General features: G+C 44.4%; 4 protein-coding genes and 1 pseudogene across 8 annotated transcripts; 2 read left to right on the top strand and 3 right to left on the bottom strand.

The window, feature by feature from the left end:
- Nucleotides 1-81,926: 81,926 nt before the first annotated feature.
- Nucleotides 81,927-85,269, bottom strand: LOC135519195 (uncharacterized protein C3orf38 homolog). Its single transcript, XM_064944288.1, has 4 exons — nucleotides 85,055-85,269; nucleotides 83,475-83,650; nucleotides 83,137-83,375; nucleotides 81,927-82,988 (listed from the first exon to the last, which is right to left on the bottom strand). The coding sequence occupies exons 1-4, from the start codon at nucleotides 85,179-85,181 to the stop codon at nucleotides 82,622-82,624; spliced, it is 909 nt and encodes a 302-aa protein (XP_064800360.1). The 5' UTR covers nucleotides 85,182-85,269; the 3' UTR covers nucleotides 81,927-82,621.
- A 46-nt stretch (nucleotides 85,270-85,315) lies between these two features.
- zgc:152951 (uncharacterized protein LOC569013 homolog) lies at nucleotides 85,316-91,561 on the top strand. Of its 3 annotated transcripts, none has more exons than XM_064944286.1 (11): nucleotides 85,316-85,368; nucleotides 86,281-86,520; nucleotides 86,715-86,838; nucleotides 87,625-87,777; nucleotides 87,887-88,066; nucleotides 88,547-88,620; nucleotides 88,710-88,907; nucleotides 88,997-89,134; nucleotides 89,298-89,387; nucleotides 89,496-89,639; nucleotides 89,722-91,561. In XM_064944286.1, the coding sequence occupies exons 2-11, from the start codon at nucleotides 86,281-86,283 to the stop codon at nucleotides 89,848-89,850; spliced, it is 1,470 nt and encodes a 489-aa protein (XP_064800358.1). In that variant the 5' UTR covers nucleotides 85,316-85,368; the 3' UTR covers nucleotides 89,851-91,561. The 3 variants fall into 3 exon arrangements, with proteins under 3 accessions (XP_064800358.1, XP_064800359.1, XP_064800357.1); XM_064944285.1 differs by having other exon boundaries at nucleotides 85,321-85,551; XM_064944287.1 differs by lacking the exons at nucleotides 87,625-87,777; nucleotides 87,887-88,066 and having other exon boundaries at nucleotides 85,320-85,551.
- A 44-nt stretch (nucleotides 91,562-91,605) lies between these two features.
- LOC135519192 (zinc finger protein 654-like) lies at nucleotides 91,606-111,185 on the bottom strand. Of its 2 annotated transcripts, none has more exons than XM_064944283.1 (13): nucleotides 110,957-111,185; nucleotides 106,601-106,746; nucleotides 100,462-100,543; nucleotides 100,113-100,248; nucleotides 99,780-99,982; nucleotides 99,524-99,660; nucleotides 97,383-97,524; nucleotides 96,970-97,251; nucleotides 95,407-96,798; nucleotides 94,459-95,234; nucleotides 93,880-94,296; nucleotides 92,679-93,646; nucleotides 91,606-92,339 (listed from the first exon to the last, which is right to left on the bottom strand). In XM_064944283.1, the coding sequence occupies exons 1-12, from the start codon at nucleotides 111,077-111,079 to the stop codon at nucleotides 92,680-92,682; spliced, it is 4,803 nt and encodes a 1,600-aa protein (XP_064800355.1). In that variant the 5' UTR covers nucleotides 111,080-111,185; the 3' UTR covers nucleotides 91,606-92,339; nucleotide 92,679. The 2 variants fall into 2 exon arrangements, with proteins under 2 accessions (XP_064800355.1, XP_064800356.1); XM_064944284.1 differs by having other exon boundaries at nucleotides 92,688-93,646; nucleotides 110,957-111,184.
- A 79-nt stretch (nucleotides 111,186-111,264) lies between these two features.
- On the bottom strand, nucleotides 111,265-119,387 carry LOC135519196 (coiled-coil domain-containing protein 93-like; annotated as a pseudogene).
- A 10,178-nt stretch (nucleotides 119,388-129,565) lies between these two features.
- On the top strand, nucleotides 129,566-135,302 carry insig2 (insulin induced gene 2). 2 transcript variants are annotated; one of them, XM_064944281.1, is made up of 7 exons: nucleotides 129,566-129,684; nucleotides 130,577-130,842; nucleotides 130,953-131,046; nucleotides 131,959-132,083; nucleotides 132,697-132,863; nucleotides 133,471-133,570; nucleotides 133,723-135,302. In XM_064944281.1, the coding sequence occupies exons 2-7, from the start codon at nucleotides 130,669-130,671 to the stop codon at nucleotides 133,762-133,764; spliced, it is 702 nt and encodes a 233-aa protein (XP_064800353.1). In that variant the 5' UTR covers nucleotides 129,566-129,684; nucleotides 130,577-130,668; the 3' UTR covers nucleotides 133,765-135,302. The 2 variants fall into 2 exon arrangements, with proteins under 2 accessions (XP_064800353.1, XP_064800354.1); XM_064944282.1 differs by having other exon boundaries at nucleotides 129,566-129,708.
- The last annotated feature ends 8,877 nt before the right edge of the window (nucleotides 135,303-144,179 follow it).

Here is a 144,179-nt window from a genome sequence, read left to right as displayed (position 1 = left end):
TAATGAAAACAAGAAATCTAGAAATTACAAAATTAGAACATGTTTTCTAAACTATTGAAGACCTGTCTGGATTTTACAAAATTGTATTGGTCGCATACACATATTTATCCGATATTATTCAGCAGATGGTGTAGCGAAATGCTTGTGTTCCTAGTTCCAACAGTGCAGTAATATCTAACAATACAAAACAATACACACAAATCTAAAAGTAAAAGAATGGAATGAAGAAATATAGAAATATTAGGACGAGCATTAGGTCAAGGTATCTGGGCAGGAACACACTGTAAATGGCTCCATACTAAATACTAATTAACTGTAGGCCAGTGTTCCTGTTATTTGGGGTAGGAGCTCCTTGTAGTCACCATGATTTTAAGTGTCTCTGTGTTTTTGAGTGTGTGCTGTGTGCATCTAGCAGGCTTCCTGGATGCCTCCTTAAAGTTTGCAGGAAGGCGTGAGTAACTCGACCACGTGACCCACAGCCTACCAAGACGCCACCTCCCGTCGTCCCACCATCGACAGCAGTGTCAGCACCTCGGAGTGTCACACTTGCACATACACACACTGCTTTCTGACTCCATGCAGACCATAATGATCACTAGACTGTACGTAAACTGAGCCATAGAAACTACAGGAATAAACTTAATTCAAACACTCCTCTTTGTATTTATCTAGCTATAGGACAAATGTTTCCCCTCACATTTGTAGGTGCAAGTTGCAAAATATTTGTTTGATACGAAAGTCGTTGAATAATTCATGTGTGATTTAATAATGCAGTAAAGTTGGAGGAGTTTTGACTAAAAAGCATGCTGGTGAGAAACTGCTGTGTCTGTCTGTCTGTCTGTCTGTCTGTCTGTCTGTCTGTCACCTCAAGTCACCTCTCCAGCACACTGTACTGTACTTTAGGCTTCTAAATCAAGCTGAACACATATCTTCATCATTTGGCAGCAGAGAATAATATATAGTCATTTGACTTCTCTGTGAGCAGCATGCCTCCTCTGGATGCCTGAGGTTTCTCATAGACATAGAAGTATACAGTACACCGGAGACCCCCCAAACCGCTAACTTCCTATGATGCTATACATTTTGCAATGAGGCTGAGATCATTTTGCATTTTTAAAGCTAATTTCTTGCAATTCTACACATATTGCCCTGTGGCATAGAGAAAATGCTTTTGTTTTATATCTAATCTCATGCTATTCCCCACATTTTGCAATGAGGCTGAGAGGATTTTCCAAGCTAATTTCCTGTAATTTGACCCATATTACCCTGTGGCATAGAGGAAAATGTGCAGTTTTCTAGCAAATTTCCTGCTACCTCTACACATTTTGCCATAAATACCCTGGCTGATCCGTCATGGATGCTGGTGCCGGGTCAAACTCAGTGCTGCAAAGAAAGTGATGTATTATCACTCTGATTACCATGCGCTCTGAGCTGCTCTACACAGAGGAACACTGCTGGAAAACACACTGAAATAGAGATGCCCAATTATAAACTAAACCTACTCTCAGGGCTTTGATGGAATTAGCTGAAAGGCTCCTCTTGCGTAACCTCTCCAAAAATGTGCAGTGCATATGCAATCACTTGTCCTATTTACACCAAACAATAGTCAATTTTCCAGCGCTGTAAAAAAGTTACGTAAAAATGCAAAGGTGTTTTAATTCTGATTTATATAACACGTTCTTGTCTGATTGCTGCGTTTGTTGTCCTGTGTGTGAAGAGGTCTCAGACGGTTTCATACAGATACTTTCCTCTCTCTGTATTGCCTATGTCAGCAGGCAGCCAGCCCGCCTAAGGCTGCACAGTGTGGGAGAAACACTGTTTCATTGGTTCAGTTAAATATAGCCAAAGTTACAAAAGCCTCCCAACACGAACACTGATATGAGAGCTAAATGCGACACCAAATGAGACACGTTGAGACACCAAAAAAGACAACTATTACACATTTAACAAGCCTAATACACATGAAGAGTTGTCAGAAATATAAATAGTATGCACGTGATGTGAATGTGCACGCAATGTAATAATGCATGCAGTGTAAATCATCCACTAACATCAATTTGTAGAATGATATAATATTGTAAAGTTTACACATTAATAATAATGGAAACTAATATACAGCAGCTCACATAGAAAATCATTATACAACAGAAAAAGATGGACAACTAACAGTTCACTAACAAAAAGTAAAGCATATTCTAAACATATTCAAGATAATACTGTAACATACATTGCTTTCAAAGCGCTGCATCTGTATTTATGCCGTAGAATCTAGAGCGTAGAATACAGTGGAGATGTCATTTCTGATGCTTTTGTACTGTAGCACCATAATGATGTCTGTCTCAGTCCAGTTACTGCAGCAGGAGAGGATACTTTGCCAGGCGACCCACAGTAAATATAGCATAATCTTGGCTGGGTTAGACGCATGCACTCGCACACACACTCGCACGCAGATACACATGCACACACACAAACACACTCGCACGCAGATACGCACACACACAGGGCTGGGTTACACACACTTACACACTAGATGAATTAGACACACACGGCCACACACACAAACAAACACACAATCCCTGGCTGGGTTAGACACACACACACCCCACGGCTCTGCTCATAGTTCTGCATCTGTGAGTATCCTACTGACCTGGAAGTAGTTTGTCAAGAGAGAAAACAACACTATCTATTTGCAGTTACATTAGCTATATGACTTACCTAGGGTTGCAAACTTCCGGTAACAATAAAATCCTGGTTAGTGGATCCTGAAATAAAGAGGGAATAAGCAGTAAATCCGGAGTCATTCAACCAGGATTTATGAAAAACCTGGGAATTCTGGGAGTTACCCGAATTTTACAACCCTGGTCTTAACCTAATCTTACCCCAATGACATAATCAATTTCATTAGTCTCAAATGAAAACGTCTTGATACAAGCTATATAGTCTGGATAAAGCAAAATAGTCTCCAAAGTAATACATTTTAATTATTTAACTTAGCTCCACAATGGATGACAGAACCAGGACAGGTGTGTCTGTTGCTTTGGAGTTACATACACTCCCGGGACCTTAGAGACACACCCGGGACCTTAGAGACACACTCGGGACCTTAGAGACATACTCGGGACCTTAGAGACACACCCGAGACCTTAGAGACACACCCGGGACCTTAGAGCCACACCCGGGACCTTAGAGACACACCCAGGACCTTAGAGACATACTCGGGACCTTAGAGACACACCCGGGACCTTAGAGACACACCCGGGACCTTAGAGACACACCCGGGACTTTAGACACGGACTCCCTAGGGTGAAATTGAGGGGTGAGGAGAGAGAGGGGGGGATATAGCTCGAGAGATAGAGAGAGAACTATATAGAGCGAGAGAAAGAGAGAGCGATAGAGAGAGAGAGAGACCTAGGGAGAAATTGAGGGGTAGAGAGAGGAGAGAGAGGGGGGATATAGCTAGAGAGAAAGAGAGAGAGAGAGACCTAGGGAGAAATTGAGGGAGAGAGAGAGAAAGAGAAAGAGAGAGAGAGAGAGAGAGAAAGATAGAAAAAGAGAGAAAAAGAGAGAGAGAGAGAGAGAGAGAGAGATAGAAATGGATGGGTGGATATAAAGGGGTTAAGGCTGCCATTCTCAACCAGAGGAGAGGCTGGCGGCGGGTCCATTTCCTCTGGCTAAGTGGTGTGCATGTGTGTGTGTGTGTGCCTGTGTGTATGAGAGAAGAGAGTGGGGGGTACGGGGTGCGCTGCCGAGCGTGCCTAATGCGACAGGACAGTTCTTGCTTATTATAGAAGCAGCGTGGATAATAAAATCTGAATCAAACTGCCAGCTGAGATACTCGGGAGAGCCTCCCGCTCTTAAATTTTTTACGTTATTGAAGCACTTGACACTGGGGTGGATCAAATATCACTAGTTTGCGTGCAAATACTTACTTAGCGAGCCAGCGGGGCCCAAATCTGGGCAGCAGGCCTGCAGGTGAGCAGCCGTGCACACAGTTAATTATACTACTCCCTCCGTATCCCTCTCTCTCTCTCTCCCCCTGTCCCCCCCTCTGTCTCCCACTCCTCACCAACTGTCACAATTGCCCCCTAAGTGGTCACGGTTGATGTATTTCGATTAGATTTCTCTGGGGCCAAGAGCTCTGACAAATTCATGTTTTGGCTGCAGGAAACTGGTAGCAATCAGGAGACCACAACACCATAACAGACAGACGAGAGGAAGGGAGGAAGAGAGGGAAAAAGAAGGGAGGAGGGAGCCACAGCACTCTGCAGCCAAAGACAAGGACCAGCGGGAGGCTGAGAGCTCTGAGCTAAGTGCAGGCAGGGCTGGGAAAGACAGAGAAAGAGAAGGAGCACTGACTGTCTGCCAATCAGTGTACCCGTTTTCCCAGGCAGTGTCAACCTCTGACTCACCTGGTGTGTTTGATCTGATTTCTACTGATTCGATTTCCTACGCAACAAACTACACTGATCTTTGCTGGTCACTCCGTCACGATTGCTGTCCCTCCCTTTGTTGTACATGCAGTACACACACACACTCTAGCACAATGTCGCTGCATGGCAACTGCTGTAAGGTTAGAGAACAGTCTGTGGACCATGCCCCTCTGCTCTCCAGGCAGGACCTCCCCTGCCTTCACCACTCTCCCTCCTCCTCTCCCCTTGCTGTAGTATGACAGGCCACGATGACTCAGTGACTATGGTCGTGTTCCCCTGCTCAGACACTGCTGATATATGCCATATCTTACAACGCCTGGGTAGGTATGTTTCATATCATCTAATCACATATGTTAAAGGTGCAGTGCAGTCAAAACATAATTTCCTGTGTTTTATATACACTGAGTGTAACAAACATTAGGGACACCTTCCTAAATCCTTCTTTAACCAGTCTCCTCCCCTTCATCTACACTGATTGAAGTGGATTTAACAAGTGACATCAATAAGGGATCATAGCTTTCACCTGGATTCACCTGGTCAGTCTACATCATGGAAAGAGCAGGAACTCTTAATGTTTTGTTCACTCAGAGTGTATTGCCACACTATGAGGTTGAAAAAATACTGTAAAATTGTGAAAATGATGATGCCCTTTTAGTGTAAGAGCTATTTGAAAAGACTGCCTGAAGTTTTCCAGACCACTCCCAGACAGTCATAGCAAAATTCTTGTTTTAAAATGTGTTGTTTGCTAAGAAGCTATTTGTTTCTTTTTAAACATTTTGATTGAAAACAATGATTTGACATTTAGATAAAAGCAGCTGCTTTGGAACTCAAAACAAATCTAGAGCCTGACTGCCCTGTCGATGATGTGGCACACGACCATTGGTTCAGTGCTGTAGTGGAGGGTATGTGCAGGTGTAAGGTGTATACCCATTTATTATTCAGTGGGCATTGCGTATACTCACTTGTAGAGGTATACGCCATATCAATTAATAGGGCTGATGGAACAGACTGGAATGTTTAGCTTGAAATGTTGAATGTATTTTATTTCTTCACACTCTAGGCGCAGCAGTGTACACACAGCAGTAGGTAGGCCTCAGTTTTAAAATGCGCATCACACATGAAAGAGTATTCATGGACAGAGATGGAAATATCAGTTCGAAAGAGGGGGGGATTTAAAGATGTAACAACTATCATGGGTTGCCAATATGATTAGGATAACGCCTAGACAATGAAAGGAAGTTGAAAGGAATACAATAGGACAGGAGAACGCACTTGAGTCTTCATATAAATAATTGTCTGCACGTTTCAATGTTGGGATTCTGGCTTTAGTCTACTTTGAAGCAAGGTAAGACATGCCTCATTATATGAAGTAAAATGTCCAGGTTTCTATTAATTAAGGAACAGGAAAAACATAGTGATGGTAATGACAGACCTAACTGTCTTCTGGTAGATGGAAAGGCTTTCCCCAAAACCTTCATATTAAATGTTAACTAGCTACAAAGTAGCATATATATACAGTTGAAGTTTACAGTCGTGGCCAAAAGAGAATGACACAAATATTAATTTTCACAAAGTCCGCGACCTCAGTTTGTATGATGGCAATTTGCATATACCCCATAATGTTATGAAGAGTGATCAGATGAATTGCAATTAATTGCAAAGTCCCTATTTGCCCTGCAAATGAACTGAATCCCCCAAAAACATTCCCACTGCATTTCAGCCCTGCCACGAAAGGACCAGCTGACATCATGTCAGTGATTCTCTCGTTAACACAGGTGTGAGTGTTGACGAGGACAAGGCTGGAGATCACTCTGTCATGCTGATTGAGTTCGAATAACAGACTGGTAGCTTAAAAAAAAGGGTGGTTCTTGGAATCATTGTTCTTCCTCTGTTCCATGATTACCTGAAAGGAAACACGTGCCGTCATCATTGCATTGCACAAAAAGGGCTTCACAGGCAAGGATATTGCTGCCAGTAAGATTGTACCTAAATCAACCATTTATCGGATCATCAAGAACTTCAAGGAAAGTGGTTCAATTGTTGTGAAGAAGGCTTCAGGGCGCCCAAGAAAGTCCGGCAAGCGCCAGGACTGTCTCCTAAAGTTGATTCAGCTGCAGGATCGGGGCACCACCAGTACAGAGCTTGCTCAGGAATGGCAGCAGGCAGGTGTGAGTGCATCTGCACACACAGTGAGGCGAAGACTTTCGTAGGATGGCCTGACGTCAAGAAGGGCAGCAAAGAAGCAACAGTCAGGATGTGGCCCAGAAGTTAATTGACAGCATGCCAAGGCAGATTGCCGAGGTCTTGAAAAAGTAGGGTCAACACTGTAAATATTGACTCTTTGCATTAACTTCATGTAATTGTAAAAAAAAGCCTAATGAAATGCTTGTAATTATACTTCAGTATTCCATAGTAACATCTGCCAAAAATATCTAGACACTGAAGCAGCAAACTTTGTGGAAATTAATATTTGTGTCATTCTCAAAACTTTTGGGCACGACTGTACATACACTTAGGCTGGAGTCATAAAAACTTGTTTTTCAACCACTCCACAAATTTCTTGTTAACAAATTATAGTTTTGGTAAGTCGGTTAGGATATCTACTTTGTGCATGATACAAGTAATTTTTCCAACAATTGTTTACAGACAGATTATTTCACTTATAATTCACTGTATCACAATTCCAGTATGTCAGAAGTTTACATACACTAAGTTGACTGTGCCTTTAAATAGCTTGGAAAATTCCAGAAAATTATGTTATGACTTTAGAAGCTTCTGATAGGCTAATTGACATAATTTGAGTCAATTGGAGGTGTACCTGTGGATGTATTTCAAGGCATACATCCATACTCAGTGCCTCTTTGCTTGACATCATGGGAAAATCAAAAGAAATCAGCCAAGACCTCAGAAAAAACATTCCAGACCTCCACAAGTCTGGTTCATCCTTGGGAGCAATTTCCAAACGCTTGAAGGCACCACAATCATCTCTACAATCAATAGTATGCAAGTATAAACAACTTGGGACCACGCAGCCATCATACCGCTCAGGACGGAGACGCGTTCTGTCTCCTAGAGATGAACGCACTTTGGTGCAAAAGCGCAAATCTATCCCAGAACAATAGCAAATGACCTTGTGAAGATACTGGAGGAAACAGGTACAAAAGTATCTATATCCACAGTAAAATGGGTCCTATATCAACATAACCTGAAAGGCCGCTCAGCAAGGAAGAAGCCACTGCTCCAAAACCGTAAAAAAAACGCCTGACTACGGTTTGCAACTCCACTTGGGGACAAATATCATACTTTTTGGAGAAAAGTCCTCTGTTCTCATGAAAAAAACAACTGTTTGGCCATAATGACCATCGTTATGTTTGGTGGAAAAAGGGGGAGGCTTGCAAGCCTAAGAACACCATCCCAACCGTGAAGCACAGGGGTGGCATCATCATGTTGTGGGGGCGCTTTGCTGCAGGAGGGACTGGTGCACTTTACAAATTAGATGGCATCATGAAGCAGGAAAATTATGTGGATATATTGAAGCAGCATCTCAAGACAGGAAGTTAAAGCTTGGTCGCAAATGGGTCTTCCAAATGGACAATCGCCCCAAGCATACTTCCAAATATGTCAAACAAACAAAGTCAAGGTATTGGAGTGGCCATCACAAAACCCTGACTTCAATCCTATAGAAAATTTGTGGGCAGAACTGAAAAAGCGTGTGCAAGCAAGGAGGCCTACAAACCTGACTCAGTTACACTAGCTCTGTCAGGAGGAATGGGGCTAAATTCACCCAACTTATTGTGGGGCTGCTTTTCGGGCTTCCATCCACGTCGCCGTGCTGCCTCCTCATACTTGCGCCTCTCCGCTTTAGCCGCTTCTAATTCCTCCTTGGGGCGGCGATGTTCCCCAGGCTGAGCCCAAGGTCCTTTTCCGTCCAATTCCTCCTCCCATGTCCAATTCTCTAAATGGTGTAGCCTCTCCCACTGAAGCTGCTTCTGTTGTCTCTCGTGTAGCTCCTGTTTCAACTTCGCCTGCTGCACCTTTGGGCGGCTACACTCCTCTTTGCGCTGCTCCTGCCTGTTGACACGCTGCTTGGTCCGAGTGTGGTGGGTGATTCTGTAACGGCGTTCTTCTTTAGTTGAAAGAGAGTCGGACCGAAATGCAGCGTGTAAGTTACTCATGTTTATTAATGAAGACAAACGAACGAACTAAACATGAATAACTACATAAATACAAAAAACAACAAACAGAACGAAACCTAATACAGCCTGACTGGTGTACACTACACAGAGACAGGAACAATCACCCACGAAATGCAAAGCGAAACCAGGCTACCTAAATACGGTTCCCAATCAGCGACAACGAGAATCACCTGACTCTGATTGAGAACCGCCTCAGGCAGCCAACCTATTTAACACACACACACCCCTAATCAGCTACAATCCCAGACACTACAAACCCCAATACGGAAATACAATACATAATAACCCCATGTCACACCCTGGTCTGACTAACTAATAAACTAAAACACAAAATACTAAGACCAAGGCGTGACAGCTAAGGTGTAAACTTCCGACTTCAACTGTACCTGTCATAATTATATTATGATTATTTGCATCAACCCAGTGGTAATTTATTTTACAAACACCATCTCATGTGCTACAGAAACGCCGCTAATCAAACAGTAGTGCTTGGTGCCTGTACTACAGAAATACCGCTAATCAAACAGTAGTGCTACACCGCTAATCAAACAGTCGTGCTTGGTGCCTGTACTACAGACACTGCTAATCAAGCACTAGTGCTACACCGCTAATCAAACAGTGCTAGGTGCCTGCACACTTGAATTAAAGGGTAACTAATCTAAACAAATATATAATTAAAAGTGGTCTTCTGATGTGGTTTAAGCGTTGTTATGGACTTAGAACATACAATGTTGTTGTTTTTATGTTGCAAAAAGTGTGACTTTGAGAACGAAAACCTGAACAAATGTGGAAAATTCTGAAACCTGTGAATTTCTGACTCATTTGATCTTTTTCAATAGCAGGCCTACTATTAGCTAGCTTGGGTGGCCTAACTATGAAAGACCAATGTGGGATTTATCATTTTAGGTAATTCAGAGTGTGTCCTATCTGTGTCTGTAAACAGACAGTTGGATGGAGAACTGTGTACATGCACAGTCTTTCTCTTCCTCATCACCAGCCCTCAATGTTCATATGTTTGAGAACCTATCTCCACTAGATACTTGGCCCATGATATTGTTCATTAACCTGTTCAACAATATGCAAGTGCATTTATGGGGTAAGAGCAAGTGAAAGTCTAGCAGGCGTATTTCCAAGATGTCGTAGCAGTGCAAGACGTGTTTTGTTCGTTCTCGTGCACTGTTGTATTTCTTCATATTTTTTTGTATATATTTCAATTTTATTTTCAATCTCTTCTCCATTTTAGTTCAATTATACCTTCCGGTAACCTGCCTCACCCAATGTGATACGGAACCGCTATTATTTGTCATTTTTAGACCTTATAGCAGGAACCACAGCCATCAGAAGCTAACCCGCTAATTAGCTCCAAGCTATTTAGTAATTGTTAGCCACTGGTGGCGGTCTTTACCTTCTGCACATGTACCAGCCCTTTTTAAAATATATATATATATATTTTAGCCTGGATAATAATCGCCAGCCTACCAGTATCGGACTGTCTCTCCACTACAATGCCGGATTCCTGCCATAATCCCTGGACCATTCTCCTGATCTTCACAGCTAGCTAGCACCCACCATAGTTACCCAGTGCCGACGCTATCCCTGAGGCCCACCTCCCGGCCTACTCAGTTGTTCACCCGGACTCCACCCAAACACAGCTAGAACACACTACTCCACCGGATCCTTGCCGTAAGCTCTAGACCTGGGCACCGGATCACCGCTGCTACTGAGCGGCTATAGTGGCTAACGCCTCTGCCCCGAAGCTAGCACCAGTTCGCCGTGAGCCAGGCGTATCTCCCGGATAGAAAACTAAATTACTACAACTACAATACCTCTTTCGCCACCTGGCTTGGATCCTTAGTAGACACGGCGCCCCGCTGCACCACCACGACAGGTATGCAGACGAATACTACATCCGCTGTGCCTTCAACCAGCCTCCGTCAGAGCAGACGCTTCTACTAGCCCCAGGCTACTAACTTTAAACGCTGCGTCGCCCGCGTACCCCGAGGCCTCCCTGTTCCATCTATTGCTGCCCCCTCGACCCTATGATCACTTGGCTACATAGTTGATGCACGCTGGACTGTCCATTATTCACGGTACTCCATTCTGTTTATATATATATATATATATTTTCTTTTTTTTTGTGTGTTTTTTGTTTTGTTTTTTTATCTGCCAGCCCCAGCGGCAAACTCAGGCTCTGTGTGTAGTTCCCTGATCCACCTCTACGCAGACGACACCATTCTGTATACTTCTGGCCCTTCCTTGGACACTGTGCTATCTAACCTCCAAACGAGCTTCAATGCCATACAACACTCTCTATGGGTCCGTGTTCAAACGACCACCCCTCATCACTGTCAAACGATCCCTAAAACACTTCTGCGAGCAGGCCTTTCTAATCGACCTGGCCCAGGTACCCTGGAAGGATCCTCATCCCATCAGTCGAGGATGCCTGGTCATTCTTTAAAAGTAATTTCCTCACCATCTTAGATAAGCATGCCCCGTTCAAAAAATGCAGAACTCAGAACAGATATAGCCCTTGGTTCACTCCAGACCTGACTGCCCGTGACCAGCACAAAAACATCCTGTGGCGGACTGCTATAGCATCGAACAGTCCCCATGATATGCAACTGTTCAGGGAAGTCAGGAACCAATACACGCAGTCAGTCAGGAAAGCAAAGGCTAGCTTTTTCAAACAGAAATTCGCATCCTGTAGCTCTAACTCCAAAACGTTTTGGGACACTGTAAAGTCCATGGAGAACAACTCCAACACCGGCCATCAGCTCTGCTCCACCCCCCTCCACAGCTACTTGCCCAAGCCTCCCCAGCTTCTCCTTCACCCATATCCAGACAGCAGATGTTCTGAAAGAGCTGCAAAACCTTGGACCAGTACAAATCAGCTGGGATAGACAATCTGGACCCTCTCTTTCTCAAACTATCCGCCGCCATTTTTGCAACCCCTATTACCAGCCTGTTCAACCTCTCTTTCGTAACGTCTGAGATCCCTAAAAATTGGAAAGTTGCTGCGGTCATCCCCCTCTTCAAAGGGGGTGACACCCTAGACCCACACTGTTACAGACCTATATCCATCCTGCCCTGCCTATCTAAAGTCTTCGAACGCCAAGTTAATAAACAGATCACTGACCATTTCGAATCCCACCGTACCTTCCCTGCTGTGCAATCCGGCTTCCGAGCCGGTCACTGGTGCACCTCAGCCACGCTCAAGGTACTAAACGATATCATAACCACCATCGATAAAAGACAGTACTGTGCAGCCGTCTTCATCGACCTGGCCAAGGCTTTCGACTCTGTCAATCACCGTATTCTTATCGGCAGACTCAATAGCCTTGGTTTTTCTGACGACTGCCTCGCCTGGTTCACCAACTACTTTGCAGACAGAGTTCAGTGTGTCAAATTGGAGGGCATGTTGTCCGGACCTCTGGCAGTCTCTATGGGGGTACCACAGGGTTCAATTCTCGGGCCGACACTCTTCTCTGTATATATCAATGATGCCGCTCTTGCTGTGGACAATTCCCTGATCCACCTCTACGCAGACGACACCATTCTGTATACTTCTGGCCCTTCCTTGGACACTGTGCTAACCTCCAATCGAGCTTCAATGCCATACAACACTCTTTCCGTGGCCTCCAACTGCTCTTAAACGCTAGTAAAACCAAATGCATGCTTTTCAACCTTTTGCTGTCCTCACCCGCCCGCCCGACTAGCATCACCACCTTGAACGGTTCCGACCTAGAATATGTGAGCAACTATGAATACCTAGGTGTCTGGCTAGACTGTAAACTCTCCTTCCAGACTCATATTAAACATCTCCAATCCAAAATCAAATCTAGAATCGGCTTTCTATTTCGCAACAAAGCCTCCTTCACTCGTGCTGACAAACTTACCCTAGTAAAACTGACTTTCCTACCGATCCTCGACTTCAGCGATGTCATCTACAAAATAGCTTCCAACACTCTACTCAGACTGCATCCAGTTTGCTATCACAGCTACACCTGCACTGTCTCCCACCTCAGTCTGGACAACAAGCTGGATGTCAGCTGGGAGCCTGATCCAGACAGAGACAGTCAGCCTACTCTCCCTTTCAGCTCCAGTGGTGATTAGGCTGTTCTGTGTTTACATTTGCGTCAGGAGGAGACGTGCTGCTGGCTCAGGGACAAAACCAGAACTCTCCAACATTGTTGAAGTGCAAATCAGCCTATTAGAAAATGTTAATAAATAATATTTATTGAGTGAGAGGTGTGTGTATTGCAGTGGAGGTGGGTGACTTGAAAAATTGAGGAGGATGGGAGACCCACGGTATAGGCGTGGAATGCACAGAGAAGACAAAGTGTGTTTCAAAAAGTGTCAAAGACTAATTATTTTAACCTAAAGCATTTAATAAAGACATTTATAGTACAATATTATGGGGAATGGGAATGAGAGAGCTACTTACACCATGTTGGAAAGCGATCACAGCAACGATTGAATGAGGGTATGAGGCATGAGTTGAGGTGTTCAGAGGCTTGACCAGTGTAGGACAGGATTTGACAGGGGAGAAAAAATCTACATGACAACGCACGACACAGTTAGACAAAAGAGCTAAGAATGAGTTAATCCAAGCAAGGAGTAAAATCATTGATTAGTAATAATGTGATTGTGTATGTGATTGACTCTACATACAGTAATGAGAGAAAATTGATAGAGGTACTCACAGAACTTGGATGGGAAACATTCAATGTGCCAGTGGATGAGCGGGCACATGAGACAAGGCTTCAGTTCATGTCAGGAGAAACAATGGTAGTGGAGTGGAGTAGTCATCACCTCTTAATTATGGAAAAGGATGGGACTTAGCTGTAAATACAAATAGCTTCCATTACAGCTGCGCCATCGTAGGTTTGAACAACAAGTTTCTCTATGAACTTAAACTCAGATATCTCAAAATGCATAAAGTCAAACATAGACTGCACATCTCGCCCACTTGACACATTAAAGTATCCCAAGAAACGTTCCTGAATAAAGCTTTGATCAACCACATACCTGACGATAACTGATAACTGTGAGCAGACTGGTGGCTCCTGTCACCAGTCCGACTGAAGGTGGCTCCCCTTCCAGTTCGGGTGGCGCTCGGCGGTGGTCACCGGCCTACTAGCTGCCACTGATTTCTTTCCTCCCCCTCCTTAAGTGTTTATTGGTATCACCTGTTTTAGTTTGTTGTAATTAGTTGGGCTTTATTAGTCAGCCGGCCCACCCGTTTCTTTGTGCTGGATTGATTATTGTAACCCTGGTGTTTGTTATTGTCGAACATGTTGGTTTATGTTTGTGTATAGTGCTGGACTGTTTCGTTCCCGTGTCTGGGGCATTTTGTTTTGAGCACCCAGTGTTTAGTGGGGTGGCCGTGGTTCACCGTGTGTGCATTAAAGGAGCACTATATTGAATTCTCTGTTTTCCTGCGCCTGACTTCCCACTCATGACACCCAGTACCTTACAGCTCCATAGGTTCCAGCGTGGTGGGGCAATTTTTAACAGATGACCAGACTGAAAAATCATCTAGTTTTCATTCGATACAGCATGTCAGATTTTGAATGTTTATGTGTAGCCCAGGCTGCTGCAACATTCATGGCATGAGTTTTTGCTTGTGTCAGTCCAGAATGATTATGTACTATCATCTTTGCTAAATAAATACCGGAGGAAAGTGGAAAGCCAACCTGAGCGCATGCGTCAACCTCTCTTTAATCTAACTTTTAAAGGATGATGCGATGGAAGCTATTAAATAATTCAGAATTGTTTTCGACATCCCAGAAAAGACAGTCGAAAGTTTGATATGTTCAGCAAGGAAAGCATTGTAACGTGTAATTACCTCTGCAAGCTCCTTGTAGTTGCCCTTGTTAACAGAACTTTCCCTCTCGTCATGTCCCCTAAAATCTAATTCTTGCACGATCAGTGTTATTCAGGTTGCTGTACCCACCAATGTTATTCAGGTCGCTGTACCCATCAATGTTATTCAGGTTGCTGTACCCACCAATGTTATTCAGGTCTCTGTACCCATCAATGTTATTCAGGTCGCTGTACCCATCAATGTTATTCAGGTCTCTGTACCCACCAATGTTATTCAGGTCTCTGTACCCATCAATGTTATTCAGGTCGCTGTACCCACCAATGTTATTCAGGTCGCTGTACCCATCAATGTTATTCAGGTCGCTGTACCCATCAATGTTATTCAGGTCTCTGTACCCATCAATGTTATTCAGGTCGCTGTACCCATCAATGTTATTCAGGTCGCTGTACCCATCAATGTTATTCAGGTCTCTGTACCCACCAATGTTATTCAGGTCTCTGTACCCATCAATGTTATTCAGGTCGCTGTACCCACCAATGTTATTCAGGTCGCTGTACCCATCAATGTTATTCAGGTCGCTGTACCCATCAATGTTATTCAGGTCTCTGTACCCATCAATGTTATTCAGGTCGCTGTACCCACCAATGTTATTCAGGTCTCTGTACCCATCAATGTTATTCAGGTCGCTGTACCCACCAATGTTATTCAGGTCGCTGTACCCATCAATGTTATTCAGGTCGCTGTACCCATCAATGTTATTCATGTTGCTGTACCCACCAATGTTATTCAGGTCGCTGTACCCATCAATGTTATTCAGGTCGCTGTACCCACCAATGTTATTCAGGTCGCTGTACCCATCAATGTTATTCAGGTCGCTGTACCCATCAATGTTATTCAGGTCGCTGTACCCATCAATGTTATTCAGGTCTCTGTACCCATCAATGTTATTCAGGTCGCTGTACCCACCAATGTTATTCAGGTCGCTGTACCCATCAATGTTATTCAGGTCGCTGTACCCATCAATGTTATTCAGGTCGCTGTACCCATCAATGTTATTCAGGTCTCTGTACCCATCAATGTTATTCAGGTCGCTGTACCCACCAATGTTATTCAGGTCTCTGTACCCATCAATGTTATTCAGGTCGCTGTACCCATCAATGTTATTCAGGTCTCTGTACCCATCAATGTTATTCAGGTCGCTGTACCCATCAATGTTATTCAGGTCGCTGTACCCATCAATGTTATTCAGGTCGCTGTACCCATCAATGTTATTCAGGTCTCTGTACCCATCAATGTTATTCAGGTCGCTGTACCCATCAATGTTATTCAGGTCTCTGTACCCATCAATGTTATTCAGGTCTCTGTACCCACCAAAGTTATTCAGGTCGCTGTACCCATCAATGTTATTCAGGTCGCTGTACCCATCAATGTTATTCAGGTCGCTGTACCCATCAATGTTATTCAGGTCGCTGTACCCATCAATGTTATTCAGGTCTCTGTACCCACCAATGTTATTCAGGTCGCTGTACCCATCAATGTTATTCAGGTCGCTGTACCCATCAATGTTATTCAGGTCTCTGTACCCATCAATGTTATTCAGGTCGCTGTACCCACCAATGTTATTCAGGTCTCTGTACCCATCAATGTTATTCAGGTCGCTGTACCCACCAATGTTATTCAGGTCGCTGTACCCATCAATGTTATTCAGGTCGCTGTACCCATCAATGTTATTCATGTTGCTGTACCCACCAATGTTATTCAGGTCGCTGTACCCATCAATGTTATTCAGGTCGCTGTACCCACCAATGTTATTCAGGTCGCTGTACCCATCAATGTTATTCAGGTCGCTGTACCCATCAATGTTATTCAGGTCGCTGTACCCATCAATGTTATTCAGGTCTCTGTACCCATCAATGTTATTCAGGTCGCTGTACCCACCAATGTTATTCAGGTCGCTGTACCCATCAATGTTATTCAGGTCGCTGTACCCATCAATGTTATTCAGGTCGCTGTACCCATCAATGTTATTCAGGTCTCTGTACCCATCAATGTTATTCAGGTCGCTGTACCCACCAATGTTATTCAGGTCTCTGTACCCATCAATGTTATTCAGGTCGCTGTACCCATCAATGTTATTCAGGTCTCTGTACCCATCAATGTTATTCAGGTCGCTGTACCCATCAATGTTATTCAGGTCGCTGTACCCATCAATGTTATTCAGGTCGCTGTACCCATCAATGTTATTCAGGTCTCTGTACCCATCAATGTTATTCAGGTCGCTGTACCCATCAATGTTATTCAGGTCTCTGTACCCATCAATGTTATTCAGGTCTCTGTACCCACCAAAGTTATTCAGGTCGCTGTACCCATCAATGTTATTCAGGTCGCTGTACCCATCAATGTTATTCAGGTCGCTGTACCCATCAATGTTATTCAGGTCGCTGTACCCACCAATGTTATTCAGGTCGCTGTACCCACCAATGTTATTCAGGTCTCTGTACCCATCAATGTTATTCAGGTCTCTGTACCCATCAATGTTATTCAGGTCTCTGTACCCATCAATGTTATTCAGGTCGCTGTACCCATCAATGTTATTCAGGTCGCTGTACCCACCAATGTTATTCAGGTCGCTGTACCCATCAATGTTATTCAGGTCGCTGTACCCATCAATGTTATTCAGGTCGCTGTACCCATCAATGTTATTCAGGTCTCTGTACCCATCAATGTTATTCAGTTCGCTGTACCCACCAATGTTATTCAGGTCGCTGTACCCATCAATGTTATTCAGGTCGCTGTACCCATCAATGTTATTCAGGTCGCTGTACCCATCAATGTTATTCAGGTCTCTGTACCCATCAATGTTATTCAGGTCGCTGTACCCACCAATGTTATTCAGGTCGCTGTACCCATCAATGTTATTCAGGTCGCTGTACCCATCAATGTTATTCAGGTCGCTGTACCCATCAATGTTATTCAGGTCTCTGTACCCATCAATGTTATTCAGTTCGCTGTACCCATCAATGTTATTCAGGTCTCTGTACCCATCAATGTTATTCAGTTCGCTGTACCCATCAATGTTATTCAGGTCGCTGTACCCATCAATGTTATTCAGGTCTCTGTACCCATCAATGTTATTCAGTTCGCTGTACCCATCAATGTTATTCAGGTCGCTGTACCCATCAATGTTATTCAGGTCTCTGTACCCATCAATGTTATTCAGGTCGCTGTACCCATCAATGTTATTCAGGTCGCTGTACCCATCAATGTTATTCAGGTCTCTGTACCCATCAATGTTATTCAGTTCGCTGTACCCATCAATGTTATTCAGGTCGCTGTACCCATCAATGTTATTCAGGTCGCTGTACCCATCAATGTTATTCAGGTCTCTGTACCCATCAATGTTATTCAGGTCGCTGTACCCACCAATGTTATTCAGGTCGCTGTACCCATCAATGTTATTCAGGTCTCTGTACCCATCAATGTTATTCAGGTCGCTGAACCCACCAATGTTATTCAGGTCGCTGTACCCATCAATGTTATTCAGGTCGCTGTACCCATCAATGTTATTCAGGTCGCTGTACCCATCAATGTTATTCAGGTCTCTGTACCCATCAATGTTATTCAGGTCGCTGTACCCATCAATGTTATTCAGGTCTCTGTACCCATCAATGTTATTCAGGTCTCTGTACCCATCAATGTTATTCAGGTCTCTGTACCCATCAATGTTATTCAGGTCGCTGTACCCACCTTTCCACCAAGGCTCAGACTTTCCAAAAAGCAGGCAAGTCCAGCAATACAGGTGTCTTGATGAAAGGCTCCCTGTTAACCAGCTATACGTTTGATATCAGTTGGTATTGAATGTCCTCACCTTTTCATCCTTCTTCATGAAACTCAGGCAGAGGTCGACCATCGCTTTTAATTTCCACCTTTTCCATGTACCCCAGAGAACGAAAGGGGTTCTTCAACAAAAATTCCATAACATTTTTGGCAGATTTGGCCATTCTACCATGCTGGTGCAGAAAGCTGCACACTTATGTTGGTATCTAGCTGGCTACTGAAGTTAGCAAGGCATTTTTTAATAAATTGGACTTAAAATTAAAGTTCTAAAACCAAAAAAAACGGTTTATATAATACCTCCTCTGTCTCCTGTAATTTGAAAAAAAAAACGAATTTGAATTTAATAATATCCCAAAAATGCTCAACTATCACTCTTCACTCATAACCTCTATCCAACAATGTCACCAAGCCTCTCAACACATAGTAAACGATAACAATACAAATCACTGGGTTCATTCTCGGATCCTAATTCTATGATTAAATGGACAACATGTCAGTTCATACGGCAAAAGCTTTTATTGGTTGGAGGACATCCTCCGGAAGCGGTCATAATTACCATGTATGTCTATGGAAGGGGGTGAGGACTACGAGCCTCCAAGGTTTTGTATTGAAGTCAATGTAGCCAGAGGAAGCTATCTGTCTTCCGGCTACACCATGGTGCTACCCCAGACAGTGCTGTTGAAGTTACTGTATACATTCATTGCAAAACAGTGTTTTTTTTAACCTTTATTTAACTAGGCAAGTCAGTTAAGAACAGATTCTTATTTTCAATGACAGCCTAGGAACAGTGAGTTAACTGCCTTGTTCAGGGGCAGAATGACAGGTGTTTACATTGTCAGCTCAGGGATTTGATCTTGCAACCTTTCGGTTACTTGTCCAACACTCTACCCACTAGACTACGGTATAGTTTTATTTAAAAAGCATAGCTTTTTTAATGTTTCACTATTTTTATTTTTATGAAATTTCACTGAGGTGGATGGTCCTTCCCTTCTTCCTCTGGGGAGCCTCCGCTGGTGTAAGTGAGCTCACAGATAGAGGTGTGTGACACACACACGCACACATGCATGTACACACGAAGACATACACACAAAGAAAAACACAAACGCAATCAGACATTTTTATTTTTTGATTATCACATTATTTCAAATGTTTTAGTGTATTTGCTTCCTTTCTCTAATCACTATTACTATTACTACTATTGTTGTTGATGATGTCATTATATATCTCACTTTGCTTTAGCAACAGTGCTAATAGCTCTGAATCTGACTGTACTGTATGTGTGTGTGTGTGTGTGTGTGTGTGTGTGTGTGTGTGTGTGTGTGTGTGTGTGTGTGTGTGTGTGTGTGTGTGTGTGTGTGTGTGTGTGTGTGTGTGTGTGTGTGTGTGTGTGTGTGTGTGTGTGTGTGTGTGTGTTTGTGTGTGTGTCTGTGTGATGTGTGGCATGTGTGATATGTGTGTGCTGCGTGTGTGTGCTGAGTGTATGTGTGTAATGAGGATTTTAGGGCATGTTTTAGTTCATCCCCCAGGAGGCCAAGACAATAGAACATGATGCAGCTGCAGGAGACCAGGATAGGTGATCACAGGGAGAAGAGAGAGAGAGAGATCTACTTCAATTGCTTTGGCAATGTTAACATGTGTTTCCCATGCCAATAAAGCCCCTTGAATTGAATTGAATAGAAGAAGAGAGAGATAGAGGAAAGGAAGACAGGCAGAGAGAGAAAGGGCAGGGAGACGGAGAGGGGGTTGGAGAGGGGGGGAGAAAGAGAGGACGAGAGAGAGAGATGAAGAGAAGGACGGGAGAGAGATGAGAGCAGGGGAGGAAAGCAGGGGAGGAGGGGAGGATAGAGAGAACAAGTTGTTCATCAGGACAGCAGGTGGGAGTGAAGATAATTACACCTTTTCTGAGAGAACAATCTGAGGAATGAAACATTTTGAACTAGAGGGCTCTAGCAATGGTATCGCCCACACACACGCACACACACACACACACACAACAATGGTGTTGTCAACGTCACTCTTCTCTATGATTATGGTAAGCTGTACCTGGACTGGTGGTTTTGATGGTGATGATAATTACACTGTTAGGACATGGTGGGCAGAGAGCATGCTGTCATTTTCTCTAGAATTTAGGCATCGGTAGATATCTACTCTGATTGCATTATGTTAAATTTTAGATTATAGGTCTCTAAATTACATAAGCTCACTTAAAATCACTGAGGATGGTTTGGATAAATGTTCAGTATCTTTCAGAATTCCTTCACTTGATGGGAACTTTTTACATGTTTATACGTTTGAAGGAGTTAGAAATTCACTGAGAAGAATACTGAATAATTGAGTTGGTATGAAAACGGGACAGAAACGGGACATGGCTGGTATTTGATAGCTGCTTTGTTTACTCTTCAGAGTGTCATTGACTGAGGGTGAAGCCAAACTCTGCTGCTACACTCATTCACTTCCCCTCAAGGATTTAAAAGCACTTGATTCATGTACTCCATCCACAGTCTCTAGACCAATCCAATGCTTTAAAATTCTTAAGGGGGAGGGAATGACTTCAGGGAGAAGAGGGGAGAATCCGTTTCTACTTCGTGGTGGCCGTTAGTAAACCCAAAGAACTCCGGATCCCAGCAGCTCTCAGATCCTTATCAGTCTATCAGCCAATCAGCCGGCTGGTTCCTGCTTCCTAATCACAGCAGATGTGAGAAGTGAATTATCCCTCTGCTCTGATCTCCATCTGATAACACTGCAGTTCCTTCTCTTCAGGGCACAACTCAACTCAGCTGAACCGCTACTGTTGAACATTTACTGTTTACTGTTTACAGTACTGCAAAGTCTGCTCCTCTCATCTCTGGATCCCATCACGAACAGCCCAGTTAAAGAGAAGGAAAGGGAGATCAGACCATCTGTGACCACATAGTCAATTGGTTATTACGAGGCATAATAGGAGCCAGTTGGGACAGTGTTGTGTTGCTGCAGAGGAATGTAGAAACAAAGAAAGATAGGATCTCTGTGGGTAGGCCTATACAACTGAACACAATGAGAGGCCAGAGGAGATAGTTTACCAGTAAGAGGCTACATTTAGACAGGCCCAATTCTGATCAGCTCGGAAAACAATCTGATATGAAAATATCTGATGTGATTGGTCAAAAGACCAATTAATAGAATAAAGATCTGAATTGTGCTGCCTATGTAAATGCAGACTAAGAGGCAGTGGCAGAGCCTCCAGGGAAAGGGTGCCAGTTACCCCTACGACTACAGACGTCCTTTGAAACACTGACCTGCTTAGAGGGCCACCAGTCAAAGCAGGCCTAATTGAAACTTACTGTGTGAAAGACCATTCTTTAATTGATTATTGTCATTGGCCCCCCCAATACAGAGGTAGATGATTAGAGATATCCAGTAGGTGTTGCCGTGGTGATTAACCATCCACAGAGGAGGATTGTAAAACACTGGAGAGACATTAACCTTACTACTGATGTCAGCCAGTGTTCACTTTCAACTAGGTAAGAAAAAGAAGAGAGAAGAAAATGTAGCGCCAGAGGGTGAACTTGCAGCAAAACAGCAGAGGGAGGGAGAGGGGGATTTAGCAGGCTCTTAAAAGGGAACTTCAATCAAGCGGAGATATGGGTTAGAATTAAGGCCTTATCAATTGCATAGGCGTATTAATAAAGACCTGGGATAGTGACCTCTAATATGAGGGATGCAGGAGGGGAAAACGATGTGTTAATCTTCTCAGCAGCACTTAGATAAATGTCAAGAGTGTCTATCACCTCAAATAATCAGGCTGAGAGGCTGCCGGCTAACTGCTGCCAGGCTAACTGCTGTCAGGCTAACTGCTGCCAGGCAAACTGGTGTCAGGCTAACTGCTGCCAGGCAAACTGGTGTCAGGCTAACTGCTGTCAGACTAACTGCTGCCAGGCTAACTGCTGTCAGGCTACCTGCTGCCAGACTAACTGCTGCCAGGCAAACTGCTGTCAGGCTAACTGCTGTCAGGCTAACTGCTGCCAGGCTAACTGCTGTCAGACTAACTGCTGCCAGGCTAACTGCTGTCAGGCTAACTGCTACCAGGCTAACTGCTGTCAGGCTAACTGCTGCCAGACTAACTGCTGTCAGGCTAACTGCTGCCAGGCAAACTGCTGTCAGGCTAACTGCTGTCAGGCTAACTGCTGCCAGGCAAACTGGTGTCAGGCTAACTGCTGTCAGACTAACTGCTGCCAGGCTAACTGCTGCCAGGCTAACTGCTGTCAGGCTACCTGCTGCCAGACTAACTGCTGCCAGGCAAACTGCTGTCAGGCTAACTGCTGTCAGGCTAACTGCTGCCAGGCTAACTGCTGTCAGACTAACTGCTGCCAGGCTAACTGCTGTCAGGCTAACTGCTACCAGGCTAACTGCTGTCAGGCTAACTGCTGCCAGACTAACTGCTGTCAGGCTAACTGCTGCCAGGCAAACTGCTGTCAGGCTAACTGCTGCCAGGCTAACTGCTGCCAGGCTAACTGCTGCCAGGCAAACTGCTGTCAGGCTAACTGCTGCCAGGCTAACTGCTGCCAGGCTAACTGCTGTCAGATTAACTGCTGCCAGGCTAACTGCTGTCAGGCTAACTGCTGCCAGACTAACTGCTGCCAGGCTAACTGCTGTCAGGCTAACTTCTGCCAGGCTAACTGCTGTCAGACTAACTGCTGCCAGGCTAACTGCTGTCAGGCTAACTGCTGCCAGACAAACTGCTGCCAAGCTAACTGCTGCCAGGCTAACTGCTGCCAGGCTAACTGCTGCCAGGCTAACTGCTGTCAGGACTGGGGATGGAGGTGGGGTGGTGTGCGTGTGTGTGTCCGTGAGTGTGTGTGTGATGCTTGTCTACTGAATGCTCTCCATCATTGCGCCACACATGTGCACACACGTGTGCACGCATGCACACACACACACACACACACACACACACACACACACACACACACACACACACACACACACACACACACACACACACAGCCCCAGCTTCTCGTCGGCAGCCGCCGCAGATTACCAGTCAGGCAGGTCAGCCACAGCAGGAGAAAAACATTGCGGTCTTATGGCTTTAATACTCATCTATCTCCCTCTGCCCTCGCCTTCCCTCCGTTCCACATCTTCTCTCTCTACCGCTGTCTCTTTCCCTCTCTACCTCTCTCTCTCTCTGTGTCTCTTTCCTTCCCTCCTCGCTCTCTCTCTTTGCCTTTAATCAGAGACCAAAACAGATTAACCAGTCACCTGTCATCATTGTGGTCTATACCCCATGCTGCTGCAGCAGTACTAATACCAATCATTATGAGTGTTCCTCAACCTCTCCAGTATAATAACAGTAGTCGTCAAAGCAAGGAGCTACAGCTACAGCTTTATACCAGTCTGTAGGCTCAGAGAGCCTGGCACCACAAAGTAACCTCTGACTGAATCCAACGTGACTCGGATCAAATCTCACCAGAGGCAGCAGTGTTTTTTCTTATTCTAACAATGAAATAATGCATAGTCAAGAGCCTTGTTTGACCTGTTTGGTCAATTCAGTTGACCTGTTTGGTCAAGTTCTCATCTGCACTTCTCAGCTACGGGTCACAATACCTAGCTGCAGATGTCCCATTGATGTCCAGTACAATCAACAGCATCCGGTGGGGGTTCTCTTATAATACTACTGGTATTACGGGAGGAATGACGAGAATGGGTTTTTAAGGACCAGATGGTTACAATCCAGGCTGTGTTAACTAAACTAGACTCTCAGCTGCAGCTGTACATAGTCCATCTACCCAATCTACCTACCTCATCCCCATACTGTTTTTATTTACTTTGCTGCTCTTTTGCACACCAGTATCACTTCTTACACACCATCATCTGCTCATCATCATCTGCTCATCTATCACTCCAGTGTTAATCTGCTAAATTGTAATTACTTCGCTACTATGACCTATTTATTGCCTTACCTCCTCACACCATTTGCACACACTATATATAGACTTTCATTTTTTTCTATTGTGTAATTGACTGTACGCTTGTTTATTCCATGTGTAACTGTGTTGTTGTTTCTGTCGCACTGCTTTGCTTTATCTTGGCCAGGTTGCAGTTGTAAATGAGAACTTGTTCTCAACTAGCTTACCTGTTTAAATAAAGGTAAAATAACAAATAATTTAAAAAATACCTATGTAAAAATGCTGTTCATTGACTATAGCTCAGCATTCAACAGCATAGTACTCTCCAAGCTCATCATTAAGCTCGGGGCACTGGGTCTGAACCCCGCCCCGTGCAACTGCCTCCTGGACTTCCTGACGGGCTGCCCCCAGGTGGTGAAGGTAGGAAACAACATCTCCACTTCACTGATCATCAACACTGGGTTCCCACATGTGTGCGTGCTCAGTCCTCTCTTGTACTCCCTGTTCACCCATGACTGTGTGGCCGTGCATGCCTCCAACTCAATCATCAAGTTTGCAGATGACACAACAGTAGCAGGCCTGATTAGCAACAATGACGAGACAGCCTACAGGGAGGAGGTGAGGGCCCTGCATGTGTTGCCAGGAAATAACCTCTTACCCAACATCAATAAAACAAAGGAGCTGATCGTGGTCTTCAGGAAACAGCAGAGGGAGCACCCCCCTATCCACATCGATGGGACAGTAGTGGGGAAGGTGGAAATCTTCAATCTTCTTTCCTCTTACTTCCATTCCTTTACTTTAGATTTGTGTATTGTGTGTATTGTTGTGAAATTGTTAGATATTACTTGTTAGACACACCCGCAAAAACATCTGCTTAACACGTGTGACCAATAAAATTTGATTTGATTTGATGTTAGAGAGTGTATCATTAGTGAGTTAATTAAAGCAGTAGCCAGGGTCTGTCTGTCTGTGACATGACTGTCTGCCAGCTTCAGGACAGATCCTGACAGAGGCCTGACTCTATCTCACTCCCTCTCGCTCTCTCTTTCTGATACACGGTTCACATGTGTGACACATTAGTCTCTTTTTCTCCTCATTAGGGTGCATTACAGCACACACATACACACACCACACACATGCACACAGATGGCAGGCCCCCTGAACGGTACCAACTTCGTCCTGTGTGGTCGAGCGTCTAGACAAGAGCATGGCCTGATGGTGGCATTTACAGTGGTGTAAAGTACTTATGTAAGTAAACAATACTTGAAAGTACTACCAAAGTCATTTTTGGGAGTATCTGTACGTACCTATTTATATTTTTGACAACTTTTACTTTTACTTCACTACATTCCTAAAGAAAAAAATGCACTTTTTTCATTTTCCCTGACAACCAAAATTACTCGTTACATTTCGAATGCTTAGCAGGACAGGAAAATGTTCCAATTCACACACTCATCAAGAGAGCATCCCTGGTCATCCCTACAGACTCGGATCTGGCGGACACACTACAAATGCTTAATTAGTGCCATCTGGTTAGCTTAATATAAGGAATGTTAAATTATTAATACTTTTACTTTTAATACTTAAGTATATTTTTGTAATTACATTTACTTTTCATACTTAAGTATATTTAAAGCCAAATACTTTAGACATTTACTCAAGTAGTATTTTACTGGGTGACTTTTACTTACTTAAGTCATTTTCTTAATTTTAAGGTATCTCTACTTATACTCAGGTATGACAATTGGGTACTTTTCCCACCACTGTACAGAAGGGGTAAAAAGTCAAAGTAGAGATACCTTAAAAGAAAATGACTTAAGTAAGTGAAGGTCTCCCAGTGCAGGGAGAAGAATTGGAGAAGCCGTTGAATGTGGTTCTACACAACCCTGCCAAGCTCATACCACACATTATAAACACGGGAAAATGGAAGGGCATTGTCATATTTCTAGCATTGCGCAGCACTTACTGCACTGTCTAATATTCATGTGAGCATATTCTCAATGTTATACAATGTGTACCCACTGCCCAATTCAAATTCCTTGGAGGAACCCAATTTCTTTGCCTTTGTAGCAAGCACAAAATACATGAATATAATCCACAGGCGGAGTGGAGAGGTCCGTAACTGGCCTCGTTTTGGGGAGGCTGTGTCTGAAATGGAACCCTGTTCCCTATATAGTGCACTACATCTGACCAGAGTCCCATGTGCCCTTAATGGAGAAGTTCGCTGTCTGCCACCTAAGCCACAGACCGGCTCAAACATAACCATGGAGACAAGGCTATACCCATGGCTTCAGTGGGCTCCCAGCAAACATGCCCACATTGGCACAATGTGGGCCCAATGCGGGCTAAAATATTGGACCCATGAAGGCTACCCACATTAGGCCGATGCGCCGTTGTGCATCAGCTTCATATTGGCCCTAAGGCAAGGGGCCCCAAGGGTAGCCCTCACTTCCCCTGAAATAAGCCCACCCATATATATATATAGTTGAATTCGGAAGTTTACATACACCTTAGCCAAATACATTTAAACACAGTTTTCACAATTCCTAACATTTAATCTTTGTAAAAATTCCCTGTCTTAAGTAAGTTAGGATCACCACTTTATTTTAAGAATGTGAAATGTCGGAATAATAGTAGAGAGAATTAATTATTTCAGCTTTTATTTCTTTCATCACATTCCCAGTGTGTCAGAAGGTTACATACACTCAATTAGTATTTGGTAGCATTGCCTTTAAATTGTTTAACTTAGGTCAACCATTTCGGGTAACCTTCCACAAGCTTCCCACAATCAGTTGGGTGAATGTTGGCCCATTCCTCCTGACAGAGCTGGTGTAACTGAGTCAGGTTTGTAGGCCTCCTTGCTCGCACACGCTTTTTCAGTTCTGCCCACAAATTTTCTATAGGATTGAGGTCACGGCTTTGTGATGGTCACTCCAATACCTTGACTTTGTTGTCCTTAAGCCATTTTGCCATAACTTTGGAAGCATGCTTGGGGTCATTGTACATTTGGAAGACCCATATGCGACTTCCTGACTGATGTCTTGAGATGTTGCTTCAATATATCCACATAATTTTCCTCCCTCATCATGCCATCTAATTTGTGAAGTGCATCAGTCCCTCCTGCAGAAAAGCACCCCCACAACATGATGCTGCCACCCCCGTGCTTCACGGTTGGGGTGGTGATCTTTTTCTCTCCCTTTTTCCTCCAATCATAACGATTGACATTATGGCCAAACAGTTTTATTTATGTTTCATCAGACCAGAGGACATTTCTCCAAAAAGTACAATCTTTGTCCCCATGTGCAGTTGCAAACCGTATTCTGGCTTTTTTATGGCATTTTGGAGCAGTGGCCTCTTCCTTGCTGAGCGGCCTTCCAGGTTATGTCGATATAGGACTCGATTTGCTGTGGATATAGTTACTTTTGTACCTGTTTCCTCCAGCATCTTCACAAGGTCCTTTGCTGTTGTTCTGGGATTGATTTGCACTTTTCGCACCTGCCTGAGCGGTATGACGGCTGCGTGGTCCCATGATGTTTATACTTGCATACTACTGTCTGTACAGATTAACGTGGTACCTTCAGGCAATTGGAAATTGTTCCCAAGGCTGAACCAGACTTGTGGAAGTCTACATTTGTTTTACTGAGATTTTGGCTGATTTCTTTTGATTTTCCCATGATGTCAAGCAAAGAGGTAGGCCTTGAAATACATCCACAGGTTCACCTCCAATTGGCTCAAATGATGTCAATTAGCCTTTCAGAAGCTTCTAAAGCCATGACATCATTTTCTGGAATTTTACAAGCTGTTTAAAGGCACAGTCAACTTAGCGTATGTAAACTTCTGACATACTGGAATTGTGATACAGTGAATTATAATTTAAATAAATTGTCTGTAAACAATTGTTGGAAAAATTACTTGTGTCCTGCACCGACTTGCCAAAATTATAGTTTGTTAACAAGAAATTTGTGGAGTGGTTGAAAAACGTGTTTTAATGACTCCAACCTAAGTGTATGTAAACTTCCGACTTCAACTGTACATATAATGAATAAAAAATTAAATGCAACATGCAACAATTTTTGTAATTTTACAGTTCATATAAGGAAATCAGTCAATTGAAATACATGTATTAGGCCCTAATCTATGGATTTCACACGACTGCCAATGGGCATAGGCTCACCCATTTGGGAGCAAGGCCCAAACAAACAGAATGAGGGCTTTATTACAGACATACATACTCCTCAGTTTCATCAGCTGTCCGGGTGGCTGGTCTCAGACGATCCTGTGGGTGAAGAAACCGGATGTGGAGGTCCTGGGGTGGCATGGTTATACATGGTCTGTGGTTGTGGATGTAGTGACAAATTCTCTAAAATGACGTTGGAGGCAGTTTATGTTGTAGAACTGAACGTTAAATTCTCTAGCAACAGCTCTGGTTGATAGTCCTGCAGTCAGCATGCCAATTGCACTCTACCTCAAAACTTCTGTGTATTGTGACAAAATCACACATTTTAACCTCTTGAAACTCCCCATCCCGGATCCGGGATCGTGACTAAAGCCTCAGGCTCATTAGCATAACGCAACGTTAACGATTTCTGAAAATCGCAAATAAAATTAAAATAATGCGTTTGCTCTCAAGCTTAGCCTTTTCTTAACAACACTGTCATCTCAGATTTTCAAAATATGCTTTTGAACCATAGAAATTGACTAATTTGTGTAAGAGTATGCAAAGCTAGCATAGCATTTTGTGTAGCATGTAGCACGCAACATTTTCACAAAAGCCAGATAACCAAATAAATAAAATCATTTACCTTTGAAGAGCTTCTGATGTTTTCAATGAGGAGACTCTCAGTCACATGCCAAATGCGCAGTGTTTCCTGAAAGCGTCTGTGTGTAGGAGAAATCGTTCCGTTTTCTACATTGCTCCTGGCTACTGAAACGAACCGAAAATGCAGTCACCTACAACGTAAAACTTTTTCCGGATTAACTACATAATATCGACCGAAACATGGCAAACGTTGTTTGGAATCAGTCCTCAAGGTGTTTTTTCACATATCTCTTCATTGACACGCAGTTCGTGGAAGCTTGCTTTACTCTCTGTATTGTTTGGAAAAATACTGGCAGGTGACTTTTGCGCACCAATTTCGGCGCAGGACACCGGGCGGACACGTGGTAAATGTGGTCTCTTATGGTCAATCTTCCAATGATCTGCCTACAAATACGTCACAATGCTGCAGACACCTTGGGGAAACGACAGAAAGGGCAGACTCATTCCTCTTGCGTTCACAGCCATATAAGGAGATCATGACAAACAGAGCCTCAAAAATCCTTGTCATTTCCTGGATGCCATCTCATCTTGGTTTTGCCTGAAGCTCACGTTAAAGGGCACGCACAGAGAAGATCTTTGTATTTCTGGACACGTCAGAGTGTTTTCTTTCGAACAGTAGCAATTATATGCATAGTCGAGCATCTTTTCGTGACAAAATATCTTGTTTAAAACGGGAACGTTTTTCATCCAAAAATGAAATACTGCCCCCAGAGGTTCTTAAAGTGGCCTTTTATTGTCCCCAGCACAAGGTGCAGCTGTGTACTGATCATGCTGTTTAATCAGCTTCTTAATATGCCACACATGTCAGGTGGAGGAATTCTCTTGGCAAATGAGAAATGCTCGCTAACAGGGATGTAACCAAATTTGTACACAACATTTTAGAGAAATAAGCTTTTTGTTCATATGGAACATTTCTGAGATTTCTGAAACATGGGACCAACACTTTACAAGTTGTGTTAATATTTTGTTCAGTGTAGAACAGAAAGACTTCTCGACAGGGTCTCGACTACCCTGCCTGGTTGGGCTGAGGAGACAGTGTATTGCTGCCTGGTTGGGCTGAGGAGACAGTGGATTGCTGCCTGGGTGGGCTGAGGAGACAGTGGATTGCTGCCTGGTTGGGCTGAGGAGACAGTGGATTGCTGCCTGGTTGGGCTGAGGAGACAGTGGATTGCTGCCTGGATGGGCTGAGGAGACAGTGGATTGCTGCCTGGGTGGGCTAAGGAGACAGTGGATTGCTGGCTGGTTGGGCTGAGGAGACAGTGGAGTGCTGCCTGGTTGGGCTGAGGAGACAGTGGATTGCTGCCTGGTTGGGCTGAGGAGACAGTGGATTGCTGCCTGGTTGGGCTGAGGAGACAGTGGATTGCTGCCTGGTTGGGCTGAGGAGACAGTGGATTGCTGCCTGGTTGGGCTGAGGAGACAGTGGATTGCTGCCTGGTTGGGCTGAGGAGACAGTGGATTGCTGCCTGGTTGGGCTGAGGAGACAGTGGATTGCTGCCTGGTTGGGCTGAGGAGACAGTGGATTGCTGCCTGGTTGGGCTGAGGAGACAGTGGATTGCTGCCTGGTTGGGCTGAGGAGACAGTGGATTGCTGCCTGGATGGGCTGAGGAGACAGTGGATTGCTGCCTGGGTGGGCTAAGGAGACAGTGGATTGCTGCCTGGTTGGGCTGAGGAGACAGTGGAGTGCTGCCTGGTTGGGCTGAGGAGACAGTGGATTGCTGCCTGGTTGGGCTGAGGAGACAGTGGATTGCTGCCTGGTTGGGCTGAGGAGACAGTGGATTGCTGCCTGGTTGGGCTGAGGAGACAGTGGATTGCTGCCTGGATGGGCTGAGGAGACAGTGGATTGCTGCCTGGGTGGGCTAAGGAGACAGTGGATTGCTGCCTGGTTGGGCTGAGGAGACAGTGGAGTGCTGCCTGGTTGGGCTGAGGAGACAGTGGATTGCTGCCTGGTTGGGCTGAGGAGACAGTGGATTGCTGCCTGGTTGGGCTGAGGAGACAGTGGATTGCTGCCTGGTTGGGCTGAGGAGACAGTGGATTGCTGCCTGGTTGGGCTGAGGAGACAGTGGATTGCGCAATCCACAGTAAATAGGCATTGGAACAGTAAATAGGCATTTCAACGTCATGGCCTTCACAGGGAACAGACGTCTATTCCATGTTGGTTAACCGTCATTTCATTGATTCAACCATTAATTCAACGTTGAGTCAACCAGTGTGTGCCCAGTGGGTTTAGCCTGTGGTATTTTATGGAATAGACACCAGCTGGAATGCGGCTTTAACCAATCAGCATCCAGGATTATACACACCCACATAAATAAATAAGCGCATGTAGAATATCATATAAGTATTTTTACAGACTTCATCCGTGGCAGTGTACAACATAATTTTGTTTTTACACGACAAAATAGAACACTTAAACTGGAACGACACTCTCAGTAACAGTTGCACAAATATAACTTGAGACCTGAAAAAAATATGATTCCAACATAATTGGCTTTAAAGTTCCGAACCCTCATTGGTTTGAATGATGTCAATAATTGTATTGTGTATTATTTTTTAACTTAACAATATGAATTGGGGTATTGGGGTAAACCTCTCACCCAAATATTCAAATGAGCCCCTGCCTCTACATTATGAAGCAGCTGGGCTTAGTGTGGTCTAGCCTGCGTTGGGCTGATGTGAGGTTGGTGTAGGCTAGCTTGTGTTAAGCTTGTTGTGGGCTAGCCCCTGCCCATCTTGCCAACCAAATACCCATATGGGACCAATGGGGATGTTTGCTGGACAGTGTCTAGTCTGCCTTTTATATTCAGAAATGGTGTTTTTAACAAGAGTAGACATCCTGATTGGGGGCATTGCTGCTTTCTGACCGTTCCTTTATCCCTCCCTCTTTGGCTCTCTCTCTGCCCTCCCGTTCTGCACGCTCTTAACCAGCACTCAGAAAACATCAGGCACCTGACAGGGCCTTTATTAAATTAATCTACTGCTAAATGAAATGCCTTCAATACCTCTAAATTGCAGAAGCTGTATAAAATGTCAATCACTGTCCTTGAGGACTTGATGTGGATGGCCATTTTGATTACCCCTCACTTTGTTAATGTCCTGTGATTTACAGCGCCTCCAAGGACAGTTGATTATATATCAGGGTCTGATTTAAAGACACTACAAATAATACTGTGTGCGACTCCTGGATGCTGGCCTTCTAAGTAGAGTTGCAAAGAAAAAGCCATATCTCAGACTGTCCAATAAAAAGAAAAGATTAAGATGGGCAAAAGAACAGACACTGGACAGAGGAACTCTGCCTAGAAGGCCAGCATCCCGGAGTTGCTGATGTTGAGACTGGTGGTTTGCGGGTACTATTTAGTGAAGCTGCCAGTTGAGGACTTGTGAGGCGTCTGTTTCTCAAACCAGACACACTAATGTACTTGTCCTCTTGCTCAGTTGTGCACCGGGGCCTCCACTCCTCTTTCTATTCTGGCTAAAGCCAGTTTGCGCTGTTCTGTGAAGGGAGTAGTACACAGCGTTGTACGAGATTTTCAGTTTCTTGGCAATTTCTTGCATGGAATAGCCTTCATTTCTCAGAAAAATAATAATAGACTAACGAGTTTCAGAAGAAAGGTCTTTGTTTCTGGCCATTTTGAGCCTGTAATCGAACCCACAAATGCTGATGCTCCAGATACTCAACTATTCTAAAAAAAGGCCAGTTTTATTGCTTATTTAATCAGCATGACAGTTTTCAGCTGTGCTAGTGTAACCGATGTGAAATGGCTAGCTCGTTAGCGGGGTGCGCGCTAATAGGGTGTCAATCGGTGACGTCACTCACTCTGAGACCTTGAAGTAGTTGTTCCCCTTGCTCTGCAAGGGCCGCGGCTTTTGTGATCATCAAAGGTTAGTGATTCATTTTATCTATATTTCTGCTTTTTGTGACTCCTATCTTTGGCTGGAAAAATGTCTGTGTTTTTTTGACTTGGCTATGACCTAACATAATCATATGTTGGGCTTTCGCTGTAAAGAATTTTTGAAATCGGACACGATAGGTAGATTAACAATATGTTTAGTTAATTTGCTGTATTGGACTTGTTAATGTTGTCGAGGGGTTCCGCTAGCGGAACGCCTGCCCTAGAAAGGTTAACAATGTCTACACTGTATTTCTGATCAATTTGATGTTATTTTAATGGACAACAAAATTTTGTCCAAACTTTTGAATGGAAGTGTACGCGGCACATGCATACGGAACAAAGTCTTGCATGTGTTTACATGGTTTTGCGCCAGGTGATCAAAATTTCAACGGCAGTGCCAGCGCTCTAAAATGTCTGGTAAAAGTACTTTTATGTGGATATTTTTTCTCAGATTTCGACCTGAATCAGAAGCAACCACACAGAAAACCTGGAAGAGTAATTTTATTGAACATTCTAGCTTGAAAGGAAACTTTCCAAGTTTTTGCAAGGCTTTAATTCAGACTGGATCCCAGATATCAGGGGTTACAGTCTGATTTATTAGGCAAGTTAGTGCCATGCAGCCTTGTACTGTTTGTTTGATCAAAAGTTACAAACACTGTAGGCTATCAGTAAATCAAATTCACAGAGCCTGATCAAGAGCCTGATCAACTATTAACTGTTTAGAAACACAGTCACTAAATGAATCTCTCCTAGGAGAGGCGCTGGTATTTTACATTTTACATTTTTTGTGCCAGTCATAAAAACTATTGAATGAGTAATCTAAAAAGCATATTAAAAACATAACAATATTTTTAAAATGCATTCTATGCTGTGAAAATATTCATGTTTAAAGGATGTAGCCTAATCATGTGACTAACTTACCTGCCTTTAGTATCTTCCAGGTAAGGGCAGGGCTTGTTAAAACATTGGTTTTTGTGCAGCAACTTTATTAATTTTAATAAACACACTCACACACACACATCTAGTTGCCAGTGCCATTCTTTAAAGACTGAAGCCTAGATCTCTTTATTACAAGAGAGACAGACAGACAGACAGACAGACAGACAGACAGACAGACAGACAGACAGACAGACAGACAGACAGACAGACAGACAGACAGACAGACAGACAGACAGACAGACAGACAGACAGACAGACAGACAGACAGAGAAACAAAGAGAGAGAGACAGAGAGACAGAGACTGTTATGGTGTAAAGTAATGGACAGTGAGACAATTAAGATGCCTGAGCCTCCCTTTGGGAAAAGCCACTCAATCCACGTTGTATCATAGATCTAGAAAGCATTGTGAGCCAATGACATATCCATACTTCTATTAGAATCCATTTCACTAATATGTTGGGAGATTTGAGGGAAACGCGCATCTCAACCTGGATTGGACACTACATGACTATATTGCTGTCTACCCACTACTGTAAGTAACATGGCTTCCATTACAACCACAATGTTTGAAAAACAACAACAATGGGATTAAGTGAGAAAACTCATCTAAGAGGAAGCAAACTAAGTTGATTCAATCCAATTGTTACTAATATTATCACAGTCATCATCTCTGTCATTACCGCTGTGTTTTCCTCCAATGAAATCTACAATAATTTTCCTCCCCATTAAATGTGCATTATCATCTATAGTCTACAGAGGCTGGGCCAACATGTGTGCTGCTCTCGCTCCGATCTCCTGAATACACAGAATTAATTCAGGAGAACAGCAGCAAAGTTGCAATTTCCTGTCATTTAGAAAGAAGGGGGTAGCTGCTGGGTATTCTGCAGGGAGGAGGGAGAATTCTCTAAGCTTCCCTTCCCTCTGTTCTCCTATCCTCTCCTTATCTCTCTCTTCCCTCTCCTCCTCCCTCTCTCTCTTCTCTTCTGAACTGTATACACATGTGCATTTCTCTCTCCTAGCCCTGACACATTGGACTCAGATGACAAACTGTGAGATTTATTCTGATTCTGTTTGTCACTGACTCAAATAAAGACCTAGAGATTCCTTTTAGCTCATATGCAGCCCTGCTATACTGCAGCAGACTCAATTGACAGTATAGTACATGACATCTGGTTTCAATGAAGGGATGATTATTGTTTACAGGCACACACCATAACACTTACAGAACATGTTGCTGATAAACAGTACGAGCAAAGCTGTGTTCTGGCTGAGAAGCATTCTGAAAGAGCCATCGCAGCACATTCAGGGCAGAGTTCAAACTCACAACCAACATTTGTCTCTGGTTAAACGTTTGGGGCTTTGTACTGGATGCTCCTACAGGCCCTGGTGCGTGTATTTTCCTTTCCGCATCCAAAGTGTACGAGCGATGTTTTGAAGGAAGATAAAATATCAGTGTAAAGAGGCTAACAGAGCCAAACAGAGCCTCGTCCCTCATAGCAAGCTGCTGCACCACAAAGGCACACAGGTGAATTATTGATATCCTACATTTGTATTGAGGAGGTATCATCTGAGGAATCCGCTGGCGCTCCTCTGCTAGCTGAAACACTGTTGTCAGCACACCTAGTTCAGGCCAGAAGTGCTTACTACTGCTGTATACACCCACACAGTTCTCTGTGTCTTACTGCTTCCACACACACACACACACACACACACACACACACACACACACACACACACACACACACACACACACACACACACACACACACACACACACACACACACACACACACACACACACACACACCACACACACAGCTCTCTGTGCCTCATGATGGCCACATGACTGTTCATCACAAATACCTCTCAATTGCAGGGACAAAGTTACTGAACAGAGACAACCTCATCATGAGTCCAACTCCACCAGGACACGGCTTAATTGTATGTTTCTCTCCTAGAGAACACAGAGAGGGCTGTGTATGTGTGTGTGTGTGTGTGTGTGTGTGTGTGTGTGTGTGTGTGTGTGTGTGTGTGTGTGTGTGTGTGTGTGTGTGTGTGTGTGTGTGTGTGTGTGTGTGTGTGTGTGTGTGTGTGTGTGTGTGTGTGTGTCGAAGCAGTAAGACACAGAGTATACAGCAGTAGTAAGCACTTCTGGCCTAAACTAGATGACCGAGAGAGATGAATAGATCTGCTGACACATCTCTGCTGCTTACAGCTTTGTTCCTCCTGCTCGTCCTGTTCCTCTCTGCTCCTCTCTTTTCCTCTCTCCTCCTCTCTCCTCCTCTCTGTTCCTCTCTCCTCCTCTCTGTTCCTCTCTCCTCCTCTCTGTTCCTCTCTGTTCCTCTCTGCTCACCTCTGCTCCTCTATTTTCCTCTCTCCTCCTCTCCCCTCTTCTCTGCTCCTCTCTGCTCTTCTCTCCTCCTCTCTGCTCCTCTCTTTTCCTCTCTTCTCCTCTCTGTTCTTCTCTGCTCCTCTCTTTTCCTTTCTGCTCCTCTCTTTTCCTCTCCCTCCTCTCTGTTTCCACCTCCTCTCTGTTCCTCTCTGCTCCTCTCTGCTCCTCTCTGTTCCTCTCTGCTCCTCCTGTTCCCCCTGCTCCTCCTGTTCCTCTCTCCTCCTCTCTGTTCCTCTCTGCTCATCTCTGCTCTTCTCTATTCCTCTCTGTTCCTCTCTCCTCCTCTCGGTTCCTCTCTGCTCCTTTCTGTTCCTCTCTGCTCCTCTCTGTTCTTCTCTGCTCCTCCTGTCCCTCTCTGCTCCTCTCTGTTCCTCTCTCCTCTTCTCTGTTCCTCTCTGCTCCTCTCTGTTTCGTCTCTCCTCCTCTCTGTTCCTCTCTGTTCTTCTCTGCTCCTCCTGTTCCTCTCTGCTCCTCTCTGTTCCTCTCTCCTCCTCTCTTTTCCTCTCTGCTCCTCTCTGTTCTTCTCTGCTCCTCTCTGTTCCTCTCTGCTCCTCTCTGTTTTTCTCTCCTCTTCTCTGTTCCTCTCTGCTCCTCTCTGTTTCGTCTCTCCTCCTCTCTGTTCCTCTCTGTTCTTCTCTGCTCCTCCTGTTCCTCTCTGCTCCTCTCTGTTCCTCTCTCCTCCTCTCTTTTCCTCTCTGCTCCTCTCTGTTCTTCTCTGCTCCTCCTGTTCCTCTCTGCTCATCTCTGCTCTTCTCTGTTTCTCTCTGTTCTTCTCGGCTCATCTCTGCTCCTCTCTGTTCCTCTCTGTTCTTCTCTCTATTCCTCTCTGTTCTTCTCTGCTTTTTTCTGCTTGCGGTGCCAACTGGCTTATATGATGACATATTGACAGAGGTTCCATGAAGGCACACGGCTCCCTAACTGCTTGCTGGGTTGGAGAGGTCTGTGGGGGTCGTCTGGGGAAATAAAGAGGGGAGTCTGGTGGAGGAGATGAGGATGAATGAGAACATTCCTGGATGTCAGCAGCAGCAGCATATTGATGTATAGCCAGAAGAGAGGAGAGGAGAGCAGAGGAGTGGGCAAATGTAGACTATTAGACTATTGAGATGCACTCCTGGGTTCCGAGTGAGCAGGGCAGCCATTGATTTCCTCTCCTCTCTATAACTGGTGTTACCAGCGATTACCAGGCCCGGTGGGCAGCAGTCTGGTCTCCAACTCAAACACACATCACAAGACTAGAGGGAACACAACTCACAACTCCCAGCCTAGCCAAGGGGTCAGCTATAAATCAATATGACCTTCTTCTACAACACAGAACACAGATCCTTCCTTCTTACTGGCTCCATCTCCCAGTATCCCCCAGAAGGCCTTAAGGCCCTAAGGCCCCCAGGGTAATGCAGTATTGTACTACCCACAATGCTGAGACAATCATGATCTTTTGTCTTTTAGAGAGGTACAGGAGGGTGATAGATACAGTAGGAAGACCCTTGAATCGATCATTGAAGTGTAATAGAGGTGTTTCAATGGTGATTAACCTTGCCTGAGACCTGAAGAGATGCGTTGTCTCCCACTAAAACAGTCTTGTGGTACACAAGAGACCCCGGCTGTGTTTGAGAGGATAAAAACCGCAATGTATCCTTAGTAAATTGTGACTGACTGATCTTCAAATTATAATGAGTCGTTATTATGATGCAAGGTGATTTGTAGGTCAGTCGGCAGTCGCCTGCAATCATTTTGATGATCTCGAACACGGTCCCAGTCTAGGATGTCACACCCACATCCACTCACTAAGGCATGAATCTGGTGTGTTGACTCACTACATGGTGACATGCCGAAACAACCCTTGAAAATCACAGAGGAAAATTATTTAATAAACTAATATAGTTATCTTGGGAAATCTAGAGCGGAACATTCATTTTTCAATCCAAGCTCTGTTCTCTAATTGGCTTACTGTGCATGGGTTGTGTTGTGTGAGGAAGTCAGTCAGGATGCAGGGGGTTTAAGAAGAAAGCACTGACCCCTGAGGTGTCGCCCCCTGGAGGCCTGTTAGGGTACAGCTGTACAATGAATCACTCTTGCAGACTAATTTTCCAAGAATCACCTAGGTGTCACGTTCTGATCATAGTTATTTTGTGTTTTCCTTGTTTTAGTGTTGGTCAGGACGTGAGCTGGGTGGGCATTCTATGTTAGATGTCTAGTTTGTCTGTTTCTGTGTTTGGCCTGATATGGTTCTCAATCAGATGCAGGTGTTAGTCGTCTCTGATTGGGAACCATATTCAGGTAGCCTGTTTTGTCATTGTGGGTTGTGGGTGATTGTCTATGTTAGTTGCTTGTGTCAGCACAGTTCTTATGATAGCTTCACGGTCGTTATTTGTTTATTGTTTTTATACAGTTTACTTCGTGTTTTTTGTTATCTATTAAATTATGCATTCACACCACGCTGCGCTCTGGTCCGCTTCTTAAGACGATCGTGACAGAATCACCCACCACAACAGGACCAAGCAGCGTGGTGACAGGCAGCGGCAGCAGGAGCAGCGCAAGGAGGAATGGACATGGGAGGACGAGTTGGATGGTAAAGAACCCTGGGCACAGCCAGGAGAATAATGCCGCCCCAAAGAAGAGCTGGAGGCAGTGAAGGCGGAGAGGCGCTGGTATGAGGAGGCAGAACGGCGGCGTGGATGGAAGCCCGAGAGTCAGCCCCAAAAATGTCTTGGGGGGTGGCACACAGGAAGTGTGGCGAAGCCAGGTAGGAGACCTGCGCCAACTTCCTGTGCTTACCGGAGGGCGAGAGAGACCGGGCAGGCACCGTGTTATGCTGTGGAGCGCACGGTGTCCCCAGTGCGGGTGCATAGCCCGGTGCGGTACATACCAGCTCCTCGTATCGGCCGGGCTAGAGTGGGCATCGAGCCAGGTGCCATGAAGCCGGCTCTACGCATCTGGTCTCCAGTGCGTCTCCTTGGGCCGGCGTACATGGCACCAGCCTTACGCATGGTGTCCCCAGTTCACCTGCACAGCCCAGTGCGGGCTATTCCACCTCGCAGCACTGGCAGGGCGACCGGGAGCATTCAACCAGGTAAGGTTGGGCAGGCTCGGTGCTCAAGAGCTCCAGTGCGCCTGCACGGTCCGGTCTATCCAGTACCACCTCCACGCACCAGCCCTCCGGTGGCAGCCCCCCGCACCAGGCTATCTCTCCATCTCATCCCTACAGGTGCTCCCGCCTGTCCAGCGCTGCCGGAGCCTTCCTCCTCTCCAGCGCTGCCGGAGTCTCCCGCCTGTCTGGTGCTGCCAGAGCTTCCACCCTTCAGTCCAGAGGCGCCAGAGCCCCTCAGTCCAGAGGCGCCAGAGCCCCTCAGTCCAGAGGCGCCAGAGCTCCTCCGTCCAGCGCTGCCAGAGCCTTCCTCCTCTCCAGCGTTACCGGAGTCTCCAGTCTGCCCAGCGCCGCCTGAGCTGGCCGTCTGCCCAGCGCCGTCTGAGCTGGCCGTCTGCCCAGCGCCGCCTGAGCTGCCCGTCTGCCCAGCGCCAACAGAGTCTCCCGTCTGTCCAGACCTGCTAGAGTCTCCTGTCTGTCCAGAGCCACCAGAGCCGCCAGTCAGCATGGAGCCGCCAGAGCCGCCAGTCAGCATGGAGCCGCCAGAGCCACCAGTCAGCATGGAGCCGCCAGAGTCGCCAGTCAGCATGGAGCCGCCAGAGCCGCCAGTCAGCATGGAGCCGCCAGAGCCGCCAGTCAGCATGGAGCCGCCAGAGCCACCAGTCAGCATGGAGCCGCCATTCAGCCAAGATCTGCCAGAGCCGCCATTCAGCCAGGATCTGCCAGAAGCCGCCATTTAGCCAGGATCTGCCAGAGCCGCCATTCAGCCAGGATCTGCCAGAGCCGCCAGTCAGCCAGGAGCTGCCAGAGCCCTCAACCAGCCTGAGCTACCTCTCAGTCCTTAGCTACCCCTCAGTCCTGAGCTACCTCTGTCCTGAGCTGCCCCTCAGTCCGGAGCTGCCCCTCAGTCCAGTGGGGCCCTTTGTTAGGGTTCCTAGGCCAAGGTCGGCGGTGAGGGTCGCCACTCAAAGGACGCTAAGGAGGTGGACAAAGGCAATGATGGAGTGGGGTCCACGTCCAGCGCCAGAGCCGCCACCGCGGACAGGTGCCCACCCAGATCCTCCCCTATAGGTTTAGGTTGGGGGGGTACTGTCACGTTCTGACCATAGTTCTTTTGTGTTTTCCTTGTTCTAGTGTTGGTCAGGACGTGAGCTGGGTGGGCATTCTATGTTGGATGTCTAATTTGTCTGTTTCTGTGTTTGCCTGATATGGTTCTCAATCAGATGCAGGTGTTAGTCGTTGTCTCTGATTGGGAACCATATTCAGGTAGCCTGTTTTGTCATTGTGGGTTGTGGGTGATTGTCTATGTTAGTTGCTTGTGTCAGCACAGTTCTTATGATAGCTTCACGGTCGTTATTTGTTTATTGTTTTTGTACAGTTTACTTCGTGTTTTTCGTCATCTATTAAATGATGCATTCACACCACGCTGCGCTTTGGTCCGCTTCTTACGATGATCGTGACACTAGGCTGTAAGAGGACTGAGTGAGAGGGAGAGGAGCAGCAGCTGGGTGGGTGGGAGTTGAGTCTTCCACTGCCCGTCTGGTAGGCAAAATACAGTTAGTGAGGTTCCACTGGTAGGCTTAGCAGAACAGGGCCGGGGCCAGTAGTTGAACAGTTCAGCAGTTGACGGTACAATAGTAGAGGTAGCAAGGCAAGTCAACTGTAGAAGGACAGCACCTACCCCTACACCTGAGGCAACTGGTGGCACCTTAATTGGGGAGGACAGGCTCATAGTAATGCCTGGAACAGAATAAATGGAACGGTATCGAACACATCAATGTATCATAACTTTTATAACTTTTAGCTAAGTTATTTGTTAAAACCTTCAACGTTTTCCCGTTGTCTAAATCTCTCCTCTACTCAGCAGGAGAGAGCTGATGCTTTCTGGGTTTAGTCTCTTCATAGGGCTCTGAAAGAGAGAGAGAGAGAGCTGGAGGGAGAGGGAGAGGGAGAGGGAGAGAGAAAGCTATAACACTTCTGATGGCTTTACAGTGAATATCTCTCAATGTAATCTAGATGAAACATGGGACCAGATCTGATCCACCTGCTGGGTATCTAGAGGCTGGGCTATAGGCAAAGGGACATAAGGTCATAGGGTCAGTACCCACATCTTTACCCTTCAAACTGGCAGTACACTTCCAGACAGATGGATAGAGGTGGAGAGTGGACATTGCTGCTATTAAGAGCTATTAATAGCATCCAAATGTCCAGGCACTGATGTCATTTTGTGTGTGTGTGTGTGTGTGTGTGTGTGTGTGTGTGTGTGTGTGTGTGTGTGTGTGTGTGTGTGTGTGTGTGTGTGTGTGTGTGTGTGTGTGTGTGTGTGTGTGTGTGTGTGTGTGTGTGTGTGTGTGTGTGTGTGTGTGTGTGTGTGTGTGTGTGTGTGTGTGTGTGTGTGAAGTGGCAGCGGCTGGGTTCCCTGGGAATTGAAATTAATGAGTGTAATCAGAAGCAAACAGCGAGCAAAGCAAGGGCAATTAATACAAACAGGCGGGCAGTGGGCTGAGGGCTGGAGAGAGACGGGGATTAAGATGCAGCGTGGACAGGCAGGCAGCTCTCAGCAGCAGATGTCCTGGAGGACGGGTGCTGGGAGGCTGGCACCAACACACATCCGCCAACCGGACGCTCTGGTCGGGGCAGCCAGCAGGCCCAACGCGAGCTGACAACCTCCTGGCAACGTTCTGATAACGTGATGATCTCTATTTAGAGCCAAGCTGAGAGAGTAGTCAGGGCCCTGGGCTGCTTGGTGAAGGCCTGGCTATATCAGAGTAACACTCAGTATGGAGGCTATACAGTGTGTATGTTTATAGAACTCTGCAGTTGTTCTAAAGGGCTGTGTGTTTATATAACTCCACAGATGTTCTAAAGGGCTGTGTGTTTATATAACTCTACAGATGTTCTAAAGGGCTGTGTGTTTATATAACTCCACAGCTGTTCTAAAGGGCTGTGTGTTTATATAACTCCACAGATGTTCTAAAGGGCTGTGTGTTTATAGAACTCTACAGATGTTCTAATGGGCTGTGTGTTTATAGAACTCTGCAGATGTTCTAAAGGGCTGTGTGTTTATAGAACTCCACAGATGTTCTAAAGGACTGTGTGTTTATATAACTCTACAGGTGTTCTAAAGGGCTGTGTGTTTATATAACTCCACAGATGTTCTAAAGGGCTGTGTGTTTACAGAACTCCACAGATGTTCTGAAGGGCTGTGTGTTTATAGAACTCCACAGATGTTCTAAAGGGCTGTGTGTTTATAGAACTTCACAGATGTTCTAAAGGGTTGTGTGTTTATAGAACTCCACAGATGTTCTAAAGGGCTGTGTGTTTATATAACTCCACAGATGTTCTAAAGGGCTGTGTGTTTATATAACTTCACAGATGTTCTAAAGGGTTGTGTGTTTATATAACTTCACAGATGTTCTAAAAGGCTGTGTGTTTATATAACTTCACAGATGTTCTAAAGGGCTGTGTGTTTACAGAACTCTGCTGTTGTTCTAAACGGCTGTGTGTTTATAGAACTCCGCTGTTGTTCTAAAGGGCTGTGTGTTTATAGAACTCTGCTGTTGTTCTAAAGGGCTGTGCGTTTATATAACTTCACAGATGTTCTAAAGGGCTGTGTGTTTATAGAACTCTACAGATGTTCTAAAGGGCTGTGTGTTTATAGAACTTCACAGATGTTCTAAAGGGCTGTGTGTTTATATAACTTCACAGATGTTCTAAAGGGCTGGGTGTTTATATAACTCTACAGGTGTTCTAAAGGGCTGTGTGGTTATATAACTCTACAGATGTTCTAAAGGGCTGTGTGTTTACAGAACTCCACAGATGTTCTGAAGGGCTGTGTGTTTATAGAACTCCACAGGTGTTCTAAAGGGCTGTGTGTTTACAGAACTCCACAGATGTTCTGAAGGGCTGTGTGTTTATAGAACTTAGCTGTTGTTTTAAAGTGCTGTGTGTTTACCGAACTGTTCTGTTGTTTTAAATGGCTGTGTATTTATAGATCTGTGCTGTTGTTTTAAATGGCTGTGTGTTTGTAGAACTCTGCTGTTGTTCTTAAGGGCTGTGCGATAATAGAACTTTGCTGTTGTTTATAGAACTCTTCTGCGCACAAACAGCATTAAAATCAGCCCACAGGGAGAAGCACGAGATTGAACTTCACTCAACTTTCTCAAGTAGTGGTCACCAACCGGTCGATCCATGGCATTCCTAGACGATCGTCAAACATTTCTGTAAAAAAACCAATGATAAGGCCTTATGTTCCTATAAAAAAATGTTGTCTCAGCTGTTGGTAGAAGGTGCACCAGATTCTGCTGCCCTGCATGCCGGTTAGGCGAACTGTTGCCATTTTTAACCATTCCATGTGTCTGAAGGTACAAACTCTGCCTTCCCAGCAGGCCCAGAGAGCAAATCAAGTGCACTATAATAGGCCTACCACTGCCACCAGCAGCATACCACCCTGTATCCCACTGCTGGCTTGCTTCTGAAGCTAAGCAGGGTTGGTCCTGGACGGGAGACCAGGTGCTGCTGGTCTAAATATCCTAATGCCCCAGGGCAGTGATTGGGGACATTGCCTTGTGTAGGATGCTGTATTTTGGATGGGTAATTAAACCGGTGTCCTGACTCACTAAAGATCCCATGGGACATATTGTAAGAGTAGGGGTGTTAACCCTGGTGTCCTGGCTAAATTCCCAATCTGGCCCCCATATCATCCCCAGCTTACAATTGGCTCATTCATCCCCCTCCTCTCCCCTGTAACTATTCCCCATGTCGTTGCTGTAAATGAGAATGTGTTCTCAGTCAACTTACCTTGATAAAATAAAACCACTGGCCAATTGGATGGCTCAGATGACTGTGTCTGTAGGAATGTAGCAGGCCTAAAAGAACGTTGATATCTGTGAGATTTCAAAATGTTTAAAACCATGACTAGAGAGAGACTCAATGAATACAGAAACAAATGAGTGAGTTCATATTTAAGTTCTTCCTCAGCACTGTATTCAACACTTTTATAAACCATAAAAGGTGTGTTCTTCCTATTTCCCCTCAGTGCTAAAAGGCACACTGCATCAGTAATGAATGAGTTTGAAAGTGGCTCTATAAGCAGGCGTTATTGTTATTATTAGCGGCTTGGGTCTTTTTTAATATTGAGGAATATTTCACTTTCTCTGTTCATAGGAGTATCAACATGAATGTGAGCATGTGACAGAAATAATGCGGTGCAACTTGAGTTTCGCCATCATCTGCAAGGCGGTATCCTTTTTGGTCAGTGTCAGTGGAGGAAAGGGAGAGTGGAGGGATGTTGAGAGGCGGACACTCAGTCTGTTCCTATCTCCCTCCGCTGAGACTGACCATCAGATGCAGGCACCATCAGCCCAGTAAAATAAAAATAAAAAGCACATTTATTTAAATGTATGCTCACTCAGCTGTGCTTTATAAGTAATACAACAATGGAGCTATTACCGGTGTGATCATACAGCTTTTTTAATAAAGAAAAATGGCCCGAACAACAATGCTTTGGCATGGCATTTCCAGCAATGCCAATATGCGGTGATAATGTATTGGGCCTATAGCTGACTCCACCAATCTCATTGCTACAGTACTGGTTTTAATTGATTAATGTTGCATAGGCTTATGTTTTTTACGTCGTGTTAAAAAAAATATGAGTGGTAGATATCGGCGTACATATGACCTTGACTCAGAAAAGATTAATGACCACTTGGTGACTTTTCCCTGTTAACACTATCAACGTTTCTCTTTACTGTGGCAATTGTGATCGAATCACGCAATATTAGCCAGTTTTAAAGCAATATACCAAAACAAAACAAGCTATGCAAGAGATTTTGTTATAGGCATAATTCATTGGAGTGGGATTCTATTGCATTGATACCACTACTCACCCCATAGTGGTATCAACAATCAACAAGGCATAAACAATCAGAGCTGCAGGATGCCTATATGCAAATAGACCGTTGCCATATATGGATCTGTGCCATTTACTTTGAACTGGACTGTGTTTACAGCATGAGAAGTCGTGATGAAAAGATGCGCTGGTTTGAGATAAAAGCGAGAGCTACATGTAGCCATGTACAGTGCCTTGCGAAAGTATTCGGCCCCCTTAAACTTTGCGACCTTTTGCCACATTTCAGGCTTCAAACATAAAGATATAAAACTGTATGTTTTTGTGAAGAATCAACAACAAGTGGGACACAATCATGAAGTGGAACGACATTTATTGGATATTTCAAACTTTTTTAACAAATCAAAAACTGAAAAATTGGGCGTGCAAAATTATTGAGCCCTTTTACTTTCAGTGCAGCAAACTCTCTCCAGAAGTTCAGTGAGGATCTCTGAATGATCCAATGTTGACCTCAATGACTAATGATGATAAATACAATCCACCTGTGTGTAATCAAGTCTCTGTATAAATGCACCTGCACTGTGATAGTCTCAGAGGTCCGTTAAAAGCGCAGAGAGCATCATGAAGAACAAGGAACACACCAGGCAGGTCCGAGATACTGTTGTGAAGAAGTTTAAAGCCGGATTTGGATACAAAAAGATTTCCCAAGCTTTAAACATCCCAAGGAGCACTGTGCAAGCGATAATATTGAAATGGAAGGAGTATCAGACCACTGCAAATCTACCAAGACCTGGCCGTCCCTCTAAACTTTCAGCTCATACAAGGAGAATACTGATCAGAGATGCAGCCAAGAGGCCCATGATCACTCTGGATGAACTGCAGAGATCTACAGCTGAGGTGGGAGACTCTGTCCATAGGACAACAATCAGTCGTATATTGCACAAATCTGGCCTTTATGGACGAGTGGCAAGAAGAAAGCCATTTCTTAAAGATATCCATAAAAAGTGTTGTTTAAAGTTTGCCACAAGCCACCTGGGAGACACACCAAACATGTGGAAGAAGGTGCTCTGATCAGATGAAACCAAAATTGAACTTTTTGGCAACAATGCAAAACGTTATGTTTGGCGTAAAAGCAACACAGCTCATCACCCTGAACACGCCATACCCACTGTCAAACATGGTGGTGGCAGCATCATGGTTTGGGCCTGCTTTTCTTCAGCAGGGACAGGGAAGATGGTTAAAATTGATGGGAAGATGAATGGAGCCAAATACAGGACCATTCTGGAAGAAAACCTGATGGAGTCTGCAAAAGACCTGAGACTGGGACGGAGATTTGTCTTCCAACAAAACAATGATCCAAAACATAAAGCAAAATCTACAATGGAATTGTCAGGACCCGGTTACGAACCTGGGTCTCCGGAGTGAGAAACAGTCACTTAACCAACTGAGCCACGAATAGTCAGCAGAACCCAGAAGATGAGGCAGACACAGCAGTACTTAAGACGGTGTATTTAATAAAGTAAAAAGGAGAAGTCCTTAAATACAAAAATGGCAAATCCAAAAGGTGGTAGGAATCGCACAAAAAAGCCTCAAGAGACACTCAAAAACAAAAACAGAATTCCACAAGAGCATCCACCGGAATCGACAGGAAAACACAGAACACTAGGGCTGGGTGCTAACATACAAACACAGAGCACAGAACTGAGGGAAACTAAGGGTTTAAATACAATCAGGGGAAAAACGAGGCACAGGTGCAAATAATAATGGGGAACAAGGGAAAAAACATAAGGTCAAAAAGCACAATGGGGGCATCTAGTGACCAAAACCCGGAACAACCCTGGCCAAATCCTGACAGAATCCCCCCCCTAGGAACGGCTCCTGACGTTCCTACCAGCTCTCTCAGGGTGGAGGGCCCTGAACTGACGAATGAGGTCAGGATCCAGGATGTCTTTGGCAGGAACCCAGGAGCGCTCCTCGGGACCGTAGCCTTCCCAGTCCACCAGATACTGCCAGGACCGCTGCACCCGGCGGGAATCCAGTATCCGATGGACGGTATAAGCCGGCTGGCCTCCAATGACACGAGGCGGAGGGGAGGTCTGTCTGCCGGGACAAGGGGAGAAAAAACAACAGGTTTTAACAATGAAATGTGAAATGTGGGATTAATCTTAAGGGATCTGGGTAAGTGTAGGTGATAAGAAACTGGGTTAACTCTCCTGGCAACCTTGAAGGGACCGATGTATTTTTGGGACAGCTTGCGAGACTCCACCCGTAGAGGTAAGTTTCTTGTGGAGAGCCAGACTCTCTGGCCGGGGCGCAGGGTAGGCCCGGGACGGCGACGTCTGTTGGCTTGTTGTTGGTACCTCTGTGAGGAACGCATAAGATTAAGACGGGTCTTCCTCCACATAAGCCGACAGCGTCTGACGAACTTCAAGGCTGAAGGCACTCTGACTTCTGCCTCCTGGTCCGGGAACAATGGAGGAGCATAGCCAAACTGACACTCGTGCGGGGACATACCAGTGGAGGAGGAGCGCAAGGTGTTGTGCGCGTATTCGGCCCAAACAATAAAGGATGACCATGTGGACGGGTTGTCACGAGTCATACATCGGAGGGTGGTTTCCAGCTCTTGATTCATCCTCTCTGTTTGGCCGTTGGACTCCGGATGGTACCCTGAAGATAGACTGGCAGAAGCCCCCATGAGTTGGCAGAAGGCCTTCCAAAACCTTGAGGCGAACTGGGGACCTCTGTCAGAAACCATATCTTGAGGAATGCCGAAGACTCGGAACACATGATTAATTACCAACTCAGCCGTTTCCTTGGCAGAAGGTAACTTAGTCAGAGGGACGAACCTGGCCGCCTTTGAAAACCTGTCGATTATGACTAGGATAGTAGTATTGCCATGGGATGGAGGAAGTCCAGTAATAAAGTCCAATGAGATATGGGACCAGGGTCTGTGGGGAACAGGTAAAGGGTGAAGGAGTCCTTGAGGGCGGAGGTGAGAAGATTTGCCCTGGCAGCACACGGGACAGGCATTGACGAAAGTGGCAACGTCTTCTCTTATGGCAGGCCACCAGAACTTACGCTGGAAGAACTCCAAGGTGCGACCTACGCCCGGATGACAGGTGAGGCGAGAGGAGTGCCCCCACAGAAGGACCTGAGTCCTCACTGCCTTGGGGACAAACAACCGATTGGCAGGACCTCCTTTCGGGTCCGGTTCGCTAGCTTGAGCACGTCTCACGGTATCCTCAACTTGCCACGAGATCGGAGCCACAATCTTAGCAGCAGGAAGGACAGGCATGTCCGTGTCATCTCGAATGGCAGGAGCGTAGACTCGGGACAGGGCATCCGGTTTGAGATTCTTCGACCCGGGCCGATAGGTGAGGATAAACTGGAATCGATTGAAGAAAAGAGACCATCTAGCTTGTCTAGAGTTCAACCGCTTCGCCTGCTGGATATACTCCAGATTTTTGTGGTCCGTAAGCACTTGAAACGGGTGAGAAACCCCCTCGAGCCAGTGTCTCCATTCCTTCAATGCATTCTTAACCGCTAGGAGTTCACGATCCCCCACATCGTAGTTCCTCTCAGTTGGGGTAAGCCGGTGTGAGAAGAAAGCGCACGGATGAAGCTTCTTGTCTTCACCCCTCTGAGACAGGACAGCTCCAACACCAACCTCTGATGCATCTACCTCCACCACAAATGGTTCATCCGTAGTCGGTAGTATCAGGATGGGAGCAGAGAGAACGCGCTGCTTGAGTCCTTGGAAGGCCGTCTCAGCTTCTCTTCCCCACAAAAACCTTGCATTGCCACCCTTGGTTAAAGCTGAGAGAGGGGCTGCCACCAAGCTGAAGTTCTTGATGAACTTGCGGTAAAAGTTTGTGAAGCCCAGGAAACGCTGAACTTCCTTAACGGATTTGGGGGTGGGCCAATCCGCTACCGCCCCTACCTTCCTGGGGTCCATTTGGACTCGACCGGGTTCCACTACAAATCCTAGGAATTGTACTCGGGATGAATGGAATTCACATTTTTCCGGCTTAACGTACAGATGGCTGTCGAGGAGGCGTTTGAGTACTTGTCTGACATGCTTAGTGTGTTCTTGAAGGGAGCTCGAAAAGATGAGGATGTTATCCAAGTAAACGAACACAAATATGTTAAGCATATCCCTAAGCACATCGTTTATGAGCGCTTGGAACACCGCTGGGGCGTTGGTCAGGCCGAAGGGCATCACCAAGTATTCATAGTGACCAGTAGGCGTGTTGAAAGCGGTCTTCCACTCGTCACCAGGTCTGATCCGCACAAGATGGTATGCGTTCCGCAGGTCAAGCTTAGTGAAAACAACTGCTTCCTGGAGCAGCTCGAAGGCTGTGGCCATAAGGGGTAGCGGGTAACGGTTACGGACGGTTATGGCATTGAGTCCCCGGTAGTCGATGCAAGGACGTAATCCACCGTCTTTCTTGGCCACAAAGAAAAACCCTGCTCCCGCCGGGGAGGTGGATGGACGCAAGAGGCCTGCTTCCAGAGCGTCCTTGATGTAAGTATCCATAGCAGCTCGTTCGGGTGGAGATAGGGAAAAGATCCGACCCCTGGGGGGGCAAGTGCCCGGAAACAGGTCGATGGGGCAATCGTAAGGTCTATGGGGTGGTAGCATGGTGGCCCTCTGTTTGCTAAACACCAGTTTGAGGTCATGGTAACACTCGGGAACTCGGGTCAGGTCGATGTATTCTAAAGACTCGGGAGTAGAACTCGGGGAATTCTGGAAAATACAAGTAGCTTGGCACGTAGGACCCCACTGCTTGATAGTGCCCACAGACCAGTCGATGTGAGGGTTATGGCTGTGAAGCCAGGGGTATCCAAGGACGAGAGGGAACTCGGAACAGGAGATCAAATGAAAGTTCATCAATTCCTGGTGTTGTGAAACTGAAAGTCGCAAGGAGGTAGTGACATGAGTGACAAGTCCAGATCCCAAAGGGCTTCCATCCAATGTAGTGACCCTCATGGGTTCACTTAGAGGTTCAGAGGGAACGCCATTCTCCTTCGCCCAGACACCATCCATGAAGTTACCTGCGGCTCCAGAGTCTACCAAGGCTTGAAGGTGAAGCTTGTGGTTGTCCCAGGAGAGGGTGACTGGAATGAGCAGACGGGAGTTGGACGGATGGGAGGAGGTTATGTTTCCCGTTACAGTTCCCCCCGGTCTGTACGGGACAGAGCGTTTCCCTGGAGCCCGGGACACGTGGAACGGAAATGGCCCGGTTTGCCGCAATATAGACAGCGTCGCTCCCTCATCCGGTGGTCTCTCTCAGCCTGGGAGATGCGTCCAATCTGCATGGGTTCCGATGGAGCCAGCGAGGATAAAGGTGGGGACTCGGAGCTGGGACTGATAGGGGCTAGAGGTCTACGGTTGAGTTCTCTCTCTCTCAGACGCTGGTCAATGCGTGAGGCCAACTTGATCAGGGACTCGAGATTGTCCGGTGGTTCCCGAGTGGCCAGTTCATCTTGGATAGTGTCGGAAAGGCCTTTCAGAAAGCACACCGTGAGCGCCTCGTTGTTCCAGCCACTTGCTGCTGCCACCGTGCGGAACTGGATGGCATAGTCCGTCACGCTGCGCCAACCTTGGTGGAGAGTCAGGAGCTGTTTGGCTGAGTCAGAACCACTGCTTGGGCCTTGAAACACTTGTTTGAATTCCTCAGCAAAGGCAGAGTAGCTGGCACAGCAGGAACTATGGGCATCCCACACAGCAGTAGCCCAGGCCAGGGCTTTTTCCGACAGCAGGGTGATGATATAAGCGATCTTAGACCGGTCGGTGGGAAACGACGAGGGTTGTAGCTCAAAGGAGAGAGAACATTGGGTGAGAAACCCTTTACAAGCACTTGGATCACCTGAGAACCGTTGGGGAGGTGGAAGACGAGGCCAGGGGGTTAACTGCCATGGGTACGTGAATCTGAGGTACTGGGACGGGAACTGTTGCCGGGGTAAGACGATCAGATATTTGCTTAATGGAAGTCAGCATCTCCGACAGAAGATGAGAATGTCTAGCCATTAAGGCCTCTTGCTGAACCAGGGCGGCTTCGTGGCGTTGGACAGTCTCCTGGTGGTGGGACAGCATGGCAAAAGGTCCTGTGAACTGGCTGCCTCTGGGTTCATTTTTGGCTCTGTGTTTCTGTCAGGACCCGGTTACGAACCTGGGTCTCCGGAGTGAGAAACAGTCACTTAACCAACTGAGCCACGAATAGTCAGCAGAACCCAGAAGATGAGGCAGACACAGCAGTACTTAAGACGGTGTATTTAATAAAGTAAAAAGGAGAAGTCCTTAAATACAAAAATGGCAAATCCAAAAGGTGGTAGGAATAGCACAAAAAAGCCTCAAGAGACACTCAAAAACAAAAACAGAATTCCACAAGAGCATCCACCGGAATCGACAGGAAAACACAGAACACTAGGGCTGGGTGCTAACATACAAACACAGAGCACAGAACTGAGGGAAACTAAGGGTTTAAATACAATCAGGGGAAACGAGGTACAGGTGCAAATAATAATGGGGAACAAGGGAAAAAACATAAGGTCAAAAAGCACAATGGGGGCATCTAGTGACCAAAACCCGGAACAACCCTGGCCAAATCCTGACAGGAATGGTTCAAAAATAAACATATCAAGGTGTTAGAATGGCCAAGTCAAAGTCCAGACCTGAATCCAATCGAGAATCTGTGGAAAGAACTGAAAACTGCTGTTCACAAATGCTCTCCATCCAACCTCACTGAGCACGAACTGTTTTGCAAGGAGGAATGGGAAAAAATTTCAGTCTCTCGATGTGCAAAACTGATAGAGACATACCCCAAGCGACTTACAGCTGTAATCGCAGCAAAAGGTGGCGCTACAAAGTATTAACTTAAGGGGGCTGAATAATTTTGCATGCCCAATTTTTCAGTTTTTGATTTGTTAAAAAAGTTTGAAATATCCAATAAATGTCGTTCCACTTCATGATTGTGTCCCACTTGTTGTTGATTCTTCACAGAAAAATACAGTTTTATATCTTTATGTTTGAAGCCTGAAATGTGGCAAAAGGTCGCAAAGTTCAAGGGGGCCGAATACTTTCGCAAGGCACTGTATACACATTTTGTTGATTTCCTTTGCTAGTTAGTGAGTTATTAACCAGTTATCAATCATTTGAATGTCAGCAACAGGGGAGTGAATGCTTCCTACAAGAGCACAAAACATATACATCTCTAAACATCTTTGAAAAGCGAGTCAAGTAAAGAGCTTTTTTTGGTTTTAAAGGGGCAGTGTTGTATTTTGAGATGGGCTTGAATAAGCTAAGCAGCCAATAGGCAGAGGGTAGCATAATTTGTCTGCTTCTCTGTAATAATGGTATGGGAATAATAATGCATTTTATTTTGTAAAGTGGTTTCTTGCATCAAACACCACAAGTAGATAAGTGGATAAACAGGTTAATATCAAGCCCTGCATGTTTTGTTTTTTCCTAAAGTCTCATGGATTTTAGGCCTACACTGAATACGACACATTAGCTGCAACTGTAGGCTGAATGATATAACAGCTATTTCCATGTTAAAATGTTATGGGATGCATTTTCTCCACTGTTTTTAATGGTAGGCCACTCTGGTAGGCCTACAGTGCATTCAGAAAGTGTTCAGAACCCTTCACATTTTCCACATTTTGTTATGTTACAGGCTTCTTCTAAAATGTATTCAATTGTTTTTTTTCCCTCATCAATCTACACACAATACCCCATAATGACAAAGTAAAAACAGGTTTTACATTTTTTTTAAGCAAAAATATCACATTTACATAAGTATTCAGGCTCTTTACTCAATACTTTGTTGAAGCACCTTTGGCAGTGATTACAGCCTTGTGTCTTCTAGGGTATTACGCTACAACCTTGGCAAACCTGTATTTGAGAGGTTTCTCCCATTCTTCTCTGCAGGTCCTCTCAAACTCTGTCAGGTTGGATGGGGAGGTTGCTGCACAGCTATTTTCAGGTCTCTCCAGAGATGTTCGATCGGGTTCAAGTCTGTGCTGTGACTGGGCCACTCAATGACATTCAGAGACTTGTCCTGAAGCCACTCCTGCATTGTCTTGGCTGTATAAGTTATGAAAGTAAGTCCACGTCGAATAAAAATGTAATAATTCAACAGGGGCGGGCGATAGACAGGTCAGGGCAGGTAGGGGTCAATAAACCAGAGGTGGGGCAACAGTACCGGACGGCATGCAGGTCAGGGTCAGGGTAAGGCAGAGGTTGGTAATCGAGAGGGGGGCAAAGGTACAGGTCGGCAAGCAGGCTCAGGGTCAGGAAACCGGAGATAAAGGGCTGTGAGACATGGGCTTGACTCTGGACACATGAAAGATGAGATGCATATGAAGGGTACGGGGCAACAGAAGATGAACAGCAGAGGGGCTAATGATCTTGGAGATGGGAAATGGGCCGATAAACTGGGGAGAGAGTTTGTGGGATTCCACCAGGAGGGGCAGATACCGGGTGGACAGCCATACCTTCTGCCCGAGAAGATACTGGGGAGATGGGGTCCGATGACAATCCACTTGTCGTCATTTCCTGTAGGTGGTCTTGAGGAGGGCCGACCGGGCTCTCCTTCAGGTACGACGACAGCGGCGGACAAACATCTGGGCAGAAGGTATGTCGACCTCCTCTTCCTGCTCAGGGAAGAGCGGGGGCTGATTCCCCAGGGAACACTCAATCGGTGATAGGCCCATGGTAGAGCAGGGAAGGATGTTGCAGGTGTATTCCACCCACACCAGCTGCTGGCTCCAGGTGGTGGGGTTGGCGGAGACCAGGCAGCGCAGGGTGGTCTCGAGGTCTTGGTTGGTTCGATCTGACTGGCCATTGCACTGGGGGTGTTACCCGGGGCACAGGCTGGCCAATAACACAATGAGGGTGCGGAACGCCTTCCAGAACCGGGACGAGAACTGAGGACCACGGTCGGAGACAATGTCCACGGGCAGTCCATGGATCCGGAAGATGTGCTGGACCATGAACCGATTCAGCATTACATTTACATTTAAGTCATTTAGCAGACGCTCTTATCCTGAGCGACTTACAAATTGGTGAATTCACTTTCTGACATCAGTGGAACAGCCACTTTACAATAGTGCATCTAAATCATTTAAGGGGGGGGGGGGTGAGAAGGATTACTTTATCCTATCCTAGGTATTCCTTGAAGAGGTGGGGTTTCAGGTGTCTCCGGAAGGTGGTGATTGACTCCGCTGTCCTGGCGTCGTGAGGGAGTTTGTTCCACCATTGGGGGGCCAGAGCAGCGAACAGTTTTGACTGGGCTGAGCGGGAACTGTACTTCCTCAGTGGTAGGGAGGCGAGCAGGCCAGAGGTGGATGAACGCAGTGCCCTTGTTTGGGTGTAGGGCCTGATCAGAGCCTGGAGGTACTGCGGTGCCGTTCCCCTCACAGCTCCGTAGGCAAGCACCATGGTCTTGTAGTGGATGCGAGCTTCAACTGGAAGCCAGTGGAGAGAGCGGAGGAGCGGGGTGACGTGAGAGAACTTGGGAAGGTTGAACACCAGACGGGCTGCGGCGTTCTGGATGAGTTGTAGGGGTTTAATGGCACAGGCAGGGAGCCCAGCCAACAGCGAGTTGCAGTAATCCAGACGGGAGATGACAAGTGCCTGGATTAGGACCTCCGCCGCTTCCTGTGTGAGGCAGGGTCGTACTCTGCGGATGTTGTAGAGCATGAACCTACAGGAACGGGCCACCGCCTTGATGTTAGTTGAGAACGACAGGGTGTTGTCCAGGATCACGCCAAGGTTCTTAGCGCTCTGGGAGGAGGACACAATGGAGTTGTCAACCGTGATGGCGAGATCATGGAACGGGCAGTCCTTCCACGGGAGGAAGAGCAGCTCCGTCTTGCCGAGGTTCAGCTTGAGGTGGTGATCCGTCATCCACACTGATATGTCTGCCAGACATGCAGAGATGCGATTCGCCACCTGGTCATCAGAAGGGGAAAGGAGAAGATTAATTGTGTGTCGTCTGCATAGCAATGATAGGAGAGACCATGTGAGGTTATGACAGAGCCAAGTGACTTGGTGTATAGCGAGAATAGGAGAGGGCCTAGAACAGAGCCCTGGGGGACACCAGTGGTGACAGCGCGTGGCGAGGAGACAGATTCTCGCCACGCCACCTGGTAGGAGCGACCTGTCAGGTAGGACGCAATCCAAGCGTGGGCCGCGCCGGAGATGCCCAACTCGGAGAGGGTGGAGAGGAGGATCTGATGGTTCACAGTATCGAAGGCGGCCGATAGGTCTAGAAGGATGAGAGCAGAGGAGAGAGAGTTAGCTTTAGCAGTGCGGAGTGCCTCCGTGATACAGAGAAGAGCAGTCTCAGTTGAATGACTAGTCTTGAAACCTGACTGATTTGGATCAAGAAGGTCATTCTGAGAGAGATAGCGGGAGAGCTGGCCAAGGACGGCACGTTCAAGAGTTTTGGAGAGAAAAGAAAGAAGGGATACTGGTCTGTAGTTGTTGACATCGGAGGGATCGAGTGTAGGTTTTTTTCAGAAGGGGTGCAACTCTCGCTCTCTTGAAGACGGAAGGGACGTAGCCAGCGGTCAGGGATGAGTTGATGAGCGAGGTGAGGTAAGGGAGAAGGTCTCCGGAAATGGTCTGGAGAAGAGAGGAGGGGATAGGGTCAAGCGGGCAGGTTGTTGGGCGGCCGGCTGTCACAAGAAGCGAGATTTCATCTGGAGAGAGAGGGGAGAAAGAGGTCAGAGCACAGGGTAGGGCAGTGTGAGCAGAACCAGCGGTGTCGTTTGACTTAGCAAACGAGGATCGGATGTCGTCGACCTTCTTTTCAAAATGGTTGACGAAGTCATCTGCAGAGAGGGAGGAGGGGGGGGGGGGAGGAGGATTCAGGAAGGAGGAGAAGGTGGCAAAGAGCTTCCTAGGGTTAGAGGCAGATGCTTGGAATTTAGAGTGGAAGAAAGTGGCTTTAGCAGCAGAGACAGAGGAGGAAAATGTAGAGAGGAGGGAGTGAAAGGATGCCAGGTCCGCAGGGAGGCGAGTTTTCCTCCATTTCCGCTCGGCTGCCCGGAGCACTGTTCTGTGAGCTCGCAATGAGTCGTCGAGCCACGGAGCGGGAGGGGAGGACCGAGCCGGCCTGGAGGATAGGGGACATAGAGAGTCAAAGGATGCAGAAAGGGAAGAGAGGAGGGTTGAGGAGGCAGAATCAGGAGATAGGTTGGAGAAGGTATGAGCAGAGGGAAGAGATGATAGGATGGAAGAGGAGAGAGTAGCGGGGGAGAGAGCGAAGGTTGGGACGGCGCGATACCATCCGAGTAGGGGCAGTGTGGGAAGTGTTGGATGAGAGCGAGAGGGAAAAGGATACAAGGTAGTGGTCGGAGACTTGGAGGGGAGTTGCAATGAGGTTAGTGGAAGAACAGCATCTAGTAAAGATGAGGTCGAGCGTATTGCCTGCCTTGTGAGTAGGGGGTGAAGGTGAGAGGGTGAGGTCAAAAGAGGAGAGGAGTGGAAAGAAGGAGGCAGAGAGGAATGAGTCAAAGGTAGACGTGGGGAGGTTAAAGTCGCCCAGGACTGTGAGAGGTGAGCCGTCCTCAGGAAAGGAGCTTATCAAGGCATCAAGCTCATTGATGAACTCTCCGAGGGAACCTGGAGGGCGATAAATGATAAGGATGTTAAGCTTGAAAGGGCTGGTAACTGTGACAGCATGGAATTCAAAGGAGGCGATAGACAGATGGGTAAGGGGAGAAAGAGAGAATGACCACTTGGGAGAGATGAGGACGCGGAGAATGTCATTCACCAGAGCCTGGAATACGGCAGGGGCGTTGGTGAGGCCAAAGGGCATTATCAGATATTCATAGTGGCCACTTGCCTTGTTGAAGGGGGTCTTCCACTCGTCCCCCTCTTGTATCCACACCAGGTGGTAGGCGTTTCGTAGATCCAGCTTGGAGAACACAGTGGCCCCCTGGAGCGGCTGGAAGGCCTAGGAAATTAGTGGTAGCAGATAATGTTTCTTAACAGTGGTGTCATTGAGTCCCCGGTAGTCAATGCACGGACACAGGGTCTTGTCCTTGTGCCAGGGGGAGAGGAAGAGGGACGGATAAATCCAGTAGCTAGGGAGTCCCCAATATAGTCCTCCATATCCTTGGTTTCAGTTCCAGACAGTGAGTACAGGTGTCCCCGGGGTGGCATGGTGCTAGAGAGAAGTTCAATCCCGCAGTCATAGGGGAGGTGCGGCAGAAGGGAAGTGGCCCGGGACTTGCTGAACACCTCCCGGAGATCCTGGAACTCCGCAGGAATGGCAGAGAGATCGGAAACCACATCCGAGGACACAGGAAGACGTCCCGGGGCAGGTTGCACCAACTTCAGACAATGGGCGTGGCAGAACAGACTCCAGCCCATGATGGCATTCGTAGACCAGTTGATGAGTGGGTTGTGTCGCTGGAGCCAGGATAATCCCAAAACCACAGGAATCTGGGGGGGGGATTTCATGAGCAGGAACTGAATGGTCTCGCTGTGATTCCCTGACACACGTAGGTTGATGGGAGTGGTGTTATGGGTGACCTGACCTATAGAGCGCCTGTCCTACACTCTAACATCCACGGGAATGGAGCGGGGCTGAGTGGGGATGTTCAGCTCGGAAGCCAGTGTGGCGTCCGAAAAGCTCTCATCGGCCCCAGAGTCAATGAGGACACGGAGAGATTTGGACTGGTTTCCGCACAGCAGAATGACATGAAAAGGGGTAAGGGAAGCAGAAATTCCCCATATGGCCCATCAGAGTACTCGCTCCTACCGGTGAGCCTGGTCTTATACCGGGTACGAGGACACAAAATGACCAAATGTCCCGCAATACAGGCAGCTCCTTGTGCTGATCCGGTTTTGCTGCTCCACTGGCGACAGCCCAGCCCTGCTTAGTTGCATGGGCTCGGGAAACAGTCCCTCGGCCCTCGTCAGTGACTCTCGAAGAAGGTCGGGAAATCTCGGGTGCTCTTGGCCACGGGACCGCCGGGGGCTTCTGGGATGACTCGGAGGCAATGTGGAATCCCTGGACATGCGAGTGAAATCGAATTTCCTCTCCATCCGTCATTCCTACAATCACCCATCGATGTGGATGGTCATAGCAATGAGGGAGTCCAAATCTATGGGTAACTTTCAAGACGCAAGCTCGTCCTTAACCTCCTCTGTGCAGGAACATGTCAAACAGTGCTTCCGGGTACCACGCACTCTCCGCTGCCAACGTACAGAACTCCACCGCATAGTCCGCCCAGCTAGATTAGCTTCCGGGCAGCTTCACTCCCAGAGAACAGGGCATCAAAAACCTTCCTCGCCTCTCTCACGAACCCCTCCAGGCTCGCGCATATGGCTGGCTGCTGTTCCCATACGGCTGTAGCCCAGGTGAGAGCCCTACCAGACATCAGTGTGATTAGGTAGGCAATTTTGGAGCGATCCGAGGGGAAGGAGGATGGTTGAAGCTCACAATTGAGGGCACACTGAGCTAAAAATGCCAGACAGGTGCTCAGCTCTCCTTGAAAGCATTCTGGAGGAGGTAACCCGGGGCTCCCGGGCAGGTGGATTGGCCGGTGGGGCTGCGTTGCTAACCGCTGAGTTTCTGAGGGGCGGTGGGGTTACCACCGAGGCAGGCTGCTCCCCAGACGACCAGCCAAATTGCTCCAGCAGCATGTCCAATGCCCGGTCATGGCGCTCAGCCAACGTTTTGTCCCCTCCATCAGCCCACGAAGCAATTCCTTGTGCCTACCAATTGAGACTCCTTGGGTGGAGATGGTGTTGCGCAGCTGGGCATGGCCAGTTCGTACTATCAGGTATGAAGGTAAGACCCAGATGCAGACCATGTCGAATAAACAATAGTTTAGTAATTCAACAGGGGCAGGCGATAGACAGGTCAAGGCAGAGAGCGGTAATACAGAGGGGGGAAAAGGTATAGGTCGACAGGCAGGCTCAGGGTCAGGGTCAAGGGCAGGCAGAGTGGTCAGACAGGTGGGCTCGGAGTCAGGACAGGCAAGGGTTAAAACCAAGAGGGTGAGAAAAGAGAGACTGGAAAAAGCAGGAGCTGAGACACAAAACGCTGGTTGACTCGAACAAACAAGACAAACTGGCAAAAGACAAACAGAGAACATAGGTATAAATACACAGGGGATAATGAGGAAGATGGGTGACACCTGGAGGGGGGGTGAGAAAATCACAAAGACAGTTGAAACAGATCAGGGTGTGACAGGCTGAGTGCTTAGGGTCTTTGCGCTGTTGGATGGTGAACCTTCGCCTCAGTCTGAGGTACTGAGCACTCTGGAGCAGGTTTTCATCAAGGATATATTTAATCAAGGATATACTTTTTTATATATAAAAAAGTATTTAGTCAGCCACCAATTGTGCAAGTTCTCCCACTTAAAAAGATGAGAGAGGCCTGTAATTTTCATCATAGGTATACTTCAACTATGACAGACAAAATGAGAAGAAAAATCCAGAAAATCACATTGTAGGATTTTTAATGAATTTATTTGCAAATTATGGTGGAAAATAAGTATTTGGTCACCTACAAACAAGCAAGATTTCTGACTCTCACAGACCTGTAACTTCTTCTGAGGCTCCTCTGTCCTCCACTCGTTACCTGTATTAATGGCACCTGTTTGAACTTGTTATCAGTATAGAATACACCTTTCCACAACCTCAAACAGTCACACTCCAAACTCCACTATGGCCAAGACCAAAGAGCTGTCAAAGGACACCAGAAACAAAATTGTAGACCTGCAACAGGCGGGGAAGACAGAATCTGCAATAGGTAAGCAGCTTGGTTTGAAGAAATCAACTGTGGGAGCAATTATTAGGAAATGGAAGACATACACGACCACTGATAATCTCCCTCGATCTGGGGCTCCACACAAGATCTCACCCCGTGGGGTCAAAATGATCACAAGAACGGTGAGCAAAAATCCCAGAACGACACGGGGGGACCTAGTGAATGACCTGCAGAGAGCTGGGACCAAAGTAACAAAGCCTACCATCAGCAAGGGCATTGAAGATGAAGATATAACTCTATATAACTCTTTCAGCATGACAATGATCCCAAACACACCGCCCGGGCAACGAAGGAGTGGCTTCGTAAGAAGCATTTCAAGGTCCTGGAGTGGCCTAGCCAGTCTCCAGATCTCAACCCCATAGAAAATCTTTGGAGGGAGTTGAAAGTCTGTGTTGCCCAGCAACAGCCCCAAAACATCACTGCTCTAGAGGAGATCTGCATGGAGGAATGGGCCAAAATACCAGCAACAGTGTGTGAAAACCTTGTGAAGACTTACAGAAAACGTTTGACCTCTGTCATTGCCAACAAAGGGTATATAACAAAGTATTGTGATAAACTTTTGTTATTGACCAAATACTTATTTTCCACCATCATTTTCAAATAAATTCATTAAAAAATCCTACAATGTGATTTTGAAGTAGTTGAAGTATACCGATGATGAAAATTACAGGCCTCTCTCATATTTTTAAGTGAGAGAACTTGCACAATTGGTGGCTGACGAAATACTTTTTTGCCCCACTGTATGTACTTTGCTCCTTTCATTGTTCGCTCGATCCGGACTAGTCTCCCAGTCCCTGCAGCTGAAAAACACCATGATGCTGCCACCACCATGCTTTACCTTAGGGATGGTGCCAGGTTTCCTCCAGAGGTGACACTTGGCAGTCAGGCCAAAGAGATCAGTCTTCGTTTCATCAGACCAGAGAATCTTGTTTCTCATGGTCTGAGAGCCTGTTAGGTGCCTTTTGGCAAACTCCAAGCGGACTGTCATATGCCTTTTACGGAGGAGAGGCTTCCGTCTGGCCACTCTATCATAAAGGCCTGGTTGGTGGAGTGCTGCAGAGATAGTTGTCCTTCTGGAAGATTCTCCCATCTCCACAGAAGAACTCTGGAGCTCTGTCAGAGTGACCATTGGGTTCTTGGTTACCTCCCTGACCAAGGCCCATCTTTTATTTTATTTTTTTATTTGACCTTTATTTAACTAGGCAAGTCAGTTAAGAACAATGACGACCTAGGAACAGTGGGTTAACTGCCTGTTCAGGGGCAGAATGACAGATTTGTACCTTGTCAGCTCGGGGGTTTGAACTCGCAACCTTCCGGTTACTAGTCCAACGCTCTAACCACTAGGCTACCCTGCTCAGTTTGGCTGGGTGACCAGCTCTAGGAAGAGTCTTTGTGGTTCTAAACTTCTTCCATTTAAGAATTATGGAGGCCACTGTGTTCTTAGGGACCTGCAGAAATATTTTGGTACCCTTCCCCAGATCGACACAATCCTGTCTCTACGGTCAGTTCTTTCAACCTCATGGCTTGGTTTTTGTTCTGACATGCACAGTTACTTATATAGACAGGTGTGTGCATTTACAAACTATGTCCAATCAATTGAATTTGCCACAGGTAGACTCCAATCAAGTTGTAGAAACATCTCAAGGATGATCAATGGAAATAGGATGCACCTGAGCTCAATTTCGAGTCTCATAGCAAAGGGTCTGAATACTTCTGTAAATAAGGTATTGCTCTTTCTTTTATTTTTTATAAATTAGTAAAACAATTCTAAAAACCTGTTTTCACTTTGCCATTATGGGGTATTGTGTGTAGATTGATAAAATATTTTTTCAATTTTAGAACAAGGCTGTAACGTACAAAAATGTGGGGTCTGAATACTTTCCACATTACTGCACATTTTGATCAAATAGCCACAGTAGCCTACATGGCCACTCTTTAAACTGTAACTTGAAGGTGGCACAGCCTTAGTGTTCAAAGTAAGAAGTTGCGCTGGAAGTTGCACAGAATTTTCACAAAGTTCAAGTTTGCGCTCAGCAGACCTGACATTTGCTCAGGGCCGAAAAACATTACAGGGAACATTGGCTGTGTGTTTACAGAACTCCACAGATGTTCTGAAGGGCTGTGTGTTTATATAACTCCACAGATGTTCTAAAGGGTTGTGTGTTTATAGAACTCCACAGATGTTCTAAAGGGTTGTGTGTTTATAGAACTCCACAGATGTTCTAAAGGGCTGTGTGTTTATATAACTCCACAGATGTTCTAAAGGGCTGTGTGTTTATATAACTCTACAGATGTTCTAAAGGGCTGTGTGTTTATAGAACTCCACAGATGTTCTAAAGGGCTGTGTGTTTATAGAACTCTAAAGATGTTCTAAAAGGCTGTGTGTTTATAGAACTCCACAGATGTTCTAAAGGGCTGTGTGTTTATAGAACTCTAAAGATGTTCTAAAGGGCTGTGTGTTTATAGAACTCCACAGATGTTCTAAAGGGCTGTGTGTTTATAGAACTCTACAGATGTTCTAAAGGGCTGTGTGTTTATAGAACTCTACAGACGTTTTAAAGGGCTGTGTGCTTATGTGTGTTTGAAAAATCAAGTTGCTCACTCTATCTTTAATACTCCCATGATATGTATTGTGGATGAACCCGTTTTGAGCTGGCATTCAAGCAATAGAAAATCTGAGTTACTGGGTCAGTGTACCAGCCCCTTCCACCCCATGTCAACTACTGTATAGGATGATGGAGAGCAGTGATTGTTTCCTGGTTTATTTTAAGCTCTTCTGATTGAAACATCCTAGTTGGCTTCATGTATTTAGGTGTTCTTATCCCTGTGTTTTCCCCTTGTATAAATACAGAAAGTGTTCTGGTTGTTGTTTGGGTTAATTGATGTTAAACTAGACTGTCACAGCCACAGGATCCTCTCACGCTCTGCCTGTTTGTTTCCTGGGATCCTGGGTATTCCCCTGTGGTATAGCGTTTCCAATGTTTATATGAGGTAATTATGTGAGAGTAAAACTACACCAGGCAAGGAGCACAGAGCACTGTCAGAACCTCTGAATCCTGCCTCTCCAGTCCACATCAATTTAGCCTGAAATGGAACAATGATGTCAGCTGTAAATAGATGCATTTAGCTGACGTAAAGGAAAGGAAGGAAGAGAGAAGGTGACATCATTTGTCAATCGATAGAGACCTTGTCCAGAATCTAGTTTACCATCACCCTCAATTTTCTTACACAACTTTTTCAATATATTCTTTTAGATAAGTCTACTCAACTAAAGTTTGTAACAATTTGTATGTATTAGAAATTCTCTGACTGAATAGCACTTCTGAGATTCCAATCACATTGATTGAATTTACCTCTTTATGTGATTTGTCAGTCAATTTTGAGGAGAAATATTATTGCCTATTGATTGATTATAGCTGCCAAACATAAATCCAGTTTTTATTGTCTTTCTTCTGTAGCAGCCAATGCTGTCTCTGTCGCCTTCATGTGCATCCATAAATTACTGCCACTTCCATAACTAGTGAAATATGTGTTTTCATACCTTTGAAAGGGAATAGTTTAATGTGCCACTCTTTTAGAACCCTATTAATTTAATGGCAGACAATTCACAGTAAACTAAAAAATTTACTGTTTCGTTCATGACCTAAGCTACAAGAAACTGCCAGCTTACATAAAGTAGCCCAGACTGTGCGTAGGAATTGACAACTTTCCTCACATAATTGCTTTAAAAGCTTTTTATTTGGCCAAGGATCAAAATATCACTGCTCCCTGATGTAACATGCCTGCCCCCTTGTGGAATGATGGGACAATGTCACTTTGAAAGTCATCAAAACTTGAAATGGGGAAAAAAGATTAGTATCATTCTTTAAGTATGAGATTATTTTAAAAAATAGGGCATAATTATCTGGTATATAACGTTTTATTATTTCATATATTATACCATCATGAAACAGTAACCCAGTTCAAAAACAGACAGGATACATTTAACTCCATCTAAGGGGAAAATCTGGGTTTACAATGCACCAGTAAACCCATCATTTTTGTCAGAGAGTGTCTGAGAAGGGATGATGGTTCCACCATACAGACTTTCACCAAATTCTTCTCTCATTAATATGCTCATTCATCTCTATACAAAAGCAACTGTGTAACGTAATTAGAACCATCAAATCAAACTGAAGTGCAAAAACAAAACTGCTTGGCAATTAAATCTGTTTCCATGGTTCACCAGCCGAAAGCTATTTCAAAGCTCCAGGGATCCAGAGTTTAGAGTTGAACATTTCCTTTATGAGAAACACACTTCTTCATTAAAGAAAAACTCCAGTCACTGGGATCAGGAGACGCCAAACATACACACACACGCTCAGACGCCAGTGAGTCGTATTTTTGAAGCTGTGCGTCAGAGCCGTGCCATGGGCCAAACCACTTATTAAACAGAGGAAAGCCAAGTGCCATAAAGGCAGGAGGCTGGCAACTTGTTATTATTCTTTCTGTGAGGTGAACAGCCAGAGATCAATGGCCGTGGTGGTTTCCTCTGCCACAACTATGGCCCAGTAAAGTACAGAGCCCCAGCCGACAGAGACAGATATTAACTAGCTCAGTTCCTTTGAAGCGAATGCCAAGAATAATTTCCCACATGTAACATTTCCCACCAAAACCACAGAGTCACTGCTGCATTCTCTAACCCACCACACAGAGCCAGGCCTATAGGCTACATTCACACAGAGTGAGAGAGGAGAGAGTGACAGAGAGAGAGATTGAGGGTGAGAGAAAACCAGTGAAAAAGGGAGTGGACACATGTCATGAAATTGTCTTTGTGAAAGTACATACAGTGGCTTCGGAAAGTATTCACACCTCTTGACCTTTTTCACATTTTGTTGTGTTACACATTGGGATTCAAATATATCAAATAAACATGAATATATCTTTATTAGATAAGTGCCCCAAGTCAATACATGTTAGAATCACCGTTGGCAGCGATGACAGCTGTAAGTCTTTCTGGGTAAGTCTCTAAGAAAAAGGGATACCTAGTCAGTTGTATAACTGAATGCATTCAACTGAAAGTAAGAGCTTTGCAAACCTGGGATTGTACAATATTTGCCCATTATTTTTTTTCTAATTCTGCAAGTTCTGTCAAATTGGTTGTTGGTCATTGCTAGGCAGCCATTTTGAAGTTTTACTGTAACTAGGCCACTCAGGAACATTCAACATTTTCCAGACAGGTCTCCTGTGATACAAGTCAGTATTCGACTTCCACTCATGTCTGAGAACATCGGGAGATGACGTGGAAATCAGTCATTAGGGGCAACAGTGAGCACTGTTACCTTCAAGTAGGTTTTGGTTATGTTAAGGTGTTGTGGAAAGTGGTGGTGGATGGGTGTAAGCGTCTGCCTCTGGTTGCATGTAGGAATCCAGTGATAGAAAGTTGTTTTTGATATTTTGGTTTTAAACCTATCCCAAACCTTAACCTTTACATTAACCATTTGGAGTTAATGCCAAACCTTAACCTTTACATTAACCATTTGGAGTTATTACCAAACCTTAACCTTTACATTAACCAATTGGAGTTATTACCAAACCTTAACCTTTACATTAACCATTCAGAGGTAATACCAAACCTAACCTTTACATTAACCATTTGGAGTTATTACCAAACCTTAACCTTTACATTAACCATTCAGAGGTAATACCAAACCTAACCTTTACATTAACCATTTGGAGTTATTACCAAACCTTAACCTTTACATTAACCATTCAGAGTTAATGCCAAACCTAACCTTTATATTAACCATTTGGAGTTATTACCAAACCTTAACCTTTACATTAACCAATTGGAGTTATTACCAAACCTTAACCTTTACATCAACCATTCAGAGTTAATACCAAACCTAACCTTTACATTAACCATTTGGAGTTAATGCCAAACCTTAACCATTTGGAGTTAATGCCAAATGAGGGTAGGCAACAACATCTCCACCCCGCTGATCCTCAACACTGGGGCCCCACAAGGGTGCGTTCTGAGCCCTCTCCTGTACTCCCTGTTCACCCACAACTGCGCGGCAACGCACGCCTCCAACTCAATCATCAAGTTTGCGGACAACACAACAGTGGTAGGCTTGATTACCAACAACGACGAGACGGCCTACAGGGAGGAGGTGAGGGCCCTCGGAGTGTGGTGTCAGGACAATAACCTCACACTCAACATCAACAAATCTAAGGAGATGATTGTGGACTTCAGGAAACAGCAGAGGGAACACCCCCCTATCCACATCGATGGAACAGTAGTGGAGAGGGTAGTAAGTTTTAAGTTCCTCGGCATACACATCACAGACAAACTGAATTGGTCCACTCACACAGACAGCATCGTGAAGAAGGCGCAGCAGCGCCTCTTCAACCTCAGGAGGCTGAAGAAATTCGGCTTGTCACCAAAAGCACTCACAAACTTCTACAGATGCACAATCGAGAGCATCCTGGCGGGCTGTATCACCGCAACTGCTCTGCCCACAACCGTAAGGCTCTCCAGAGGGTAGTGAGGTCTGCACAACGTATCACCGGGGGCAAACTACCTGCCCTCCAGGACACCTACACCACCCGATGTTACAGGAAGGCCATAAAGATCATCAAGGACAACACCCACCCGAGCCACTGCCTGTTCACCCCGCTATCATCCAGAAGGCGAGGTCAGTACAGGTGCATCAAAGCTGGGACCGAGAGACTGAAAAACAGCTTCTATCTCAAGGCCATCAGACTGTTAAACAGCAACCACTAACATTGAGTGGCTGCTGCCAACACACTGACTCAACTCCAGCCACTTCAATAATGGGAATTGATGGGAAAGGATGTAACATATATCACTAGCCACTTTAAACAATGCTACCTAATATAAAGTTTACATACCCTACATTATTCATCTCATATGTATACGTATATACTGTACTCTATCATCTACGGCATCCTTATGTAATACATGCATCACTAGCCACTTTAACTATGCCACTTTATTTACATACTCATCTCATATGTATATACTGTACTCGATACCATCTACTGTATCTTGCCTATGCTGCTCTGCACCATCACTCATTCATATCTTTATGTACATATTCTTTATCCCCTTACACTGTGTATAAGAAATTAGTTTTGGAATTGTTAGTTAGATTACTTGTTGGTTATTACTGCATTGTCGGAATTGGAAGCACAAGCATTTCGCTACACTCGCATTAACATCTGCAAACCATGTGTATGTGACAAATAGAATTTGATTTGATTTGATTTGATAATGCCAAACCTTAACCATTTGGAGTTAATGCTAAACCTTAACCTTTACATTAACCATTTGGAGTTAATGCCAAACCTTAACCATTTGGAGTTAATGCCAAACCTTAACCATTTGGAGTTAATGCTAAACCTTAACCTTTACATTAACCATTTGGAGTTAATGCCAAACCTTAACCATTTGGAGTTAATGCCAAACCTTAACCATTTGGAGTTAATGCCAAACCTTAACCATTTGGAGTTAATGCCAAACCTTAACCATTTGGAGTTAATGCCAAACCTTAAGCATTTGGAGTTAATGCCAAACCTTAACCATTTGGAGTTAATGCCAAACCTTAACCATTTGGAGTTAATGCCAAACCTTAACCATTTGGAGTTCATGCCAAACCTTAACCATTTGGAGTTAATGCCAAACCTTAACCATTTGGAGTTAATGCCAAACCTTAACCATTTGGAGTTAATGCCAAACCTTAACCATTTGGAGTTAATGCCAAACCTTAACCATTTAGAGTTAATGCCAAACCTTAACCATTTGGAGTTAATGCCAAACCTTAACCATTTGGAGTTAATGCCAAACCTTAACCATTTGGAGTTAATGCCAAACCTTAACCATTTGGAGTTAATGCCAAACCTTAACCATTTGGAGTTAATGCCAAACCTTAACCATTTGGAGTTAATGCCTAACCTTAACCATTTGGAGTTAATGCCAAACCTTAACCATTTGGAGTTAATGCCAAACCTTAAACATTTGGAGTTAATGCCAAACCTTAACCTTTACATTAACCATTTGGAGTTAATGCCAAACCTTAACCATTTGGAGTTAATGCCAAACCTTAACCATTTGGAGTTAATGCCAAACCTTAACCATTTGGAGTTAATGCCAAACCTTAACCATTTGGAGTTAATGCCAAACCTTAACCATTTGGAGTTAATGCCAAACCTTAACCATTTGGAGTTAATGCCAAACCTTAACCATTTGGAGTTAATGCCAAACCTTAACCATTTGGAGTTAATGCCAAACCTTAACCATTTGGAGTTAATGCCAAACCTTAAACATTTGGAGTTAATGCCAAACTTTAAACATTTGGAGTTAATGCCAAACCTTAACCATTTGGAGTTAATGCCAAACCTTAACCATTTGGAGTTAATGCCAAACCTTAACCATTTGGAGTTAATGCCAAACCTTAACCATTTGGAGTTAATGCCAAACCTTAACCATTTGGAGTTAATGCCAAACCTTAACCATTTGGAGTTAATGCCAAACCTTAACCATTTGGAGTTAATGCCAAACCTTAACCATTTGGAGTTAATGCCAAACCTTAACCATTTGGAGTTAATGCCAAACCTTAAACATTTGGAGTTAATGCCAAACTTTAACCATTTGGAGTTAATGCCAAACCTTAACCATTTGGAGTTAATGCCAAACCTTAACCATTTGGAGTTAATGCCAAACCTTAACCATTTGGAGTTAATGCCAAACCTTAACCATTTGGAGTTAATGCCAAACCTTAACCATTTGGAGTTACCAACCATTGGAGTTAATGCCAAACCTTAAACATTTGGAGTTAATGCCAAACCTTAAACATTTGGAGTTAATGCCAAACCTTAACCATTTGGAGTTAATGCCAAACCTTAACCATTTGGAGTTAATGCCAAACCTTAACCATTTGGAGTTAATGCCAAACCTTAACCATTTGGAGTTAATGCCAAACCAATCGGCAGAGAGAATACCTGGCAAGACATGTGAAGAACAAGATCCTGAAGAGACGCAGCAGGAAACCAAGATGGCTGCTCGTTAATGCCAAACCTTAACCATTTGGAGTTAATGACTAACCTTAACCATTTGGAGTTAATGCCTAAACTTAACCTTGGAAGGATAAAGAGAATTAACTAAAAACTTTGACATTTGAGAAACATGGATGAACATCTAATTCTGACGTGAGGCTGTGAGAGTCTTGTTTTTTTGCAGTATTATTTAGTGCCTTATTGTAAACAGTATGCATGTTTTGTAATGTTTGTTAGCTGTACACGCTTCCTTCTTTTCATTATGTAATTGAGGTTAGTATTGTGGTGTCAAAACAGTGCTGTTGATCCACAGTGGCGTGTATTCATGGATATCTCTGTGTTTCATAATTTTTGTTATGTACTTGAGTGAAGACCCAAAAGCGGTTTTAACAGAAAACAGAGTTCTTTAATGAAAAAACAGGAATGGCATAAATCCTCTTCCAACGTAGTCAATGGAACAAAAAGAACGTTAGTATAATGCAGGATGCACCTGTCAGGCAGACTCCGACAGGATAGGACAAGGTGGAAGCAAACGGGACGACAGCTTGCTTCTGGCATCAAAAACACAAACAAAAATCAGACACTGAAAGTAGCAGGAACAGAGAGAGAAATAGAGACCTAATCAGAGGGGGAAGGGAGAACAGGTGGGAAAGAGTGAATGAGCTAGTTAGGGGAGATGTAGAACAGCTGAAGAATGAGAGACAGAGAAGGTAACCTAAAAAGACCAGCAGAGAGAGACAGAGTGAAGAGAAAGGACAGGAACAGACATAACAAGACATGACAGTACCCCCCCCACTCACCGAGCGCCTCCTGGCGCACTCGAGGAGGAAACCTGGCGGCAACGGAGGAAATCATCGATCAGCGAACGGTCCAGCACGTCCCGAGAGGGAACCCAACTCCTCTCCTCAGGACCGTACCCCTCCCAATCCACTAGGTACTGATGACCACGGCCCCGAGGACGCATGTCCAAAATCTTACGAACCCTGTAGATGGGTGCGCCCTCGACAAGGATGGGGGGGGAGGGACGAGCGGGGGCGCGAAGAACGGGCTTAACACAGGAGACATGGAAGACCGGGTGAACGCGACGAAGATAGCGCGGGAGAAGAAGTCGCACTGCGACAGGATTAATGACCTGAGAAATACGGAACGGACCAATGAACCGCGGGGCCAACTTGCGAGAAGCTGTCTTAAGGGGAAGGTTCTGAGTGGAGAGCCATACTCTCTGACCGCAACAATATCTAGGACTCTTGGTCCTACGCTTATTAGCGGCCCTCACAGTCTGCGCCCTATTACGGCAAAGTGCTGACCTGACCCCCTTCCAGGTGCGCTCGCACCGCTGGACAAAAGCCTGAGCGGAGGGGACGCAGGACTCGGCGAGCTGAGATGAGAACAGCGGAGGCTGGTACCCGAGGCTACTCTGAAAAGGGGATAGACCGGTAGCAGACGAGGGAAGCGAGTTGTGGGCGTACTCTGCCCAGGGGAGCTGTTCTGACCAAGACGCAGGGTTACGAAAAGAAAGACTGCGTAAAATGCGACCAACAGTCTGATTGGCCCGTTCGGCTTGACCGTTAGACTGGGGATGAAAGCCGGACGAGAGACTGACGGAAGCCCCAATCAAACGGCAAAACTCCCTCCAAAATTGAGACGTGAACTGCGGGCCTCTGTCGGAAACGACGTCAGACGGAAGGCCATGAATTCGGAAAACATTCTCGATAATGATCTGAGCCGTCTCCTTAGCAGAAGGGAGCTTATCGAGAGGAATGAAATGAGCCGCCTTAGAGAATCTATCGACAACCGTAAGAATAACTGTCTTCCCCGCTGATGAAGGCAGTCCGGTGATAAAATCTAAAGCGATGTGAGACCACGGTCGAGAGGGAATGGGAAGTGGTCTGAGACGGCCGGCAGGAGGAGAGTTCCCAGATTTAGTCTGCGCGCAGACCGAACAAGCGGCGACAAATCGACGCGCGTCACGTTCCCGAGTGGGCCACCAGAAACGCTGGCGAATGGAAGCGAGCGTACCCCGAACGCCGGGGTGGCCGGCTAACTTGGCAGAGTGGGCCCACTGAAGAACGGCCGGACGAGTAGGAACGGGAACGAACTTAACCATTTGGAGTTAATGCCAAACCTTAACCATTTGGAGTTAATGCCAAACCTTAACCATTTGGAGTTAATGCCAAACCTTAAACATTTGGAGTTCATTCCAAACCTTAACCATTTGGAGTTAATGCCAAACCTTAACCATTTGGAGTTAATGCCAAACCTTAACCATTTGGAGTTAATGCCAAACCTTAACCATTTGGAGTTAATGCCAAACCTTAACCATTTGGAGTTAATGCCAAACCTTAACCATTTGGAGTTAATGCCAAACCTTAACCATTTGGAGTTAATGCCAAACCTTAACCATTTGGAGTTAATGCCAAACCTTAACCATTTGGAGTTAATGCCAAACCTTAACCATTTGGAGTTAATGCCAAACCTTAACCATTTGGAGTTAATGCCAAACCTTAAACATTTGGAGTTAATGCCAAACCTTAAACATTTGGAGTTAATGCCAAACCTTAACCATTTGGAGTTAATGCCAAACCTTAACCATTTGGAGTTAATGCCAAACCTTAACCATTTGGAGTTAATGCCAAACCTTAACCATTTGGAGTTAATGCCAAACCAATCGGCAGAGAGAATACCTGGCAAGACATGTGAAGAACAAGATCCTGAAGAGACGCAGCAGGAAACCAAGATGGCTGCTCGTTAATGCCAAACCTTAACCATTTGGAGTTAATGACTAACCTTAACCATTTGGAGTTAATGCCTAAACTTAACCTTGGAAGGATAAAGAGAATTAACTAAAAACTTTGACATTTGAGAAACATGGATGAACATCTAATTCTGACGTGAGGCTGTGAGAGTCTTGTTTTTTTGCAGTATTATTTAGTGCCTTATTGTAAACAGTATGCATGTTTTGTAATGTTTGTTAGCTGTACACGCTTCCTTCTTTTCATTATGTAATTGAGGTTAGTATTGTGGTGTCAAAACAGTGCTGTTGATCCACAGTGGCGTGTATTCATGGATATCTCTGTGTTTCATAATTTTTGTTATGTACTTGAGTGAAGACCCAAAAGCGGTTTTAACAGAAAACAGAGTTCTTTAATGAAAAAACAGGAATGGCATAAATCCTCTTCCAACGTAGTCAATGGAACAAAAAGAACGTTAGTATAATGCAGGATGCACCTGTCAGGCAGACTCCGACAGGATAGGACAAGGTGGAAGCAAACGGGACGACAGCTTGCTTCTGGCATCAAAAACACAAACAAAAATCAGACACTGAAAGTAGCAGGAACAGAGAGAGAAATAGAGACCTAATCAGAGGGGGAAGGGAGAACAGGTGGGAAAGAGTGAATGAGCTAGTTAGGGGAGATGTAGAACAGCTGAAGAATGAGAGACAGAGAAGGTAACCTAAAAAGACCAGCAGAGAGAGACAGAGTGAAGAGAAAGGACAGGAACAGACATAACAAGACATGACAGTACCCCCCACTCACCGAGCGCCTCCTGGCGCACTCGAGGAGGAAACCTGGCGGCAACGGAGGAAATCATCGATCAGCGAACGGTCCAGCACGTCCCGAGAGGGAACCCAACTCCTCTCCTCAGGACCGTACCCCTCCCAATCCACTAGGTACTGATGACCACGGCCCCGAGGACGCATGTCCAAAATCTTACGAACCCTGTAGATGGGTGCGCCCTCGACAAGGATGGGGGGAGGGACGAGCGGGGGCGCGAAGAACGGGCTTAACACAGGAGACATGGAAGACCGGGTGAACGCGACGAAGATAGCTGGAGAAGAAGTCGCACTGCGACAGGATTAATGACCTGAGAAATACGGAACGGACCAATGAACCGCGGGGCCAACTTGCGAGAAGCTGTCTTAAGGGGAAGGTTCTGAGTGGAGAGCCATACTCTCTGACCGCAACAATATCTAGGACTCTTGGTCCTACGCTTATTAGCGGCCCTCACAGTCTGCGCCCTATTACGGCAAAGTGCTGACCTGACCCCCTTCCAGGTGCGCTCGCACCGCTGGACAAAAGCCTGAGCGGAGGGGACGCAGGACTCGGCGAGCTGAGATGAGAACAGCGGAGGCTGGTACCCGAGGCTACTCTGAAAAGGGGATAGACCGGTAGCAGACGAGGGAAGCGAGTTGTGGGCGTACTCTGCCCAGGGGAGCTGTTCTGACCAAGACGCAGGGTTACGAAAAGAAAGACTGCGTAAAATGCGACCAACAGTCTGATTGGCCCGTTCGGCTTGACCGTTAGACTGGGGATGAAAGCCGGACGAGAGACTGACGGAAGCCCCAATCAAACGGCAAAACTCCTCCAAAATTGAGACGTGAACTGCGGGCCTCTGTCGGAAACGACGTCAGACGGAAGGCCATGAATTCGGAAAACATTCTCGATAATGATCTGAGCCGTCTCCTTAGCAGAAGGGAGCTTATCGAGAGGAATGAAATGAGCCGCCTTAGAGAATCTATCGACAACCGTAAGAATAACTGTCTTCCCCGCTGATGAAGGCAGTCCGGTGATAAAATCTAAAGCGATGTGAGACCACGGTCGAGAGGGAATGGGAAGCGGTCTGAGACGGCCGGCAGGAGGAGAGTTCCCAGATTTAGTCTGCGCGCAGACCGAACAAGCGGCGACAAATCGACGCGCGTCACGTTCCCGAGTGGGCCACCAGAAACGCTGGCGAATGGAAGCGAGCGTACCCCGAACGCCGGGGTGGCCGGCTAACTTGGCAGAGTGGGCCCACTGAAGAACGGCCGGACGAGTAGGAACGGGAACGAACAGAAGGTTCCTAGGACAAGCTCGCGGCGACGGAGTGTGAGCGAGTGCTTGCTTTACCTGCCTCTCAATTCCCCAGACAGTCAACCCGACAACACGCCCCTCAGGGAGAATCCCCTCGGGGTCGGTGGAGACCTCAGAAGAACTGAAGAGACGAGATAAAGCATCAGGCTTGGTGTTTCTTGAGCCCGGACGATAAGAAATAACAAACTCGAAACGAGCGAAAAACAGAGCCCAACGAGCCTGACGCGCATTAAGTCGTTTGGCTGAACGGATGTACTCAAGGTTCCTATGGTCAGTCCAAACGACAAAAGGAACGGTCGCCCCTCCAACCACTGTCGCCATTCGCCTAGGGCTAAGCGGATGGCGAGCAGTTCGCGATTACCAACATCATAGTTACGTTCTGACGGCGATAAGCGATGAGAGAAAAACGCGCAAGGATGGACCTTGCCGTCAGAGAGAGAGCTGAGAAAGAATGGCTCCCACGCCCACCTCTGACGCGTCAACCTCAACAACAAACTGACTAGAGATGTCAGGTGTAACAAGAATAGGTGCGGATGTAAAACGATTCTTAAGAAGATCAAAAGCTCCCTGGGCGGAAACGGACCACTTAAAGCACGTCTTAACAGAAGTAAGGGCTGTGAGGGGAGCTGCCACCTGACCGAAATTACGGATGAAACGACGATAGAAATTAGCGAAGCCCAGAAAGCGCTGCAGCTCGACGCGTGACTTAGGAACGGGCCAATCAATGACAGCCTGGACCTTAGCGGGATCCATCTTAATGCCCTCAGCGGAAATAACGGAACCGAGAAAAGGGACAGAGGCGGCATGAAAAGTGCACTTCTCAGCCTTCACATAAAGACAGTTCTCCAAAAGGCGCTGGAGGACGCGTCGCACGTGCTGAACATGAATCGAGAGAGACGGTGAAAAAATCAGGATATCGTCCATGTAAACGAAAACAAAAATGTTCAGCATGTCTCTCAGGACGTCGTTAACTAGTGCCTGAAAGACAGCTGGAGCGTTAACGAGGCCGAAAGGAAGAACCCGGTATTCAAAGTGCCCTAACGGAGTGTTAAACGCCGTCTTCCACTCGTCCCCCTCCCTGATGCGCACGAGATGGTAGGCGTTACGAAGGTCCAATTTGGTGAAAAACCTGGCTCCCTGCAGGATCTCGAAGGCTGAAGACATAAGAGGAAGCGGATAACGATTCTTAACTGTTATGTCATTCAGCCCTCGATAATCCACGCATGGGCGCAGGGACCCGTCCTTCTTCTGAACAAAAAAAAACCCCGCTCCGGCGGGAGAGGAGGAGGAGACTATGGTACCGGCGTCGAGCGAAACCGACAAATAATCCTCGAGAGCCTTACGTTCGGGAGCCGACAGAGAGTATAATCTACCCCGGGGGAGTAGTTCCCGGAAGGAGATCAATACTACAGTCATACGACCGGTGGGGAGGGAGAGAAGTGGCCTTGGAACGACTGAACACCGTGCGCAGATCGTGATACTCCTCCGGCACCCCTGTCAAATCGCCAGGCTCCTCCTGTGAAGAAGAGACAGAGGAAACAGGAGGGATAGCAGACATTAAACAGGTCACATGACAAGAAACATTCCAGGATAGGATAGTATTACTAGACCAATTAATAGAAGGGTTATGGCGCACTAGCCAGGGATGACCCAAAACAACAGGTGTAAAAGGTGAACGAAAAATTAAAAAAGAAATGGTTTCGCTATGATTACCAGAGACAGTGAGGGTTAAAGGCAGCGTCTCACGCTGAATCTTGGGGAGAGAACTACCATCTAAAGCGAACAAGGCCGTGGGCTCCCTAACTGTCTGAGAGGAATGTCATGTTCCCGAGCCCAGGTCTCGTCCATAAAACAGCCCTCCGCCCCAGAGTCTATCAAGGCACTGCAGGAAGCAGATGAACCGGGCCAGCGGAGATGGACCGGAAAGGTAGTGCGTGATCCAGAAGGAGAGGCCTGAGTAGTTGCGCTCACCAGTAGCCCTCCTCTTACTGATGAGCTCTGGCTTTTACTGGACATGAGGTGACAAAATGACCAGCGGAGCCGCAGTAGAGACAGAGGCGATTGGTGATTCTCCGTTCCTTCTCCTTGGCCGAGATGCGGATACCCCCAGCTGCATAGGCTCAGCATCCGAGCCGGCGGAGGAGGGTGGCAGTGATGCGGCAGGTGGCAGTGATGTGGAGAGGGGAGCAACGGAGAACGCGAGCTCCTTTCCACGAGCTCGGCGACGAAGATCAAACCGTCGCTCTATGCGAATAGCGAGAGCTATTAAGGAGTCCAGACTGGAAGGAACCTCCCGGGAGAGGATCTCATCCTTAACCTCGACGAGGAGACCCTCCAGAAAACGAGCGAGCAAAGCCGGCTCGTTCCAGTCACTAGAGGCAGCGAGAGTGCGAAACTCAATAGAATAATCCGTTATGGATCGATTCCCCTGACATAGGGAAGACAGGGCCCTGGAAGCCTCCTCCCCAAAAACAGAACGGTCAAAAACCCGTATCATCTCCTCAAAGTCCTGATACTGGTTAATACACTCAGCCCTCGCCTCCCAGATTGCCGTGCCCCACTCACGCGCCCGTCCGGTAAGGAGAGAAATGACGTAGGCGATGCGGGCTGCGCTCCTGGAGTAAGTGTTGGGCTGGAGAGAGAACACCACATCACACTGAGTGAGGAATGAGCGGCACTCAGTGGGCTCCCCAGAGTAACACGGCGGGTTGTTGATCCTGGGCTCCGGAGACTCGGAAACCCTGGAAGTGGGCGGTGGATCGAGGTGGAGTTGGTGAACCTGTCTTGTGAGGTCGGAGACTTGGACGGCCAGGGTCTCAACGGCATGTCGAGCAGCAGACAATTCCTCCTCGTGTCTGCCTAGCATCGCTCCCTGGATCTCGACGGCGGAGTGAAAAGGGTCCGGAGCCGCTGGGTCCATTCTTGGTCTGATTCTTCTGTTATGTACTTGAGTGAAGACCCAAAAGCGGTTTTAACAGAAAACAGAGTTCTTTAATGAAAAAACAGGAATGGCATAAATCCTCTTCCAACGTAGTCAATGGAACAAAAAGAACGTTAGTATAATGCAGGATGCACCTGCCAGGCAGACTCCGACAGGATAGGACAAGGTGGAAGCAAACGGGACGACAGCTTGCTTCTGGCATCAAAAACACAAACAAAAATCAGACACTGAAAGTAGCAGGAACAGAGAGAGAAATAGAGACCTAATCAGAGGGGGAAGGGAGAACAGGTGGGAAAGAGTGAATGAGCTAGTTAGGGGAGATTTAGAACAGCTGAAGAATGAGAGACAGAGAAGGTAACCTAAAAAGACCAGCAGAGAGAGACAGAGTGAAGAGAAAGGACAGGAACAGACATAACAAGACATGACAATTTTACTACAATTCGTAAGAAGCTGAATGTATCTCACAGGAGAAAGCATCCGAGCGCGCAACACAACGCCCCTCTGTCTGTCTAGTTGCTGTCTGTCTCGTCCAAACGAGTATACTGTTGCCACCCTTGGCATTGAAGGCAAGGGAAGTCAGCGAGCATCTGGCCTTCCTTCACAAAAAGAGTATAATTTGCCAATCAGCGTTGTGCTAAACTTAGCAAGCTCAAGTGTGAATGGTCCTGTCACACCAAAAAAAAGTGTCAACGGAAGCCAGCTTGGATTTGGCCATCACTCCGGTCTTTTAGATGGCACTGTATTAGACCAAGCAGAAGTGATTTGATGATGTTGAAATGTTGAAGTTGAAATGGAGGAGGCAGCTCTAGTTTTCCACTTATGGAATTGCTTCAGGGAGGGTTGAGCATTGGCTTCCCCAGGGATTTTACCATCCAAAGTATAAGTAATAACTTCACTATACTCTAAGGAATATTCATTGCCTGCTTATTTTCTACCAACAGGTTCCCTTCTTTGTGAGGCAATAGAAAACCTGCCAGGTCTTTGTTAGAAATTCATTGCTTGACTGAGGGACCTTACAGATAATTGTATCTGTGTGGTACAGAGGTGAGATACAGTCATTCAAAAAATAATTTTAAAGACTATTATTGCACGCAGAGTGTAATTTATGTGACTTGTTAAATACTTTTTTACTCCTGAACTTATTTAGACTTGCCATAACAAAGGAATTGAATGCTTATTGACTCAAGAAATTTCACATTTCGTTTTTTTATTAATTATTAAATGTTGAAAATCATAATCCCACTTTGACATTATGAGGTATTGTGTCTATAGCGGTGACAAAACAATCTCAATTCAATCAATTTCAAATTCAGACTGTAACACAACACAATGTGAGTACTTTCTGAAGGCACTGTAGCTACCTGGACTATCTACATTGACCCTTTTTGCGCTAACTTTGACTCATCACATGCACTGCTGCTACTATTTATTATCTTTCACTTTATTCCTACATGTACATATAGTATCTACCACGACTACCTTGCACATCGACTCGGTACTGGTAGCCTGTGCATATAGCCAAGTTATCCTGACTCATTGTGTATTTATTATTACATGTCTTCATTTTCTATTATTTCTCTATTTTCTTTCTCTCTGCATTGTTGGGAAGTGCCCCTAAGTAAGCATTTGACTGTTAGTCCACACGCGTTTTCGAAGCATGTAACGAAAAATGTGTATTTGATTTGAAAAGATCCGTATTTTTGTTAGTGACAGTAAATCGAAGTGAGGATGTCATCCATCTTCTCCAACTCTCTGCAACCATAACGCTCGAGGTAATTAAATCCTGGCATTATAAAAACTACAAAGAGCTCATTTAAAATCAGAAACGTGTGCTGAAACTTTTCATAGTAACTTGATGTCAGATCATGCCAGCAATATATGCCAATTTAACCAGTTCCATTTCAGCAGAGCATATCTGGGAGCTTTTGATTTCAATTACGCAAAATAGAAACCTTTGTAACCTCAATAAAAAATCGAATTAACTGCTAAACATTTGGTTCATTAACCAATGTATTGATGGTCTATTGCAAAATGATTGTGCAAAACATTGAAAAGTAATGCAAATTCAGTGAATTATAAGAATGCATAAAGCACAGGTCGAAAGAGAACATATACTGTTGGACTAGGTAAATGCAGTGCATTCGGAAAGTTTTCAGACCCCCTGACTTTTTCAACATTTTTATATGTTACAGCCTTTTTCTAAAATTGATTAAATTGCTTTTTACCTCATCAATCTACACACAATATCTCATAATGACAAAGTGAAAACGGGATTTTAGACATTTTCGCACATTTATGAAAAACTAAACAGCAATACCTTATTTACATAAGTATTCAGACCCTTTGTTATGAGACTCAAAATTGAGCTCAGGTGCATCCTGTTTCCACTGATTATCCTTGAGATGTATTTAGAACTTGACTGGACTGCTGTAAATTCAATTGATTGGACATGATTTGGAAAGGCACACACCTGTCTATATAAGGTCCCACAGTTGGAAGTGCTTGTCAGAGCAAAAACCAAGCCACGAGATCGAAGGAATTGTCCTTAGAGCTCCGAGACAGGATTGTGTCTTGGCACAGATCTGGGGAAGGGTAACAAAAACTTAATGCAACATTGAAGGTCCCCAAGAACATGTTGGGGACCTTCGGTGGAGAAGGGAGAAACTAAAGGACTGTCATCTAAAGGACTCTCCGACCATGAGAAACAAGATTCGCTAGTCTGATGAAACCAAGATGGAACTCTTTGGCCTGAGTACCAAGCTTAACAGTGAAGCATGGTGGTGGCAGCGTCATACTGTAGGGATGTTTTCAGTGGCAGGAAGACTAGTCAGGATTGAGGGGAAGATGAATGGAGCAAAGTACAGAGATTCTTGATGAAAACCTGCTCAGTACCTCAGACAGGGGCGAAGGTTCACCTTCCAACAGGACAACGACAAAAGCACACAGCCATGACAACGCAGGAGTGGCTTCAGGACAAGTCTTTGAATGTCGTTGAGTGGCCCAGCCAGAGCCTGGACTTGAACCCTATCAAACATCTCTGGAGGGACCTGAAAATAGCTGTGGAGTGACATTACACATCCAAACTGACAGAGCTTGAAAGGATCTGCAGAGAATGGGAGAAACTCCCCAAATACAGGTGCCAAGCTTGTAGCATCATACCCAAGAAGACTCAAGGCTGTAATTGCTGCCAAAGTTGCTTCAACAAAGTACTGAGTAAAGGGTCTTATGTAAATGTAATATTTAAGTTTATTTTTAATAAATGTGCAAACACTTTTAAACCTGTTTTGGATTTGTCATTATGGGGGTATTGTGTGTAGATTGAGAATTGTATTAAAAATATATATATATATATATATATATATATATATATATATATATATATATATATATATATATATATATATATATATATATTCAAAAAGATAAAGGGAACACTTAAACAACACAATGTAACTCCAAGTCAATCACACTTCTGTGAAATCAAACTGTCCACTTAGGAAGCAACACTGATTGACAATAAATTTCACATGCTGTTGTGCAAATGGAATAGAGTGGTTCTGCAGGTGGTGACTACAGACCACTTCTCAGTTCCTATGCTTCCTGGCTGATGTTTTGGTCACTTTTGAATGCTGGCATTGCTTTCACTCTAGTGGTAGCATGTGACGGAGTCAACAACCCACACAAGTGGCTCAGGTAGTGCAGCTCATCCAGGATGGCACATCAATGGGAGCTGTGGCAAGGTTTGCTGTGTCTGTCAGCGTAGTGTCCAGAGCATGGAGGCGCTACCAGGAGACAGGCCAGTACATCAGGAGACGTGGAGGAGGTCGTAGTAGGGCAACAACCCAGCAGCAGGACCGCTACCTCCGCCTTTGTAAAAGGAGGAGCACTGCCAGAGCCCTGCAAAATGACCTCCAGCAGGCCACAATTGTGCATGTGTCTGCTCAAACGGTCAGAAACAGACTCCATGAGGGTGGTATGAGGGCCCGACGTCCACAGGTGGGGGTTGTGTTTACTGCCCAACACCGTGCAGGACGTTTGGCATTTGCCAGAGAACACCAAGATTGGCAAATTTGACACTGGCGCACTGTGCTCTTCACAGATGAAAGCAGGTTCACACTGAGCACGTGACAGACGTGACAGTCCGAAGACGCCGTGGAGAACGTTCTGCTGCCTGCAACATCCTCCAGCATGACCGGTTTGGCGGTGGGTCAGTCATGGTGTGGGGTGGCATTTCTTTGGGGGGCCGCACAGCCCTCCATGTGCTCGCCATAGGTAGCCTGACTGCCATTAGGTACCGAGATGAGATCCTCAGACCCCTTTAGACCATATGCTGGTGCGGTTGGCCCTGGGTTCCTCCTAATGCAAGACAATGCTAGACCTCATGTGGCTGGAGTGTCAGCAGTTCCTGCAAGAGGAAGGCATTGATGCTATGGACTGGCCCGCCCGTTCCCCAGACCTGAATCCAATTGAGCACATCTGGGACATCATGTCTCACTCCATCCACCAACGCCACGTTGCACCATAGACTGTCCAGGAGTTGGCGGATGCTTTAGTCCAGGTCTGGGAGGAGATCCCTCAGGAGACCACCCGCCACCTCGTCAGGAGCATGCCCAGGCGTTGTAGGGAGGTCATACAGGCACGTGGTGGCCACACACACTACTTAGCCTCATTTTGACTCGTTGGACATTACATCAAAGTTGGATCAGCCTGTAGTGTAGTTTTCCACTTTAATTTTGAGTGTGACTCCAAATCCAGACCTCCATGGGTTGATAAATTTGATTTCCATTGATAATTTTTTTGTGATTCTGTTGTCAGCACATTCAACTATGTAAAGAAAAATGTATTTAATAAAAATATTTCATTCATTCAGATCTAGGATGTTATTTTAGTGTTCCCTTTATTTTTTTGAGCATTATATATATATATATATATATATATATATATATAATATATATATATATATATATATATATATATATATATTAGAATAAGGCTAACATAACAATGTGGAAAAAGTCAAGGGTTCTGAATACTTTCCGAATGCACTGTAAGTCACATACCTGATCAATAACAATACAGTCAATATAATATCAGCCAAACAGGATGACACAGAGCGAAGCAAACAGTACACAGGCAAAGGTTTAAATTATTTTTAGTACTGGTATGATACATATTTACAATATACTTAAAGTTTTAGCCATATACCGTTACCGATGATAGAGGCATGCTTCTGCTTATAGACTATTCTACATAAGGCACAGATCACAGGTCACTTAAGGGAAAATGCCTCAAATGAGAGAACAGAAGAATTGTGAAAACCACCCATTCCTACACCAACCAAGAATTTTTCCCATTACATGGAGAGTAAACCTAAAGATATCCTGGAATATAGTATTAATAGCAAAAAATGTACATTTTTCTTCTTGATACAGCAGTAAATAATAGCTAACCATATAGTATTGAGGAAAACAGACCATGAAATATATGTTTACCCCATCATGACAATTAAATTACTTGCATAATGTATTGAGTGCACTTTGTCTTTCATTCTCACTGGCATATCTCTAACTACTGCTCCCTTATGGCCTACAAAGCAGTCCTCTTCTCTTAGTGACACCAAGTGTGAATTTCAATCATCTGAAGTGCGTCTCTCTCTTCTTCTCTCCTTTATCTGCACTGACCTGAGAACCTAAGATAGGTGAAAACAATATGGTGGATGGTGACATTGGCAATTTACTTTCACCTGTCCATGTTTTTCACAAGTGCAGATAAGGGAAAGGAAGCAAGGAGAGGAAGCCCCTTTAGACTATTGGGATGAACCTCAGTTCCCTCATCTGCAGAGCAGCTGTAGTTCAGAGGAGCTGCAGGTCAGTGCAGGAGAGGCCAGCTCCTCTGCTCCTCCCAGAGCGTCCTGCCCCTTGATCTTCAGGTTGACAAACTTGATCTTCCAGCTGTTCTGTTCCAGCGGTGAGCGGATGAGGCCAAACACCTGTTCATATACTCCTAGGCAGACATCATCTCTGTGAATGGTCCCTGCCACAGCCACCAACACCAGGCCGTGGGGGGAGGACAAGACCTTCAGGCCAGGAGGGTCAAGGTTGGGGCTCAACAGGAGCCTCTCGTCCCTCGCCAGGGCCAGGAGACGCAGGCTAGTCAGCTCAGAGCCATGGAATTCTTCCATTTGTTCGCCAACAGCACTGAGACAGAGAGTGAGAGAGAGGTCCTATGAATTAATATGGTATTTAATACTGTATGGTCAATACAAAAGAAAATGGTAAGTTAGTCAAAATCAATGCTTAGTCCCTAAGAGACTAAAAACTATATAATTTGTGTCCAGATTTGTACCTGGAGAAGAGGCGCAGACGGACGTCCTCCCAGAAGTGTTGTGGTCCCCAGTCCTTAGGAGGCTGGTGCAGGGAGGGGTTCTGACTGTTGAGAAGCTGGAAGAACCACTGACAGAACTGTCTGGCCAAGGCCAGGTGGTCAAAACCAGGACTGTACCCTGCCTCAGAGGAAACAGAGACACTCTCAGCTGGTCTCAGACTTAGGCTGGTTTCAACTGCTGGGGTTTGATAGTCCAATGCCTACAAACAAGACCACAGACATTAAGTGACAAAATCATGTTAAAATATTCTTGCCAAATTCAGCCTCCAAGAAAAACAGAAACACGAATGTGTCTATACCTTCCCAGTAGACCAAAACTCTAGAGTCCGCTTCACTAGCTGGTGTTTCTCACTGTTGGGGGGCATCACCACCCCCTCCTTTGCCAGGTACTTGAATATAACGTCACGGTGGACCTTTTTTCGTTTTAGCAGCTCCTCCGTATCCTTGGTGTATGAAAGAATGGCCTCAACTGCTTCTGTAACAGACAGAGACGACCCCAAGATTTTACTATGGTATACCATTTACAGATCAAAACTTGCAAAGGTTGGCAGCTAGCTAGTTAGCTAGCCCAATAATGGACTAAAGGAGCCTAATGTTACTCCTTATAGTCCAAGGACCTTACATGTTCTGTTTAGAGGCAAATTGGCTGTCAGCCAAATACTCCATCTAAATGTGAATCGATTCTCAATTGAGGTATAGTTCTAGAATCAAAAAGCCCTTTGCTTTCATATCACAAAATAATTTCACAAATGAAAAATATACACTGTACACTGTTTTAACACAGTTGCAGCCAACAGTGCTGTAACTTGGAAATATTGCCTTGTGGGAACCTTAATTAACAAAAGGTGTGTAATAATTTAACCTTTTGTTTAAAAAAAAATATTTCTCGATAATATGAAAGATGTTCAATCCTTGTTTCTAAAATCATACCACAAGCGATGCGTTTTAACGTTCATAACAAGCGTCGGGGCTCTTAACAAAATGCCCTGGCCAGAAGACACTATCATCAATATGCGCTAGAGGTAGTTATGAGTGGGTTAGCTACCCCTTGATCATTGGATGAAGGCGTCTTCTGTATGGGGGTGTTTTGTTAAGAGTCCCGACTTTCGGTCTGAACATTAACAGCATGGCTTGGGGTATGGTTTCGGATGCAAGAAAGGTTCTTATCTTTCATATCTGGGAGAAATCATAAGAGGTTATATTGATACACATATTTATAGGGTTCGGGTTCCCACACATATGTCCATGTTACAGCGCTTGTTAGCGGAAAAATACGTTAGACTGTGGTTGGACTAGTTACATGTGCTAATTAGATATCTGCGTCTCCGAACACCTGTGTGTAACCAAACCGTAGACGGACGCCAAAAACATGTTGACACTGAACAATACTGCGGGCTGCGACTGTATTAAAACAATGTACAGTAAGTGTGTATTTTTCATTTGAGACATTTTTTCGAAGTGGGGGGCGGCAGGTCGTATAGTGGTTAGAGCGTTGGACTAGTAACCGAAAGGTTGCAAGATCGAATCCCCGAGCTGACAAGGTACAAATCTGTCGTTCTGCCCCTGAACAGGCAGTTAACCCACTGTTCCTAGGCCGTCATTGTAAATAAGAATTTGTTCTGAACTGACTTGCCTAGATGAATAAAGGTTACATTTATTTAAAAAATACAAATTGTGATATGAAAGTAAAGGGATTTAGGATTCTACAGCCGAACCGCAATTGACAATAGATTCACGTTTAGATTGAGTATTTGTCTGTTTTTGTATCCAAAGCCAATTCGCATTTAAACAGAACATGTGGTCTTTGGACTGAAAAGCAGCTACATTCGGCTCCTTTAGTCCATTATTATTGGGTTAACATTAGCCGCTAAGTTCTCACCTGTAATGTTTTCCACTGCAATCATTTTGTTGGTGACTGTATCGCTAAGCGAAAGTATGTCGCCCCTTGACATGATACCCAACATATTTTTACAGCCCTTACGCTCCGTATCGGACAATACAGGCATATTTAAAACGATAGTATTCAACTTTTAACCCAGTAAACACCTGCAATGGCTGTGGTTGTACTTCCGTCATCCACCACTCGAGGGTACCAAAGGGAACGTCCGGGAGGAAACACGGCATCCCTCAAAGGTTCCGCAAGTATTTGCACGCTGCCTGTAGACAGAAGCAGAAGTGACAGTGCCATCTACAGTGAGTTAACTAATCATTTTCAGCATGTACTAGGTATAATTTTTTTCTCTTAATAATGCATACTAAGGCATTATTACCGCGACAGAAGAACATCATTTATTCCGTGCATCTCTGAGATTTGTCGATAAAGGTTGTGGCGTATTGCAAGTAACGTTAGGGTGTCCGACGCCGTCCCAAAACAAGGTAGGCAATGATGATGATAACTAGCTAGCTAAGGTTACATAGACTATGCTATGGTGAGTATCATTAGCTAGCTATGTCAAGCATCTGGCATTTTATATGATAGCTTAATGTTGGCCAGTTGATAATACACTACTGTACTGCTGGGCTTCGCAATCATTTAGCGATTCAGTAGCTAGCTATATGGGTCTTGCCAGCACAGTATGATGACGTTAATTAGCTAAGGGTGTTCCTAACTAACGGTACGTTAATAACCCTAGTAACCCAAACAACCCTAACCCTAAACTAACCCTATTACCAGAGAGGATGAACCTCTGCAGAAGATTGGACAAAGTGGATGTCATCAGTAGCCAAGTTCTTTTTCTTTCTCATGATTGCTCTATCTTGTCAGATTTATTAACAGGACGTTGTAGGCAATGTTTAAACCACATAGTCCTTCAACAGTGTGTTAAATGCCATCATGGAGGTAAAAATATACTTTTTCCAGTATTGATGAACTCTGCAGGTAAGCATGTTTTGAGGAGGAAGTTGATAGTGTACCATGATTTCATCAACCCAATGAACCTATATTGCAAATCACTGTCATTCCCCACAAGGAACTTGGTACATAATTATTGCTACACCTCCTCAAGGAAGTGTTGTCAAAACACTTAATTTCACCACTACCACCCAACAATGCTGCTTACTAAACCTCTGTCTCTTCTCTGTTTATCCTCTCCGGTGGCTGTTTAGATGGGGGAGACTGAGGGCAGGGTGCTGGGCAGGGTGACGGTGTACTCTGTGCTGGGCTGTCCCCACTGTGTGCAGGCTAAGACAAGCCTTGGCCGTCTGGGTCTGCCTGTGTGTGACGTAGACATGGGAAAGCACCCAGAGCTCCGGGACAGTGTGAAGAAGCTGACCGGACGGAGCACAGTTCCTCAGATCTTCTTCAACAGTGTCCACATCGGGGGGAATGATGACCTGCAGGAACTGGTGAGAACACTGTCTCTCAGATGGATGGATACATTGTCTCTGACTGCTCTATATTCAGTCATTCAGTTAAGTGAACTTTAGGTACTTTACCAAAAATTGTACAAAAGGTGGGTTTGCTATTGTAGTAAGTAGAGGCTTGCTTCTGAATGTCTTACCTGGCTAAATAAAGGTTAAATAAACACTACTCTCTGAAGCTTCCAGAGGAGTTGGAGCGTCTAGTGCGTTTGGTGAGGGAGGAGCCTGTCTTGTCAGAAGCCCTGCCCCTGCCCGAGGAGAACCAATCAGATGGCTCAGACACAGCTGAGGAGGCTGATGGAGGTCAGTGGACACACAAGAAGCCCTGTGCCTGATTAGATTACGGTCGATTTAGAGTTGGGCCCTGCTCTATAGAAATGTTTGCACCTTAGAACTGGAATGGGTAGACTGGAATGGCTGCAAAGACATATTCAGTCAAATTAGTTTATTAACCATTTTTGCCTTTTGCAGTTAAAAGACAGACCTCCTGCGGCGAGACTAATCTCATCTTCCTCTAGTTATAAACATGAGCTCTGATTCGACAGGGTTATTTGGATATGAGACTGATATTACTGGACATGCTACTGTTTGAATACCAGCTATAATATCAGTATCATAAGACCTGGGGAAGAAGTGTCTGTCTTGTCAGTGTGGAATGTTGGCATCTGCTGCATGAGAGACATGCTGGTTTTGTAGTTTTGTTTCAGCAGCCACAGCTCTCTGTGTGTGTGTGTGTGTGTGTGTGTGTGTGTGTGTGTGTGTGTGTGTGTGTGTGTGTGTGTGTGTGTGTGTGTGTGTGTGTGTATGCGCCCATCTCCTGTCACCACAGCAGAAGCAGAGACAATGGATCAGTGTTACCTGATAGCCAGTAGCTGGCCTCTCTGCCCAGCCACAATATGTGTCTGAGGTCTAGTCTCCTCTGCTACCACTCAGGTCCATAAAATACATTCATATGGACTACAGTAAGAAATAAATATTGTCAATTGCTCCAACCATTTTCTCTTACACATTCCTATAGTGTTGATGTCTGGTGAGTGGCATCCATTCACACATTAGATGATTGTCAAGCCCTGTGTGCATTCTCTGCAGAGTTTAAGTGTCAGAGGCATGCGTTAGCGGACGTGGTAGAGGATCTCAAGCAGAGCGATGTGATTGGATTTCAGTGGAGGGGACTGAGCATGTGCAGAAACAGCTTCACAGGAGCACAGCTGGTTGGCTGGCTGCAGAAAGAGAAGGGCATGGGTAAGGAATGAGAATGAGTAAACAGATATTCCTAAATTCTACGTACAAATTCTAATTCTATTGTTCTATTCTATGATTCTAACTGATTCTAATTCTCGGATTCTGGTAGAGATGACTAAGGCATGTGAGACTGGGCAGATGTTACTGGACAGGAAGTACATGGTGGGCGTGGCTGGGGCAGGGAAGGGGGAGGGGTTTGGAGTGAGTGACAGGCTGTACAGGCTGATGGAACGCAACCCTCACTCGGCCCTGAACGCAGGACAGACTGCTGCATGCTCTCCTTTACAGGGTAGGTAGGGAGGACTCTCTTTTCTGAGTCTGGTTCTTCTCAAAGTTTCTTCTTGCTAGTGAGCCTTTCCTTGCCACTGTCGTCTCTGCTTGCTCTTTGGGTGGTTCAGGCACTTTCAGATAAATCACACTGTGTAGGTGTGGGCTTTCCTGCATGGAGCTTCTCTTTCTGCTAGTTAAACACACAAGTGTAAGAGGCAATCCACACCTGGTGTGGGCTATTACATTAATTCCCTGATACGATTAACTGGGATTGGAGTAGGTGTCCTTAAAAGCAGCTGATCTGTCTGTGTTCGTGCAAACGTGTGTGTGAGTCTCTGTCATTGCATAAGTTGAGCTTTTCTGCATGCCTCTTGTTGTCTTGCATAAGAAGTAACCTTAATCAATGTCTTTCCTAGTTAGGACATCTGCTCATTTTCTGTTAAAATAGATTATTAATTATATAATGTCTATATTCTCTCTCTTTCTCCCTCTCTCTCAGCTGCTGAGTTGTCTGCCATTCTAAGGAATATGATCCTGAAGTTGTTCTCTGAGTACCTCTCTTCTGATGGAAAGGTAAGTCACACTGAACTAACTACACCCTCCATTACAGTAGATATATTATGACATGACAGTTGTACTACAATATGTGTGTTTCCTTACAGTGTGTGGACTACAAGGCCATGTCCCTGAGCCCAGTGTTTGAGCGCTACTGTGAGCTGGCTGTTCAGCTACAAAGAGTGGAGCTGCTGTCGCTGACCAGAGAGGAGAAACTAGCCTTCTTCATCAACACCTACAACGCTCTGGTCATCCACGGAAACGTCCGGATGGGAGCCCCAACCAACATGTGGCAGAGGTACAAGGTAAGAGCACCATCTCGGATTGTGGAAAGACAACAAGTAATACGTAGTCTGTTTAGCAGTGATATTACTTTGTTCCTGTGTGTTTGCAGTTCTTTAACTATGTGAGCTACCTGATTGGAGGAGAGGTGTTCACTCTGCAGGACATAGAGAACGGGGTTCTGAGAGGGAACAGAAAGGGCGTCGCACAGCTTCTCAAGCCCTTCTCTAAGACTGACCCTCGTCTACAGGTACACTACTCCGCTGGACCGGGAAACCTATTCAACTTATTATCATTTTTTTTATTCACATCTCTGATTTACTGGTGAAAATGTATGTTTTTATCTGAAATGTTGCACAATCTGTGGCAGTGGTTGTAGTGGTGATAGTGGATGTTTTCTGTTTGTCCACCAGGTGGCTCTCCCAGACGCTGAGCCTCTCATCCATTTTGCGCTGAACTGTGGAGCTATGGGCTGTCCACCCATCAAAACATACACTCCACAGGTAACACACTGGGTTTTTACACTGAAAATACTACACAGGTAGTGACACAGTATTTTATGAATCTGGAGATGAGTAAAGTCACGTGATTTGTCCTCTCCGACCAATCAGGACATCGATAGTCAGCTACGCACGGCGGCCGAGTCCTTCCTGGAGAACGATGATGGCTGTGTGGTGGATTCTGAGAAGGGGGAGGTCCGTCTCAGCCAAATATTTAAGTGGTACAAGGCAGACTTCGGAGGCACAGATGAGAAGGTACCTCAAAACTGACCTTTCACCTTTAACTGAAGAGTACGGTCTCCTGTCCTAACACAGCCTTGCCCGGTCTCTCCTTCAGCTGTTGAACTGGATCCTGGAGCACATGGGGGACTCTCCCAAGAGGTCCAGCCTGCAGAGTGTCCTCTCCTCTGGGAAGATCAAAGTCAGCTACCTGCCCTACGACTGGAGCACCAACAGCTCTCACTGAGGCAGAGTAACAAGCCATAGGAACACACTGTTCTGTCTACAACACAGAGAAACACACAGCTCAGCCTGCAGACATGTCTATCCTCAGTAAAGAGGTCTGTGTGTCTAACCCTTTCTTTCAATCTGCTTCCCTACTCTCCCACAGCATGTGAACCTACAGTTTAACCTGGTTTTACTTCCTCTTCTTACTGGGTCTTCCATTTTCAGCCTTGGAAGTGCTAATGCTGCATTTTAGCACACATCTACTTATTATAAATTTGGTTATCATTGATTATAAATATATTTATTGATACTGTATATGTTAGGAAGGCTTGATTAATTCCATGCATGTTTATGATCCAATTCAACATTTAAAGGACACATTTGTACTTTTTCTAACAAAATAAAAAAAGTTAACTATTTATAAATTTTAAAAAAGATCTAAAACTGTTTAAATCTTTAATCCCAAATGGTTTGTTCATCTGCTTTATGCACACCACATTGTGCTGGTCTCCGTATAGCCAGGTACCAGTACATTGTTCTCCAGAAAGAGCTTTGTACTGTGTAGCACACTGAGTCTGTTCTAGCCCATCTGTGTTTAGAACTCTCCCACGGTATGACAACGGGGGAGTATGTCTCCCTCTTTACCCACAAATCACTTGTGTGTTTATCTCAGGTCAGCTGCCCCATGATGCAATGGTAGGACTTCTTGTATGAACAAAATCTGGAAAACTGTTGTCATATCACTATAACATGTAATATCTGTATCATTCATATACCTGCAGTGTACTGTACTATTTCTGTCAAATCCTGATGTAGCTTAACCATTTGCTCTGTCTCCCACTCTGATGTTTGGCTTTGTTTGTTGGGTTTCTGTGAGGCTTGCTTTACCTCTAGTGAAGCAGATTCTCCAGTGAGAGGAATAACTCTCCTGCTCTGAAGGCAAAGCCGACCTTAGATACTGTTTAGAAGTGTTACTAGGCATTACTATTTTGTCTCATTCACTCACTGAAATGCATGTTACAATGACTGGAATGCGTTAGTTTGTTTGATGCATGTACTACTGTATGCTTGGGATGCTGAATCCTCTCATCCTGAAGCCTGTAGTTAGAATATATGACCCTGTTCTCTAGCCAGTGCCTTCTAACCCTGCATGAGAGAGAGAGAGAGAGAGTACCTCAGTCCCTGGCCACATCTATAGCTAGTACTCCTATTACAACTGCTCCTAAGGCTCCTAATCCCTACTGCCAACAACAGGCACCAGTACTCCATATTAACAGAGTTATAACTACTAGTAAGTACTACACTGGTAGACATGTTGCCGGGAGATTCCAGTTGGGCAGTGTTCTTTACTCCTGGTCCTGGATAGCCACAGTATGTGCAAGCTTTTGTTCCAGCCCTGTACAAACATACCTGTTTCAGACCTTGATTAGCTCTGGGACCAGTAATGAACACTGCTTTAGTAAGGTTTCATGCATCTGCAACAGTAGGGGCTTGTACTCTGAATGATACCCTAAAAGTTGGAGCTCAGTCTGCTCTGACGACTACTGTACTTCCCTAAACTTACCTCATCTCTCTTTGTATTTGTCAGGGGCAAAAATGTGATGCAAACCTGTAGAGAACAACACTGTCGTGGCTTTTGCCTGGATCCAACTATGACCTAACTCTGAAGCAATACTTTTTATGATGGAAATGATGCAATTTGTCATCTGAAATAAATATCTTATAGTTCACTGATTGTGCTCTCCCTTCTTGACCCATTGCAGTAAAGCACTACTTTAGTTCATACTGTAAATTGTTTATTGAAAACAAGTGACTTTTCTTTAAGAAAAATAGAGTTGAATTGAGGATATTTTCATTGAGTACAAACTTATAACATTGGTACATATAAACAACTAATGCAGGTAAGTGCACATCACCATATTCATCCCATTATGGGCTCTTCAACAGTGATTTTTATTCTCAAATGAATTTTGGAATCACTTTTACAAAATATTTAAATTAAATGCATAGATGATCCATTTCTAATACATTGTGAAACAGTTTAATTTGTCAGAACAAAATCAGTTAAAATCTATATTTTAGTTCAGTATTTTATGTGCCAACTAAAACTTATGCCTAACAATCCAATTAGAATGACTTTTGAAGCACCATACCTACTGTGTGATTCTTCATATTGATTTTAAAGAAAATAAGAATTGAACAAAGAAGTGTAATGACAAAGGCAGTACTGTTCGGTCCACATGTATGTACAGGGAAGTGTAGCAGTAACACTGATTCCAGAGGGTTGTGTGTGTTGTACTTTTAGTGCCCGGCAAACTTCAGGCCACAAGAGTCTGGCCCTACAGCTCTGAGCCGACTGTGCTAGTAGTGCCTGTATTAGGCCCAGTTCAGAGAGTACAGATATAGCACAGAAGTGGAGACACCTGTCTGATAGGAGCATTGTGGCGCTTCATATGGTCTCTGTCGTGCTTGAACATGAAGAGCATTTCACTCCCCTTCACCACTAACCTGGGAAGGAATAGAACAAAATGTATATTTGCTTTACAAAACAGAGTTGTCACATTACTATGCAAATGCTTTTTGTATACGATAGAAAAACTGTTGACCAAGTTCATGTTTCAAAACATTCTCTCCCTTTTGATATAGCTGTGCTCTATTCATTAGGTGTACCGTAGCTCATTTTCAAACATGCATTATGATACATTACAAGCTCAAAACATGTCTCAACAAATTACAATTATGATAAGGTGATATTTGCATGACAATTAATCGTTACCCCAAATGTAATAATGGTCACAGCCATAGCTCCCCGTTTGACAAATTCAGTGAACAGAAACTCCCACGTACGCTACTCACTGTCGTCATCGGAGTCGAAGCTGAAGAGGGAGGAGCAGGTATTTTGGGAGAGATGTTTCTCCAGTTCCTCGGTGCTAGTGAAGGAGGAGAAACACTTGGAGCAGCGCTGTCTTTGAGGGGCCTCCTTCTCAGCCACCACCTCCTTCTTCCCCACCACACTCCTCTTTACCGCAGCCTTACTCTTTTTGCCAGGCCCGCAGGAAGTGACCTCACTGGGCTTCCTGCGCTTGCGCATGCTGAGGGCTGCCTCGGTCAGGTATGTGGAGGGGGGCGGGCGGATGAGGGGAGCTTTGGCCAGTGTTAGGTAGGAAGGATCCTCTTGTTTGAAGGTCTTGTGTTCCGCGATAACCGGTTCCTCTCCGCCAGGCACCACCTGAGCCAAACTGACGATATTGTCCACGTCCCTCATGGTCATAGGCTCAGTGATGTTTTGGAGGATTCTGGGATGGGGGTGTGTGGATGTGGTGGTTTGGGATGGGGGTGTGGGAGAGGTGGTAGTGGTGGCAGGGACGGCTGTCTCGGGGGCTTTGTCTTTCTTATCCTTTTCATCATGGCCGTTGATGAGTTTCAGTGTGCAATGATTGGGAGGTGTGGTGACAGCACCTTGAACAGTGCCTGGAGTCTCCATTGGGCCGTCATAGTCGTTACCGTTGGTGTCTGACTCCGGAGTCTGCCCCTCCTCTTTGGATGCGCTCTGCTCCTCTGTCAGCTCGTCATTAGGCTGGCCCTGGATGTAATGCCTCCACTCATGGTCGTGGAGAGAGGGGAGACGGGAGAAGATCAGCCCACAGCCGGAGTACCCACAGGGGGCTTGGAGAGGCAGGTGCGTATCCATGTGCTCCCAGAGTAAGTGGGTTCTGTAGAAGCGCTGGCCACAGTTCAGGTGGAGACACACCTGTTTCAGAGGAGCATCATGGATCTTCATGTGTTCTAGGAAGTGCTGGTGGTTCCACAGGTACCTGGAACAGAAAAGAATAGAGACATAAGCAACACCATTTTCAACAAGCTACGGCATGTTTTACCGGCTCAACCATCTATAGGCTGGTTCCCCAGCCTAATCATGGAGAGCAGTAGATTTGGTGTTCTAACTGGCTTCTGCAAGTCGTGTCTCAGGCCTGGCCTGAAGAACACCTCAAGGTTGAAATGTTGTTTTGATAGAAATAATTTGACAGCAGTGTGTCCCTCTTTTCACCTGTTACAGTGAAGGCACTTCTCATGCGGATCAGAGCGCCTGCTTTTGGGAGTAGGCGTTTCCCTCTGCCCCCTCCACCCGTGCACTGTCACATCCTGGCTCTTCGCCCTCTGTTTCCAGGGGGCCTCGCCCTCAGGGCTCAGCTCTGTGGTAGCGCCCTGCTCCAGCTCGTCTTTAGACTGGGGCTGGGTATAGTGCCTCCACTCGTGGTCGTGGAGAGAGGGGAGGGTAAAGAAGATCTCCCTACAGCCGGAGTACCCACAGGGGGCCTGGAGAGGGCGGTGGGTGTCTATGTGGTCTTTGAGCTCCTGGGCAGTCTTGAAGCGTTGGTCACAGTTCGTGTGGAGACACGCATGTTTTAGAGGAGCATCGTGGAGCTTCATGTGGTCTCTGTAGTGCTCAATCACCAACAAGAGCCTGGGGCACAACAACAAAAAAGATGGAGACATACGTGACACCATAGTAAAGTTGGAACCCCCACCCCACCTAGATACATTTTGGTCTAGTTGGAGCCTACATATTTTTCTGTGCCTTTGCATCTGACCTGGGAAATAATCTGTGGGGAAAGACCCTTCTTACCTCTGGCAGATCTGGCACTTCCCCTTCCCCCACTGGAAGGTCTTGTCCAGGACGGCTGCGTCCTCCATGTGGTAGGTGACAGCGTGTCTCAGCAGCGATGGGCCAATCTTCATAAAGATGCTGTCACAGCCCTCTGAAGGACACAGGTGGTACTGCTTCTGCTTCCCCTCCTCCTCTCCTCCCTCGCTCTCCTTGTCCTCTCCTCCCTCTGTCTCCTTCCCAGGCACCACCTCTCTCACAATCACCACTTTGTCTTTCACAGTCACCTGTTCATCAGTCACTTCCACAGACTTCAGGTTGTCCATGTCCATTTTACACTTCTGGTTCTGGGTCTTTCTGATCAGGTTTCTCAGGTTCTGGATGATTCTACTCTGCTTGCTCACCACCGGCTTGGCTTTAACACGTTTGGGTTTAGGAGGCTGGTCCGTCGAAGTCGAGGGCTCAGTCACGTTCTCAACAGGTTTCGCTTCGTTCTCTGAAGCTTGATTAATATTCTTTGAGGGATATGTCTCCCCATTGACAGTGGGTTTGACCTTAATGTTGGCTGTGGAAGTTCTCAGTTCCTCTATGTGCTCTAGAACGTGTTCCCTGGCGCGGTTGTACCTTTGGAAGTGTTTGCCGCAAAAGACACAGCTGAGCCTGGTCTTTCTCAGCTTCAGGTGGGCCAGGGTGTGTCTCACCACGTTGCCTCCCTTGAAGAGTTTCTGGCAGTGGCTGCAGTGGAAGCGCAGGTGTTTGGAGCGTACTGGAGCCTTGCCTGGCTTGGTCTGTTCACCCTGCAGGTGCACAAACAAGCTGTTATGCTGTCAAAGTGGAGAGGTGATATTCACAGAACCGGGTGTACTAGATAACCACTAAAGAACTCTGGAGGAAGGTTAAAAATACATTATAGATTAACATTATAGATGAATGAATCACTAGACTTTTTTCTCTCCAGATAACACTAACCTGAGTGTTTGAGTCTGGTCCCGCCTCTGTCACTGTGAATTCACTTTCTCTAGAAAGTAGTTCCTTAGCAGCTGTCCCTTTGGAAAGTTTGGCGTAGATGTGGAACAGTTTCAGTGGACACTCCTCCATCTCCAAGGCTGGACCATCCAACTCTGGGTCAGTCTGCTCACTGGGACCTTCTAAAACCTTCACGTCTGAAGGCTCTACTTCTAAAGGCTCTATGTCAGAAGGCTCTACTACTGAACGTTTGGAGTCTAAAGGCTTTGCATCTGAAGGGTCTACCTCTGAAGGCTCCACTTCAAAAGTTTCCACTTTTAAAGTCTCCACCGCAGAAGTCTCCACCCCCGAAGTCTCCACCGCCGAAGTCTCCACCGCCAAAGTCTCCACCGCCGAAGTCCCCACCGCCGAAGTCCCCACCGCCGAAGTCCCCACCGCCGAAGTCCCCACCGCCGAAGTTTCCACCGCCGAAGTCTCCACCGCCGAAGTCTCCACGTCTGACTCTGGTTTATACTTAAACGGTCTCTCACCATATACACCATTAGGCAGTCCCATGTTAACATATTTCTCAGACTCACTGTGCTGTTGTTTAATACGAACACTGGGTTCTAGATGACTCTCTACCACTTCCCGGTCAACAGGCACTTCATTTTCAGGGAAGGACAGCTCCATGCCAAATATAGTCCGACGGTAAGGTCTCTTACTCTCCATTCCCTGCCTCATCTCTCTCTTATTTTCCTTTTCATGCCCCCTCTCTTTCCCCTCCCCTCCCTGTCTCTTATCCTCTCCTCTCATTCCCTCCCGTCGCTTCTCCCTCATTCCCCCTGGGGATATGTTCTCCGTCTGTCTGGTCATCTCCAGGAGCAGCCATCTTGGTTTCCTGCTGCGTCTCTTCAGGATCTTGTTCTTCACATGTCTTGCCAGGTATTCTCTCTGCCGATTGGCCGGTAGCTTGGTGGAGCTTTCAGAACTGAGATTGTGAATGAGGGAGTACTTAATGTCTGGGTCGTCAGCATACTCAATATCTGACCTACACTTTCTTCTCCTCCACCTCCTCTTCCTCCTCCTCCTCCTCACAGGGAAGTCCTCTGTCTGTGACTCAGGAGCATCCCCATTCAATACCTCTTCGGGTTCCTGACCTACAGTGTCAGAGCTCTCTAGTGCTGTGTTAGTGTGTGGGTGGAGGTGGGAGGCATCTGTGTGTATTCTGCATGTCTCCTCCTCCATCCAGTAGCTTGGTATCCACTCCTCCTCCACCTCTTCCAACTCCTCTTCCTCCTTCAGCTCATTTAGAGCATCCCTCGTGGCCTTGTCAGTCATCAGCTCCAGACAGTGGGTTCTCAGGGTCAGCAGATTCCAGAACTCTGGGTCAAAGAACAGACCTTCCTTCAGCACCTAGACCAGGACAGAGTTTTCAATTCTAAGTATTAGATGAGGAAATCCAATGAGGAAATCCAACATTTTCTTACATAGAAAAAGAATACATAGCCCAATGGGCTTTCAAATGCCATACTGTACAATGAAATACACATTTGACAAACGTACTCCCCGGAGCCCGTCTCTGACCTGTAGGATATAGAAGCGGATGTTGGTTCTGACATGGGTGTGCTGGGGGTGTGGCTCCTCATCGGGGTATGTGTAGAGCAGATACATGGTCTTGTAGGCCTCCATGCTACGTTCCAGACAGAACACCAGCAAGGCACAGAGGCGACATACCTCCAGGTCCCTGGGGAGCAGGAAGGCCATGGTCTTACACAGTAGACAGCGTGTTACAGGGTCAGACTGGAGGTCTGTCTGTAACGCTGTAGCACAAAGCTCCACACACAATGGCACTCCCTCACTACCCATCTGGCAAAGAAATAGGAACAAAGTTTTATATTTAATTATGTAAATAGCAGAACAACAAAGTTGATTTCTAAGTCAGGGTAAACTAAGCAAACAAGAGTGTCATATTTGTTGGTGGTTGGCTGTACACCCACCTCTGCTGTGATGACTTTGATGAAGGGGAAGATGGCGCTGGCGTTGATGGCGGAGAGCATCAGCTGGCGACACTCAGACAGGAATCCCTGCTTAGAGGGATGGGCCCTGAGGTACAGTCTGCTCCACAAGAACACCAGATCCCTGTATGAACGCAACATTCTATTATGTTACAGTACTGTATTATTACTGACCAGATTTAGTACAGTTGTGGACAAAAGTTTTGAGAATTAAACAAATATTAATTTTCACAAAGTCTGCTGCCTCAGTTTGTATGATGGCAATTTGCATATACTCCATAATGTTATGAAGAGTGATCAGATGAGGCAAAGACGTTTGGAGGATGGCCTGGTGTCAAGAAGGGCAGCAAAGAAGCCACTTCTCTACAGGAAAAACATCAGGGACAGACTGATATTCTGCAAAAGGTACAGGGATTGGACTGCTGAGGACTGGGGTAAAGTCATTTTCTCTGATGAATCCCCTTTCCGATTGTTTGGGGCATCCGGAAAAAAGCTTGTCCGGAGAAGACAAGGTGAGCGCTACCATCAGTCCTGTGTGCCAACAGTAAAGCATCCTGAGACCATTCATGTGTGGGGTTGCTTCTCAGAACACAGCCGTGAATAAAGAATGGTACCAACACATCCTCCGAGAGCAACTTCTCCCAACCATCCAGGAACAGTTTGGTGACAAACAATGCCTTTTCCAGCATGAAGGAGCACCTTGCCATATGGCAAAAGTGATAACTAGGTGGTTCGGGGAACAAAACATCAATATTTTGGGTCCATGGCCAGGAAACTCCCCAGACCTGAATCCCATTGAGAACTTGTGGTCAATCCTCAAGAGGCGGGTGGACAAACAAAAGCCCACAAATTCTGACAAACTCCAAGCATTGATTATGCAAGAATGAGCTGCCATCAGTCAGGATGTGGCCCAGAAGATAATTTACAGTATGCCAGGGTGGATTGCAGAGGTCTTGAAAAAGAAGGGTCAACACTGCAAATATTGACTCTTTGCATAAACTTCATGTAATTGTCAATACAAGCTTATGAAATGCTTGTAATAATAACACTTATGAAATGCTTGTAATAATACTTCAGTATTCCATAGTAACATCTGACAAAAATATCTAAAGACACTGAAGCAGCAAACTTTGTGGAAATTAATATTTGTGTCATTCTCAAAACTTTTGGCCACGACTGTACATGAAGTATACATCACAGTGTTACTGACCATATGTAGTACATATATCACAGTGTTACTGACCAGATGTAGTACATGAAGTATATATATCAGTGTTACTGACCAGATGTAGTACATGAAGTATATATATATCACAGTGTTACTGACCAGATGTAGTACATAAAATATATATATATCACAGTGTTACTGACCAGATGTAGTACATAAAGTATATATACCACAGTGTTACTGACCATATGTAGTACATATATCAGTGTTACTGACCAGATGTAGTACATGAAGTATATATATCAGTTACTGACCAGATGTAGTACATGAAGTATATATCACAGTGTTACTGACCAGATGTAGTACATGAAGTATATATATCAGTGTTACTGACCAGATGTAGTACATGAAGTATATATATCAGTGTTACTGAGCAGATGTAGTACATGAAGTATATATATCACAGTGTTACTGACCAGATGTAGTACATGAAGTATATATATCAGTGTTACTGACCAGATGTAGTACATGAAGTATATATATCACAGTGTTACTGACCAGATGTAGTACATGAAGTATATATATCAGTGTTACTGACCAGATGTAGTACATAAAACATATATATCACAGTGTTACTGACCAGATGTAGTACATGAAGTATATATACCACAGTGTTACAGACCATATGTAGTACGTAATATCACAGTGTTACTGACCAGATGTAGTACATGAAGTATATATACCACAGTGTTACTGACCATATGATGTACATATATCACAGTGTTACTGACCAGATGTAGTACATGAAGTATATATATCAGTTACTGACCAGATGTAGTACATGAAGTATATATATCACAGTGTTACTGACCAGATGTAGTACATAAAATATATATATCACAGTGTTACTGACCAGATGTAGTACATGAAGTATATATATCACAGTGTTACTGACCAGATGTAGTACATGTCTCCGTTGTGTAGCCGTTGGCTGAGGAAGGCTTTGCACAGAGACAGCAGCAGCTCATCTTTCTCCTGGCTCTCTGCATTACAGATTATCTCTACTGCGTCTCTGCCATCTATCTCAGCCATCTGAGGGAGGAAACAAAACCATGAGTCCATGCTGATGATGCTCATTGTCCATCAACCTACTCTGATTAGAGAGACTGTATAAAGATAGAGTGAAAGGTAGTTATAGATGGTTGCTGTACCTCCTCGTGCAGGTGTTGATGTAGTGAAGCCTTGCACAGGCATGTGAGGTAGGCCTGGTGGAAGAACAGGTGCCTCCACACCTCTGGGTGCTCCAGGCAGCACTTAGCCAGGGCCATGGCCTCCTGCACGCGCTCACAGGCCTGCAGGTACCGCACACGCAGCTCAAAGAACATTGGCTTCTCTGAGCTCAAATACTTTTCCACTTTAACAGAGAGAGAGAGAGTGGGAGAAGGAATAGAGGGAAAAAGGAAGAGGGGGAGAGGAGATAAAAGACAATAAGAAATGCATAGGAACCTCACAACCAAAAAAACAAACAGAGAATGTATATGTACCTTCTGTCTGTGTGAGGGCTGTGTCTTTCAGGATGGATTGCAGAGCGGGTCTCTCCCAGGGACCACCATCTTTGATGATCTGCCTCACCTGCAGCAGGTACACGTTCCTGTGTCTCAGCAGGCGGCGATGACAGGCCTACAGACGAGTAATAAAAAAATAAAAGATAGTCACACACTCTATATATAAACTCCCAGTAATGTATTGGGTAAATCACCAACGTTTCGGGCATCACTGTGCCTTCTTCAGGGTCAAAGAGGAGGAAATGGGACTCACATTAACACTGTTTACATGGATCATCATGATGATTGCACTCAGTGAGAATAAAAACATTACACTTTTTTGCCTCACCTGAAAAGAGGCTAATATGTCCCTCAGGGGGGCCTCTAGGAACTCCTCTTTCCCGAAGAACAACATCAGCTCAAAGAAGCTCCTGAAAATTACATTTACACACACACACACACACACACACACACACACACACACACACACACACACACAGTGCATTTGGAAAGTATTCAGACCCATTCCACTTTTCCACATTTTGTTACGTTACAGCATTATTCTAAATTTGATTAAATACATTTTTTTACTCAATCTACACACAATACCCCATAATGACAAAGCGAAAAAAGGTTTTTAGACATTTTTCCAAATTAATTGCATTTAAAAACAGATACTTTATTTACATGAGTATTCAGACCTTTTGCTATGAGACTCGAAATTGAGCTCAGGTGCATCCTATTTCCATTGATCATCCTTGAGATGTTTCTACAACTTGATTGGAGTCCACCTCTGGTAAATTTAAATGATTGGACATGATTTGGAAAGGCACATGCCTGTCTATATAAAGTCCCACAGTTGTCAGTGCATGGTAGAGCAAAAACCAAGCCATCAGGTCGAAGGAATTGTCCATAGAGCTCCGAGACAGGATTGTGTCAAGGCACAGATCTGGGGAAAGACACCAAAGAAATTCTGCAGCATTGAAGGTTCCCAAGAACACAGTGGCCTCCATCATTCTTAAATGAAAGAAGTTTGGTACCACCAACACTCTTCCTAGAGCTGGCCGCCCTGCCAAACTGAGCAATCAGGGGAGAAGGGCCTTGATCAAGGACAGGATTATGTCGAGGCACATATCTGGGGAAGGGTACCAAAACATTTCAGATCCTCTGAAACTCTGTCAGGTTGGATGGGTAGCGTCGCTGCACAGCTACTTTCAGGTCTCTCCAGAGATATTCGATCTGGGTTAAAGTCCGGGCCACTCACAAGGTCCTTCAGCGACTTGTCCTGCATTGTCTTGGCTGTGTGCTTAGGGTCGTTGGAAGGTTGGAAGGTGAACCTTTGCCCCATTCTGAGGTCCTGAGCGCTCTGGCTATAAGCGCTCTCCACCACCACGCTTCACTGACCCTAGAGATGGTGCCAGGTTTCCTCCAGACGTGAGGCTTGGCATTTAGGCCAAAGTGCTCAATATTGGTTTCATTAGACCAGAGAATCTTGTTTCCTGTAGTCTGAGAGTCCTTTAGGTACATCCATGTGGGCTGTCATGTGCTTTTTACTGAGGAGTGGCTTACGTCTGGCAACTCTACCATAAATGCCTGATTGGTGGAGTGCTGCAGAGATGGTTGTGCTTCTGGAACTATATATACACACACAGTATCAGTCAAAAGTTTAGACACACCTACTCATTCCTGGGTTTTCTATATTTTGACTATTTTCTACAATGTAGAATAAGACATCAAAACTATGAAATAACAAATATGGAATCATGTCGTAAACAAAACAAAAAAGTCTTAAACAAATCAAAATATTTGTATATTTGCGATTCTTCAAAAAGTCACCCTTTGCCTTGATGACAGCTTTGCACACTCTTGGCATTCTCTCAGCCAGCTTCATGAGGTAGTCACCTGGAATGCATTTGATTTAACAGGTGTGCCTTGTTAAAAGTTCATTTGTGGAATTTCTTTCCTTCTTAATGCATTTGAGCCAATCAGTTGTGTTGTGACATGGGATGGGTGGTAGAGAAGATAGCCCTATTTGGTAAAAGACCAAGTCCATATTGTCAAGAACAACTCAAATAAGCAAAGAGAAACAACAGTCCATTATTACATTAAGACATGAAGATCAGTCAATCTGGAAAATATCAAGAACTTTTAAAGTTTCTTCAAGTGCAGTCGCAAATCCATCAAGCGCTATGACAAAACTGGCTCTCATGAGGACCGCCACAGGAAAGGAAGACCCAGAGTTACCTCTGCTGCAGAGGATAAGTTCATTAGAGTAACCAGCCCCAGAAATTGCAGCCCAAATAAATGCTTCACAGAGTTTAAGTAACAGACACATCTCAACATCAACTGTTCAGAGGGGACTGCGTGAATCAGTGCTTCATGGTCAAATTGCTGCAAAGAAACCACTATTAAAGGACACCAATAAGAAGAAGAGACTTCCTTGGGCCAAGAAACACGAGCAATGGACATTAGACCGGTGGAAATCTGTCCTTTGGTCTCATGAGTCCAAATTTGAGATTTTGGGTTCCAACCGCCGTGTCTTTGTGAGAACCAGAATAGGTGAACAGATGATCTCCGCATGTGTGGTTTCCACCATGAAGCATGGAGGAGGTGGTGTGATGGTGTGGGGTTGCTTTGCTGGTGACACTGTCAGTGATATATTTAGAATACAAGGCACACTTAATCTGCATGGCTACCACAGCGATACGCCTTCCCATCTGGTTTGTGCTTAGTGGGACTATCATTTGTATTTCAACAGGACAATTACCCAAAACACACCTCCAAGCTGCGTAAGGGCTATTTGACCAAGAAGGAGAGTGATGGTGCTGCATCAGATGACCTGGCCTCCACAATCACCCGACCTCAACCCAATTGAGATGGTTTGGAATGAGTTGGACTGCAGAGAGAAGGAAAAGCAGCCAACAAGTGCTCAGCATATGTGGGAACTCTTCAAGACTGTTGCTTGAGAGAATGCCAAGGATGTGCAAAGCTGTCATCAAGGATAATGGTGGCTACTTTGAAGAATCGCAAATATAAAATATATTTTGATTTGTTTAACACTTTTTTGGTTACTTCGTGATTCCATATGTGTTATTTCAAAGTTTGGTGCCTTCACTGTTATTCTACAATGTAGAAAATAGTCCAAATAAAGAAAAACCCTTGAATGAGTAGGTGTGTCCAAACTTTTGACTGGTACTATCTATATATACACACAGTTGAAGTTGGAGGTTTACATGCACCTTAGCCAAATACATTTAAACTCAGTTGTTCACAATTCCTGACATTTAATCCTAGTAAAAAAAATCACTGTCTTAGGTCAGTTACAGGCTGACCACACCGCTCGTGTTGTGTGCGCAAGCATTGCAAAATAAATTTAGAAATCTATGTAATTAAATTATTGTGCGCGCCAACGAGTGTCTGCGTTGCCAAGGGCTAAAATAGAAATCAGTTCCATTTCTGACGCAGATTGCGCTGCAAGTCCTGCCTCTCCCATCTCCTCATTGGTTTATAGAAGCAGGTACCCACGTGACATCTCCTCATTGGTTATACCCACGTGGGTGACTGAAAAACAAACAAGGTCAGTGGCGGTAATGCACCTAATTTATGAAAGTTGCCAATCGCAATATAAAGTCAAAAGAAGAAAAAGCCTGGAAGGAAGAGAGATGACTAGAGACGATTTGGTTGACTGTTTTATGTGTGGATTAATTGCCGGAGTAGAGGACCTTGTGCATTTCAGGTAAAATAACAACTCAATGTTTATATTCCAGGACAAATTAGCTAGCAACAGCAAGCTAGCTAAATAGGATAACTTTGCTAGCAAGTGCAAGCTAGCTAGCTAAATTACCATAAAGGTTGAATGCTTTTCGACTTGTCTCCATATTAATGTAATTGGTTCAGAGTTTGTTTTGATATTTTAACCTGAGTGTCGTGATCGCGTTTGGTGTGGGGGGACAAAATAAATGTATGCGCGCAGCCGGTTTGGGTTCCATGTAAGGATCTTTAAGCTTTAACTTCCTGACTGATGTCTTGAGATGTTGGTTCAATATATCCACATAATTCTCCTCCTCATGATGCCATCTAATTTGTGAAGTGCACCAGTCCCTCCTAAAGCAAAGCACCACCAGAACATGATGCTGCCAACCCCATGCTTCACTTTGGGATGGTGTTCTTCGGCTTGCAAGCCTCCCCCTTTTCCTCCAAACATAACGATGGTAATTATGGCCAAACAGTTCTATTTTTGTTTCATCAGACCAGAGGACATTTCTCCAAAAAGTGTTATCTTTGTCCCCATGTGCAGTTGCAAACCGTAGTCAGGCTTTTTTATGGTGGTTTTGGAGCAGTGGCTTCTTCCTTGCTGAGCGGCCTTTCAGGTTATGTCGATATAGGACTCGTTTTACTGTGGATATAGATACTTTTGTACCTGTTTCCTCTAGCATCTACACAGGGTCCTTTGCTGTTGTTCTGGGATTGATTTGCACTTTCTGCACCAAAGTGCGTTCATCTCTAAGAGACAGAACATGTCTCCTTCCTGAGCAGTAAGACGGCTGCGAGGTCCCATGGTGTTTATACTTGCGTACTATTGTTTGTACAGATGAACGTGGTACCTTCAGGCATTTTTTCTGAGGTATTGGATGATCTCTTTTGATTTGCCCATGATGTCAAGCAAAGAGGCACTGAGTTTGAAGGTAGGCCTTGAAATACATCCACAGGTACACCTCCAACATATATATACATATATATATATATATATATATACAGTGCCTTGCGAAAGTATTCGACCCCCTTGAACTTTGCGACCTTTTGCCACATTTCAGGCTTCAAACATAAAGATATAAAACTGTATTTTTTTGTGAAGAATCAACAACATATGGGACACAATCATGAAGTGGAACGACATTTATTGGATATTTCAAAGTTTTTTAACAAATCAAAAACTGAAAAATTGGGCGTGCAAAATTATTCAGCCCCCTTAAGTTAATACTTTGTAGCGCCACCTTTGGCTGCGATTACAGCTGTAAGTCGCTTGGGGTATGTCTCTATCAGTTTTGCACATCGAGAGACTGAATTTTTTCCCCATTCCTCCTAGCATAACAGCTCAAGCTCAGTGAGGTTGGATGGAGAGCATTTGTGAACAGCAGTTTTCAGTTCTTTCCACAGATTCTCGATTGGATTCAGGTCTGGACTTTGACTTGGCCATTCTAACACCTGGATATGTTTATTTTTGAACCATTCCATTGTAGATTTTGCTTTATGTTTTGGATCATTGTCTTGTTGGAAGACAAATCTCCGTCCCAGTCTCAGGTCTTTTGCAGACTCCATCAGGTTTTCTTCCAGAATGGTCCTGTATTTGGCTCCATCCATCTTCCCATCAATTTTAACCATCTTCCCTGTCCCTGCTGCAGAAAAGCAGGCCCAAACCATGATGCTGCCACCACCATGTTTGACAGTGGGGATGGTGTGTTCAGGGTTATGAGCTGTGTTGCTTTTACGCCAAACATAACGTTTTGTATTGTTGCCAAAAAGTTCAATTTTTGGTTTCATCTGTCCAGAGCACCTTCTTCCACATGTTTGGTGTGTCTCCCAGGTGGCTTGTGGCAAACTTTAAACGACACTTTTTGTGGATATCTTTAAGAAATGGCTTTCATCTTGCCACTTCCATAAAGGCCAGATTTGTGCAATATACGACTGATTGTTGTCCTATGGACAGAGTCTCCCACCTCAGCTGTAGATCTCTGCAGTTCATCCAGAGTGATCATGGGCCTCTTGGCTGCATCTCTGATCAGTCTTCTCCTTGTATGAGCTGAAAGTTTAGAGGGACAGCCAGGTCTTGGTAGATTTGTAGTGGTCTGATACTCCTTCCATTTCAATATTATCGCTTGCACAGTGCTCCTTGGGATGTTTAAAGCTTGGGAAATCTTTTTGTATCCAAATCCGGCTTTAAACTTCTTCACAACAGTATCTCGGACCTGCCTGGTGTGTTCCTTGTTCTTCATGATGCTCTCTGCGCTTTTAACGGACCTCTGAGACTATCACAGTGCAGGTGCATTTATACGGAGACTTGATTACACACAGGTGGATTGTATTTATCATCATTAGTCATTTAGGTCAACATTGGATCATTCAGAGATCCTCACTAAACTTCTGGAGAGAGTTTGCTGCACTGAAAGTAAAGGGGCTGAATAATTTTGCACGCCCAATTTTTCAGTTTTTGATTTGTTAAAAAAGTTTGAAATATCCAATAAATGTCGTTCCACTTCATGATTGTGTCCCACTTGTTGTTGATTCTTCACAAAAAAATACGTACGTACACATACATATACATATATATATATATATACATATATATATATATATATATATATATATATATATATATATGTATGTATGCACGCATGTATATGTATGCGCATTGTAGAAAGAGAATATTCAAGTCAGCCTTCTACAGTGTGGGTCAGCATTTACATGATGAAAACCAAACAAGTACTTACAAAGCCAAGCTGCTGAGAGCATAATTGACGTGCTGACAGTCATCGGGGTAGGCAACAGTGGCTCTGGTGAAGCAGGTCAGAGCCGTCCGCAGCACCTTCAGCTGGGGCAGCGGCACCTGCCATCTCCCTGTGTGCACCTCTACCAGCTTTACAGGGAGACAGAGAAACAGGGGCTGTGATTGAGATACACAGGCCAGTGCAGAATATTGGATCCGTATGTCATGGGTTGTTGTGTTTTCTGAATTCTGAAATATTAAAACCTTTTTTCAGGTGAGGTATTGTAGAGATCTCAGCATCTCTGCAGTCGAAACTTGTGTAGCTGGCTAGCAATCTAGATTTTAGACCATGTGGCAAGGGAATGCTTCAGAGAAGAGTGCTGCTCATCTGAAATGTTTTAGTAGTTGCTAGCTCAAATTGGGTTTCATTGCTCGTTAGATGTGCTGGGTAGTACCACCTCAAGACTTACTATAAAATCAAGTGACAGCGCACCTTATTTGTCAATGTTTTTTGGCAAGTGGAGTGAGCCAATATATTTTTTTGCATGATCCTCTCTTTGACTAGACTACTGACGTTGTGACGCCATGCCCATTTCCTGAAGAATGTGTGTATACTTCATATTTTGGCAAATTTAGTATGCAGGAACTTTTGGCATACTCACTACATCCATACTATGACCAATAAGCATACTATATAATCAGTGCGGGTTAGTATGAGTATTCGAACACAGCTGTAGTTAGTTTCTAGTAATCTCTCCTAGTTCAGTCTTCTTTAGATTTTATATGGCATTTGTCAAGCAACTTTAAATTGCATCAAACAACTGGACTGGAGTGTGGACCTCATTCGTCTGTCATTCACCCACGTGGGTATATCCTAAAAACAACTGAGATGGGAGAGGTGGGACTTGCAGCGCAACATGCGTCTAAAATAGAACCAAATTCTATTTTAACGCCTGGTTATGTAAATACTTGTTGACACACGCGAGCAGTTTGGATGAAATTATTGAATAACATGCATGTGTACATTTGTTTTGCAGGCGTTGTGGTCAGCATGTTACACAGCAAGTGGCAATATATTTCAGGAACTGAGCGCCTTACCACTGTGAGGTAACTGTCCAGAACCACATTTGTAAGCGATGGACATTATTTTATTATGAGTGTGCCAGTGGACTTATGGTAAGTATGCTTTACTGAGAAAGTGTTGGGATCAGGTACAATTACCCACCCCTAAACGAATATTTATGAGCAATTCCCCCCACCTACAACTTCTCACCTTAATGCATTATTTTATTTTTCTTGGAGGGGCTGAAATTGGGGCTGATCTCAACTATGCGTATCCAGTCGTTGAGATCTGATTCTGCGCAGCGCAAGATGAAACATGCACATCATCAATCAACCACATTTCTCAAATACTTTGGGGCTAAATTCCAGCAAAAATTGGGAGAAGGGTGCAAGTGCAGTTCAGAGCGACCCTGCATGTGCAGGAACCCCTCTATTGGTACATGTTTATTAAAATAGGACAGGCGGGAGCGCTCCAGTGCAGTACGTGGTGTTAATGCACAATGTTGGATATCAGCCGCAGATAAACTCCATTAGTCCGGTACACAGCAGGCGGGGGCTACACCGTGTGCTAACTAGCTATGTGCGCTAGCTAACAAGCACATGGTGTCGCTACTTTATTTTATTTATCCGCAACGACCTGGGGAATAATTACAGGGAGAGGAGGGGGATGAATTCGCAATTGTAAACTGGAGATTATTAGGTGACCGTGATGGTTTGAGGGACAGGTTGGGAATTTAGCCAGGACACCGGGGTTAACACCCCTTAACACCCCTACTCTTACGATAAGTGCCATGGGATCTTTAATAACCTGAGAGTCAGGACGCCCGTTTAACGTCCCATCCGAAAGACGGCACACTACACAGGGAAGTGTCCCCAAACACTGCCCTGGGGCATTGGGATATTTTTTTAGACCAGAGGAAAGAGTGCCTCCTACTGGCCCTCCAACACCACTTCCAGCAGCATCTGGTCTCCCATCCAGGAACTGACCAGGACCAACCCTGCTTAGCTTCAGAAACAAGCCAGCAGTGGTACCTAGTTAGCTAGCACACGGTATCGCCCCAGCCTGCTATTCTAGTTGGAGGCGGGTGCTACCGGTAAACAGTGTTCTTCGTCCCCGTCTATCAAGCACTGCTTTCCCAAAGTTCTGTTAAATACGATGAGGGCAATCTCGAACACGGTGTCGCTAACTAACACATACTATCGCTCCAACCTGGCGTTCTTGCGGGAGCGACCGGCTGACTGTCCTCCGCCACTGCCTGTTGGGCACTGTTTTCCAGCATCTCTGTTCCGCAGGCAGAAGAAAAGGCCACTGTCTACCAGTGTCGATCCCGTTAACTAGCAAGGAGGACTTCGGGAGTCAGGGGATTAAAAAACCTCAGATAATACTTTTATTTATCACATTCAAAAGTGTGAAGATGTGCCCGGGGGAGGGTGGCCTAACTACTTACAAAATGTGTGCTTCTGACGAAGTAAGATACCTTAACATTTAAGGTCATTTCATAAAATTTGAGGCTCACTAGTTGCTCATTCAACATATTTGCTGCTACTTCAATCAGTCCCGTTTTAAAAGACTCCCTTCTTATGTTTTCCATTCCTTGAGACCAACCAGAAATGATTTATTGGCCAAATATTCCCAGATTTTTATAAAACAGCCACACATGTGGACTCTCGTTTCTGCATCACCAAATTCTGCGTCAGGCAAAAAAGTAGGTTACGCGTGTTTCTATTAGCACGTCCAGTGCCGCGAGAGCAAGACTAGTGGAGCGCTTCCCACAATGGTGCTCATTTAAAGTCAGATCAAAGCTGCTGAATCAATGACAAAACATATATTTGTACTGCTCTAATTACATTGATAACTAGTTTATAGTAGCAATAAGGCTATTGGTGGCATATGGCCAATATACCACGGCTAAGGGTTGTATCCAGGCACTCCGTGTTGTAGTACACTTAAGAACAGCCCTTACCTCTGGTATATTGGCCATATACCACACCCCCTCGGGCCTTATTGCCTAATTAACACAATCTGCTGTAATTTGTTCACAAAAAATGAAGATCTAAATGCATATTCCCATGAAACTGATTTGAGATCAAGTGATTGACATGGAGATGCAATTTGGACGTTTCACGTGAATAATTGTCATTCATGGTTAACAGTGATGGCCCATATTGAAACAAGGTATGCCTTACTTGGTGTTTGGGTGTATTAAAAATAGAGGGCGCTGCCGTTTTTTTGTATTTTATTATGCAGGCTACACTGTCCCACAATCATCCTGTTGTCCTCCATATGGGTATTTTAAAATGTGGTCACCCTAGCTTTTTGCCAAGAGACATAGCTATGTGACAGCTTTAGCTAGCGTATCATTAGCCAACTGGCTAAATGTAAACACTAACATATTACAGCACAGCTAGCTTACATGTCAGCTTATTGTCATTTTAGCTAAACTTGTGGACACAATCAGTAACGTTCGGCTTCTTCACAGTGATAGGTAGACAGTTATAGCGTTTCAATCGGTGACGTCACTTGCTCTGAGACCTTGAAGTAGTGGTTCCCCTTGCGCTGCAAGGGCCACGGCTTTTGTGGAGCGATGGGTAACGATGCTTCGTGGGTGACTGTTGTTGATGTGTACAGAGGGCCCCTGGTTCCTGCCCGGGTATGGGTTACGCTCCCCGGAGCGTACACTGGATGCTGAGGTGTAGGGTTGATCAGAGCGTTCTGGCCTCACAACAACAACAGTCAAGCACCCAAGCTAAATGAGCTCGCTAACAAGCCACATCCAGAGACAAATGAGAGGACACCTCACTCTAGCCATTTTAATCACCCCCAGCAGAACTGGTTAGGCTGTTTTCATGTTATTTAGAGCGGTGGTGACTGTACTGCTAGCATGACATTTACAGTACTGACACCGGTCATATTCAACGGATGTTGCGCGTTCGTAAATTCCTCATTCTTCGAGTGCATGAATTCTGAGTAGATGGCTAGAGTGAATTTACGAACGCACCCATAGTTAGCGTGTAACGTCACATAGTGGTAGCTAAAGTTAGCTAGCAAGCCAAGTCAAGGAGAAATAAAAGCTCTGTGGGCTAACGTTATAGGCCAGTATGGGTTGACTGAATTTAGCTAGCTAATTAATGCGATGCTACGTAACGTTAGCAAATAAATTACTTTACTAGCCATCTACAGTAGCTGAACAGCCTTGCTTCGTACTGCAAGCAACTGGCTACTTCGTAGCTAGCAAGCTTGGCGTAAGAACTCGCCTCTCTCCCAACTAAAACCAGGAATTGGCGTGATTTAGCTTACCTTACAAAACTCGGAGCAGTATTCTTTGCTTTGTACTGAACAGTTGTCGTTAGAGTATATGTATAAAGTCTCCAGTTCCAATTCTAGCCTGTCTGTTTCCAAATCACTTTCCCCCTCCGCCATACTGGCTCGTTTACCTTGCACATAAAGGGACTTCTAGCGGATAGGTTAACAAACTACAACAACTAATATCCTGGATCAAGATTGGATAACTACATCAATATGAAGGGTTATGAGAAAGCAAGGCAGTTGCTCGTAATGCTTTGTAACATTTTTATGACCAGGCATTAAACAGCAGGAAAACTTACTGACTGTGCATGGTTTATTTTATTAAGTGCCAAAGTGATGATAAACTGCTGGAATGGGTAGACAACAGAGATTAATACACATGGGTAAAGCCAGTGCTTGACTTGGGCAGGAGCTCACTGGAACTGAGTACCAGCACCTCAAATATTCTTCTGCTGGAGTTCCTGCATCTCCTAGAATATTAGCTCCAAAGTATAGTGTTCCTGTACTTAAATATAAATGGTACGTGGAGAACATTCCTCATGTCACCGTGCAAAGGGCAGTTGATGTCCCTCAAGAATCTCTGCCCTGCCAGTAGTGGCATCACTATCCACATACTGCAAAGCAACGTGGAATGTCAAAGCACAATACAATAGGCAGAATAAGGCAATACAATGCAAGTATTGCCAGACAGCAAGACATACAGACGTTGATTGATGAGATTATTTTTTATATAATAGTGAGAACTTATTTTGGAGACAGTGATTTGGGTTACGAAGCACCCTTGTCTCTCAGCTTGGATAGCAGAATTTCATTCTTACGACACTCCTGTAAGAAAGAGTATTGAATTAGTAAAACAACGTCAGTGATTCACTTTATCAGTTTAGAAGGGAAAATTTAAAAAAATACATAAAAAAAAAAAAATCAGCTCTGGGAGACTACGGTAGAACACATTCATAAAACAGTTAACTAGTTCCGTCATGTTTTACCATACATAACCAGAATGCGGTTCTCTCTCAGGCCTCACCACTTTGAAGTCCTTGACAGTTTTGAAGTAGAGCCTCTGTTTGTCCAGCAGCTTATAAAGGGCAAATTGTGAAAATACTCACTGTTGGAAGGTGTCATGGATGGAATTCAGCAAGTTCACCTACATAAACAGAACAACACGGGGTGGCAGATAGCCTAGTGGTTAGAGCAATGAGCCAGTAACCGAAAGGTTGCTAGATTGAATCCCCAAGCTCACTTGGTAAACATCTGTCGTTCTGCCCCTGAACAAGGCAGTTAACCCACTGTTCCTAGGCCATCATTTTAAATAAGAATTTGTTCTTAATAACTGACTTGCCTAGTTAAATAAAAAAAAACACAGAAGATGATTACCATGAGTAAACAAGCTGATTTCAGCTGTAAAGGCTCTATGAAATTGATGCCCTCTCCTCTTACCTCCTTCTCCAGGTACACCTTCTTGTCATCTAATGTGTAATACAAGGTGAAGAACTGCTTGGTCTCTTTATGTCTTGCTGAAACTAGGGGACACACACAAAAGTAATGGTTCTTTGATGTAAGAATTTGTTAACAAATCAATAAGTGGTTGAGGCTAAGATACCTACCTTGGCCATAGAGCTCAATGAACCTCTTCTGATACTGGTTCAGTTCTGCCCTGCTCGGCACCTCGTCTATCTTCCTCTGCAGGATGGCTATCTCACGGTTCCTCCAAGCCTATCAGAGAGTAGCCCTCAGGTCATGAGCAAATAAAGGACTTGGTAAGAGGACCACTATTTGCATGCTCCAAACATAATGCCTATGTGAATTCAAATTGATTAAGCAGGAATGAATCCTGCTACAGCATTGTGCATTTTACCATCATCAGCCTGATCTTCTGTAGCTTATCTCTGTCTGTGTTGTACTGCTTGTCGATTAGCTGACTCCTCTCCTCAGGGAGAGAGTGAGAAAGAGGGGGAAAGAAAGTCACTCACAGTGTAACATTTATTAAACATAGACAAAAAAAGAGTTAGCTGGTCTTGGGAGTGTGTTACCTTCTCGTCCTCCGTATCATCTCCTGACTCCATCTTCAGGTCCTCAATGTTCTGCTGCAGGCGAACCATCTACTCCCGGAAAAAATTTGCGCTCCATGTTAGTTGTTTTGCTCTTACCAGGAAATAAGGGAATTACATCACAAATACACCTGTGAAGTAGGTCCATTTCAAACTTAAATCTAACAAGTCATATATGACAGACGAGCTAAATTACTTCTATGCTCGCTTCGAGGCAAGTAACACTGAAACATGCATGAGAGCATCAGCTGTTCCGGACGACTGTGTGATCACGCTCTCCGTAGCTGATGTGAGTCAGACCTTAAAAACAGGTCAAGGCCGCAGGGCCAGACGCATTACCAGGACGTAATGTGCTGACCAATTGGCAAGTGTCTTCACTGACACGGTTCCTGCCATCCAGGGTCTCTATACCAGGTGGTGTCAGAGGAAGGCCCTAAAAATTGTAAAAGACTCCAGCCACCCTAGTCATAGACTGTTCTCTCTGGTACCGGAGCACCAAGTCTAGGTCCAAAAGGCTTCTTAACAGCTTCTACCCTCAAGCCATAAGACTCCTAAACAGCTAATCAAAGGGCTACCGAGACCCCTGTTTTACGCTGCTGCTGCTCTCTGGTTCTCTACCTACATGTACATATTACCTCAATTAACTTGACTAACCGGTGCCCTTGTACATTGACTCTGTACCAGTACCCCCTGTATATAACCTCACTATTGTTATTTTACTGCTGCTGTTTTATTATTTGTTATTTTTATCTTCAATTTTTTTTTTTACTTAACATTTATTTTTCTTAACCAACAATGCTTCAAGAAGTCTAAGGCCTTGTTACTAAGCGTTTCACTGTAAGGTCTACACCTGTTGTATGTGCATGCATATGCATGTGACAAATAACATTTGATTTGAAAATATGCAGACTCACTCTACAATGTGTCCGGAACTCCTGCTCTTGGTGCTTCAGGTTCTCATTCATGCCTACCAGAGCCCTCAGCTTCTCCAACAGTCTGTGGCACACACAGGGAGGGTGAGAAAAGTCCAAAACACCTGTATAATTTTAGGGGTTTATATACTAACAACTACTGAATTAATGCCTTAATTGTTTTGCTCTGTATGTGCAGCATTCACCCAGTATCAGCCTGGCCCTCAGCCTCTTCCAGGGCACTCAGCTTTTTCCTCCAGTCTCTCGGTCTGCTCTGTGGCCTCCAACTGTTTGCTCTTAGCTTCCACACACCCTGATTTTACACCCAAGTGTTTGGCTTGTAGCTGAAAACACACGAAAATACACATACTTTTAGTTACTTCTGACAGGAAGTTAAAGTGCATTGTATCCTTCCATTTTAAAAATGCATGGCTAATTTACACAACGTTCTGTGAAATTCAGAAAGTCCAGTCGTCACCTCCTCCAACTGCTTGGTCTTCTGTTGGATCTGTTTGTTCAGAGAGGTCACTATCCTACGGTGCTGCTGGATTGGCCCGTACCGCTCTGGACGGTCCTCTGCAGACCTCTCCAACTGATGGAAATGTGTATGTGGAAACACATTTAACTACACACTGTGGCATTGACTTATTCTTTAAAATATGACAAATATTTTATGATTGCAGTTAACCATTTAACCCTGCTGTGGGAGTCGCTCACCTTCTCAGCATACTCAGATGCTATCTGTTTAATCTCCTCAGACTGCAGCCCAACTATCTGTCCCACTGTGCTAGCCGTTAGCCTCCCCTGTATTGATGTTACATATTAAATAAAACAACTTTACACAGTAATCAACCACACAGTGAAGGAGCTGGCAAAGAGAAGAACTAAAGCCATGCCTACCTCCTCAGTCACCATGGCAGCCATGCTGGGTGTTTTGATGCGCAGCTGACAGGATATGAGTCAGGGACATCATCACAAAGAGGGATGCATTTCTGTAGTATTGGACATGGGGCTGCGGTTGGTTTTAGAGCGATACACATGTGATGTGACCTCACCTCCTCCGCTGCCTGCAGGTCCTCCTCCTCCTGCGACCCCTCTGTAATCCCTGGGGGTGTGGCCTGAGAGCCTGGCATCAACAAGGCTTTCCGTTCCTCTGCCTGTAGGGAACAGGGGGATACCATCTTTCATCGTGGTTTCACGTTCTACTAAAGCTACAGTTCACAGAATACCTATGATCCACAAGTCTCCATCCCTGTAATATTGTTTGTAATGATCGACCTCCTGTCCCTGTCTTTATCATTCTGTAGTTATAGGCTTTGAATTCATATAATGCTACAATTAACTTTACAAATATGACAGTAATTTCAATAAATCTCACCTGGTCCTGTTTCGTCTGCTTGCTGAATCGATACCGTCTAAAACACAGGTGTAATAAGAACTTAAATCACTGTTAGGCACAGGAGGTTGGTGGCACCTTAATTGGGGAAGACAGGCACGTGAAAATGGCTGGAGCGTAATAGTGGAAAGGTATCAACAACATCAAACACATGGCTTCCATGTGTTTGATGCCATCCCATTTGCTCCGTTTCAGCCATTATTATGAGCCGTCCTCCCCTCAGCAACCTCCACTGCTGTTAGGATACTGGTACATGAAAGGAGCACATAACACATGTATGCACACACACCCACTCCATGCTTGTTTGAAATGTGTACTATCGAAACACACACACAAGCATTCATGTGAAACACTCCTTGCAGTGAACGAGTCCATTACATACTTACAGAAGGTAATCTGACATTCTAATATAAGGATGGATGAGACACAGGAAAATAATAGGAAAATGAAAGGAACACAATTCTCAAATGGGATGAGACCACGTTGGTTCTGATTCTCAATGACAAGGTAAAAATCTGTCGTTTTGCCCGAACAAGGCAGTTCCGAGGCCGTCATTGTCAATAAGAATTTATTCTTAACTGACCCACCTAGTTAAATAAAGGTAAAAACATATATATATTTTTTTTAATGTGAACATGTAACATGAACTGTGGAGAAAGTTGGATATGGAGGACTGAATACGGAGAGATGGAGAGAGACAGGCAGCCTACCTTCCGTACTCCAATAGAGTGGAGTGAACCCTGTATTCCTCATCCAACAGCGATCCTACTTCAACCTGTCTCTTGTATTTCCTATGAGGTTTATACACTTTCTGTCAATAACAGAGGAGAAAAACAACATGCTGTGTGGTTTTAAAGTCTCTTTACTATAACAAAGGGAGCCTTTAAATCAAATCAAATTTCATTTGTCATATGCTACGTAAACAACAGGTGTAGTCTATTTTTATTTAACTAGGTAAGTCAGAACAACTTTTTATTTACAATGATGGCCTACACCGGCCAAACCCGGACGATGCTGGGCCAATTGTGCCCTGCCCTATGGGACTCCCAATCACGGCCGGTTGTGGTACAGCCTGGAGACAACCCGTATCGAGTCGATGAGGTAATTGAGGAAGATATGTATATGCACTGCTCAAAAAAATAAAGGGAACACTAAAATAATACATCCTAGATCTGAATGAATGAAATATTCTTATTAAATACTTTTTTCTTTACATAGTTGAATGTGCTGACAACAAAATCACACAAAAATAATCAATGGAAATAAAATTTATCAACCCATGGAGGTCTGGATTTGGAGTCACACTCAAAATTAAAGTGGAAAACCACACTACAGGCTGATCCAACTTTGATGTAATGTCCTTAAAACAAGTCCAAATGAGGCTCAGTAGTGTGTGTGGCCACCACGTGCCTGTATGACCTCCCTACAACGCCTGGGCATGCTCCTGATGAGGTGGCGGATGGTCTCCTGAGGGATCTCCTCCCAGACCTGGACTAAAGCATCCGCCAACTCCTGGACAGTCTGTGGTGCAACGTGGCGTTGGTGGATGGAGCGAGACATGATGTCCCAGATGTGCTCAATTGGATTCAGGTCTGGGGAACGGGCGGGCCAGTCCATAGTATCAATGCCTTCCTCTTGCAGGAACTGCTGACACACTCCAGCCACGTGAGGTCTAGCATTGTCTTGCATTAGGAGGAACCCAGGGCCAACCGCACCAGCATATGGTATCACAAGGGGTCTGAGGATCTCATCTTGGTACCTAATGGCAGTCAGGCTACCTCTGGCGAGCACATGGAGGGCTGTGCAGCCGCCCAAAGAAATGCCACCCCACACTATGACTGACCCACCCCCAAACCGGTCATGCTGGAGAGGATGTTGCAGGTAGCAGACCGTTCTCCATGGCGTCTCCAGAATGTCACATGTGCTCAGTGTGAACCTGCTTTCATCTGTGAAGAGCACAGGGCGCCAGTGGCGAATTTGCCAATTTTGGTGTTCTCTGGCAAATGCCAAACGTCCTGCACGGTCCTGCAACCCCCACCAGTGGACGTCGGGCCCTCATACCACCCTCATGGAGTCTGTTTCTGACCCTTTGAGCAGACACATGCACACGTGTGGCCTGCTGGAGGTCATTTTGCAGGGCTCTGGCAGTGCTCCTCCTGCTCCACCTAGCACAAAGGCGGAGGTAGCGGTCCTGCTGCTGGGTTGTTGCCCTCCTACGGCCTCCTCCACGTCTCCTGATTTACTGGCCTGTCTCCTGGTAGCACCTCCATGCTCTGGACACTACGCTGACAGACACAGCAAACCTTCTTGCCACAGCTCACATTGATGTCCCATCCTGGATGAGCTGCACTACCTGAGCCACTTGTGTGGGTTGTAGACTCCGTCTCATGCTACCACTAGAGTGAAAGCACCGCCAGCATTCAAAAGTAACCAAAACATCAGCCAGGAAGCATAGGAACTGAGAAGTGGTCTGGTCACCACCTGCAGAACCACTCCTTTATTGGGGTGTCTTGCTAATTGCCTATAATTTCCACCTGTTGTCTATTCCATTTGCACAACAGCATGTGAAATTTATTGTCAATCAGTGTTGCTTCCTAAGTGGACAGTTTGATTTCACAGAAGTGTGATTGACTTGGAGTTACATTGTGTTGTTTAAGTGTTCCCTTTATTTTATTGAGCAGTGTATAAGCGGAATTGGTCAGAAGTCTGTAAAACAGCTGCTATCCACTGCAGCACCATCTTTATGGCATCTTCATTGTAAAGGCTCATGGAATAATTTGACCCAGACATGGCATGTCAGCTTCATGTCAGGGAGTCACTCACCAATACATCTTGGACTGCTTTCACAGCCTTTTCCTTCCTCTGGAGGAAGTCTTCATCCTAAAATGGAGGGCCAATACAGGGTGCATAAGACAGGGGTTTATTCAATGAAAAGTTCAGAACATTGCACTTAGAAATGTAATGAGTAGAGTTGGAGTTGAATATCCCTGCCATGGAGCCACCCTACAATAACAGCACTCACCTCAGGGAAGCTGTGTGTCTTCTGGAACTGAGAGACAGAATAGGCTCTCACATAGTCTCCCATCTCCTCCCTCGTCACTATGGCCCTCTTCACCAGCCACTGAAGATCATACAACACCGGCAATGAATCTGACATCAGGTCACAAACCATGTGTGGTACCCTATTACAAAACTGTAATGTCTAGGAATACACACCTGTATCACTGGAAATATATGGATGAAATCCAGCCCTTGGATCTGATGAGGCTCCTGGCAATGAGGGTACTTCATTTTGGGCAGAACAGACACAATCTTCTCTGTGAGAGCGCTGCAAAGAGATACACAAGTTCATCCAACATCAGTTACACTGGTCCATCTCTAACAGTAAATAAAATTATGCTATATGTTAGCTACTTACATTTTCTGTCCAATAGTTGAATTCTCCTGAAACAGCAGATCCACATCAATGTCAAAGTTACATGTTGTGATGCACTATGTCATCCCTCCAACCACCTATAAAAAGACATGGTTCAGTGAATGGAATTAGAAAGGGTAGCAAGGAGATGGTAAACCAGGAATCAAAAGCCTGCAGATCTTCAGGTTTGCAATGTAAGTTAGTTCTCACCTTGTCAAAAGGTCCCAGTCCTTTTATTCGGGCTCTGAAATATCCAGCAGCAAGAAGAAGTTCCAGGATTTCTGCTAGCTTGACACTCTGCTCCTCGTCCTCCCTAGTTTCAACCTGCAAGCCACAGTTGCTAACATCAGTTGCTTTATTTAGCAAACTGTGAATTCGCTAGCTCCAGTAGCTATCTAGCCAAGTGGCAAACCCAGGAATGTTTACATTGCAATGTTGTGTTGTTATATTATGACAGAAACCGCACCATATTAGGAAAAATGACTGACTAAAAATGATGTTATCTGAATAAGATTTCCCTCTTGATCATATTTGAGCTCCTATTTTCGAACCTGTTCTCGCTCTGTGGGAAACAGACGTGGCCGCCATGTTGGACTGTGGTGTGTAGTCGCATGACGAAAGCATATGACTTTGGTCTTAATTCTTGAAAAATTGTGCGTTCAAGATGTAGCTGTAATTTTTATACAAAAAGTAAGCTAACCTCACTTAGAGGTCGACTGCAACACGGCCACTGTCGAGTGATGGGAGTCGATAAAGTGAGTATTGAGAGAACATTTAGAAAAACAAAAGCACGTGAATCGCTGCAGCGGTTCTAAACGTTGCAATACCACTATCGTCCACTGGATGGAGCGCTAATGCTACTAAATATTATATAGAAAGGCTGACATGATGAAGCTCTCTAGGTCTGAAGCCTTTCCAACATCATTGCATCTTTCATTTGAACAGGGTTGTCAGTATTCCTGGAAACAAATAAATCATGCACGTTGTGATTAATGATCCTCAGTTGTTGAAGTGATGTAAGGAAGCAGGACCATCAAGTACACATCCTGTCCAATGATCCTGCCATAGGCCTATAATGCAAACCATCAGTTTGTCACACAAAACGTAAAATCTATTTGCTGTGTGTGTATGTGTGTGTGTGTGTGTGCGTGTGCGTGTGCGTGCTCGTGCGTGTGTCATCAACCCTCTTCTGCTCTCAGATCCAGTTTTCATCTGTCATGGGGAGATATTCTCAATAGGGCAAAAGTGCGTCCTCTCCTCAACTCATCTGTCCTCCTTTCCAACGTGACCCCGAAAACCAATAAGTGGTTGCCATATGTAGGAGAGCGTCAATTAGTTAATAGGTGAACAGAGAGTAGTTTGCTCCTCTCCTCAACTGCCGTCTTCTGGCAGAGGATGCTCCAGTGTATCCTACATGGAAGAGTTTTAAAATCTGCCACAAACCCTTGGAAACATATATTTTCTCAGAGGTGAAAAGCATGCACACATTTAAAAACAATATGCCAGGTATCTTTTTATCTATAAAATGTCTAGCACAACTAGCTAGATGTATTTTTCTAACAATTTTTTTAGGATACATTTTTTGGGGCACCCCGCTATCCACATTGACGGGACAGTAGTGGAGAAGGTGGAAAGTTTTAAGTTCCTCGGTGTACACATCACAGACAAACTGAAATGGTCCACCCACACAGACAGCATGGTGAAGAATGCGCAACAGCGCCTCTTCAACCTCAGGAGGTTGAAGAAATTTGGCTTGTCACCAAAAACACTCACAAACTTTTACAGAAGCATCCTGTCGGGCTGTATCACCGCCTGCTTCGGCAACTACCACGCCCACAACCGTAAGGCTCTTCAGATGGTAGTGAGGTCTGTACAACGCATCACCGGGGGCAAACTACCTGCCCTCCAGGACACCTACACCACCCGATGTCACAGGAAAGCCCAAAAAAATCATCAAGGACAACAACCACCCGAGCCACTGCCTGTTCACCCCGCTATCATCCAGAAGGCGAGGTCAGTACAGGTGCATCACAGCTGGGACCGAGAGACTAAAAAACAGCTTCTATCTCAAGGCCATCAGACTGTTAAACAGCCATCACTAACATTGAGTGGCTGCTGCCAACATGCTGACTCAAATCTCTAGCCACTTTAATAATAAAAAATTGGATGTAATAAATGTGTCACTAGTCACTTTAAACAATTCCACTTCATATAATGTTTACATACCCTACATTACTCATCTGATATGTATATACTGTACTCTATACCATCTACTGCATCTTGACAAGGCCGCACAGCCATCACTCATCTATATTATATGTACATATTCTTATTCATTCCTTCACACTTGTGTGTATAATGTAGTTGTTGTGAAATTGTTAGATTACAAGTTAGATATTACTGAACGGTCGGAACTAGAAGCACAAGCATTTCGATACACTCGCTTTAACATCTGCTAACCATGTGTAGGTGACCAATAAAATTTGATTTGATGGACACTATTAAAGTGGAGGATCCCATAATGGAATATGCATCAGTGCAGGTAATGGTAGTCAGGTTGAGCACCCAGGAGGCAGTGGAGGATTCCATTAGACTCACAGTTCCTAAATCAGTCATTCTCTCTCTCACTCACTCTCTCTCTCTCTCTCTCTCCCCTATCTCTCTCTCTGAGTGTGTATTGAACTGCCTCTTTCAGGTAATTACTACAGCTTCATAAACTCTCTACTCCTCTGCCTCCTCAACAATGAAAAGAGACCTAGTCCTTGGACTTATCAATGCCCACCCAGCTGAAACCATTACACAGTGGCTCTCACTCAAGCATAAGAGGCTTACAACAGAACATCACCTGACAAGTATATAGACTGAAGCCATCTCAAAACAGGGTTTTGGGCTATAGGTTTTTGTTATAAATTGAAGCCATATTTCAAGTTATTTATAACAGAATAGGCTAAAGGTTTTTCTTAGGGTGATTACAATATTATTATTGCCATATTATAGCTTACTGTGACCACTATTGTATCATATATGCATACTATATATATATATATATATATATATATATATATATATAGTATATATATATATAGTATATAGTATATATATATATAGTATATATATGAAGTCGGAAGTTTACATACACTAATGTTGGAGTCAGGGGCTAGGCCCCTTTTTTCTCAATTTCCGCCTGAATGACGTGCCCAAAGTAAACTGCCTGTTGTTCAGGCCATGAAGCCAGGACATGCAGGTTTGTAGAAATGTTAAAATAATGTAGGAGAATATACCACAATAGATATGGTAGGAGAAAATCCAAAGAAAAACCAACCAGACTTATTTTTTGAGAGAGACCGTGCTCTTACAATGGAAAGTATGAGGGCATACAGGAAATTAGCTCCCTGGATGCAATTTCTATGGCTTCCACGGGGTGTCAGCAGTCTATGTTCAAGGTTTCAGGCTTGTAACTTTGAAAACAAAGAAGAAATATCAATTTTAGTACAGGGACACAGTCTTGGAAATTTGTGTTTGGCGCGAAATGAAGAAGGAACGGTTTCCTATTGAACATACTTCTTTCCGTAAGAAATATTATAGTTTGATTACATTTTAGGGTATCTGAGGAGTATATAGAAATGCATTTTGACTTGATATAACAATGTTTAGGGGTAGATTTTTTGAATTCCTTTCTCTGCATGTTGAACGAGTGGATTACTCAAATCGATGGCGCCAACTAAACAGACTTTTTGGGACATAATGAAGGATTTTATCTAACAAAACGGCACTACATTTTGTAGCTGGGACCCTTTGGATGACAAATCAGAGGAAGATTTTCAAAAAGTAAGTGAATATTTAATCAGTATTTGTGAATATATGTAACCTGTGCCGGTAGAAAAATATTTGGATGTGGGGTGCCATCCTCAAACAATCAAACAATAGCATGCTTTCGCTGTAATAGCTACAGTGCAGTTAGATGAACAAGAATTTAAGCTTTCAACCGATATGACACTTACATTTACCTAAATGTTTAATATCCATAATTTTAATAATTATTTATTTGAAGTGTGCTCCCTCCAGTTTCACCGGAAGTTGTCCCTCTTGCGGGACGCCGAGCCCTAAGAAGTTTTAAACCTCGTTTTTCAACCTCTGCACAAATTTCTTGTTAACAAACTATAGTTTTGGCAAGTCAGTTAGGACATCTACTTTGTGCATGATACAAGTACATTTCCAACAATTGCTTACAGACAGATTATTTCACTTATATTTCACTGTATCACAATTCCAGTGGGTGAGAAGTTTACATACACTACATTGACTGTGCCTTTAAACAGCTTGGAAAATTCTACAAGATTATGTCATGGCTTTAGAAGCTTTTGATAGGCTAATTGTCATCATTTGAGTCAATTGTAGGTGTATCTGTGGATGTATTTCAATGCGTACCTTCAAACTCAGTGCCTCTTTGCTTGACATCATGGGAAAATCAAAAGAAATCAGCAAAGACCTCAGAAAAACAATTGCAGACCTCCACAAGTCTGGTTCATCCTTGGGAGCAATTTCCAAACGCCTGAAGGTACCACGTTCATCTGTACAAAAGGTAGTACCCAAGTATAAACACCATGGGACCACGCAGCCGTCATACCACTCAGGAAGGAGACGCTTTCTGTCTCCTAGAGATGAACGTACTTGTACTTGGTGCGAGAAGTGCAAATCAATCCCAGAACAATCCCAGAACAACAGCAAAGGACCTTGTGAAGATGCTGGAGGAAGCGGGTACAAATGTATCTATATCCACAGTAAAACGAGTCCTATATCGACATAACCTGACAGGTCGCTCAGGAAAGGAAAAGAAGAAGCCACTGCTCCGAAACCGCCGTAAAACAAAACCCAGATTACGGTTTGCAACTGCACATGGGGACAAAGATTGTACTTTTTGGAGAAAAGTCCTCTGGTCTGATGAAACAAAAATACAACTCTTCGGCCATAATGAACATTGTTATGTTTGGAAGAAAAAGGGGAGGCTTGCAAGCCGAAGAACACCATCCCAAACGTGAAGCACGGGGGTGGCAGCATCATGTTGTGGGGGTGCTTTGCTGCAGGAGGAACTGGTTCACTTCACAAAATAGATGGCATCATGAGGGAGGAAAATTATGTGTATATGTTGAAGCAATATCTCAAGACATCAGTTAAGAAGTTAAAGCTTGGTCGCAAATGGGTCTTCCAAATGGACAATGACCCCAAGCATACTTCCAAAGTTGTGGCAAAATGGCTTAAGGACAACAAAGTCAAGGTATTGGAGTGGCCATCACAAAGCCCTGACCTCAATCCTGTAGAAATTTTGTGGGCAGAACTAAAAAAAAAGTGTGTGCGAGCAAGGAGGTCTACAAACCTGACTCAGTTACACCAGCTCTGTCAGGAGGAATGAGCCATAATTCACCCAAATTATTGTGGGAAGCTTGTGGAAGGCTACCTGAAACATTTGACCTAAGCTAAGCAATTTAAAGGCAATGCTACCAAATACTAATTGAGTGCATGTAATCTTCTGACACACTGGGAATGTGATGAAAGAAATAAAAAGCTGAAATAAATCATTCTCTCTAGTATTATTCTGACAATTCACATTCTTAAAATAAAGTGGTGATCCTAACTGACCTAAGACAGGGAATGTTTACTAGGATTAAATGTCAGGAATTGTGAAAGACAAATACATTTATACTCAGTTTAAGGTGTATGTAAATTTCTGACTTCAACTGTATGTTTATAAACTCAGCAAAAAATTAAACTTCCTCTCACTGTCAACTGCGTTAATTTTCAGCAAACTTAACATGTGTACATTTTTGCATGAACATAACAAGATTCAACAACTGAGACATAAACAGAACAAGTTCCACAGACATGTGACTAACAGAAATGGAATAATGTGTCCCTAAACAACGGGGTCAAAATCAAAAGGAACAGTCAGTATCTGGTGTAGCCACTAGCTGCATTAAGTACTGCAGTGCATCTCCTCGTGGACTGCACCACATTTGTCTGTTCTTGCTGTGAGATGTTACCCCACTCTTCCACCAAGGCACCTGCAAGTTCACGGACATTTCTGGGGGGAATGGCCCTAGCACTCACCCTCCGATCCAACAGGTCCCAGACGTGCTCAATGGGATTGAGATCCGGGCTCTTCGCTGGCCATGGCAGAACACTGACATTCCTGTCTTGCAGGAAATCATCCACAGAACGAGCAGTATGGCTGGTGGCATTGTCATGCTGGAGGGTCATTTCAGGATGAGCCTGCAGGAAGGGTACCACATGAGGGAGGAGGATGTCTTCCCTGTAACGCACAGTGTTGAGATTGCCTGCAATAACAACAAGCTCAGTCCGATTGTGCTGTGACACATATCCCCAGACCATGATGGACCCTCCACATCCAAATCGATCCTGCTCCAGAGTACAGGCCTCTGTGTAACACTCATTCAGTCGACGTTGAATGCGAATCCGACCATCAACCCTGGAGAGACGAAACCGAAACTCGTCAGTGAAGAGCACTTTTTGCCAGTCCTGTCTGGTCCAGCGATGGTGGGTTTGTGCCCATAGGCGACGTTGTTGCCGGTGATGTCTGGTGAGGACCTGCCTTACAACAGGCCTACAAGCCCTCAGTCCAGACAAACTCAGCCTATCGTGGACAGTCTGAGAACTGATGGAGGGATTGTGCGTTCCTGGTGTAAATCGGACAGTTGTTGTTTTCATCCTGTACCTGTCCAGCAGGTGTGATGTTCGGATGTACCGTTTCTGTGCAGGTTATGTTACACATGGTCTGCCACTGCGAGGACGATCAGCTGTCCGTCCTGTCTCCCTGTAGTGCTGTCTGCAATTTATTTCCCTGGCCACATCTGCACTAACTAGCTGTTAGTGTCTTAACGACCATTCCACAGGTGCATATTCATTAATTCTTTATGGGTCATTGAACAAGCATGGGAAACAGAGTTTAAACCCTTTACAATTAAGATCTGTGAAGTTATTTGGATTTTTACAAATGATCTTTGAAAGCAGTGTGTTGCCGCTTTCCATGTTGTCTGTTGTCTGTAGCTTGTGAGGTGTGGAAACACTTTGTTGCTTTTATGAATTTTGTCTTGCTGCTTTTTGTTCTATGTTGCTCTGTCTGTATGCTACGTCTTGCTTGTCCTATGTTGCTCTGTCTGTATGCTATGTCTTGCTTGTCCTATGTTGCTATGTCTTGCTTGTTCTATGTTGCTATTGTCTATATTGTATTTGTTTTTAATAACCTGCCCAGGGACTGCGGTTGAAAATTAGCCGGCTGGCTAAAACTGGCACTTTTACTGAAACGTTGATTAGTCCCTGTAAAAATAAAAAATAAACTCTAAAAACTCTAAACTCTAAAGACAGGGTCCTGAAAAGGTATGTTTCTTTGTTTTGTTTTTTGTTTGTTTTTTTGCTGAGTTTGGTATACTATTACCTTAACTGTAATGAAAACAGAAGACATTCACAATGGTGTCCTACATATGAAATAAAGCCTGTTTCATAAAAGTCTTTCCTGTTTGCCCATGATCCAAGGCCCTCTCCTTGCCCACACTGACAGTTGTAAGATTAACGTAGTTAGGTGCTAACCTGCTCATGCGCACCAAATTAAATTAACGGAACAAATTTCCCTCCTAATTAAGATGGAAATTTGTGCCAGTTGTAACCTTGCTGAGCACTAATTATGTACAAATGATTTGTCTTCTGTTTGGTCCTGAATAGCAATGGTCTCACCTCACTGATAGCCGTGGCCACAGTTTAAGAGATGGCTGCTCATTAACTGACAGTTTGCTACAGAGGAGCAGCCAATGAGAACATATGCACTGAATCTCCCTCCTTTCAATTCACCTATATTGGAATGCGTAACTGAGTTTCACTGGGCTCGGCTCCGACATATTTCTCTTTCCTGAATGAAAATAAAGTGTCTGCTGACTGATATTTTTTGATGAGTGTTTCTCGGTTTGTAATTGATGATGAATCCCATGTAGGCCATTTCAAATTGAGAGTGCACTGATTATACCTGTATGATGACTGATAAATATACTGCAGGGGTGAATAAACATCCTCATATATTGTCTTCTCTTTCCTCCCGTTAGAAACAGTGGGTTCCATAAAGCACATCTGAGCTTGTAATTTTGATGTGATAGGTTGACCAGGCTAGTTCTATGATGGTGCCAGTAGATGGTGCAATAGGTTAAGATTGACGGTGAGCAAGTGGGGTATAAAATGCAGTTGGGCTAAAAATGGCAAAACACGCAGCGCTCTGTACAATGGTGTAACTGGTGTATTCCATTTTATTTCCCTGCTTTAGAGCTACATGGGAAAATACATTTCAATGGGAGCCAACAGTGATTAGCATTAGAATCCTGGTCCTCTTGGGGGTGTGGACACACTGGCCAATCTGTAATCAGCGTTCCACAGACTTGCTCACAAGGGATATGGCGTGCTTTGTCATTATCATTCAAGATGCCACACACATGCTGGTATTGGTGCTTCCGTGTGGCCAGCTAAATTACATTAGCATTTTACCTCATACGCTGAAGAATTTTCATGGACAATGATGAACTAGTAGACTACCCTCTGTTTCTAAAGCTCCAGCATATATATTATTGTCCATACAGTGTTTCTTTCTAATTTATTTTGAATTATAGACATAAGTGTGAGTCCCTGTGTGCCTGAATGCTGTGCTCCTTAAATACCACATGGAATGTCTAATCATGCAATTATGGGCCATTTGACTTTCCATTATTACTCATTGAGCAATTCCATGAATATGACGGTTGGTATTTTATTGTTGCATTAAATGCCAATATACTTTCTGAGGGAGGTACTTGCATGGTTCTTTATTCATTCTTGGCTTATCTTCTGCTTGGCCATCCTCTGCTGCTGTAAACACAACACATTACAGATGTTCATGCAGATTCACAGCATGTCAGTCAAGCAGAGAGAGACGATAAATATGTCAAGCCCTGCTGATACACCCTGTGAGCCCTGCGGACCAGGGGGCACACTAGAACGTGCAAACAGATGTGCGTTGGTGGAATTTCAAATAAGGCATTTCATTAATATTATGAGTTTATGTTAGAAAACTATTCTTAATTCTCTATGGCATTTAGACAACAGCTTTATAAGTGATTGAAGACTACCACCATTGTCCCCGACAGAAATGACACGCAACGGCATAAAAAATGTTACAGGTATTTATTGGTCATGATGTACAGGCAGCCCCAGTGAAACACATACTCAGCCATTTTCCTTTGTTGCCCTCAGTGGTTTTTAGTTTTAAATAACACCTCTGAGAGGCGGAGAGTTCCAGTGGCACAGCAAAAAGCATCTATTATCCCTGTCTGGGGATTGGTGGGCGAGTCAGAGAGGGGAGGGGTTTAGGGGTTAATTAGAGACAACAGAAAGATCAGCGGACCTATTATGTGTGAGCTGAGACCTGTAACAGGCCAATAGGGGTTGACTTTAACTAGAGCACACCTCACCCTGCACCTTCCCCATCAGTCACATACATACCAGGGTTGTGTCTGACTGGGAAACACGGGGCTGGTAATGAAAAGGCCCTTAACATTGAGCCAGTCAGGATGATGAATTGGGTCCCTGACCATTTTCTCTTAGCGCCAGGGGGCCTCCAAATAGCCCTTGACAACTAATTGAAACCCCTTCTGTATCCTGCCTGTACCTAGCAGGCTCCCTCTATCACTCTGATTATTAAGGGTAAGGACATCTCCCCGGGGATTGTTGGTACTGCTGTAGTAGATGGGATTTGCAGTGTCCTGATTGAATCCAAAAAACCCAAGGTGATAACAGTTCTAAATGAATTCACCACCACTATCCTTCTTCTCCTCTGCTATGTGATTTTAGGTCCTAGCCATCCAGTGTAAATGGATACTAAGGTGTTTTCACTGGTGTGTTGGGAAGTAGTTTTAGTGACAGTTCATCCTACTGTATGTCAGAAGAAATGGAAATATCCCTTAATAGTTCAACTATCTCTGTGCCAAATCATTCAAAAGGCTTTTGTGTCCCTCAAAAGTACAGCTGCTCAATATCCCTGTCCTGCTTCTCATTCTCAAACAGAAATGTGATCCCATTCTCTCTCCTGTCATCTTTCATTCATGATGGCTGAATTGCTTCCCTTAAGTCTCTTACCACTGTTCAGTCAAGACATTCCTTTTGCTCCAGCATGTGGTCTTATGCTATGGAGGTGAGGCAGTCACAGTGTGGAGTAGATCACAGATAATCCCCATTCCCATTTCCACTTGATTTGGTATTCAGTATTCAGACTTTTGTCTTCTCGAAGTCTTACAGACCATTGACATTTTCTTAGCCTATTTGGATTTATTGTTATGTTTACAGCAGCTCTGGATTTCATCCAATGGATAGACCAAAAATTACAATAGGCCTACACTAATGACAGATGTGATCCACATTAAAGACATTCTTATATAACGGGGTGGCAGGTAGCCTAGTGGTCAGAGCGTTGAACTAGTAACTGTAAGGTTGCAAGATTGAATCCCTGATCTGACAAATTAAAAATCTGTTGTTCTACTCCTGAACAAGGCAGTTAACCCGTTGTTCCTAGGCCGTCATTGTAAATAAGAATCCAATTATACCTGTTGACAACCATTGCCAAACAACTCAGCCATTTTATCAATAATGTATTTTAACCACTTCTGTGCATTTTCTAATGTTTAATATCAAAGACAACTGCATTTATTCTATCTGGGCAAAATGTTGGTTTTGCGCAATGAGATTACGTTTTAGAAGCCGATTGGTTGGCCACGTAGCCAGTGCCAAAACAGTTCATCCGAAATTAGCGAGAAGGCGAGTTTCCCCCCCCCTCGTAGCTAGTTCTCAAATTCCTGCTACTACCTAAACAAAGAAGCAAAATGTGTATTTTACCATTTTTGAAAAATACTTTATAAACATGGAAGGTAATATTTAGTATTTAATTCAAGGTAAATAGCGTGTTACTGTAAATATCAGCTGACGAAGTGTGCTAGCTAGCTAGGCTAATAAACAAGATGTGTTTGCTGATTATCAGCAATCAACGGTTGCTAGCATATATACAGAAACTATCAAATTCGTTTTATTTAACACTACACTATATAGTTAGCTAACGTTTGGTAACTATTGTTTGTATCCAACAGTGTATTCAAAGTATTAATGTTGGCTATTATGCTAGCTTGATATTATGCTAGCAGGCTATCTTCTAACGTTAGCTAATTTAGCTGGTTTCAATGACCTTCGCTAGCTAGTTAGATAACGTTGCGTTGCTCTGGCAGTGCCAATACTGCCACAAGTTGCTGTTATATCAGCTTCCAATCTCGAAGTAGATGAAACGTCACTGTAGGTAGCTAACTAGGTCAAAAGTAGCGAGCCATCTGGCAAATGTGATGCATTCATTTGCTGAGGCTGAGCATAACGTGGTTTGATCAAATGACTGAAGAGTTATTGTCTCTTCTTGAGACAAAGAAATCAACATTAGGCATAGCTAGCTACTCTTAATTATTTGACTAGTGTTTGTAAGCTGAGACATGAACATTGACTAACTAGACCAGGGATGTCCTCAGGGTCTGGAGTGGTGTCACATTTTTTGCCTATTCCTAGCAAACACAGCTGAAGATCATGATTAGTTGATTGTTTGAGTCAGGTGTGTTAGCTGGGGCAAAAGTGTGACACCAATCAGGCCCTTCAGGACTGGAGTTGCCCATCCCTGAACTAAACACACATCTGTGTTTGTCCACTGACTTCACACCTCTGGGTTGTGGTTGTTTTGTTGGATGATCATGTAGCCACATCTGAATACCTAAACATGTGTTTTAGGGTATTGGTGATGTCAGTGGACAGCGCGATCACTGGAGGATAGAGTTAGCGTTTCCCCTTCTGTCCTGGTGTCCACGATTGCCCCAGCCTCCATGGCCGACTCCACAGTAGTCAGCGACCAGCAGCGGTCTAGGACCGGGCAAACCGATCCTTCCAGAGGACCATACATTGCAGTGATCACCAACAGAAGCACCACCCTGGTGATCCGTGGGTTCATGCTGTTCTCTATAGGAGTTTTCCTGGCTCTGGTGCTCAACCTGCTGCAGGTGAGCTATGTTTGTATTTTAATGATACATATCTTGAATAGGGAAACATTTAAGGGGAAGATATGACTAAGAGTACTAAAGTAGCTAATATTTGTTTTCTCTCACTGCAGGTACAGAGGAACGTCACTCTGTTCCCGCCTGATGTCATTAGTAGCATCTTCTCATCAGCCTGGTGGGTGCCGCCCTGCTGTGGGACCGCCTCAGGTAGGACACACACACATTTACATTTTAGTCATTTAGCAGACGCTCTTATCAAGTGTAACTTACAGTTAGTGCATTCCTCTTAAGATAGCTGTGGGACGGCAGGGTAGCCTAGTGGTTAGAGTTTTGGACTAGTAACTGAAAGGTTGCAAGTTCAAATCCCCGAGCTGACAAGGTACAAATCTGTCGTTCTGCCCCTGAACAGGCAGTTAACCCACTGTTCCTAGGCCGTCATTGAAAATAAGAATTTGTTCTTAACTGACTTGCCTCGTTAAATAAAGGTAAAAAAAAATAAAAGTAGCTATCAGCAAAGTCAGCACTAGAAGGGACACACACACAGGTGTTTGCTGCCAGACTTGACTACTATCATTATTGAATTGTTATCCCCTGGGTCTACAGCACAGAGAGTAGATGTAGCTGCTGATTCCTAGTGGATCAGTAGAAAAGCACAACAGCCGCAGGCCTGTATCCCCCTGAGACTGAGACTGCTGCACTTGACTGCTCAGCTTGGGGGAGATGCCGGTTTCCACTGTTACTGCGCACTGGACTGTTTTCATCATGCAGTAGCTATCAGGTTTTATAGTCAAGACCAGAACAGTTTACTGTATATAGTTACCTAAATTTGCACAGCAATCTGTGTAGTTCTTGTGTAATATTTAAACAATAGCTTTAGAAGGAGGCCAACCTCAAGTGTTTTTTTGTTTTTTTTAAATGCTTGGTGTGTCATCAGAATAGTGTTGATGCTATGTGGTGGGCTGGCATGGCAGCCTTTCTCTCCACAACCATACTAACAGGAATGTACGGCACCGGCTGTGCTACTGCAGCAATAAAGCTGATTGTTGATCTCTGATCCCCTCTCCCTATTTCTGCACCCTCAATCCCTTACCTTTATCCCTGTCTACCCCTCTCTCTCAGCAATAATCGGTCTGTTGTATCCATGCATTGACTGTCGGCTCGGCGAGCCCCACAAGTTCAAGCGGGAGTGGTCCAGTGTGATGCGCTGTGTGGCCGTGTTCGTGGGCATCAACCATGCCAGTGCTGTATCCTCTATGCCCCTCAAACTCAATTCTCTACCTGGAAGCCAGTTCCACTGCATTTTTTCATTGTTCCCCTCTATAATCAGGGACTGATTTAGACTGGGACACCAGGTGTAAGCAATTAATTGTCAGGTAGAACAGAAACCCAGCAGGCTCCAGACCACGTAGGGTAAGAGTTGAGTATCCTGTTCTATTCCTACCTGCCTGTCTGACTCTCACTGAATTACTGAATTTGATGTGAATAATTAAAAGATGTGTAAAAACCTGTAAACCATGGGGCAAAAGCATTCCTTGTTGACATTTGCAAATCTAATTTGCAGATTTAAATTGTATTTATCACAACACACTTTACAATATAACCTAATGAATCTGTCGATGTGCCCATGGGTAAGGCACTTTACCCTAATTGCTTCTGTAAGCTGTAAGAGCATCTGCTGAAAGACTCAAATGTAATGTGTAAAACAATAAGGTCAGTGACTAAAGGCCCAGCTAAAATGATGGGCTTTTAAATGTGATTAAACAAGCCCGTTTACAAGAAAGAACCTTACTGAGTAGAACCCATGGTTCCTGTGTGGACTATCCTACTACATGATCAGCTGTCCTTAACCCCTCTCAGAAAGTGGACTTTGCGAACAACGTGCAGCTGTCCCTGACGCTGGCGGCCCTGTCCATCGGCCTCTGGTGGACATTTGACCGGTCTCGCTCCGGCTTTGGCCTGGGGGTGGTCATCGCCCTGCTGGCCACTCTATCCACTCAGCTCCTGGTCTACAACGGAGTCTTTCAGTGAGTACTAATACAATACAGTTTACAGGACATACATGTATAATAATTAAGCAATAAGGTGCAAGGGGGTGTGGTATATGGCCAATATACCATGGCTAAGGGCTGTTCTTCTGCACGAGGCAACGGGGAGTATCTGGAAACAGTCCATAGCCGTGGTATATTGGCTATATACCACAAGCACCCAAGATACCTTATTGCTATTATAAACTGGTTCCAACCTAATTAGAGCAGTAAAAATATATGTTTTGTCATAACCGTGGTATATGTTCTATTATATACTGGGTGGTTCGAGCCCTGAATGCTGATTGGCTGACAACTGTGGTATGTCAGACCGTATACCACAGGTATGACAAAACATTTTATTTTTACTGCTCATATTACGTTGCGTCATGCCTAAGAAAATCTCTCGCCGTGGTATACTGGCCATATACCACACCCCCTCGGGCCTTATTGCTTAAATATACAACGGCTTTGACCCAATTGGCATTCAGGGCTCGAAACACCCAGTTTATAATATTTTTCAAGATACAGGAGGGATTTCTGTAGAGGTTCATGCTCATTTGGGGATTGTCCTACGTTTAATACCTGTTCTATTGTTTTGTTTCAGGTATACCTCTCCAGATTTTCTGTACATTCGCTCCTGGTTACCTTGCATCTTCTTTGCTGGTGTGATAACCATGGGAAACATAGGACGACAGCTAGCCCTGGTGAGGAAACTTTACTATGCTTAATTAAAAAGGGTTAGGTTTATAAATGTCCTACATTCATGCATGTATACATTCATTCCAACCAGAGCTTTCTACTGAATGTTCAACTGCCACATTACATTATCCCTTGTCTCCTGGGTTCTCTTTTCCAGTACGAATGCAAACTTATGTCAGAAAAGACTCATCAAGACTGAGAGAAATTCTGGCTATATCAAACTTTTGCACAAAATTACATTTTCGTGGCAACAAAAAGCCAAAAGGGGATGGTAAAGGACATCTGTATGCAGCGTTGATGGAGATTGGTCAACCTTGGAGGAGGCGGAGCAGTCATCCACATGACGTGCTTTACCGTGGAAAATAGTGTTTTGGTTGGTTCTTATGTGCCCTTTCTGGGCCTAGGGGGACAGACACCAGCTCGCTTTATTATAAGCATTCAATGGATGTCTAAGGAGAGGAATAACAACTACCGATGTCGTGTGTGTGTGGTAGGTAGGCCCCCATCTACAACGCAATCTGTGATTGCAACTCAACGGGCACCAATATTAGTGTAGCTCTGCTGTTGTTCAGGGCACTTTCGGCACCAGTGGTGTGAAACATTTGGCTCCATCGTGCCAAACAGGATCATCTGAATTATTTTCTTTCTTCATCCATTCTTTCTATCCTTTATCTACTGGTAGAAGCTGCAGTGTATGTATATAGCCCATATATGTAGGGACATTTATTCCATGCTTTTACAATGTCCAATTATATACACATATAGTTATTTTTTTATGCCAATAATGTCTGTGTTTGCTGGCAGTCATGAAGGGGTGAAGTGTTCAGTGTTGCACTTATTTGTGCCATCCCAGCGTTCTATCAAGGCAACCAGCATTCTGGGTCCAGTTTGGCATTTCATCCAGCCTTACCAGACCCTGCTTTTCATTCATTTCATTTTGTAATAAAACGCTCATAGCAGTTTGTGGGCAAATTTCACTTCATTAACTTAATTTTGGTTAATTTCATAAATTCAAAATTGAATTAAACCAAACCCTGATGAGATCCAATCAGAGACCAGGCTTCCCATTTCATTCTCCAACCTCCAGGTGCACGCAATTATCCACATCATCAGTGGGTTCTTGGGTCAGGCATCTAATGCCAGATCTGCATTTTTTTAAATAGAAAAATTATATATAATACAGTGTTTAAATTCCTAGATGCAGTTGGACTTGATTTAGGAACCTCACTTCTCATCGTTAAGATGGTCTTATTGGAAATAGAGACCATGAAAAGGGGATGGCTTTCTATATCTAGAAAATGTTGTGAGACTGCTAAGTGAAGGAATTTTATTCATACGTTATTTTTTTACTTTAGAAAAACTTTAACAAATTTAACATGACTGGTTGAATTAGAGGATGCTGACAATGTGTTAGTGTCTCGACAGTGTTTTTGTAAAATATTGTTTGTAATTTCACTGTGCATGATAAGGCAAACAAAGTGCCAATGACTACAGAGAAAAGAAAATTAAGAACCAACAATCAATATTAAAATGACTAACTTGGATATCCTAACATGTCAGCGTGATAGCTATGGTGAATCTTTCTAGAAATAAGATGAACTAGTTTTATTTCATCTATCTCTTCAGGAAGTAGAGGATTTAACTGGTTGAACTGGGACATTTTTATCCTCTCACCAAACAGAAAATCTGGAACTTGTGCAATCTCTTTGGTTCAATAAAGAACATGCCTTTTGTTGACGACAGGTTTATGTTGTTTCTCCTTGATCACACACACGGCTCTGAAAGATTTTAGGGAAAGTTTGGAAAAGCATTTTTTTTGTTCTAGACATTGTACATTTTATTGTTATATAGAGAGCCTATTGGTCATGATGCTTAAGCTACTCTACATGGTTAAATGAATGTGTTTGGCATGAATATACCAGTGCTGCAGTCCAAATGTGCAGTGCCTGTTATGGCAGGTTTGGCCTATCTAACTGGTGTATTCTACTAATGTGGATTAATGTTGCCTGTCTTCACCTGCCTCCCACAATAACAGGCTTCCATAGACACATAATTAAGATGAATAATCTGAAGTTGACTCCTTTGTTTGCGTGGTTGCTAAATTCCAGGATTTGTGGATGTTTTTTTTTCTTTGGTTTTACAGTCCTGTATGAGGCAATTTACTGTGTGAATGTTATTGTTCAAAACTAACTAGCTAAAACAATAGGCGTGATGTGTCATAGCAGAAAGTGGTGCTGTGATGAGCTAAACTCCCTTCTGCTAATGAATTCATTAATCTCTCTATTTATTCCTGACAAGTAATTATCTCTTCTTAGAGACTGAGGGTCCAGAGGCAAGGTTGAGAGCACTCAGATACACTGCAAGGAAAAACTGAGATGGGTTCTTTTCCCAACCAGCCAACCATTCCGCAGGCTCCTTAGCGTAGTCGTGGATTGTGGGTAACACGTTCCTTTGAAATGTTCACCTTGAACTGTGTTAGCTATCCCCACTTCTGACATCAGTGTAGCTGGTATTGAACCCAGTTGTACCCTATTGCACTGAACGGTAAGGTACAGTTGTGACCAACACACCTCAGAGCAAGTCTGTGGTTAACTGGTCACTGCATTTGCTCATCACATGAAAACAATGGTAGGAGTTTGACCTTGCCCACTGAGGTGTTTTCACACACGACAGGGCACAAAATCCATAAAGTCTCGGTGAAATTGAAATGGGGGTTGGTCTTCATACAATGAAATGGATGCTCCACTGCCACGTTTCCTGTAAGTCTCTGAGGAATGACCATCTAAATCGGAGCAAAATCCTGTTAAACGGTGTCAACATGAATCACCGGCTGCACAGACATCCATCAGGGCTAAGAAGTTGACCACAAATGATCTGTGAACCACTATATATTGATTACTCATGTACGGCCAGTGTCAGGTTTAATGTTGTGGCCGCCTGAGAGTGGTGCCTCTGACAGCGCATGATCTAACTCCTCTAATAGATTTTAATGGTGAGATATTGATTTCTCTGTGGCCAAGGTCTCCCATTGAGGATCATTTATGTTGGGTAATGCAGGACAACCCATGCATCCGTCACAATCTATCACTTTGACAGGGAGCACCAGATATTATCCACGACAGAGGGTTGAGCAGAGAGCTACAGTACATGGCTGAGAGCTCCTGCAGAGAACTGAGACTCCAGCTAGATAATATGAATGCTAAGATGTGTTTATTGAGTGGGAATGCTCAGCAAATCAGTGCTGACGTGAAAGCAGCTAGTCGGAGTGTCTGGAGCAGGGAATGAGGATCTCAGTGAGAGGGTCTATATTTTATTTGAACGTCTGAGGCTGCTCGAGACTGCAGCAGGTAATGTGTTGTGTTACAACCCAGTGGCTGTATGGTTCTCTCCACCCACAGCGATAACACACTAGCTAATGGGAGCACATCAATCACACTCCTATTCCACCAGTGTCTCGATCTGCTCATTCCTCCTGCCTACCAGCTCTGTAGCATGAACAGCACAGGTAATAATGGAGTTTTGTAGCCTAACACATTCCAGGATCATATTTACAGCTAAGGAATAAAATGGCTTTGCCAAGTCAGCATCTCTTTGACAAGGTAACAGAAAAGTCAGTGAAAGAATCATGAGGAAGGAGATGATGAAAACCAGCCTTGTGTCATGTGGGCCATTATAGGTGGATGTTTGGTGCTGAATACAGCTAATTGTTTTGGTTTCATTACCCTGCAGATGCAAGGGTGCAATCAAGTCAACTGCTAAATAATCTGAGCACATCAGCTCTGGTAAAACAGCTGATGTGATTGGACAAAATACCAATTATAGGAAAAAAGATCAGAATTGGGCTGCCTGTCTAAACGCAACCCATGTGTTGTGAATGGGACCTGGATGACCAGAAGGGGGCACAAAACTACAGGACTGTTACACCAACCGTGATCTGTGTAAAACTCAATTGTTCTGTGAATGGAATTCCTAAATCTATTATTGTTTCCCTGTAGATAACGTTTTCTTTTATTATAGATGTACAGTACCAGTAAAAGGTTTGAACACACCTACTCATTCCAGGGTTTTTCTTTATTTGTACTATGTTCTACATTGTAGAATAATAGTGAAGACATCAACACTATGAAATAACATACAGTGGGGCTAAAAAGTATTTAGTCAGCCACCAATTGTGCAAGAATGCCAAGCGTGTTTAAAGCCGTCATCAAGGCAAAGGGTGGCTACTGATTTGTTTAACACTTTTTTGGTTACTACATGATTCGATATCGAATCATGTAGTAACCAAAAAAGTGTTAAACAAATCAGTAGCCACCCTTTGCCTTGATGACAGCTTTAAACACGCTTGGCATTCTCTCAACCAGCTTCATGAGGTAGTCACCTGGAATGCATTTCAATTAGTAGGTGTGTGCCATGTTAATTTGTGGAATTTCTTTCCTTCTTAATGCTTTTGTGCAAATCAGTTGTGTTGTGACAAGGTAGGGGTGGTTTACAGAAACCCTATTTGGTAAAAGACCAAGTCCACGTTATGGCAAGAACAGCTCAAATAAGCAAAGAAAAATGACAGTCCATCCTTACTTTAAGACATGAAGGTCAGTCAACCTGGAAAATTTCAATAACTTTTAGTTTCTTTAAGTGCATTTGCGAAAACCATCAAGTGCTATGATAAAACTGGATCTCATGAGGACCGCCACAGGAAAGGAAGACGCAGAGTTACCAGCCTCAGAAATTGCAGCCCAAATAAATACTTCACAGAGTTCAAGTAACAGACACATCTCAACATCAACTGTTCAGAGAAGACTGCGTGAATCAGGCCTTCATGGTCGAATTGCTGCAAAGAAACCACTACTAAAGAACACCAATAAGAAGAAGAGACTTGCTTGGGCCAAGAAACACGAGCAATGAACATTAGACCGGTGGAAATCTGTCCTTTGGTCTGATGAGTTTTTGGTTCCAAATGCTGTGTCTTTGTGAGAAGCAGACTAACGGATGATCTCTGCATGTGTAGTTCCCACCTTGAAGCATGGAGGAGGAGGTGTGATGGTGTGCTTTGCTGGTGACTCTGTCAGGGATTTATTTAGAATTCAAGGCACACTTAACCAGCATGGCTACCACAGCATTCTGCAGCGACCCATCTGGTTTGCGCTTGTTGGGACTATCATTTGTTTTTCAACAGGACAATGACCCCACACACCTCCAGGCTGTGTAAGGGCAATTTGACCAAGAAGGAGAGGGATTGAGTGCTGCATCAGATGACCTGGCCTCCACAATCAGTGTTTACAGCTGTCATAAAGGCAAAGGGTGGCTACTTTGAAGAATATAAAATATTTATTTAACACTTTTTTGGTTACTACATGATTCCATATGTGTTATTTCTCAGTTTTGATATCTTCACTATTATTCTAGAATGTAGGAAATAGTAAAAATAAAGAAAAACCCTTGAATGAGTAAGTGTGTCCAAACTTTTGACTGGTACAGCATATATGTATAAAAATATTAATTGTAATTTATTTTTAAATAGCACTTAAAATTGTTCAGCGCCACACAATTTTTATTTTGGGAAAAAATAAAATAAAAAGCTTCGATCGCCCAACTACCCTATTGCACCTTTAACATATTTTTCGGTAAATATATTATATAACAAAACATATATTGAGAACGTATATGAGTAACCATTTCCAATGGTATGTGTATTGAAATATATAGTCATCCTCCCTCTCCTTCCCTTCACTGTTATCATCATCATCAATGAATTACACATCCACTCTGGTATTTGGGCTGCTGTCAAATAATATAGCTTACCAAAAAGTCTGTTTTGCCCTTGACACACACACACACACACACACACACACACACACACACACACACACACACAGAGAGCTAGACCTAAATATTGCATCCCCAGAGGGATCAAGACCAGGTTAGACTTGTAACCAGACTAATGGCTGACTTCCTCCCTGTATTGTTTTGTGGCCTTTAAGCCGTCGGCAGGGAGCATGTATGTCAATCAAAGGTTTTCTGTATGTACCAACATGTTGTCATGGCAACAGGGTAGCATCTGGAACGATGTAAGGGGGAAGGGAGCCTAGCTACCCCACCCCTGTACCTGAAACCAATCAGAGGCCTTTGAATGAATTTAATGTTTTTGCCCAACACAAATCAACATAGATGATCCAAGTTAAGTAGCTCTTTTGGTGTGTGTTTTTTTTATGCACCCTAACATTTCACAGAGAAGCAGCCCTTTAAAATCGATTGAATTATCTTCAGCATGGTCTCAGTGTAACATAGCGAGCCCAGTTGGTTTTGAGAGGGGCACTGAACAGAGAGGATCGCACATCAAAGTGAGCATTTTGTGTGAGAGGAGCAATGGTGGAGTCACACATGAGGGGCTGTGTATTGTGCTGGATGTGAATCTCCACGGGAACTCAGTCACTGTAGGCCAACACTTCGACTAAGATCACAACCAAGGTTAACAGTCTCAGATTTTTTTAAATAGAATTTATTGAAGAATGGAAACCAGTCGTACTCCTTGGGAAATTCACGATCCAGACACTCACACTTACTCTGTAACCAGGAACATGTAAATCATTATTTCTACAATTATTTAAATGTATTAATAAAAGACACATACCAGCCATGATAACAGTAAATAATGTTACAGCCTGAGGACTAAGGCTGTTTTCTGTGGCTCAGAGACAGTGAGTTTTTGTGTAATCACATATGGCGTTGTCATACAGTGATTTCCTGCTCTGACACTGACTATACATTGATTCTGTCACAGGGTCAAATTTAATTTTCTGAAGAAGGGTCTGAAGATTCAAAGCACTGTCATGGTTCCCTTGGTGATACAACATCTCCCTCAGGAAAGATCCAAAAGATTTAAAAGGAAAATGGAGCTCTCCATTGTAATAAAGTCATGTGGGGTAGTGGTTAGTTTAGTCTTAAAACCCAATAGGTTGACATGAGCGGAGGGATATTGGAACCGAACCACACATAAAAAACTAGAATTACAACACCATTTCAAATTGTACTTTTTTTTACACACCAGACACTTACAGTATATCCTGTAAATAGTTTAATATGTCTAACTTCATCTTGATGCTATATTGTTGCTTTCATTCTATCTTTGACTTTTCTTTGGTTAGTAATTAGCACCGGCTTCAGGTATAGGCTTTCATCATGAATCGTTATCGCTAACTGTCTTCAATATAGCCTACTATCAGTAGCCGGTATGAGTTTTGCATATTGACTCTGTCTACGAGCCACATCATTACATATGGTGTCAATGTTTAACTGAAGACCAAACCAGAACAGAGCATTTTAACTCAACCTCTCTTCAGATTCAGTTGATATTTCTCCAGTTGGTCTCTCTCTCATACAGTAGACAGTACAGAGTCTCTATCTATCCCACCCTGTTAGTTTACATGCTGACAGACACATATGACATGCTAAATCACCCCACCATTAGCCATGGTTGCTGACCAAACGGATAACATGCTAGAATCCTAATCACGGGTTTGAATTGCTGTGCGCTCCGTGACTAAATGCTTTTGGTCAAACACAAATCATCAGTGTGTAATCCACTTAGCTGTGTGTGTGAGACTGTGTGTGTGGTCCCACATAACACAGCCTAGCAGAAGTACTAAAGCAGCCATACATGAGCGGTGGTGTGGGCCATAGGTCATGGGATGAGCTAACCCACAGCAGAGAGGAGCAGTTGGTCCACAGTAGTTGTTGAGCTCATGTACATTTGCTTAGGTCTCCTGATTTTGTGGCTCTGAGGGCCTGCAACTTACAGTGCAACATTGATAAGAAATCCATGGTTATATTTTCCTAAAAACTCTAAATGAAAAACAAAGGACAATGTTACTATTGCAGTAGTAGTCTTACTTATTACGGTGATCATGTTATTATATGCCATTTAGCAGATGCATTTATCCAAAGCAACTTAGTCATGCATGTATACATTTGTACGTACGGGTGGCCGTGGGAATCAAACCCACAACTCTGGCATTGCAAGTTCCATGCTCTACCAACTGAGCCATACGAGACCGTTCTATTATTCCATTTTAATCAACTAGTAATTAGCTGTGTATAATCCAGAGGATTACCCTTTATTCCATTCATACATTCCAATCAGATGGAGTTATATTATTAAGAGCTACTAAAGTGTGTGGCTCACCCTCACAACAACTAGCATCATTTTTCCCACCATTTATAGTGATGTTTTAAATACGTCCCAAGGCGTATCTCAAATACAACTGTGAACGTGTGTCTGTGTGCATGTACATGTTTATCTGTGTGTGGATATGTACATGTTTATCTGTGTGTGGATATGTACATGTTTATCTGTGTGTGGATATGTACATGTTTATCTGTGTGTGGATATGTACATGTTTATCTGTGTGTGGATATGTACATGTTTATCTGTGTGTGGATATGTACATGTTTATCTGTGTGTGGATATGTACATGTTAATCTGTGTGTGGATATGTACATGTTTATCTGTGTGTGGATATGTACATGTTTATCTGTGTGTGGATATGTTCATGTTTATCTGTGTGTGGATATGTACATGTTAATCTGTGTGTGGATATGTTCATGTTTATCTGTGTGTGGATATGTACATGTTTATCTGTGTGTGGATATGTACATGTTTATCTGTGTGTGGATATGTACATGTTTATCTGTGTGTGGATATGTACATGTTTATCTGTGTGTGGATATGTTCATGTTTATCTGTGTGTGGATATGTACATGTTAATCTGTGTGTGGATATGTTCATGTTTATCTGTGTGTGGATATGTACATGTTTATCTGTGTGTGGATATGTACATGTTTATCTGTGTGTGGATATGTACATGTTTATCTGTGTGTGGATATGTACATGTTAATCTGTGTGTGGATATGTACATGTTTATCTGTGTGTGGATATGTACATGTTTATCTGTGTGTGGATATGTACATGTTTATCTGTGTGTGGATATGTACATGTTAATCTGTGTGTGGATATGTACATGTTTATCTGTGTGTGGATATGTACATGTTAATCTGTGTGTGGATATGTACATGTTTATCTGTGTGTGGATATGTACATGTTTATCTGTGTGTGGATATGTACATGTTTATCTGTGTGTGGATATGTTCATGTTTATCTGTGTGTGGATATGTACATGTTAATCTGTGTGTGGATATGTACATGTTTATCTGTGTGTGGATATGTACATGTTAATCTGTGTGTGGATATGTACATGTTTATCTGTGTGTGGATATGTACATGTTTATCTGTGTGTGGATATGTACATGTTTATCTGTGTGTGGATATGTACATGTTAATCTGTGTGTGGATATGTACATGTTTATCTGTGTGTGGATATGTACATGTTTATCTGTGTGTGGATATGTACATGTTTATCTGTGTGTGGATATGTACATGTTTATCTGTGTGTGGATATGTACATGTTTATCTGTGTGTGGATATGTACATGTTAATCTGTGTGTGGATATGTACATGTTTATCTGTGTGTGGATATGTACATGTTTATCTGTGTGTGGATATGTACATGTTTATCTGTGTGTGGATATGTACATGTTTTTCTGTGTGTGGATATGTACATGTTTATCTGTGTGTGGATATGTACATGTTTTTCTGTGTGTGGATATGTACATGTTTATCTGTGTGTGGATATGTACATGTTTTTCTGTGTGTGGATATGTACATGTTTTTCTGTGTGTGGATATATACATGTATGTCCTGCATTCATGAGTATCATGGTATTTGTGAGCATTTAAAGGATTAATCTCCCATAATCCTCAAAACAAAAAAAAACTTTAGTTTCCATAAAAGAGCTGCTTTACCTTGCCTTTCTGTATCCACACACACACAGTCCCTCTGATAATGGAGATTAGGGTTATTAAGAGGGGTTTTTGTCTGTGGTGTCATGGATACTAAATTATTACATATCCCATGGCTGTTCCTCCTCTGTTCAGCTTCAAACCTCTGGGGTATCTCTTGCTGTCAATGTAATATAAATTATTTTTCACATTCACCTCTGATATTATGGTGCAACTATAGTGCACTGTGCTGTTGACTATAGATATGGTGCACTGTGCCGTTGACTATAGATATGGTGCACTGTGCTGTTGACTATAGATATGGTGCACTGTGCTGTTGACTATAGATATGGTGCACTGTGCTGTTGACTATAGATATGGTGCACTGTGCTGTTTACTAAAGATATGTTGCACTGTGGTGTTGACTATAGATATGGTGCACTGTGCTGTTGACTATAGATATGGTGCACTGTGCTGTTTACTAAAGATATGTTGCACTGTGGTGTTGACTATAGATATGGTGCACTGCTGTTGACTATAGATATGGTGCACTGTGCTGTTGACTATAGATATGGTGCACTGTGCTGTTGACTAAATATATGGTGCACTGTGCTGTTGACTATAGATATGGTGCACTGTGGTGTTGACTATAGATATGGTGCACTGTGGTGTTGACTATAGATATGGTGCACTGTGGTGTTGACTATAGATATGGTGCACTGTGCTGTTGACTATAGATATGGTGCACTGTGGTGTTGACTATAGACATGGTGCACTGTGCTG

Source organism: Oncorhynchus masou, chromosome 29 (assembly GCF_036934945.1).
Source record: "Oncorhynchus masou masou isolate Uvic2021 chromosome 29, UVic_Omas_1.1, whole genome shotgun sequence".
Classification (NCBI taxonomy): domain Eukaryota; kingdom Metazoa; phylum Chordata; class Actinopteri; order Salmoniformes; family Salmonidae; genus Oncorhynchus; species Oncorhynchus masou.
This window is presented reverse-complemented; position numbering and strand designations above follow the sequence as displayed.

Bases quoted from the DNA above. Each gene is read 5' to 3' on its own strand.
- LOC135519195 (XM_064944288.1), bottom strand. From the start codon at position 85,181: ATGCCTGTATTGTCCGATACGGAGCGTAAGGGCTGTAAAAATATGTTG. The intron at 83,376-83,474 runs GTATAGACACAT...TCTTGTTTGTAG, and splicing joins AGTTTTGGTCTACTGGGAAG to GCATTGGACTATCAAACCCC. The intron at 82,989-83,136 runs GTACAAATCTGG...TCTCTGTCTCAG, and splicing joins CGTCTGCGCCTCTTCTCCAG to TGCTGTTGGCGAACAAATGG.
- zgc:152951 (XM_064944286.1), top strand. From the start codon at position 86,281: ATGGGGGAGACTGAGGGCAGGGTGCTGGGCAGGGTGACGGTGTACTCT. The intron at 87,778-87,886 runs GTAAGGAATGAG...GGATTCTGGTAG, and splicing joins GCAGAAAGAGAAGGGCATGG to AGATGACTAAGGCATGTGAG. The intron at 89,388-89,495 runs GTAACACACTGG...CCGACCAATCAG, and splicing joins TCAAAACATACACTCCACAG to GACATCGATAGTCAGCTACG.
- LOC135519192 (XM_064944283.1), bottom strand. From the start codon at position 111,079: ATGGCGGAGGGGGAAAGTGATTTGGAAACAGACAGGCTAGAATTGGAA. The intron at 106,747-110,956 runs GTAAGCTAAATC...CTCCCTGTAAAG, and splicing joins ACTGCTCCGAGTTTTGTAAG to CTGGTAGAGGTGCACACAGG. The intron at 93,647-93,879 runs GTGAAAAGAGGG...TTTCTGTTCCAG, and splicing joins AAGTGCCTTCACTGTAACAG to GTACCTGTGGAACCACCAGC.
- insig2 (XM_064944281.1), top strand. From the start codon at position 130,669: ATGGCCGACTCCACAGTAGTCAGCGACCAGCAGCGGTCTAGGACCGGG. The intron at 131,047-131,958 runs GTAGGACACACA...CCTCTCTCTCAG, and splicing joins CTGCTGTGGGACCGCCTCAG to CAATAATCGGTCTGTTGTAT. The intron at 132,864-133,470 runs GTGAGTACTAAT...GTTTTGTTTCAG, and splicing joins GTCTACAACGGAGTCTTTCA to GTATACCTCTCCAGATTTTC.